This window comes from Dendrobates tinctorius, unplaced genomic scaffold, assembly GCF_039654945.1.
Source record: "Dendrobates tinctorius isolate UK_male_01 unplaced genomic scaffold, ASM3965494v1 ptg000111l, whole genome shotgun sequence".
NCBI lineage: Eukaryota > Metazoa > Chordata > Amphibia > Anura > Dendrobatidae > Dendrobates > Dendrobates tinctorius.
In genome coordinates, this window is record NW_027361779.1 from 34,731,020 (window position 1) to 34,875,198 (window position 144,179).

The 144,179-nt window shown below is 43.9% G+C and overlaps 1 protein-coding gene across 1 annotated transcript; it reads right to left on the reverse strand.

Moving 5' to 3' along the window:
• Positions 1–478: 478 nt before the first annotated feature.
• MRAP2 (melanocortin 2 receptor accessory protein 2) lies at positions 479–116,368 on the reverse strand. Its single transcript, XM_073589649.1, has 3 exons — positions 116,242–116,368; positions 71,150–71,249; positions 479–1,048 (listed from the first exon to the last, which is right to left on the reverse strand). Exons 1-3 carry the CDS (start codon positions 116,366–116,368, stop codon positions 664–666), a joined length of 612 nt encoding a protein of 203 aa, XP_073445750.1. The 3' UTR covers positions 479–663.
• Between the last annotated feature and the right edge of the window lie 27,811 nt (positions 116,369–144,179).

Sequence of the window (144,179 nt, forward strand, 5' to 3'; positions counted from 1 at the left end):
GAACTGTTCCAAAGTCAAAGTCTCATCAAAACCTTCAGGCATCTATTAAAAAGCTGAAGATTTATTTATTTTTACTCATTTATATAGTGCCATTAATTCCACAGTGCTTTACATACATTATCGATAAGTAAGAATTTTACCTTTCAGCACAACAGCACTAAGCATATCTCCAAATCAAGAAAAGAATGGCTTTGCCAGAAGACTAAAGTTTTAGAATGACCCATCTTTAGGTTTACCTAAAGAGGGCGCTGTGCACAGGAAATGCCCTTGCAGTCTGACAGGTTTGGAGTGCTACTGCAAGAAAGAGTGGACAAAGATAACCAATTCTAGATATGTCTTTCTGATATACCGTAGACTTCTATCCAAAAAGACTGAATGCTGTCATAAATTCAAAGGGTATTTCAACAAGGTACTAGTATAAGGGTGTGCATATGTGGCAACCACATTATTTTAGTTCTATGAAATAGTTTTGGGCAGCAAAATAAAAAGTTTATTTTTCTATTGAATTGTACAGATTGGGTGAAATTAAAAGGTGGAAAAAGTTTTGAAATGATTCTTGATAAGATTTTTTTACATGACAAAAACCTGGCATTTTAAGACGGGTGTTTGGATTTTTTTTTTTATAACCACTGTGCTTTAAGTTTGATATTGGAGTAAATCTTGTCATTTCATAAGGTTATGTTGGATTGAACAAGCTGGTTTATTTTCTAAAATAATTGGTGGTTCATAAGTGAGGAGATCCTCATCAGCTGAAGATGAGTTTTGGTCTGTGTTCACAAAGTTTGGAATGTTGAATTTCGATAGAGCATTGGGATCCTCTTCAACTACACAGTTTCTGACAGTCTGGTGAATAATAATTCCATTGTCTGTTGATCGGTCAGTTGACTTTGCTCTGTCTGACTGATCAACCTCATTAATGAAGCAATGAAAGAGTGACCTAGAGTCTTCTGCTCCTTGCTGGGGGAAGATTCTATTGCCTTTTAACCTTCTACCAAAGTCCGCTTCAAAAGTGTTCATTTGGAATCTCTTTTCAATTGGATCCATATTTCTAATATTTAACAGGGGACAAAAGTTAAGACAATCAGTTTTGTACATTTGCAAACAATAATATATTTCAAATTTACAGTACAATATTCAATTATTTCTAATCACATATATAAACATCTATATTTAAGATTTTTACAGAGACACTAATGCATTGAATGCTGTACATTGATGAGCAAAAGGGTAACAATATTTTGAACTTATTACTTTCAGGCTCCATATCTCACCATCCACTACAGCTTTGAACGTGCGACTACCATCATTTTATAGACAATCGTCTTGAGTATCTCATACTAGAAATTTGACTTGAAACTATTTAGCATATGACTAGTTATGCAGATTATTGTCATGTCATTGCATGTCACTTACTGTTTTGCTCCTAAAAATTAAAATAACATTTATTATTATTTTGGTAGTATTTTGTTAATCCACCTTTGGCTTTCAAGACTGCCTGAGTCCTTCTGGACATGCTCTCAATCAGATTCAAGCATCTCAAGTGAAATCTGACCCCAGGTCTCTTTTAGGCCGGTTTCACATTTGCGTATAGAGGAGATGCGGAGGACTGCGGACTTCCTCCATTAAGCTCCACCCACGTCCGCACCTCCTCCGGTCACCTCCGCCTCCGTCGGCATGCGTTCCCTATCTTTAGCATTAGGTACGCAGGCCGTGCTGATGTATACGGATGCCTCTGCATGTGTCGTTTTGATGGTTCAGCGACCGCACCAAAATGCAACACGTTGCGTTTGGTGCAGGTCACCACACCGTCAAACGACGCATGCGGAGGCATCCGCATACATCGGCACGGCCTGCGTACCTAATGGTAACGATAGGGTACGCCGGCCGCATGCCAACAGAGGCTGAGCTGAATGGAGGAGGTGCGGCCATGGGCAGAGCTTCATGGAGGAAGTCCGCAGCTCCTCCATACGCAAATATGAAACCGGCCTTACACGTTCCCAAAGTTGGTGCATACTGGTCGACTCGCTTATGTATACAGTTTTTTCTTCAACTCTACCCAAAAGTGTTCAATTGAGTTGAGGTCTGGGGACTGTGGGAAATAATCAAGCACCTCCATTTCATTATCCTTGAACCATTTCCTCGCCAATCTCAACACATGGGGTTGTTTTCCTGCTGGGACACTGTCGTCCTTTTCATAGTACTTGAGTGTACGAAGTTAACTTGTCTTGTAGGATACTCACATATAGTTCAGCATTGACATCACTATCAATCTTGTTCAAATACCAATGCCTTTGGCTGTGAAATAATCCCATATCATCAGGCTTCCTCCACCAAACTTACCAATTCCTTTAATTTCGATCCGTTAGCCTCTTTTCCCTTTGTTTCTTCCAAACCGATTTGAACCCCTCAGGGCCTAGTCTATTGACTTTCATCTCATTGCTCCAAGTCACCAGTTTCCAATCTTCTACTGTCCACTTTTCGTACTTCTTTGCAAACAGGAGCTGATGCTTCTTATGACGATATTTAAGTCAAGGCTTCTTCACCTTTTTTTTTGAGCCACCATTCCAGACTAGTGTACTGTGCGCCGCACTGTGCTTGCATGGACATCTGTAATCTCAATATTACGATGCATACGAGCCACCTCTACTCCCTTGTTTGTTACGCTACAACTGATAGATCTTGTGATGAGCTGACTTGTTGACGCCGATATTTTGCTTTTACGTCCACCTCTTGGCTTTTAAATTGATGGGCAGACTTTATTTCGCATTCTTCCAATTGTCGTGGCACTCACATGATGCAGTTTGGCAATTTGTTGAGCGAGAAACTGCTATCAATGAGCTGGTTGATGCTGTTTCTTTTTTCTTAGGAAATCTTCATGGCTGCTCCTCAATTTGAACCAGTGACCTTTCCCTGAGGGAATCAGCCTAATAACACACTGAGCTATTAGGGATGTGAGAACAGGTTGTATTTTGTAGTATTTAGGAAGAAAGATTTTTCCAGTACCAGTAGCAAAACAGTGACAATGCAGTGAAATGACATTAATCTGCATAACTAATCATATGTTAAATAGTTGCAAGTCAAATTTATGTATGAGATAGCCAAGATGATAGTCTATAAAATGATAGTAGTCTCAGCAGTAGTGGATGGTGAGATATGGCACCTGAAAGTCAAAAGTTCATGTTACCCTTTTGCTCATCAGTGTATATTTACTTTTTTTTGCTACACTGATATACATGTAGTGAGACAGATTCTTCAAAAGGCAGTAATGTCAAATGTTTCACCGCACCAGTCAGGTCCAATTTGCTGTACATACACTTAATGTCCAGCAAACTTGTCTTCATGGACTTTAAACGACTTTTGAAAGAATCCTGTGGTATGTCTGGCACTAAGACATTACCTGCAGATTCTCTTATTTCTGTAAATTGCAAAGTGTGACTTCCATGGATTAGTATCAATTTGTCTAGCATAACTCACAATTGCTTGATCAGCTTTAGATCTGGGTAACTTGTTGGTTAAGTCAACATTTTAAACATTTAGGCTAAGGCCTTTTTCACACTTCAGTTATTTGCATCAGTTACAATCCGCCAGAAAGGCAGAGAAGCGGATCCGTTGTCAACTGATGTGAACGGATGGCACAGGATCCGTTTTCAGACGGATCCTGAAAATGAGGAAATTTAAAGGAACCGCCAGCCGAGAGAGAGAGAGAATTTTTTTTTTCCGGCACCCAGACAGATTTTGGGGTTAATTCAGTGTCTGGACGATCCGCCGGCAAAAAAAACATTGCAAGCTCTGTTTACAAATCTTTGAGGATGTTGACGGACACTAACATTGTGGCAGATCCTGAAAAAAATGGATGCAATGGACGGCAATCAGTCAGGATCCGCCAATAATGAAAGTCAATGGGGAAAAAAACGGATCCGCAAAGAAAAATGGCGGATCCGTTTTTTTTCAAAATTGGCGGATCTTGACTGATTGTCAAAAACGGAAGTGTGAAAGAGGCCTAAGTGCACATGTTGCAGAAAATTTCTGCTCAAAAACCTGAATCCCTTCGCAGAAACCGCACCTATTTTTCCGTGGCGGTTCTTGCGCATTTTTGATGCGTTTTTTTCCGCAGCGATTTCAAACTATCATAGGAGAATACTGCAAGCAATGATGGGCTTTACTTGGTCTGCAACAATGTTTAGGTAAGGCTAGCTTCTTGGGGAGTACTGTATTTTGAACCTAGACTAAGTGAAATGTCTACATTAAGATTTCCTAGCAGAACACTGCAGAGCATCACACTGCTTGCCTCCTTCCCATAATGCAGCTTGGAGCCATCTCTCCCCCATGTACATGGTGCACACTTAGCTAGTTATCTACTTAATGTGAAATAAAATATTAATCATCAGAAAAAACGACATGCCATTTCTCAATATTTTCTGATGCTCAAACACCCAAGGTACATACCACTCTTTGGCTATGAACTCCTATATACAGCAAACTATGATTAATTTTTTTTTAAACAGTTTTCTATCATCCTACCAGCATTAACTTTTTGGACGCCCATGACCCTTTCACTGGTTTGCCGGGCATCCATCTTTGGATTTCTTTCAATAGACACTAACCACATTGTACTGGGAAAACCTCAGAATTTCTGATTTTTTGAAGATGCAACGACTAGTCCACTAACCTTAATTTGGTCCCTGTCAAATTCAGTCAGATCCAGACACATTAATTTCAAGAACTGACTTTTCACCTGCTGCCTAATCTAACAATTGACAGATGCAATAGTAATGAGATAATCTGTGAACCCTTGAGAATTTTCTTGTTTTCCCATCATCCGCACAGCACCATACTAAGGAATAGCATCTGCCCCCCAGTAACAGGAAATTTGCAGAGATAAAAAGGCAGTACCTCTGCGTAGGCCTCAGTGTGACCTACTATTCCTGGTAGAGATTTTCTAGACGGGTAAGTGAGTTGCAGGCTATTTCAATTAACCCATTTTTCACATTCATCCTAGAAGATAGATGGTAAGACCTGACTCAAATAGATTCAGATACCAGTGTTTAGGGATCCAAAAAGATGGCGCTGCATGGGGACATTTCCTGCTGCATTACATCACTTTCGGTGGGGCAGTCACATGATCTGCTACAACCGGAACTTGATACACCAGGAAGTGATACACATGGCAGCCGCTGATGCGCTCTGCCTTTCCTATAATAACTGCACATGGCCTTTGTTTGTTAGCACTTGTCTCCTATGCACCATGATGCCATTCTCCTGTGTTGTTTCTACATCCATTTGGCCTGTATGATCTTATGCTGGTAAGTTTCACTACATAGATCCCACTCTAGGTGAATGAATGAATGCTGTTTTCATCTTACTATACCTTTTAGCTCTCACAATTGATTAAATTGCATACCATTTTTTATTTCGCATTGTGACTCCAGTCATTCACACTCCTTGCCACTCTCTGGTAACTATTGAATGGAACTATATTCATGTGTCTCTCTGACTATATCCTCTACAGTCCTTTTTCTATAATCTATCATACAGCTAATTTCTACACTATTATTCTATAATATTAGGCTCATGATGACATGATAAAGATTTTTCCCTTAATTTTCTGGGTTTGTGTTTTTTGTTTTCTGTTTTTTTGTGGCTATGAGAGACTGCTATTTGTGAAATTTATACAGATCAGTATGCTTTTATGTATACTTATTGTGATATATTCTTTTGTAGTTCTCAAGGTCGTTTGTGACCCAAACGTGAAGTTGAGTTGTTAATACATTAAATAAATTTTTGCATCATGATCTGGACTGCCTAATTTCTTATATTATATAGAATTGTGATGTCAAAACCTTTACAGCCTGATGAGAATAAATATCTCTTCTTTTGAGGTACTCAGAAATTTTCTTTGTTTGTGCCACGATAAAATAACACATACACTACCGTTCAAAAGTTTGGGGGTCACCCAGTCAATTTTGTGTTTTCCATGAAAACTCATACTTTTATTAATGAAATGAGTTGCCAAATGAATTTAAAATCTTGTCCAGACATTGACAAGGTTCGAAAAAAAGATTTTAAATTTTCTCCAAACTTTGCTTTCGTCAAATGCTTCCTTTGCAGCAATTACAGCATTGCAGACCTTTGGCATTCTAGCGGTTGATTTGCTGTGGTAATCTGGAGGAATTTCACAACATGCTTCCAGAAGCCCCTCCCACAAGTTGGTTTAGCTTGAATGGGCACTTTCTGCATACCATATGGTCAAGATTCTCCCACAACAGCTCAATGGGGTTGAGATCTGGTGACTGCGCTGGCCACTCCATTACAGATAGAATACCAGCTGCCCGCTTCTTCCCTAAATAGTTCTTGCATAATTTGGAGGTGTGCTTTGGGTCATTGTCCTGTTGTAGGATGAAATTGGCTCCAATTAAGCGCTGTCCACAGGGTATGGCATGGCGTTGCAAAATGAAGTGATAGCCTTTCTTATTCAAAATCCTTTTTACCATGTACAAATCTCCCACTTTACCAGCACCAAAGCAACCCCAGACCATCATATTACCTCCACCATGCTTGACAGATGGCGTCAGGCACTCTTCCAGCATCTTTTCAGTTCTGCGTCTCACAAATGTTCTTCTGTGTGATCCAAACACCTCAAACTTGGATTTGTCTGTCCATGACACTTTTTTCCAATCTTCCTCTGTCCAATATCTGTGTTCTTTTGCCCATATTAATCTTTTCATTTTGTTAGCCAGTCTCAGATATGGCTTTTTCTTTGCCACTCTGCCCTGAAGGCCAGCATCCCGGAGTTGCCTCTTCACTGTAGACGTTGACACTGGTGTTTTGCATGTACTATTTATTGAAGCTGCCAGTTGAGGACCTGTGAGGGATGTCATATATGTACCAACCTACAAAACTTTGAGGACTCCACTAAGATGGTGAGCGGCGATGACGCCATAATTAGCGTCACCATTTCGCTTTTCTGCATTCTGAAATGCTCTCTGCTCGCAATCAAAGAGGATGCATTGCAGGTGGAGCACGATGAGATGGAGCAAGGAACCATACATGGTAATTAAAGACAATCCAGCCTCCTGTAATTCCAAAGTGGATTGGGTGACAATGAGGAGGAGGAGGAACAGGAGCTAGTTTAATGCGCTACAGATGGTACTACCTGCACAACTGTCGTACCATCTGTTCAGCTTGGATAGCCGGAGGACAGGGAGGAAGAGGAGAGCATGGTCAGTCTTCCTCTTGGTGAGGACACAAAAATCTTGCCTGTTAGCAGTCTGACACACATGGCTTAATTTGTTATGCTGCCTTTCCCGTGACCCTCAAAATTTTGGGTGACAGTCATTACTGGTTTGTGACAATTCTAGACCCATACTACAAGGATAACTTTTTATCTCTTATTCCCGAGGCAGACAGGTCTACTAAAATGGGGCAGTACCAGAAGGCCCTTGTTGCAGAATTATTAAAAAAATTCCCATCTGAAAATGCTGGCAGCAGAGGTCACAAGTTCGTTGGACAACCAAGTTGAGAGACACAACTCCAATCCAGCAGAGGCAGTAGAACACTGTCAAAGTTCTGGGAGAGTTTTCTCAGACCCTCCCATCGCACAGGGGTACTGAGGCACGGGGTAAAGGAGTGCAGTTGCTCACAAGATGCTGACAGAGTACCTTGCTGACTGTGTCAATGTCCTCTGTGCCTTATAATTATTGGGTATCCAAGCTTGACATGTGGCATGAACTGGCTCTCTATATCTTGTTTGTCCTGGCCTGCCCTGCCGCTAGCATTTTGTCAGAGCGGGTTTTTAGTGCCGCTGGTGAAATTATAACTGATAAGCGCATCCACCTGTCAACTGAAAATGCTGACAGGCTGACTCTTATAAAAATGAACAAGGGCTGGATTGGACCAGACTTCTCAACCCCACCGACTGATAGCAGCGTGACAAACTCAAATCCAGTGTATTTTTTGGGGAGGTGTATTTCCATGCACCTCTTCACACCCACACATGGGTATACGCTTCCTGATTTTGGCTATTTGATTTTGTCCTCATCCTCCACCAACATAACATCAGGGTGACTGTGGTCCATGATGCAACACCCACATAGTTTTTTAAAAGGGTCTTTATGATGCCCGTAAAAAAAAAATTGTTATACTATATGTTCATGTATACCCCACAGGGGTAAATGTTCGTCAGCCCATACATTTGGTGCATGGACATTACAAGTATAGGAGACTCGCTCCTTTCTAATGGGAACATTTTTTATGAGGCCCTCCTCCACATCTCTTCCAAGGGGAATTGGAGTGCCTACAAATTTTTGGCAGCCCTTGCATTCACGACATAGGCAAACAGTATGGGAGACCGACTTCCTAATAATGCTTGCACTGCCTAATTATGTTGCATTTATGTCATTTGCTCTATTATGCCGGCCTCGCCGTAACCCAGCTCCACGGCTGCTTCAGTCAATATTCACTGGATCTAACTCCAATATCCTATGGGCTAACTCATTGATTTGTACAATTTTGTTCTACAATGATTTTGCACACAACGATCCTGTACATGATGGTTTTGACCTCAACGCACTATTCCCCTGTGCTTCAATAAAAAAATGTTTGCATTGAAAATTAAAATTTCTCAGAGTGCAGCTGTTTTCTCTTCACTGGATGACCATCTGGACTAAGTTCCAGGTTCAGCTTGCACCTACCTCATCCACAGAGTGCACGCCTTGTCTGTATCACTACTCCTTCTTGTTGGCGTATTTGCACCTGTGCCTTAGATGTCTTCCGAAACATTCGCTTTTGATGAAGGAGCAGCCTCGAGAATTCTCTCGAAAGTGACTAAACCAGGAGACTTCCTCAAGACTCCAGCTCATGAACTCCGCACAAAGGATTACGAGCGGGAACGGAGGAGGCTGACATCATTTGATCTACACTCAGTTACACTAGCTGAGTATCACAGGCTAAGCAGGATTCTACGTGGCCTGAGGTGCCACTTGAGACCCACGCTTTTTTCCAAGAAACCTGAATACTGCGAAAAGTTCCAAAAAATCTTAAATAAATGTTCCTTGGACATTATTTTGCTCACCATTGAATTCCTTCAAACAGCAAGGTGTCTGAGCAGAAGCTGACCACTTTTGAGGAACCATTGTCCACATCTCTTTCCGCAGCAGATTGGAGTGCCCTGAAGGCCAAAACCGACAAGGCAATAGAAGAGCATCGTAAATACCTACAAGACAGGAAACGTTCAAAGTTTCATAGAGACTTCGAGGATTACTCTCTAGGTCGGGTATATCGATGGAATGACTCTGCTACCTCCAGCAACAGACGAACAAATCCTGGATATTGTCGCCAGGGATCACTCAGCATCGACAGCGACAGTTCCACCAACAGCTACTCACAAAATCGTTTTTTAGCCAAGCGCCAAATACCCGAACCAATACCCGACCCGGAGGAGACCGATTCGGAGGGCTGCCAGGAAACAACGCAGACCGTATAACTACAAGGTCCCAGGTAAGGCCCCCTACTCGGTGGTGAACATTTCTCCCTACATGATCGACCCCGCTGAATTGGCTGTCCTCCAGCGGGGCTTGTCCTTCTGTCCAACACCCCCATGGGACAAATTTAGGTTGTCCCAAGACCTACAATTCTTTTACCACAACCTGCGGCTCAAGGCCCACTTTGGATCTCCTCAGGACTCAACCAGGAATAGGGTTCCTGCACCAGTGGAGAACCCCATTCCTGAATTAAGTATCATTAACTTTGGTCTATGGAACAAGAGTAACTTCAACCCCCCTCAAAACTACCATGCCACTGAGGCCTATGTTTATCTTGTTCATAAGGAGATCAACATGCTCCTCAACCAACATCATTCTGGGCATTTGCCGACCTATAGAAATTTCTCCCCCTTTGAGAAGCAGGCCCTTCAGTCCCTTAAAAATAACAAGAAAATCGTTATAAAACCAGCGGACAAGGGTGGGGCTATTGTTATACAGAACACCACAGATTATACCACTGAAATTCTCAGGCAACTATCCGATACATCCACCTACAAGAAAATTCCCTCTGACCCTACCATAGGTATTAGGAATAAAATTGACACACTCTTGAGGAAACATTTATCACTTAACACCATTGTCTCTAAGACAGACACATTTTTATCAAATCAGCATCCGGTGACCTCTGTAATCTATACTCTTCCCAAAATACACAAATCCCTCACCAATCCCCCTGGCAGACAAAATGTCGCTTCCACCGATTCCCTCCTGGCCCCCATCTCTATTTTTCTTGCAAAAGTACTTATGCCACTCACTAAAACCATGAGGTCATTCGTTCTCGACACGGGTCACTTTCTTCAAACTCTCAAACAGCTACCTCCTATCCCATCTGAGTGTCTCCTCGTCACCTTTGACGTTAAAAGCCTCTATACCTCTATCCAGCATGATTTAGGTATAAAAGCAGTCGGTGACCTCCTCGAGCAGTCTGACCTCACTAGAAATTCTCAACAAATGTGTCTTGATTTTCTATCTCTGATTTTACACAAGAATGTTTTCCTTTTCGGTGACCAATTCTTCTTACAGATTCAAGGCACCGCAATGGGCGCAAATGTAGTCCTGGCGTACGCTAACATATATATGGACGCCTTCGAATGTGCTTTCATCTACGAAGACGCCCTATTTAGACAACATAACATCTGTTGGCTTCGCTTCATAGACGATATTTTTTGTCTATGGACAGGTCCTCATGACACCCTGGTCGCCTTCACTGAATACCTTAACTTGATTCGCCCTGAACTCCAGTTCTCATTGAACTGTAGCTCATCACAAATTTCATTTCTTGACACCTTTGTCACCAGAGAAGCCAGTGGTTACCTCTCCACTGACATCTTTTCAAAGCCCAGTGACTCCAACAGTTTACTCCACTATGACAATTGCCATCCTACTTCCATCAAACATAGCTTGCACCGCTCACAGTTTAAACGTGTGACACGCATTGTATCAAACCCACAGCTTCTGCAGGAACGTCTCGATGAAATGTCAACAAAAATTTCGGCTCGCCATTACTCTCTAAATCTCCTCAATAAAGAAAAAACTTTGGCTCTCAACCCGGTCCCTCAACAATCTGTTCAATCCAAACCTGAACGTATTACCTTCATCCACACCCACCACCCCATCATGCCTAAAGTCTATAACATCATCCGAAAACACTGGCCGATGCTCGTACGGTCATATCCGCAGGTCGAGGCATTTAAGACTCCACCATTAATGTGCAAAAGAAGACCTCACAATATTCGAGACAGGGTCGTTAAAGCCGACTTGGGCAGCTTTACCAAGGTCCCCAGACAAACTTTCCTCAACACCGAGAGGAATGGCACATTTCCCTGTTTGGGATGTGCATGCTGCTCGAATGTTATTAAATCTAGCACTATCACCCACCCACATTCTGGGTTTCTTCAGCTGTGAGTCCAATAACGTTGTATACATGGTAAAATGCCCATGTGGTTTACTTTATGTAGGTGAAACGACACAACACATCCTTCACCGTATAGTGAGCCACAAATCGACCATTAGATGCAAAAAGACATGGCTTCCTCTTCCCCATCACTTCATAGCCACTAACCACTCGGTTTCTCAATTATGCTTCCAAATATTGGAACAGGTCGAAAAATGACGGGGTGGTGACCACATTAAACCCTTACGAGAAAGGGAATCCTTTTGGATTTACACCTTACAGACCTTATCTCCCAAGGGCCTTAACAGGGAACTAGATATGGTTTTCAGATAAGTAATAGCACTGGTTTCTTGCTTGCCTGCTTGTTATCCGATTCTGTTGCATATGTAAAATGTGAACTTTATATTTGCAGGTATGTGTATAGCATGCTGACTTTTATTTCTTCTGTATACTAACTCTTCCTAATTTTTCAGGCGCCTTGACCCTTACATTTTACACCCATAAGGGTAAGTACTGGTATTTTTCTATTCCTATTTTTTATTTTTAACTTTTTTCCTTTTTCATTTTTTTTCCATTTTTCCCATTTACTTTGATATATTTGTTTCCATTTATTTCATCTTCATCATTTCATTTTTTCATTATTATTTTATTTCAATTTTTATTATTTTTATTTTGTCATGTTTTTAATTTGTATTATTATCAAGATTTGTACTTCATTTCTTTCATTTTTTCACTCCTTTTTTTTCCATTTGTCCTTTTTTCCATTTGTGTTATTAGTATTACCATTTCATTTTTCATTTTTTTATTTATTTTTTATATTTATTTATTTATTTGATATTTTTCTATATTTTTCTATTTTTTTTCTTTTTCTTTTCATTTGTTTCATTTCATTCTTTCATTTTCTTCAGCACTTTTTCATTTTTATTTCCCGTTTTTCATTTATCATTTTTACTCCAGATTTATTTCATTCTATTTTATTTCCTTGTCCTTTTCAATCCCTTTGAACCATTTCATTCATTTCTCTCATTATACTCATTTTTTCACCTCATGCATTAATTCCTTCTTTTTATGTTCTCCTCCCAATCCTCTATTGCTTCTGTTCTATCTCCCTACCTCTTCTCCCTACTTGTGTTGTGCCCTCCCTCTCTCCTCTCTCCTCATCTATCTTGCTCCACGGCTCAGCCTGACACTCTCTCCTCTTTCTCTCCGCCTCCATTCCCCCAGTGCTACTACATTTATGTCTTGTCTTTTCCTTGTAGTTTCTGTCTCCAGCACACTACGCAGGTGCCCCCACCAACAGCGCTACAAGCCTCGGCTTCAGTACACACCACTTATGTTTTCCACACAGTAGCACACCTCAGACACTCCCACTGACTTCCGATCTTCAGGGTACTTTAACCCACTGACCACCAATGCCTGCACACTACACCACAGACGGCGCTTGCTGCACCATGCTTCCAGGTATGTCCTGCAGCACTGCTGCACCCTTGGCTACTTTATATTGCTTTCATGCTGTTAACTCTCACATTACCTGTCCCCTCATCTCAGGACCTCTGCCTGGTCCCTGCCAGACCGGACTTCTACATATGGCACTTCAGGTATGCCTCTCCTCTGTCCCTCCTTTCTTTTCCTTACTGCAGTTTCCTATACTGGTCCAAACCTCTTTTTTTCATCCTTTTTCAGCCCCTCCTGCACATTCATACTGCCGTGATTGCTTCTTTTTCTCTTGTGCTTTAAGTCTCCATGCTTGCACTGCCTAATTATGTTGCATTTATGTCATTTGCTCTATTATGCCGGCCTCGCCGTAACCCAGCTCCATGGCTGCTTCAGACAATATTTACTGGATCTAACTCCAATATCCTATGGGCTAACTCATTGGTTTGTACAATTTTGTTCTACAATGATTTTGCACTCAGCGATCCTGTACATGATGGTTTTGACCTAGACGCACTATTCCCCTGTGGTGTCTTCAATAAAAAATTTTTTGCATTGAAAATCAAAATTTCCCAGAGTGCAGCTGTTTTCACTGCACTTCCTAATAATGGGAACATTTTTTCATGAGGCCCTCCTCTACATCTCTTCAAAGGGGTATTGGGCTGTGTCCAAATTTTGGACAGCCCTGCCACTTACTGCATACGCAATAACAGTATAGGAGACCCTATATAGCTGGCTGTTGGCTCTCTAAGAATAATGAGGGACGACTGCTAGCCCTTTAAGAATAGTAAAGGCCGCCTGATGGCCCTGTAAAATTAGCTTTGTAACTTTCAGAGTCCCTTCTTCATAAGTGAAACAGGATGTGTCTGATGATGTGTCACACACCACATGGCCAGCTAAGGTTGTAAAATTTTAAAATGACATTTCCCAGTGAATAGCATTGCCTGCAACCAAGACAAATGCAAAGTTCAAAAACGCATCAAAATGCTACGTGTGAACCTAGCCTAAGGTGTGGAGAAGCATTTTTGCTTGTGGTTATTTATTTTGCCTTATATACAAGTCATTACCCTGGATACGATGTTCCTTAACATATTTTCCAGAAAAATGCATTTTGGTTTCTTTTTGTATGTTTTATTGTGAGTCTGTAAAAGTGGCGTAAGACTCTGACAACATTGTTCACAGCAGTGACCTGAGAGTCAGAATTGCTTTCAGGGGTCTTCCCTATGCTGTTCCCATGTCACTTGCGCACTGTTCCATCAATTTCCGCAATTTATAGTCCATCTGCAGACCGCCGGAAAAATGCTTGAGTTTCCCATCAACTTACATTGGGCTCGTTGCTCAGGTCGAGCACCTGAGCATACCAATTCACTCGACCCGAGCAACGAGCACCCGAACATTTTAATGCTCGTCCATCACCAATTATAAAGCTTCAGAAAATAGTAGGATGTATAATAAAGATGCCATTGACCTTAGCTTCATGACTGTAATAATGAAAAAAATTGTTGGCATGGAGACCTATCGGCATAAAATACGCGCTCTAAATATAACAATAACGTTGGGCAGCTTTGGCCATGATGCAGTTTACACGGTCAAGGATCACTTTGTGCATCTGCTACATGATGGAGTGATGCCCTTAAATTGGGTTGTATTTTGACTTTTAGAATATCGCACGAACCAGTCTCCACAGTCATAACTAGATGGATGTTTGCAACTTATATCACATGCACGGTGTGTGAAGACTAAGTGCAACATGATTGGAAAGGAAGCCCAAACACTAAAAGGGAAAAGGGGAGTAGAGACCCCTAGGCAGACCTAATAGCACCATGCCTCCTCTAACATCCCTATACTGGTTCCACACCAATCGCTGAGCAGGAACCTAAGCCCTGTATATCCCTAGATCTAGACCCTGAAAGGGAAAGGGGGATGAGCACTGGTCAGTCTCCAATGTACACTAAGGACAAGAAATGAGACAAACAATTGGGAAGCAACTTATCTTGAGCAGACTCAGAGAGGTAACACCAAACGTCCTTCAACAGCACCAGAGAGGAAGTAAGCCAATTGCTATAGTTCCAAGCCTTTACAAGGGAAAATGTGAATATCACCGGTAGCTCCCTGAAGTAGACTGAAAGTCTATAAACACTCATGTCCAGGTGTGTCAATTAGAGCCTGAGGGAGATTGCCACTGGGTCCAAAAGTCAGAAGGATTAAGAGGGCATCTGCAATGCCAAACAGAGACCTGAAGCCAAATGCAGAGTGACTGTGTGTAGTATCTGACAACACCCGTGACATTATAGCAGCAGTATATCGCAATCTTTGGCCGCCCTCCTTCTGTTGTGGCCAAAGTCACCTTCCAACCCCAAGCCAAAATGTCTGTACACAGAGCAATGTTGCATCTAGGACTAGGCAATTTGCCTAATACTACAGTATAATTTGTATGATACTGTTACTTTATCTGGGACCTTTTATCTTTTCCTGACATGATGTATGCTTAGGTCATTTTGGGAAGGACTCTACACCGATCGACCTACATGTACGTCATGGTTTGAGTGAGAAGAGGAGCCATGCTTTCTTGATGACAGTGGGAATCTGGCTGGAACTGTCAGCTGAAGACAGAAATTAGTCCAATGCTGCCAGCTTTACTACTTCAACGATGCAGACAATAATATGTTCAAACATATTGAAGAAATGCTTTTTGCACTGTACAAAAATCCTTTAGTATGTCAAAAAATAAACATAAAACATGGACATATATGCTAACTGGTATTGCCGTGTACATAATGACCTAAACAATGAAATTGTTATTTAATCTATACAATTAAGGCTACTTTCAGACTTGCGTTAGGAGACGCAGCGCAGGGCCGCCACTAAGCTCCGCCCCCAGCCACGCCTCCTCCGGTCAGCTCCTCCTATGGGCGCATGATGCTGCATGCGACCGGCGTACCCTATATTTAGTGTTGGGTGCGCTGGTATGTTTTTTGCCGGCGCATGCGCCCTTTTTGCGCTGCGCCGACGTGCGCTAAATGCACCGTGTTGCATTTTTGTGCGCTCGGCGCAGGGCAAAAAGGGCGCATGCACCGTGAAAAACATACCAGCTCACGGCCAGCGCACCCAACGCTAAATATAGGGTACACACCCGAAAAAAAACAAAACGGCCTAAAACAGGCACTTCCCATATATAAATAACTCTTACCAAATAAAGGAAGTATACGCCAAGTTCAAATACATCTCAATCCATCTTTATTCAAAGCACAAATAATAAGATAAAATAATGAAGATACAGATGCAAATTAAGGACTACAAACCACAGGTAGCTTATTTACACATCATTAAAGTCATAAAAACTTGTATACTCTATTATTAGGCATCCTCTGATAGAGACAATATATATATATGTATGTATGACCAATCAATGGTCTGAAAAACCTAAAATAGTTTCCACAAGTATAAAATTACATAGGTGTTACAAAAGATATATTCACAAAATACATATATCACAGCAGAGCTACCACTAATAGTAGTACCCTAATTCACTTGATAAAGTGCACTAGTGCAAAACTAAGGTAACTTAGTGTAAATGCCAAAAAATATATATAGCACCGCTTATAAAGGGCCTGTCACACTAAGCGATATCTCTAGCAATATCGCTATAACTTGTGACGTTATAGCGATATTGCTAGCGATATCGCTGTGTCTGATACTTACCTACGACCCGCTCCCCCGCTGCTTATCGCTGATCGCGCGAGAACATCCTGGACTGTTTCTCGTCATCAGCTTCCTGCGGCGCTTCCTGTGGAGAGACGAGCGACGAGTGTGGACGCGGGCGGGAGGACGCAGGATCGCCTAGTGTGACAGGTAAGTAGCGACCCCCGTCCCCAGCGATGTCGCTGGTGAGATCTGCCTGTGTGGCAGCTCACTAGCGACCACTTAGCGATGCACCAGCAATCCTGACAGCGTCATATCGCTGGTCGGGATCGCTGGTGCATCGCTAAGTGTGACAGTACCTTAAGGTATATTAGGGTAGTACAAAAATAGACTTTCAATAGATTACAATAACAGTTAATCCGCAAAATGCAGATAGTACAAAATACCAGTGGTAATGCCAGCAGTCTTGGTAAATATATATAAATTTATCAGCAGTGCTACCACTAATAATAGTACCCTAATTCCCTTAATAAAGTGCACTAGTGCAGAACTAGGCTATTAAATATACACTTAATGTAAATGCCAAAAGTATAGCACTGCTAATAAAGTATACAGGGATGGACTTTCAATAGATCACAATAACAGTTAATCCACAAAGTGCAGATAGTGCAAAATGCAAATAGTGCATGGCAATCTTGGTAGATATATGAAGATTCAGCCCATTAAACGTGTAAAATTAAGAAAGTAACACCTGGTAAATAATACCTGACCTGGGAGTAGTCCTTGTGCCCCAAATTAATTTTACACGTTTAATGGGCTGAATCTTCATATATCTACCAAGATTGCCATGCACTATTTGCATTTTGCACCATCTGCACTTTGTGGATTAACTGTTATTGTGATCTATTGAAAGTCCATCCCTGTATACTTTATTAGCAGTGCTATACTTTTGACATTTACATTAAGTGTATATTCAATAGCCTAGTTCTGCACTAGTGCACTTTATTAAGGGAATTAGGGTACTATTATTAGTGGTAGCAATGCTGATATATTTATATATTTACCAAGACTGCTGGCATTACCACTGGTATTTTGTACTATCTGCATTGTGCGGATTAACTGTTATTGTGATCTATTGAAAGTCTATTTTTGTACTACCCTAATATACCTTATAAGCGGTGCTATATATATTTTTTGGCATTTACTAAGTATACATACCTTAGTTTTGCACTAGTGCACTTTATCAAGTGAATTAGGGTACTACTATTAGTGGTAGCTCTGCTGAGATATATGTATTTTTTGAATATATCTTTTGTAACACCTATGTAATTTTATACTTGTGGAAACTATTTTAGGTTTTTCAGACCATTGATTGGTCATACATACATATATATATATTGTCTCTATCAGAGGATGCCTAATAATAGAGTATACAAGTTTTTATGACTTTAATGATGTGTAAATAAGCTACGTGTGGTTTGTAGTCCTTAATTTGCATCTGTATCTTCATTATTTTATCTTATTATTGGTGTTTTGAATAAAGATGGATTGAGATTTATTTGAAATTGGGGTATACTTCCTTTGTTTGGTAAGAGTTATAAATATAGGGTACGCTGGTCGCATTTAGTGTCATGCTCCCATAGGAGGAGCTGACCGGAGGAGGCGCGGCCGGGGGTGGAGCTTATGGCGGCTCTGCGCTGCGCCTCCTAATGCAAGTCTGAAAGTAGCTTAGGGGTATATAAATTCTATAGCGGAAATACTGTTTCTTCTGTACTCCCCTCTTCATGCAAAATGTCCTCACACAGCTCTGAGAAAATAAAACAAAAAAATTACCCTCAGAATATGGTTGCATAAAAGGAATTCTTTGTATTTTTATAATGTAAAAAGAAGTGAAACATAAAACAATGGTGAAATTGCACCTTGAAGTTAAAACATTATTTCTCTTGAAATGCATGCAAACTGATGACCTAAAGCATGTAAAAGTTTGGGCACCCCTGGTCAAAATTACTGTTATTGTGAACAGTTAAGCGAGTTGAAGATGCAATGATTTCTGAAAGATGACACATTTCCTTAGTATCTTAGGCAAAATAAAATTTATATATATATATATATATATACACACATATATATATACACACACACACACCGTATATAGTCTAGCATAAGCCGAGGCACCTAATTTTACCACGGAAAACTGGGTAAGCTTATTGACTCGAGTATAATCCGGGTATGCATTGTTCCCTCATCCCTGTCCTGGTATGCATGGCTCTCCCATCCTGTCCTGCTCTGTGTGGCTTCCCTTGTATGCATTGCTCCTCCCCGTCCCCTCGTTTTATGCATGGCTCCCCCCGTCCCATCTTGTATGCATGGCTCATCTCCCCCTCCCATCATCGTTTGCATGGGTGGGCCCACCGTCCTATCCTTGTATGCATGGCTCGACTCTGCTCCCCCGTCTTCACTGTCATACTCACTCTCCTCGCACCATCGCTGCACGTCCCTGCATCTCAGTTGTCCCAGTGTGCCAGCTCTTCCTGTGCTGAGCGGTCACGTGGTACAGCTCATTAAGGTAATGAATATGCGCTCCATGCCTATGGGAGTGGAAACGCGTGCATATTCATTACCTTGATGAACAGTACTACGTGACACCTCAGCACAGGGGGAAGAGCTGCTGGGGAAACGGAGATGCAGGGACGTTCAGCGACGGCACGAGGAGGGCTAGTATGATGTCACAGCCACCGGCTCCCGCCGCTGTTACTCCACTCCCCTCCCCCACTAGCTTTCTGTGCAATCACTCATGTATAAGCCGAGGGGCGCGTTTTCAGCACAAAAAAATGCAGAAATTCTATACACACACACATATATATATATATATATATATATATATATATATATCATTTTTACATTTTAAAAATTACAAAAAGGACAATGGACCGTTACAAACATTTTTGCACCCTTGGAGATTTGTGTGCGCCGATACTTTAATTAAGCTCTGAATCGTTGGTCAGACTGTTAAGGGTATGGCTGGTGTACTATTATTGTTAGGAAAGGGCAGGTGATGCATATTTCCCAACTTTATAAACCTTGTGCAAAAAACAGCTGCCATGGGTTCTTCTAAGCAGCAGCCTAGCACTGTGAAAATAGTGCAGGACTACAAAGTATGAAGGCTATAAGAAGATAGTAAAGAGTTTTCAAGTTGCCTTTTCCTCAATTCGAAATATAATTAAGAAAAGGAAGTTAACAGGAACAGTGAAGGCCAAGCAAAATTTCAGTGAGAGCTGCTTTTAGGTTTGCTGAAGAGGCAACTCAGAACCCCAGCTTGACTGCAACAGACCTTCAGAAAGATTTAGCAGACTTCAGTTGTAGTACACTGTTCAGAGACACATGCAGAAATATGGCCTTCATGGAAGAGTCATCAGAAGAAAACCTCTCCTGCATCCTCACCATAAAATTCATGGTCAGAAGTATGCAAAAGAACATCTAAACAAGCCTGATGCATTTTGGAAACAAGTCCTGTGGACTGATGAGGTTAAAATACAACAAAGCTGTGTGGAGAAAAAAGGGCACAGAATTTCAGGAAAAGAACATGTCGCCAACCCTTGAGCATAGGGGTTGATCAATCATGCCTTGGGGTTAGGTTGCAGTCAATGGCACAGAGAACATTTCACAGGTAGAGGGAGGAATGAATTCAATGAAATTTCAACAAATTCTTTATGCAAACATAACACCATCTGTAAAAAAAGCTGCAATTGACAAGAAGATGGCATCTACAAATGGATAATGATTCTAAACACATGTCAAGATCTACAACAGACTACCTCAAAAGGTGCAAGCTGAAGGTTTAACAATGGCCCTCACAGTCCCTTGATTTGAACATCATTGAAATTTGTCACTATACCTCAAAATAGCAGTGCATGCAAGATGACACAGAAATCTCACAGAACTGAAAGCATTTTCCAAGGAAGAATGGATGAAATTACATCAAATAAGAATTTAAAGACTCTTAGCTGGCTACTAAAAGTGTTTTCAAAAGTGGGTGTTACTAGTTACTAACCATGCAGGGTACCCAAACATTTGCATCAGCCAATTTTCCACACACACATACCGTATATACTCGCGTATAAGCCGAGATTTTCAGCCCTTTTTGGGCTGAAAGTCCCCCCCACCCCCCTTCTCGTCTTATAAGCGAGTCATATATGCCAGGGGGTCGAGGGGGAGCGGGGGTGTCAGATCATACCCCCTTGGCACGTCTCTGCAGCCCCCCCACTTCTCTCATGGTCTCAGGCTCCTTCCTTCAGCGGTCACATGGTACCGCTCATTAAAGTCATGAATATGCGCCTATTCATGACTTTAATGAGTGGTACCTCGTGACCGCTGGAGGAAGGAATAGCTGCCAGAGACCGAGGGAGAAGTGGGGCTGCAGAGACCGCACAAGGGGGGTAAGTATATGCGATATTCACCTGTCCCCACTCCATCGCTGCGCGCCGCTCTTTTCTTCACGTCTTCTGGCTGTGATGAACGTCACTGACATAGGACCCAGAAGACAGAACGGGGACAGGTGAATATCTGAGTTGCCGGGGTCCTGAGCCAGCGGTGACACCAGTACCTGGCCCCCATATCGCACCGGTTTCCCCGCCTGCTCAGGACACTGGCACTTGGCCCCTGATGACAAGAGGTGAGTATGTTATCTTTTTTTTATTTGCAGAAGCATATGGGGCCAAAACTTTTATGGAGCATCTTATGGGGGCATTGTCTATGAAGCATTTTATGGGGCATAATCTATGAAGCATCTTATGGGGCCATAACCTTTATGGAGCATCATATGGGGCCATCATGAGCTGTATGAAGCATTATATGTGGCTCCTGATTCAATATGGATATTCAAAAACATTCAACCTACTGATGTCTCAATTAATTTTACTTTTATTGGTATCTATTTTTATTTTTGAAATTTACCAGTAGCTGCTGCATTTTCCACCCTAGGCTTATATGGGAGTCAATAAGTTTTCCCAGTTTTTTGTGGCAAAATTAGGGGGGTCAGCTTATACACGAGTATATACAGTATATACACACACACACACAGCTCTGTAAAAAATTAAGAGACCACCACATCAAAGCCCTGTCATGGGCAGCCCATTCTCCAGACCTGAACCCCATTGAAAACCTCTGGAATATAATCAAGAGGATGATGGATAGTCACAAGTCATCAAACAAAGAAGAACTGCTTAATTTTTTGAGCCAGAGGCAGTGTGAAAGACTGGTGGCAAGCATGCCAAGACGCATGAAAGCTGTTTTTAAAAATCATGCTTATTCCACTCATCAGACGCTCCACAATCATGAAGAGGTGTGCACTTCATAATTCAGAAGACTGATTCTGACTCCAGCACTTTAACTTACATATGAAAATGATGACCATTATCACCCATTTGGTGACTTTTTGCAAGTGTACCTATAAGAATGAATGTTTTGGTTTTTTTTAAAGCAAAGGGTGTTCACTTCACATATTGCTTTGATTTAGATTTCTCTTTTATTTATTCACATTGCATTTTTTTGAATTAATTATAACTATAAAACATATGTTTGAAAGCATTCCTCGTTTGCAGCATTTTTTCACACCTGCCTAAACTTTTGCACAGTACTGTAAATCACATGACCACTGAGATCAGTGATTAGCTGCAGTGGTCACATAAATGATAGACATAATGTAATGAGTGCACACCTGTCAGAGGCAAGCAGAGAAATGCAGAAGCGTATGTAAGTAATTAATGGTATTTTAGTCTGTTAATACATTTCAGCTCTTTACTTTTTGAGCTAAAGAGCTTGTCAGGGATTTTTTAAAAAACTGATTAACACCATCAATACTATATTATCAATTATAGCCTTAGACAATAATAACCATAGCTGTAGAAAATAATTTTGACAGCATTACATGACAACGCTATAGTTTTAATTATTAACTTCATGCCCTTTTAATAATAATGTGCAAGAAAAAAAAATTGTACTCGACTAACCCTCGCTCTACACAACAACCAATTCCTTTCTGTGCTGTAAGGCTGTGTTCACACGTAGCGTTTTTTTTGCATTTTCGCGGCGTTTTTAAACAAGCGATTTTGCAGCGAAAACCCAAAAAAAAAGCATCCTATGGGATTCCGCAATGCTGTGCTAATGCTGCGGATTTTTTTGAGGTGGAATCGCATCGCGGAAAAATACGCAGCATGCACATTAATTTTGCAGAATCGCGGTGATTCCGCCCACATAGGAATGCATTGTGATGCTTACTTTCCGCATGTGGCTATGCCCACCATGCGAAAAGTAAGCAGAACATTTGCGGATGGTACCCAGGGGGTGGAGGAGAGGAGATTCTCCCCCAGGCTGTGTGTACCATATCCCTGTAAAAAAAAGAATAAAAAATAAAAAATCGGGTTATATTCACCTTCCGGCGTGCCACGCAGCCTTACCGATGCTCCCGTCAACTCCCGTTCCCAGTAATGCCTTGCGGCAAGGACCTGTGATGACATAGCGGTCTCGCGAGACCGCTACGTCATCAAAGGTCTTGCAAGGCATTGCTGGGAATGGGAGCATCGCGATGATCGGGAACGCTGCGCGGGACGCCGGAAGGTAAGAAAAACACGATTTTTTTATTATTTTTAACATTAGATCTTTTTACTATTGATGCTGCATAGGCAGTCTCAATAATAAAAAGTTGGTCACACTAGTCAAACACTATGTTTGATGAGTGTGACCAACCTGTCATTCAGTTTGCCAAGCGATGCTACAGATCACTTGGAAAACGCTAGCATTCTGCAAGCTAATTACGCTTGCAAATCGCTACTTTTTCCGCGGGAAATAGGCGGAAATTAAAATGCGATTTGCTTGCATATTTCTGCAACGTGTGCACATAGCCTCAGTGTCTAATCACTTATGGATCATTATACTGCCTGCAATAGGGTAATGGCAAATGAAGAGTGCCCCCCCCCCCCCAAAATAATCTCTAGCCTACAAACAGAGTTCTGGGACTAGAAACACATTGCTACTCACTCTCCATTGGTTTCCATCGAATTGTATTGGTTACTGTATTACATTTGTGGCCAAAAGTATTGACACCCCTGCAATTTTGTCAGATAATACTCAGTTTCTTCCTGAAAATAACTGCAATCACAAATTCTTTGGTATTATCTTCATTTAATTGTCTTAAATGAAAAAACACAAAAGAGAATGAAGCAAAAAGCAAAACACTGATCATTTCACACAAAACTCCAAAAATGGGCCAGACAAAAATATTGGCACCCTCAGCCTAATGCTTGGTTGCACAACCTTTAGCCAAAATAACTGCGACCAACCACTTCCGGTAACCATCAATGAGTTTCTTACAATGCTCTGCTGGAATTTTAGACCATTCTTTGGCAAACTGCTCCAGGTCCCTGATATTAGAAGGGTGCCTTCTCCAAACTGCCATTTTTAGATCTCTCCACAGGTGTTCTATGGGATTCAGGTCTGGACTCATTGCTGGCCACCGTAGAAGTCTCCAGTGCTTTCTCTCAAACCATTTTCTAGTGCTTTTTGAAGTGTGTTTTTGGTCATTGTCCTGCTGGAAGACCCATGACCTCTGAGGGAGACCCAGCTTTCTCACACTGGGCCCTACATTATGCTGCAAAATTTGTTGGTAGTCTTCAGACTTCATAATGTCATGCACATGGTCAAGCAGTCCAGTGCCAGAGGCAGCAAAGCAACCCCAAAACATCAGGGAACCTCCGCCATGTTTGACTGTAGGGACCGTGTTCTTTTCTTTGAATGAATCTTTTTTTCTCCTGTAAACTCTATGTTGATGCCTTTGCCCAAAAAGCTCTACTTTTGTCTCATCTGACCAGAGAACATTCTTCCAAAACGTTTTAGGCATTTTCAGGTAAGTTTTGGCAAACTCCAGCCTGGCTTTTTTATGTCTCGGGGTAAGAAGTGGGGTCTTCCTGGGTCTCCTACCATACAGTCCCTTTTCATTCAGATGCCAACGGATAGTACGGGTTGACACTGTTGTACCCTCGGACTGCAGGGCAGCTTGAACTTGTTTGGATGTTAGCCGAGGTTCTTTATCCAACATCCGCACAATCTTGCGTTGAAATCTCTTGTCAATTTTTCTTTTCCGTCCACATCTAGGGAGGTTAGCCACAGTGCCATGGGCTTTAAACTTCTTGATGACACTGTGCACGGTAGACACAGGAACATTCAGGTCTTTGGAGATGGACTTGTAGCCTTGAGATTGCTCATGCTTCCTCACAATTTGGTTTCTCAAGTCCTCAGACAGTTCTTTGGTCTTCTTTCTTTTCTCCATGCTCAATGTGGTACACACAAGGACACAGGACAGAGGTTGAGTCAACTTTAATCCATGTCAACTGGCTGCAAGTGTGATTTAGTTATTGCCAACACCTGTTAGGTGCCACAGGTAAGTTACAGGTGCTGTTAATTACACAAATTAGAGAAGCATCACATGATTTTTCGAACAGTGCCAATACTTATGTCCACCCTCTTTTTTATATTTGGTGTGGAATTATATCCAATTTGGCTTTAGGACAATTCTTTTTGTGTTTTTTCATTTAAAACAAATTAAATGAAGATAATAATAACAAAGAATTTGTGTTTGCAATAATTTTCAGGAAGAAACTGAGTATTATCTGACAAATTGCAGGGGTATCAATACTTTTGGCCACAACTGTATATTGTATACTTCTGAAAGTGGGGCTACCACTGTTCATATTTAAGATATCACTTTGTAGTTGGAGGATTTGTTTCCTACATCGGTTCACTTTGAATTTTATTCAGCAATAAATTAAAAAAAACATGATGAAAAGGAGATGACAACACATACTTGAAAGAAAACAAAAAAGCCACTGTGCAGGAGTTAGGCTGTGTGCACACGCTGCGGATTAGGTGCGGATTCATCCGCGCGGATTTTATAAAATCCGCAGGTGAAACCGCAGGTCAAAAGACCTGCGGTTTTACCTGCGGATTGCTCTGCGGTTTTGCCCTGCGGTTTTTCATCTCCTCAATGGAGGAGATGGCAAACCGCAGCGGAATCCGCAGAAAGAATTGACATGTCAATTCTTTCTGCGGATTGAAAACCGCAGATAATCCGCGCGGAAAATTCCGCACCATCTGCATTGCGGTTTTTGATTCCCATAGGGAATCATTGTACTGTACACCGCAGCAGAAACTGCTGCGGGTCCGCAGTGGCCAAAACCGCTGCGGAACCGCAGCAAAATCCGCAGCGTGTGCACACAGCCTTAGAATAGAGATCACTTCAATTCTGAGAGATTATATATGCAGAGCCTGTATCCTGGTAAACACCTTAACGTTAATTGAAGTAATCGCTGGAATCTTATTTACACTAGCAACATAACACACATCATAATGAACATTTCAAAAGTATAAAATTAGTATGCAAAATAAAGATATGTGAATAACAGTGCTGAGTGCTTGATATATAAATGCAATGCTAGGAGATGATGGAGCCTGTCCCAAATGTGTGGTGCCGAGCAAAGGGTTTGGATATCAGAGATAAGGCTATAATAGCATAATGCCAAACCCTCTGCCAGCAGACAGACCAGGGACAGTAAAAAGAGTGCACTTAATATAGTTAGTATTTAGGCAAAACTTAATATAAGGTTACAGATAGGCATAGCTACCCAAGCTCCAGACTGCAGCAGTGGACCCCCTTTAAGTACGTTTTGGCTACTCTTCCTCTGTTGGAGTGCATAAGGAGCAGAACTAGATGACCTATTTACGGGGAATACTAGATGGCGTTCTCACCCGGGATTGGGTGTGTTACGCCCACTACAGGACATATAAGTCCATGTAGTGCACGGGTGCTGGCTTCTGTATCACAGCATGCACATGACCGGAAGGTATTACACAGAAGTTGTCCCAGGGTGCCATGGTTACAGTCATGTGACTGGTCTTGCCACAAGCAGTGCTGCTGGGATACGCCCACATGCTGATGTCATGCGGGTCTGCCCTTTCACTGCATATTCCCCCAGGATATGGCCTGAGGTAGTGTCAGTGACGAAATCCTGCCCTTCCAGGCCATGTGATAATGGGAGATGTGTGTGGTTTTAGGGAGTGTGTGTACTTCGCATAATAATAGCCCACTTGAATATTGAGATGCCAGAGCGAGTGTTAAGACCCCGTTACACACAACGATATTGTGAACGATAACGTTGCAACATCACCAGTTTGGTGACATTGCAGCCATGTTGAAACGACATTGTTGCGTGTGACATGTAGCAACGATCAGTTGGTTGATCGTTAATCGTTGCCTAATGGTCTGGGCCATAATTCTTTCATTGGTCTCCCGCTGAGCAGCACACATCACTGTGTGTGACAGCGAGAGACCAACGATCAGAGATGCTGGGAGCTGGTATCCAGGGTAAACACCGGGTAACTAAGAGCCACGTGGCTCTTAGATACCCGCTGTTTACCTTGGATACCAGCATGCTCAATGGTCCTGATCGCTGGTGAGTCTATGTGACAGCTCACCACCGATGATCCTATCCACGTCGGAATATTGGTGGGATCGCTGGGACATTGAAGAGTTTCGATAGCCTTAATGAGAGAGGGAGAACAACCAGATACATGCAGCCTCCTGAGAGGCAGGGCCGGCTTTAGACAAATTGGGGCCCTGTGCAAATTCAAAGTGGGGCCCCCAATTCTGAAATATTCCACCAACAACACTGTTAGGCCCCTTTCACAAGTCCATATAAAATACATACATGTTGCACCGATATCGGTGTCACCAGTGTTTTCAATCAGTGTGCCATCCATGTGCCATCCGTGTTTTTCTGATATGGATACTGGAAATGAAATTACAAAGCTTCTCACATATTTTTCCGTGTTAACACATGGACAGCATGTTTACACGGACCCATAGACTTGTATTGGCCCTTGTCATCTGTGCTGTCGGGAAAATATGGACACGAGTACAGCACCATATTTTAAATAGGGTACACGTGGCATCCGTGAAAACATGATACCCGATTGTGTGAAGAGAGCCATTCAGTCACATATAATAATAATAATAAATTTTATTTTTATAGCGCCGACATATTCCGCAGCACTTTACATTTCAGAGGGGATTTGTACAGACAATAGACATTACAGCATAACAATAATCACATACAGTAGATTATAACAAATACCAAGAGGAAAGAGGGCCCTGCTCGCAAGCTTACAGTCTATGAGGAAAGAGGTAGACACGAAAGGTGGGTGGTAACAGTTGCCCTGATTGTATGGACCAGTCACATAATAGAAAACATTAGCAGAATTGCCATCTTTTTCTACATTTTACCTCACAAATGGCAGAATAAAAAGCGATAAAAAAATAATGTCCTACATGTCCTCAAACCTACTCTGCTAAATCCTTCTGGCTTTGTGGCTGATTGTTCGGGGTCCGTGATGGTTATTATTCACTTTGCACCTATAATATAAGGTGCAGCCAAAAGACCCTGCAGCCCAGTGCTAAGACTCAGAAATGCTGAAAGAAAACGTGCAACAGATTAATAAAAAAGAAAAAGTGTCTTCTGGCCGGTGTCCATGTCTGGCTGCTGTACTGGGGACAGCACAGAATAGTAGAGTAGACTGCACTATTTCACACAATAGTATATTAAGCCCTGTTCACACAGCGCTTCTGCAGTGCGTCTGTATGCTCTGCCTGATTCCCCCTAAAATAGGATTCACATAAATCCCCGACGGGGCCACAGACAACACTGACACAAGCCGAGTTCAAATGAATTTGTTTTTTTTTTCTGAAATTGGCTGATTTATTTTCTTAGGGTATGTGCAGACGATCAGGAATTGGCAGCGCTTTGGACGCAGTGAATTTCTGCTGTCGGTTATTCAACGCAGGTGACTCCTCTGCGATCACCGAACCGCGCAGAATCACCGCGTCCAATACATTATATGGGTGAGATTTAGCTTGCGGAGGCTCGCGTCGCCACAAGATAAATAGGCATTCTTTGTTCTGGAAAGGGCCGCCACATGTTCGTCTCTGCGGGTGAGCCGCGAGCGTCTGTGCACGCATAGTGAGCATGGGATTTCTTGAAATCCTATCCACTATGCTGTAGCATCTGGACCCTGCGGGTAGGACGCTGCTGAAGTACAGAATGTCCAACCCTGCAGCGTTTACTCATAGTCTGCACCTACGCTCAGAGTTTGTTTTTTTGTCTAAACGTGTCCACTTTTCTGTGGCTATTGGAACAGACGGACACGTTCAGAAAAAAAAAAAATCATATGTGGAATTCATTTGAACTCCATTCCTGTCATTGCAATGTATGGTGCCATACAGGATTCAGACAGAACCCACCGTGCGCAGTAAAGACAGTGTGAACAGGCTCTAATGTAAAACACAGGCATTAGACAAACTGCTGATCCCTATTATGGCGACACTACAATTACAGAACTATATATGCAGCACATATACACAGAAACACACTATACATGTACACACATCATATACAGTGGGTATGTTAAGTATTCAGACCCCTTTCAATTTTTAACTCTTTTTTTCATGGCAGCCATTTGGTAAATTCAAAAAAGTTCATTTTTTTCCTCATTAATGTACACTTTGCATCCCATCTTGACTGAAAAAACCCCCCAGAAATGTAGACATTTTTGCAAATTTATTAAAAAAGAAAAAACGAAAATCACATGGTCATAAGTAGAGTTGAGCGAAACGGGTTGAAAAAATTCAAAAGTCGCCGACTTTTAGCAAAGTCGGGTTTCATGAAACGAAACCCGACCCTAGGATGAGGTCGGCCACGAGGTCGGCGACTTACGCACCAAAGTCGCGTTTCAAAAGTTTGTTTTGCGCTCTTTTTCAGCCAATCAGGATCCACGGACACTGTGGGCAACGTGATGACATAGGCACGGGTCACCACCATCTTTCAGAAGGGCATGCAAGTGATTGGCTTGCTTTGGTGGGTGTCACAGGGGGTATAAAAGGGCGTGCACGCCGACCGCCATCTTACTTCTGCCGATCTTAGCATAGGGAGAGGTTGCTGCTGATTCTGTAGGGAGAGCGTTAGGCAGGGAAGAAGACAAAAAAACTGCTTCTGCTGCTAGCGATTTGGCCTGCACAACACACCAATCACTGTGTGTGCAGTGCAAGGGGAGGCTATATAGTGGTGTATCAGTGGTGTTGGTTGTTGGGCTGCCTTCTAAGGCTTCCTGACAGGCTGGCATTGCTGTTTACCCACTGCTCCGCAAACTGCTTTTTTAAAAGCAATCCAATCTCCCTTATCCTCTAGTCACTTTGGTCACAGCTGCGCCATCGAGCCTGTCACATAGCGCTCAGATATTCATTGGGCCTCAAACTGCTTTTTTAAAAGCAATCCCAATTTTTTTTTTTTTGTCCTGCTGAGAAGAAAAAAAAACTGCTTCTGCTGCTGATAGCAATTTGGCCTGCACAACACACCAGTCACTGTGTGTGCAGTGCAAGGGGAGGCTATATTGTGGTGTATCAGTGGTGTTGGTTGTTGGGCTGCCTTTTAAGGCTTCCTGACAGGCTGGCATTGCTGTTTACCCACTGCTCCGCAAACTGCTTTTTTAAAAGCAATCCAATCTCCCTTATCCTCTAGTCACTTTGGTCACAGCTGTGCCATCGAGCCTGTCACATAGCGCTCAGATATCAGTGGGCCTCACACAATCCAAAAGTGTCCAGTGTCCAAAAGTGTGTGCAGAGATTCAAAATCTCACTTATCCTCTAGTCACTTAGGTCACAGCTGTGCCATCGAGCCTGTCACATAGCGCTCAGATATTCATTGGGCCTCACACAATCCAAAAGTGTCCAGTGTCCAAAAGTGTGTGCAGAGATTCAAAATCTCACTTATCCTCTAGTCACTTGGGTCACAGCTGTGCCATCGAGCCTGTCACATAGCGCTCAGATATTCATTGGGCCTCACACAATCCAAAAGTGTCCAGTGTCCAAAAGTGTGTGCAGAGATTCAAAATCTCACTTATCCTCTAGTCACTTAGGTCACAGCTGTGCCATCGAGCCTGTCACATAGCGCTCAGATATTCATTGGGCCTCACACAATCCAAAAGTGTCCAGTGTCCAAAAGTGTGTGCAGAGATTCAAAATCTCACTTATCCTCTAGTCACTTAGGTCACAGCTGTGCCATCGAGCCTGTCACATAGCGCTCAGATATTCATTGGGCCTCACACAATCGAAAAGTGTCCAGTGTCCAAAAGTGTGTGCAGAGATTCAAAATCTCACTTATCCTCTAGTCACTTAGGTCACAGCTGTGCCATCGAGCCTGTCACATAGCGCTCAGATATTCATTGGGCCTCACACAATCCAAAAGTGTCCAGTGTCCAAAAGTGTGCAGAAATTCAAAATCTCCCCTGTCCTATAGACACCTTGTACCTTGTTTTACATACTATATAGTTTGTTGAATTTTGTCTACATTTCTACCAAAAATGAGGAAGGCTGGTGGAAAAGGCCGTGGAATTGGGCGGGGGTTGGTAGCTGGTAATGATGGTGTTGGTGGTGGATCTGATAGTAGTGGCAAGAGCAAAATAGGACCGAATGCAGGAGGTGTTGAGCCTGCGTCATCGTCTGGCTGCATAAGGCCTCGAACGCTTAGTTTTCTAGGAGTTGGCAAACCGCTTTTAAAGCCAGAGTATCAGGAAAAAGTTTTGTCTTACATTGCTGACTCAGCCTCCAGCTCTATCGCCTCCTCTTCTTCAGTTGTAAAAAGTAAAAGCACTGAGTCGTCATTGGAGGCTCATGTTCATGAACCACACCTTTCCTTGTGTCCTTCACCCCAACCAAGATTGAAGGATGACGCAGGCCATACTACTGATTACTCCATGGAGCTGTTTTCACATACCATGCCTGGATTATCAAGTCAAATGGTGAATTACCCAGGCCAAGATGAATCTGACATGGAGTGCACTGATGCACAGCCGCTGATGGATGATTCTGCTGGTACATTCACTCAGAGCACTACATTGTCCTCGCAGTGTACAGAGCCAGATTCTGACCCTGATGAGACTCAGGTGCCCCTTCCCGCACACTATACCACCATACACGGTGACACAGAGGAAGGTGCACATGACATAGAAGAGGAGGTGATGGATGACCCAGTTGTTGACCCAGATTGGCATCCATTGGGGGAAGAGGGTGCTGCTTCCAATAGCTCAGATGAGGAGCATCCACAGCAGACATCGACATCGCAACAGCTGTTATCTGGCAGGCCCGGAGCACTCCAAAGACAGGTTCCAAACATCAAAAGAGTTGCTGGACAGCTTGTCCAGAGGGTCAAAAGATCACAGCGTGCTAGGCCGCAAAATGTCTGCCAAAGTAGGAAGAGTGCAGTGTGGCACTTTTTTGAACAAAATCCTCATGATCAGGCCAAGGTTATCTGTAAGAAGTGCGCAAAGACCTTTAGCCGAGGGAAAAATCTGAAAAATTTGAATACCAGTTGCATGCTTAGACATTTAACCAGCATGCACTTGCAAGCGTGGACACAACACCAAACCTCAAGTGCCACATGTGCAACTGATCACAACGAAGGTAGTCATCAACGCTACATTGTTTCCCCCACTGTAAGCCCACCGGTTAGCACAGCAGCAAATGTTGAGGTGTCGTTGCAAGGCCACAGCAGTCAGGGAATCCCACTGTTATATCAATGAAAGACTGATTCTAGGCCATCAGAAAGAACACCAACTCCATCACCATCATCAACCCTCTCTCAGTCCGCCCTGTCCACCGCTACTTCCACCATATGCAGCTCTCAAGTCCAGCTCACCCTCCCAGACACTATGAGTAGGTCAAGAAAGTACTCAGTCTCTCATCCGCGTACACTGGGTTTGAACGCCCACATTGCCAAACTAATCTCGTTTGAGATGATGCCCTTTCGGTTGGTGGAAAGCACAGCTTTCCGCGAACTCATGGTCTATGCAGTACCACGCTATGACCTACCCAGTCGCCACTTCTTCTCTCGCAAAGCCATCCCAGCCCTCCACCATCATGTGAAAGACCGCATTGTCCATGCACTCCAGCAGTCAGTGAGCGGAAAGGTGCACCTCACAACTGATGCATGGTCCAGTCGGCATGGCCAGGGCCGTTACGTGTCCATCACTGCGCACTGGGTTAATGTGGTGGATGCAGGGTCCACAGGGGACAGCGGTGGTGGGACAGTGCTGCCTAGCCCACGGTATAGGAAACAGTTGGCTGTAGGCGTTCCACCCTCCTCCTCCTCCTCCAGAAGCGAAAGCTCGTCCACAGAGCGCAGTCGTACGAGCACTCCATCTGCAGCTGCCACTGTTGCACACGATGTGTCCCCCTATCGAGCAGCTAGTGGAAAGCGTCAGCAGGCTGTGTTGCAGATGATGTGTTTGGGCGACTGACATACCGCCGAGGTGCTGGCCGAGTACTTGAAGCGACAAACTGAGTCATGGCTGGGCAGTGTACATCTTGAGGCAGGCAAGGTAGTTAGTGATAACGGCCGTAATTTTGTGGCAGCCATAGCCCTTTCAAAACTCAGCCACATACCTTGCTTGGCTCACACCTTGAACCTGGTGGTGCAGTGCTTCCTCAAAAATTATCCGGAGTTAACAGCCCTGCTCCAGAAGGTGCGAAGACTGTGCGCGCACATCCGCCGGTCGCCTGTACACTCCGTTCGTATGCAGAAGCTGCAGCGATTGCTCCACCTTCCCAACCACCGCCTCATTATCGACATTGCAACAAGGTGGAACTCCACCCTGCACATGGTGGAGCGGCTGTGCGAGCAGAGGCAGGCCATAATGCATTTGTGGGAGGATACACGGCCAGGCACTTTGAGAGCAGACATGGAGTTGACAGGTGTGCAGTGGTCGAAGCTGAAAGACCTCTGTAAAGTCCTTCAGTGTTTTGAGGAATGCACACGGCTGGTAAGCGCAGACGACGCCATCCTAAGCATGAGCATCCCACTTATGCGTCTGCTCATGCAAACTTTGACGCACCTTAAGGAGCAGGCGTCTGCAGCCAATGTTGATGAGGAGGAAGAGGAGGAGGGAATCCTTGATGACATTCAGCCATTGTCTGCTCAGGGACCTCTCCTGGACGAGGAGGAGGAGGATGATGATGGGGATGATTACTTAGGGGAGGAGGATGCATCTCGTGGGGCAAGTGAAAATGTTGGCGTGGCAAGGTCTGGTACAGGGTTTGTGCGTGACTGGAGGGATGTGGATTTGCCAGAAAGTGCTCCTCCAACCAGCACTCGCAGTGCATCATTGACACCGGGAACATTGGCCCACATGTCAGATTATGCCTTGCGGATCCTAAAAAGGGACCCCCGCATTGCCAAAATGATGAACGATGACGACTACTGGTTGGCCAGCATCCTGGATCCACGCTATAAAGGCAAATTACAAAACATCATGCCACAGGAGAACCTTGACCTAATATTGGCTAATAAACAAGCAACTCTGGTAAATCGGTTGCTTGAGGCATTCCCAGCACACAGCAGCGGTGATGGTTCTCACACGAGCCGTACGGGCCGGGGGCAGCTTGGCAGAGGTGTTCGTGGTGCACACAGCAGAAGTGGCGTTGGAGACAGGGGTTTCATGACAATGTTGTGGACTGATTTTTCAAATACCGCTCACACAACTGGTAATACTGCATCGATGGAAAGTGACAGGAGACAGCAGTTGTCAACTATGGTTACAAACTACTTTTCCTCCCATATCGATGTTCTCCCACACAGGTCATTCCCCTTTGACTATTGGGCCGCTAAACTGGACACCTGGCCTGAATTGGCCCAATATGCCTTACAGGAGCTCGCTTGCCCAGCTGCAAGTGTGCTATCGGAAAGAGTCTTCAGTGCAGCTGGATCAATCCTGACAGAAAAAAGGACCCGTCTGTCAACCCAAAATGTGGATGATCTAACCTTCATTAAAATGAACCATGCATGGGTTTCCAAGGATTTTGTCCCACCTTCCCCTGATGACACATAGGGTGACAGAAAAATGGCTTGCTTTGGTCCACCTCTTCCTGGGACTTGACCTATTTCGCCTTTTGCATCAGCTGAATGTCCAACATCAACATATGCCACTTTCTAAAACTCCCTAACTGTGCTGCCTCCCCCCCCATGGCCGGGGTCACCACCTAGCGCACGACACCGTGCGAGTGCCGTTGCCCTGGACAGGTGGGTAGGCCGACTCTTGGGCGCGGGCACTGGCACAGGGTCCCTCATAGTGCAATCAAGTGTCTCTGACGGTGGTGGTGCACACCCGCCGTCAGACACACCGCTGTACTATGAGGGGCCCAGTGCCAGTACCGACTCCCACAAGTGGGCCCCCCTTACTTGGGCAGGGCCCCAGCATTTGCAATCTTTACCTCTCCCTGCTCCTCCGCTGTGTAATCTGGGCCGTCAAATCCATACTGTGCCTGACACCGTCTGAGCCTGCCTCCTGAGACATATATTTTGAATGTGTACGCTATCCATACATGTTATCCGGGGATACGGTACCCTTTCTAACCTTTGTGCAATCACGTGCAATCCATACTGGGCCTAACACCGTCTGAGCCTGCCTCCTGAGACACATATTTTGAATGTGTACGCTATCTATACATGTTATCCGGGGATACGGTACCCTTTCTAACCTTTGTGCAATCACGTGCAATCCATACTGGGCCTAACACCGTCTGAGCCTGCCTCCTGAGACACATATTTTGAATGTGTACGCTATCCATACATGTTATCCGGGGATACGGTACCCTTTCTAACCTTTGTGCAATCACGTGCAATCCATACTGGGCCTAACACCGTCTGAGCCTGCCTCCTGAGACATATATTTTGAATGTGTACGCTATCCATACATGTTATCCGGGGATACGGTACCCTTTCTAACCTTTGTGCAATCACGTGCAATCCATACTGGGCCTAACACCGTCTGAGCCTGCCTCCTGAGACATATATTTTGAATGTGTACGCTATCCATACATGTTATCCGGGGATACGGTACCCTTTCTAACCTTTGTGCAATCACGTGCAATCCATACTGGGCCTAACACCGTCTGAGCCTGCCTCCTGAGACATATATTTTGAATGTGTACGCTATCCATACATGTTATCCGGGGATACGGTACCCTTTCTAACCTTTGTGCAATCCATACTGGGCCTAACACCGTCTGAGCCTGCCTCCTGAGACATATATTTTGAATGTGTACGCTATCCATACATGTTATCCGGGGATACGGTACCCTTTCTAACCTTTGTGCAATCACGTGCAATCCATACTGGGCCTAACACCGTCTGAGCCTGCCTCCTGAGACATATATTTTGAATGTGTACGCTATCCATACATGTTATCCGGGGATACGGTACCCTTTCTAACCTTTGTGCAATCCATACTGGGCCTAACACCGTCTGAGCCTGCCTCCTGAGACATATATTTTGAATGTGTACGCTATCCATACATGTTATCCGGGGATACGGTACCCTTTCTAACCTTTGTGCAATCACGTGCAATCCATACTGGGCCTAACACCGTCTGAGCCTGCCTCCTGAGACATATATTTTGAATGTGTACGCTATCCATACATGTTATCCGGGGATACGGTACCCTTTCTAACCTTTGTGCAATCACGTGCAATCCATACTGGGCCTAACACCGTCTGAGCCTGCCTCCTGAGACACATATTTTGAATGTGTACGCTATCTATACATGTTATCCGGGGATACGGTACCCTTTCTAACCTTTGTGCAATCACGTGCAATCCATACTGGGCCTAACACCGTCTGAGCCTGCCTCCTGAGACACATATTTTGAATGTGTACGCTATCCATACATGTTATCCGGGGATACGGTACCCTTTCTAACCTTTGTGCAATCACGTGCAATCCATACTGGGCCTAACACCGTCTGAGCCTGCCTCCTGAGACATATATTTTGAATGTGTACGCTATCCATACATGTTATCCGGGGATACGGTACCCTTTCTAACCTTTGTGCAATCACGTGCAATCCATACTGGGCCTAACACCGTCTGAGCCTGCCTCCTGAGACATATATTTTGAATGTGTACGCTATCCATACATGTTATCCGGGGATACGGTACCCTTTCTAACCTTTGTGCAATCACGTGCAATCCATACTGGGCCTAACACCGTCTGAGCCTGCCTCCTGAGACATATATTTTGAATGTGTACGCTATCCATACATGTTATCCGGGGATACGGTACCCTTTCTAACCTTTGTGCAATCCATACTGGGCCTAACACCGTCTGAGCCTGCCTCCTGAGACATATATTTTGAATGTGTACGCTATCCATACATGTTATCCGGGGATACGGTACCCTTTCTAACCTTTGTGCAATCACGTGCAATCCATACTGGGCCTAACACCGTCTGAGCCTGCCTCCTGAGACATATATTTTGAATGTGTACGCTATCCATACATGTTATCCGGGGATACGGTACCCTTTCTAACCTTTGTGCAATCCATACTGGGCCTAACACCGTCTGAGCCTGCCTCCTGAGACATATATTTTGAATGTGTACGCTATCCATACATGTTATCCGGGGATACGGTACCCTTTCTAACCTTTGTGCAATCACGTGCAATCCATACTGGGCCTAACACCGTCTGAGCCTGCCTCCTGAGACATATATTTTGAATGTGTACGCTATCCATACATGTTATCCGGGGATACGGTACCCTTTCTAACCTTTGTGCAATCACGTGCAATCCATACTGGGCCTAACACCGTCTGAGCCTGCCTCCTGAGACATATATTTTGAATGTGTACGCTATCCATACATGTTATCCGGGGATACGGTACCCTTTCTAACCTTTGTGCAATCACGTGCAATCCATACTGGGCCTAACACCGTCTGAGCCTGCCTCCTGAGACATATATTTTGAATGTGTACGCTATCCATACATGTTATCCGGGGATACGGTACCCTTTCTAACCTTTGTGCAATCACGTGCAATCCATACTGGGCCTAACACCGTCTGAGCCTGCCTCCTGAGACATATATTTTGAATGTGTACGCTATCCATACATGTTATCCGGGGATACGGTACCCTTTCTAACCTTTGTGCAATCACGTGCAATCCATACTGGGCCTAACACCGTCTGAGCCTGCCTCCTTAGACATATATTTTGAATGTGTACGCTATCCATACATGTTATCTGGGGATACGGTACCCTTTCTAACCTTTGTGCAATCACGTGTAATCCATACTGGGCGTGAGAACGGCTGGCGAGCTGTTAAGCAAGCTACAGCACCTGTGGTTTGCACACGTAAGTTTTTCATTTTTTCAGGAATGACGGTTAGGCCTAATTCCGGAACTGCAGTTGACCTGCACTTACTGGGAAATCATTGTTCGCGGGTAATAATTGTAATCAGTGATCCCCATCACTAACGTTGTTCAGCGGGTTATCTGCACCTGTAAGCGACAAACGCTGGCCTTTTCAGTGTAGCGCACATGCAGCCACGGACATGTAAGGGCATGACACACCAGTTATTGGCCAATCTCATGTTCCAGAGCCTCACGTGTCCCTCTAGTAAGCCGGACTCGGACCGCGGGGCATGACGGAGTCTCGTTCGTTAACGGAATTAAGCTTGCAATGTGTGCATCTGTTCTGTAGCTGGCATGGTTGAGGTTTCCCAGGTGGAGTCGAATTTAACCGTAGGCTCCACTCCTGGTGGTGCCCTTCTGGACATTCCTTTAAGGTTCAGCTTTGCAACCATACTGCCCACGTAAAACAAACACTTTGCCTTCATGAACGCTGTTTGGAGGGTCATGACTCGTGGGAATAACGCCGCCCAATCAGTTAACCTGCTAGAGAGATCCTTCGTTGCTCCCAAGCATGACATCACACTCCCTAGGAGGAAGGTAATGCCACTGTGGCGACCGTACTCCTGGGGGCGACACAAGTGCACTGATGCCCAGCCACTGCTCGATGAATCTGCTGGTACATTGACCCAGACCACTACATTCCCCTCGCACGCTACACGGCCTGAATCTGACCCTGATGAAACTCAGGTTACCCTTCCCATATACAGTTCCATCTTACACGGTGACAAAGAGGAAGCTGCAGATGAAAGTGCAGGTTCGGCCCACCCGCCATCAGACACACCACCGTACTATCAGGGGCCCTGTGCCAGTGCCGTCGCCAACGAGTGGGCCCCCCCTGCTTGCTCAGGATCACAGCACTTGCAAGGTTGAAATACTGTGCAGTGAGATGGAAGATGGGGACGACGAGGAGTCCAGACAAGTACAGGGATTCCCTAGCGAGGAGACTTATTTGATTGTTTTCAATGTTGGGACAGCAATTTTTGGGGAGCACTATACTCTGGAGAATGATAGATGGGGCCCACCATACACTGGAACATTCCAAAGGTGGACATCAGACACTGGAGCAGCATTTACAGGGCCCATTATACACTAGAGCATTAGAAATGGGGCCCATTATGTTTGGAGCATTATTTGGGCCCATAAGACAGTGGAGCTTCATCCATGGGGACCAACATATACTGTAGCATTATGTGGAGCTCATCATATACGGTTTCAAACATTATATGGGACCAATGATTCTGTATGGAGAAATAGATGGGTCTCGTCATGAGATGTAAAAAGTGAAGTATTTTTCATTGTACTATACCGCTATTTCTCTGCCGTATCGGAGCATGATCATTGATGAGTTGTGGTATGTGTTAAAGGGACGCTCTTTCGCCCAGGGCACATGAAAACCTGCAGCCAGCCCTCCCCCCCCACAACTTTAGCCAAATAACCCCCATTTTTCAGTGCGTAACTTGTATTATGAAGTTAATTAAGGTTGACAAGCTTAAGTAAGAAGAATTGATGCTTTTGGCATTCAAATGGGCACTGTAGGTGTGTTTCCTGTCCTCCTCTCACTGCCGACTTTTATTCCCCATTGACTTACATTGGGTTTCGTGTTTCGGGACGACCCCGACTTTTCCCTATAATCGGACGATCTTGCTCGACCCGACTTTTGGAAAAGTCGGGTTTCACAAAACGAAACGCGACCCTAAAAAAACAAAAGTCGCTCAACTCTAGTCATAAGTATTCAGACCCTTTGCTCAGACACTCATATTTAAGTCACATCCTTGTGATCCTCCTTGAGCTGGTTCTACTCCTTCATTGGAGTCCAGCTGTTTAATTAAACCGATAGGACTCGATTTGTAAAGGCACACACCTGTCTATATAAGACCTCACAGCTCACAGTGCATGTCAGACCAAATGAGAATCATGAGGTCAAAAGGAACTGGCCAAGGAGCTCAGAGACAGAATTGTGGCAAGGCACACATCTGGCCAAGGTTGCAAAGGAATTTCTGCAGTACTCAAGGTTCCTAAGGGCACAGTGGCCTCTATAATCCTTAAATGTTAGAAGTTTGGGACCACCAGAAGTCTTCCTAGACCTTGCCGCCCAGCCAAACTAAGCAATCGTGGGTGAAGAGCCTTGGTGAGAGTGGTAAAGAAGATCCCCATGATCACTGTGGCTGAGATCCACAGAAGCAGTAGGGAGTTGAAAGAAAGTTCCACAAAGTCAATTATCACTGCAGCCCTCCACGAGTTGGGCCTTTATGGCAGAGTGGCCAAACAGAAGCCTCTCCTCAGTGTCAGACATATGAAAGCCCACATAGAGTTTGCAAAAAACACATGAAGGACTCGCAGACTATGAGAAATAAGGTTCTCTGGTCTGATGAGACAAAGATAAAACTTTCCAGGATGTCCCTCCTGACAACACCATCAGGAGGCTGTCCTCCTTATCCTTGATAGGGACTGAAACACACAAGAGGCTATAAGGACCCCTCTCTCCACCACCCCTCAGTGTTTTTCCGGTCCCTATCAGTGACGGACGTAGAAGAGGTTACCTGCAATACCGCTGGAGCTGATACCGCACGCAGGAGGATTGGGCGGAGATCTTCATCATCTTCCCCCCTTTCTCCTGCTGAAGGTCCAGAGGCCAACACCCCACCGATCAAGGGGTCCCTCAGCCTGATCCCCCGCATGCAGGGGATCGTGGAAAGCCGCTTCCCCTCCTGGAGCAGCTTTCTGCTCGCGCGATGCTTCCGTATGTGTATATTATGGCACACTGAAGACCTTCCAGTTTCGGGATGACTCGTGGACCACTAGGGCCGTCATGCATTTCACAGTGGAGAGCACTTCCAGTTTATTTGAAAAAAAGCACCAAAACCTAATTTAAAGGGGAACCACCTTTTGAACATTCAGATGGAAGACAGGTGAGGCAATTCTATTTAAACTGTAATCAGGTGGTAACTGATGTTCCAGTCCATCAGGTCAGCCAGCTATGGAATGTCAATCCACTAACCGGTCTGATGCCCCTACTGAAACCTCAGTACAAGTGAGTTCTTTCTGGGAGTTTGAGCCTCACACTGTCACATTATCTGGATTAGGGGTGTATTTTATAGTATCTTCCTTTGTTCCTTTTTAGGACAAGGAAGCCCCTAAAAAGATCACACCTTCCGTAACTAAAAAGAAAGAGAAGAAGTGTGCAATGTGTAATACTGGACTGCCAGACACGTATGGGAAACAGTTGTGCTCTGACTGTATAGCCAAAGTGGTTAAAGAGGAAAACTCCTCATTCATGACGGACATAAGATCCATAATAAGGGAGGAAGTCCAGAGCTCCATGTCAGAACTAGCCACCCCACATTCCTCCCAGATGGCTCCCAGACAAAAGAGACCCCGGTGGGAGATGGAATGCAGTTCTGAGAATTTATCTCATGACTCTGACCAGGAACAGGAGAAAAGCGAGGGGTTGATGACAGCTCTCCCTTTGGAAGAGAAAAAGTACCTTTTCACTTGGGATGATACAGACACTCTGCGAACAGGGGTAGGGGATACCCACCAGCTTCCTTCCTCAATATAAGACAAAATGTTTGGTTGGTTAAGGAGGCGTATGAATAAGGTATTCCCCATCAATAACCACATTAGAGCCATGATTCTAGAGGAGTGGGAAGATGTGGAAAAAAGGCTAGCCATTCCAAGAAGTTTTAGGACACGTCTACCTTTTGAGGCTGAGGATATTAAGTTATGGGAGGAAATCCCCAAGGTAGATGTCCCTATAGCAAGGGTAGAAAAGAAGACGGCTATTCCTTTTGAGGACTCTTCTTGCAACAGCAACAAGTGGATACAAGGACCACAAATCTCACAAATAGAAAATCAGCAATTGAGATAAACATAAAACATAACTTTTAATATAATAGATAAAAGCTACCACAAGATGTAGTGAAGATAAAATACAACTCACTAGATCAAATTGTCACAGACTATAGCTAAAAGTGTCTGCATAAATCTCAAAACAGACTACAAAACGTAAATATATGTGACTATTCCAAGTCCCAGAATTTGAAAAGACTGGACAAAATCTCATTGGTCCAAGTCAATAGAACTCATGACCAAAATCTATAGATGAACAGTTTCCTTGTTAAAGGTTATTAATTTGAACAATTTTCAATACAGAAAAAATAATAACCTCTGCCCTGTATGGGTTATCAAGGAAATTAACCACTCATACATTTGGTAGAAACGTCATAAAAAAAAAATCATTACCACAATTGATATAAATGGAATGATCTCACCACATGTGTGTAGAAGACGTCCACTGTCAGATGTCCCATCTAGGTCATGTATGGTCAGGAACAAGGGAAGAACATTCACCCTATTTTGCCCTATAAGATCTGCCATATCCTGACCCCCATGACTCCCGCCCTGACAAGGGCAGTCCACATATGACCCTCAAAATAGAAGCCCTGTTATGTCCCTGTGCATCCCGACGCATTTCGTCAGTAAGTGACTGTTCAGGGGACCTGTTAGCACTTGATGGGCATACTAATAAAGTAGTAACTGCACGGGCTGCTTCCTCTGATGGCAATGGAGTGAGGCAACCTGATAGAAGGGCTCTTAAATAAACTGCCAATCACAATACCATCACCCACCTGTGACTAGTTGGAACGCACGCTGCACACACATGGCTGCCGTGGAACGCATCACATGACCCTTAGTGTGTCAATACCGGAAGAGAACAATCCACGTGCCTCCTCCCCCCGCAACCAAACAGGAGTGGATGCGGCCAACACGCGAGATCCAGCAGAAGCCACAATACTTCCGGTCTCAGTGGAACACGAAACCAATATGGCTGCTGAATTTACGGTTATGCGCACTATAGTAAAGAGTGCGCCGCAATTAATATCCGACTTCAGGACAGTGCAGCACAAATACACGTCCCTACACAACGCCAATACAGGTAAATGGTTCCGGGTAACAAAACTCATTAAGAGTACACTGCACTTAACCCCTTCACCCCCAAGGGTCGTTTGCACGTTCATGACCGGGCCAATTTTTACAATTCTGACCACTGTCCATTTATGAGGCAATAACTCCGAAACGCTTCCATGGATTCCAGTGATTCTGATACTGTTTTCTCGTGATATATTGTACTTCATGTGAGTCATAAAATTTCATTCAAATAACTTGCGTTTATTTGTGAATAAAACAGAAATTTGGCGACAATTTTGAAAATTTCACAATTTTCCAACTTTGAATTTTTATGCCCTTAAATCACAAAGATATGGCACACAAAAAACTTGATACGTAACATTTCCCACATGTTTACTTTACAACAGCACAATTTTGGAACCAAATTTTTTTTTTGTTAGGAAGTTATAAGGGTTAAAATTTGACCCGTGATTTCTCATTTTTGCAACACCATTTTATTTTTACGGACCACATCACATTTGAAGCCACTTTGAAGGGTCTATATGATACCCAAAAGTGACACCATTCTAAAAACTGCACCCCTTAAGGTGCTCAAAACCACATTCAAGAAGCTTATTAACCCTTCAGGTGCGTCACAGGAATTTTTTGAATATTTTAAAAAAAATGAACATTTAACTTTTTTTCACAAAAAAATACTTCAGGTTCAATTTGTTTTATTTTACCAAGGGTTACAGGAAAAATTGGACTGCAAAAGTTATTGTGCAATTTGTCCTGAGTATGCTGATACCTGACATGTGGGGGGAACCACTGTTTCGGCGCATGGCAGACCTCAGAAGGGAAGGAGCGCCGTTTGACTCTTTCAATGCAAAATTGGCTGGAATTCAGATCGGACGCCATGTCACGTTTGGAGAGCCCCTGATGTACCGAAACAGTGGAATCCCCCCACAAGTGACCCCATTTTGGAAACTAGACCCCCCAAGGAACTTATCTAGATATGTGGTGAGAACTTTGAACCCACAAGGGCTTCACAGAAGTTTATAACGTACAGCGGTACAATTAAAAAATCATATTTTTTCCACAAAAATGAACTTTTCACCCTCAATTCTTATTTTTCCAAGGGTAACAGGACCCTAAAAGTTATTGTGCAATTTGTCCTGAGTATGCTGATACCCCACATATGGGGGTAAACCACTATTTGGGCGCATGGCAGAGCTCAGAAGGGAAGCAGCGCCATTTGAAGATTTTGACTGGAATTGAGATCTGACACCATGTCGCGTTTGGAAAGCCCCTGATGTACCAAAACAGTGGAAACCCCACACAAATGACCCCATTTTGGAAACTAGACCCCCTAAGGAACTTATCTAGATGTGTGGTTAGCACTTTGAACCCCCTAGGGCTTCACAGAAGTTTATAATCCCCTCGCATGAAAATATAAAAATCGTATTTTTTCCACAAACATGATCAATTAGTCCCCAATTTTTTTATTTTCCCAAGGGTAACAGGAGAAATTGAACCCCAAAAGTTGCTGTCCAATTTTTCCTGAGTACGCTGACACCCCATCTGTGGGAGAAAACTACTGTATGGGCACACGTCGGGGCTCGGAAGGGAAGTAGTGACGTTTTGGAATGCAGACTTTGATGGAATGGTCTGCGGGTGTCATGTGCGTTTGGAGAGCCCCTGATGTACCTAAACTATTGAAACTCCCCACAAGTGACCCCATTTTGGACACTAGACCCCCCCACAGAACTTATCTAGATGTGTGATGAGCATTTTGAACCTTCAAGTGCTTCACAGACGTTTATAACGCCCGGGCGTAAAAATAAAAAAAATCATTTTTTTCCACAAAAATGATATTTTTGCCCCCAATTTTCATTTTCCTAAGGGTAACAGGAGAAATTGGACCCCAAAAGTTGTTTTGCAATTCATCCTGAGTAGGCTGACATGTGGGGGTAAAACACTGTTTGGGCGCATGGCAGAGCTTGGAAGGGAAGGAGCACCATTTGACTTTTTCAACTCAGAATTGGCTGGATTTGAGATCAGACGCCATGTTGCATTTGGAGAGCACCTGATGTGCCCAAACAGTGGAAACCCCCAATTCTAACTCCAACCCCAACACACCCCTAACCCTAATCTCAGCCCTAACCCTAGCCCTAACCCTAATGGGAAAATGGAAATAAATACATTTTCTTTTAATTTTATTATTTTTCCCTTACTAAGGGGGTGGATAACGGGGGGTTTATTTACTATTTAGCATTCATCCTTGTTCTAAGCTTTTGCTTTGGGGGAGACAGGGCAAAAGCTTAGGACAAGGATGAATGCTCATCATCACACAATAAGAGAAAAAAGAATGGTTCTACCTGTGGCAAAACATTTCTGTATCCCTGATCACAGCAACGTGGATATGAAATTACTGGCATTGAAAGGTAACTTCAATTCTTGGAGAGAGAGACTAGTTTGGGAGTACAAATTTATGACGAACTTTGACACTCTCAGTGCTGGAATGAATGTGTCGCATGGATTTATGTCTTTTTACATCAATTAAGGAATTTCCTTTTAAAACCTTGTGGGGGCATCACAACACAGAACTAGACCCCAATCAGAGGACCATAAAACATCTGGACTCCTTATCTATGAACTGGTCCAATGTTTATATTTATGTTTCTCCCTCTCCCATATTGATAGTTCTGCTTCACGTCACTTGTCTTATCTATTGCATTTTTGCTAGGCTGTATTGTGCATAAATATGTGATTTCAGATTTTGTATTAGTCTAGCCTGATGAAGAGACCTGAGTAGTCTCGAAAGCTTGCAATGTGGTACCATCTTTTCAGTTAGCCATTAAAAGGTATCAACTACTGAGGACTCTCAATCCTGAATAGTGTTATTGAGAAGCGTAACTTCAATGGGGTCCCAATTTAAGGGGGCAGTCGTTATTTCCGAACCGGATGTTGGCGTTTTCTCAAGGGGTAACTTTGATCTAAAAAATGGGCCCCTGCAATATTGTCAACTCTACCAAGGGGGCCACAATTGCTCCGGCCTCTACCCCTACCTCTACCTCTCCCCCTAGTACCTCTAACTCTACCCTCAGTGTCTGAAAAGTCTGTATCAGTGGATGATAAATCAGTTTCCAGATCTATGTTATTAACTCGAGTACCAATAACCATATATGCCTTATTGTCCTTAAAATCTTGTGTATCCCTCAAGTTTTGGCGATGTTTACGCTCCTTGAGGTGGTATTGGAACCGTTCAAGATTTGTTTGTAATTTAGTCTCTTTCAAGGCAAAATCGGTCTCTGTCGTAAAATTTTTTGTTACATCAATTTGATCTTTCAGACTATCATTTAAAGTATTGAGGGTTTTCTTTTCTTCCTCTAAAAGGAGTTGCATGAGGCGAAGAGAACTACAGTTGTGGCCAAAAGTATTGACACCCCAGCAATTCTGTCAGATAATACTCTGTTTCTTCCTGAAAATGATTGCAAACACAAATTCTTTGGTATTATTATCTTCATTTAATTTGTCTTAAATGAAAAAACACAAAAAGAATTGTCCTAAAGCCACATTGGATATAATTCCACACCAAACATAAAAAAGAGGGTGGACAAAAGTATTGGCACTGTTCGAAAAATCATGTGATGCTGCTCTAATTTGTGTAATTACCGGGACCTATAATTTACCTGTGGCACCTAACAGGTGTTGGCAATAACTAAATCACACTTGCAGCCAGTTGACATGGATTAAAGTTGACTCAACCTCTGTCCTGTGTCCTTGTGTGTACCACATTGAGCATGGAGAAATGAAAGAAGACCAAAGAACTGTCTGAGGACTTGAGAAACCAAATTGTGAGGAAGCATGAGCAATCTCAAGGCTACAAGTCCATCTCCAAAGACCTGAATGTTCCTGTGTCTACCGTGCGCAGTGTCATCAAGAAGTTTAAAGCCCATGGCACTGTGGCTAACCTCCCTAGATGTGGACGGAAAAGAAAAATTGACAAGAGATTTCAACGCAAGATTGTGCGGATGTTGGATAAAGAACCTCGACTAACATCCAAACAAGTTCAAGCTGCCCTGCAGTCCGAAGGTACAACAGTGTCAACCCGTAAAAAGCCAGGCTGGAGTTTGCCAAAACTTACCTGAAAAAGCCTAAAACGTTTTGGAAGAATGTTCTCTGGTCAGATGAGACAAAAGTAGAGCTTTTTGGGCAAAGGCATCAACATAGAGTTTACAGGAGAGAAAAAGAGGCATTCAAAGAAAAGAACGCATTCCCTACAGTCAAACATGGCGGAGGTTCCCTGATGTTTTGGGGTTGCTTTGCTGCCTCTGGCACTGGACTGCTTGACCGTGTGCATTGCATTATGAAGTCTGAAGACTACCAACAAATTTTGCAGCATAATGTAGGGCCCAGTGTGAGAAAGCTGGGTCTCCCTCAGAGGTCATGGGTCTTCCAGCAGGACAATGACCCAAAACACACTTCAAAAAGCACTAGAAAATGGTTTGAGAGAAAGCACTGGAGACTTCTAAGGTGGCCAGCAATGAGTCCAGACCTGAATCCCATAGAACACCTGTGGAGAGATCTAAAAATGGCAGTTTGGAGAAGGCACCCTTCAAATATCAGGGACCTGGAGCAGTTTGCAAAAGAAGAATGGTCTAAAATTCCAGCAGAGCATTGTAAGAAACTCATTGATGGTTACCGGAAGCGGTTGGTCGCAGTTATTTTGGCTAAAGGTTGTGCAACCAAGCATTAGGCTGAGGGTGCCAATATTTTTGTCTGGCCCATTTTTGGAGTTTTGTGTGATCAGTGTTTTGCTTATTGCTTCATTCTCTTTTGTGTTTTTTCATTTAAGACAAATTAAATGAAGATAATAATACCAAAGAATTTGTGTTTGCAATCATTTTCAGGAAGAAACTGAGTATTATCTAACAGAATTGCAGGGGTGTCAATACTTTTGGCCACAACTGTACTTGTGGCCTCTTTCCCACTTAGCAATAAAACTAGGGTTTTTATGTCTTGCTCCTGCAGAAATGTTAATCCTCAATCCCCGTGGGACGATGCCAGATTTCAAATAATTTTCCAAGCTCTGCACCTCCAACCAGGATGTGATCTGATCCCGATAGATCTTAGTTAGTTCCCTAAAGGCTACACTATATGTAGGGAGATACTTTTTTTGTGTGAACGCTTGCTCAGAAAATACTTCCTTGGCCTCAGCTAGCCATTGGTTCGTGTTTAGACCTGTTGACAGAAAACCTGCCATACCCAAATAATATCAAAGAAACAGCAACAAGTGGATACAAAGACCACAAATCTCACAAATAATAGAAAATCAGCAATTGAGATAAACATAAAACATAACTTTTAATATAATAGATAAAAGCTACCACAAGATGTAGTGAAGATAAAATACAACTCACAAGATCAAATTGTCACAGACTATAGCAAAAAGTGTCTGCATAAATCTCAAAACAGACTACAAAACGTATATACAGTACTTGTGACTATTCCAAGTCCCAGAATTTGAAAAGACTGGACAAAATCTCATTGGTCCAAGTCAATAGAACTCATGACCAAAATCTATAGATGAACAGTTTCCTTGTTAAAGGTTATGAATTTGAACAATTTTCAATACAGAAAAAATAATAACCTCTGCCCTGTATGGGTTATCAAGGAAATTAACCACTCATACATTTGGTGGAAACGTCATAAAAAAAATCATTACCACAATTGATATAAATGGAATGATCTCACCACATGTGTGTAGAAGACGTCCACTGTTAGATGTCCCATCTAGGTCATGTATGGTCAAGAACAAGGGAAGAACATTCACCCTATTTTGCCCTATAAGAGCTGCCATATCCTGACCCACATGACTCCCGCCCTGACAAGGGCAGTCCACATCTGACCCTCAAAATAGAAGCCCTATTATGTTCCTGTGCATCCCGACTCGTTTCGTCAGTAAGTGACTCTTCAGCGGACCTGTTAGCACTTGATGGGCATACTAGTAAAGTAGTAACTGCACGGGCTGCCTCCTCTGATGGCAATGGAGTGAGGCAACCTGATAGAAGGGCTCTTAAATAAACTACCAATCACAATACCATCATTCACTTGTGACTAATTGGTGCGCACGCCGCGCACCCATGGCTGCCGTGGAACGCTTCACATGACCCTTAAGGCGTCAATACCAGAAGAGAACAATCCACGTGCCTCCTCCCCCCGCATCCAAACAGGAGTCTATGCGGCCGACACTAGATCTGTCATCACATGACCCTTAGGACGTCAATACCGGAAGAGAACAATCAAAGTACCTCCTCCCGCTGCATCCAAACAGGAGTGTATGCGGCCGACACGCGAGATTCGGCAGAAGCAGCGATATTTCTGGTCTCAGTGGAACGTGAAACCAATATGGCCCCTGAACTTACAGTTATGTGCACTATAGTAAAGAGTGCGCCGCAATTAATATCCAACTTCAGGACAGTGCAGCACAAATACACGTCCCTACACAATGCTGATACAGGCAAATAGTTCTGGGTAGCAAAACGCATATTAAGAGTACACCGTACTTAAAATTCAACTGCAGGACAGTGCGGTGCCAATATGCATCCCTCCACAACGCTGATACAACAAATAGTTCAGGGGATAGTAACTCTAAAAACAAATTGTGCTCTATTCCTTTCTTGGGCCTTCTGGTATTTGGCCCAGTACTGGATGACATGTTGGAGAATGCGTCAGATGACAAAAAAGGATTCCCCGAGGAAAAACCCCAAAAAGATGTCCTTTCGGAAGCCATATTCTCAGCAAAAAACGGAGAACAAAGGAAAAGGGACGTCCGGTAGATGGAGTTATTCAAAGGGCGGTAAGGGAAAAAGTACCTTTTCCAGATCGACAAGCAGCTCTAGATGACCATGACGCCAGGGAAGTATGAGGCAGACTCAAATATTTTCTTCCAGCATGGGCAGAGGTATCCAAAAATCAGTGGATACTGCAGACGATTGCAGAGGGCTTCAAGATTCAGTTCTTACAATTGCCCCAGGGAAGATTCCACCTGACACCTGTAGAGTCCCCCCAGATCACAAAGACTACTGACAGACGTAGGGAAACTAGTGCGTTCAGGAGCAGTGATCCCGGTACCAGAGGCACAGAAGGGTCTCGGCAACTATTCAAGCCTATTCTCGATCAAGAAGCCAGGGGGAGACTATCGCACTATATTAAATCTGAGATCATTGAACAAATGGGTGTCATACAAAAAATTCAAGATGGAGTCCATAAGATCCACGACTCCACTGATCAGGAAAGACTTAGTGATGTGCACCTTGGATTTAAAAGAAGCATATTCATTCCCTCAGCCAGCGATATCTGAGGTTTGCGGTGACGGAGGGAAGGGAAGTTTATCATTACCAATTCAGATGCCTCCCATTTGGTCTTTCCTTGGCTCCCCGCATATTTTCCAAACTAATGGCCTATCTCAGACAGCAGGGAATATTGATTGTCCAATATTTAGATGATATTCTGTTGATAGCAGAGTCCCCCTAGCAACTAAGTGCCAATTTAGCATCAGCCGTCCTACTCCTACAAAACTTAGGATAGATTATAAATTGGAAATAGTCAGATCTAGTTCCAGGAAGACATAAAGTCTTCCTAGGGATTCTCTTGGATTTCCGAACAGCAAACGTCCTTCCTGCCAGAAGAAAAGCAGAAAACACTCAGGGAAAAAATCTTAGTCTTCAGAAGGAAAGCTCAGGTATCCATCAGGGAGGCCATGAGAATCCTGGGTCTGATGACCGCTTCCATTCCAGGGGTACGATGGTGCCAGTTCCACTCAAGGCAGTTGCAACATCAGGTCTTGTCTGCTTGGAACAGGAGGGCCGACGGCCTAGACAGAAAACTAAGACTTTCGTCAGTAGGAAAGAGGTCCATAGTCTGGTGGACGCCCAGGAACAACCTAAGAAAAGGGGTCATGTGGAAACAGTCCCATTTCATATTGATCACCACGGACGCAAGTGGCAGAGGCTGGGGTGCACAAATTCAGGATCAGTATATACAGGGTACCTGGCTGATTTCGGACCCTCCCAGATCATCCAACCTTCGAGATCTTCAGGCAGTATGGGAAACATTAAAATGAACCGGTTCAAGTCTAGAAAACAAACACATCCGGATACTATTGGACAATATCACGAGGGTGGCCATCCTCAAATATCAAGGGAGTCCAAAGCACCACCTTTTACAATCAGTAGCACAAAAAAATCTTTCTTTGGGCAGAACAAAACAGAGCTTTCAGTGACCGCAGTACATCTGAAGGGATCTGACAATGTGGTAGCAGATTTCCTAAGTCGAGAGACAATTCAGCAGTCAGAATGGAAACTAAACTGGGAAGTATACGATCAGATAATACACTAGTGGGGCACTAGTCAGGTAGTATTATTTGCTACCAGAAAGAATTCAAAAGTAAAGAGATTCTTTTCCCTCAGTCAGGAAGACAGACCAATGGGAGTGGACGCCCTATCCCAGAAGTGGGACATGGGTTTGGCATATGCGTTTCCCCCTCTTCCTCTAATCCCAGCAGTTCTGAGAAAGATACGGGAAGATCAAGTCACAGTGATTGTAATATTACCATTGTTTCCCCTACTCTGGAGGATGGCTATAGGGAATCCCATCATCCTTTCAGAGGGACACGATCTTCTGTTCCAGGGGCCACTACACCATCCCAGGGTGAAGCTCCTACAGTTGTCTGCCTGGATCCTGAGCGGCAGATCTTTAGGTCAAGAGGTCTCTCAGACGCAGTCATAACAACTATGCAGAGTAGTAGGAAACCAGTAACCTCTGCAATATATACAAAAATATGGAAAAAGTTCTGTTCACAATATCCCGAGACAAGCAGGATTTGAAAAAGGCTTGAGACCCAGTACTCTCAAAGTACAGATCTCGGCTCTGAGTGTTTTTATGGACTATTTTCTGGCATCTCATCCTCGGATTGGGCGGTTCATAAAGGCCACGGGTAGATTAAGACCCACAGTTAGACCCTGCGTTCCACCATGGGACCTGAACACGGTATTAAATGGACTATGCAAACAACCTTATGAACCACTGGAGGCCTCGGATATTAAATCTCTCTCTTAAGGCGGCATTCTTGGAGGCCATAACGGTCAGACGAATGGGGGAAATACAGGCATTCTCTATAAAGAACCCATACATTTGGATCCTAGATGACTGCATTATACTTAGGTTAGACACCGCATTTTTGCCAAAGGTAGTGACCCCTTTCCACATGAATCAGGAAATAATCTTGCCTTCCTTCTGTCAGAACCATAAAAATAGTCTGGAGCAGTATTTTCATTCCCTAGACGTTAGGAGAACGGTGCTCCAATACTTAGACGCTACAAAAGACTGGCTAATAGATCCCAATCTGTTCATTCAATTTTGGGGGAAAAATAAAGGGAAAAGGGCGTCAAAAGCGAGTTTGGCTCTATGGGTCAGATCAGTAATCGGCGTGATCTATGCATCAGAGGGAAAATCTCCTCCGATTAAAGTTAGAGCCCATTCCACGAGAGCAATGGCCACATCCTGGGCAGGTAAAGCGGGTGTTTCGGTAGACCAGATCTGGAGGGCTGTGACATGGACAAGTCTTAGTACCTTCTACAGGCATTATAAACTGGAAGTTTTAGCAGGCCAAAAGATGGCTTTCGGGAGGAAGATCCTCCAGGCAGTGGTCGCTCCCTTGAATGTATCCTCTGGTATTCTCTTGATGGTGCTGTCAGGAGGGACGTCATGGAAAGTAGGCATTAGACCTACCGGTAATAGGTTTTCCAGGAGTTCATCATGACAGCACCATTTACATTCCCTCCCTTAAGAATTCCTATCTGATATGTGACAATAACGTATGTGATGGAATATAGAAAATAGAGTTGCATCCATCCTGGTGTGGTACTTGGAAAAAATCACTGAGGGGTGGTGGAGGGAGGGGTCCTTTTAACCTCTTGTGTGTTCCGGTCCCTATCAAGGATAAGAAGGACAACCTCCTGATGGTGCGGTCATGAATGATGAACTCCTGGAAAACCTATTACTGGTAGGTCTAATGCCTACTTTTTGATGATAATTCTAAGCGGTATGTGTGGAAAAAACCAGGCACTGCTCATCACCTGCCCAATACAATCCCAACAGTGAAACATGGTGGTGGCAGCGTCATGCTATGGGGGTGTTTTTCAGCTGCAGGGTCAGGACGTCTGGTTGTAATTGAAAGAAACATGAATGTGGCCAAGTACAGAGATATCCTGGATGAAAACCTCTTCCAAATAGCTCTGGACCTCAGACTTGGCCGAAGGTTCACCTTCAACAAGACAATGATCCTAAGCACACAGCTAAAATAACAAAGGAGTGGCTTTAGAACAATCTGTGACCATTTTTGACCTGAAAATGGCTGTCCACCAATGTTCACCATCCAACCTGATGGAACTGGAGAGGATCTGCAAGGAAGAATGGCAGAAGATCCCCAAATCCAGGTGTGAAAAACTTTTTGCATCATTCCCAAGAACTAAGAAAACGCATGGCTGTACTAGCTAAAAAGGTGCTTCTACTCAATACTGAGCAAAGGGTCTGAATACTTATGACCATGTGATATTTCAGTTTTTCTTTAACCCCTTCATCACCCAGCCTATTTTGACCTTAATGACCTGGCCATTTTTTGCAATTCTGACCAGTGTCCCTTTATGAGGTAATAAATCAGTAATGTTTCAATGCATCCTAGCGATTCCGAGAATGTTTTTTCGTGACATATTGAGCTTCATGTTAGTGGTAAATTTAGGTCGATAATTTTTGCGTTTATTTGTGAAAAAAAAGGAAATTTGGAGAAAATTATAAAAATGTTGCAATTTTCAAATTTTGAATTTTTATTCTGTTAAATCAGAGAGTTATGTGACACATATTAGTTAATAAATAACATTTCCCACATGTCTACTTTACATCAGCACAATTTTGGAACCAACATTTTTTTGTTAGGAAGTTATAAGGGTTAAAAGTTGACCAGCGATGTCTCAACAAAATTTACAAAACCATTTTTTTAGGGACCACCTCACATTTGAAGTCACTTTGAGGGGTCTATATGGCAGCAAATACCCAAAAGTGACACCATTCTGAAAACTGCACCCCTCAAGCTACTCAAAACTACATTCAAGAAGATTATTAACCCTTCAGGTGCTTCACAGGAACTAAAGCAACATGGAAGGAAAAAATGGACATTTTAATTTTTCCAACAAAAATTTTCTTTTAGCATCAGTTTTTTCATTTTCACATGGGTAACAGGATAAAATGGATCATAAAATGTGTTGGGCAATTTCTCCTGAGTACATCGATACCTCATATGTGGTCATAAACTACTGTTTGGGCACACGGCAGGGCTCAGAAGGGAAGGAGCGCCATTTGACATTTTGAATGGAAAATATGCTTGAATATTTAGGGGTTCCCATGTCGCGTTTGGAGAGCCGTTGTGCGCCTAAACATTGGAGATCCCCCACAATTGACCCCATTTTGGAAACTAGACCCTCCAAGGAACTTATCTAGATGCATAGTGAGCACTTTGAACCCCTAGGTGCTTCACAAATTGATCCGTAAAAAAAAAAAAAGTACTTTTTTTCACAAAAATTTTATTTAGCCTCAGTTTTTTCATTTTCACATGGGCAACAGGATAAAATGGATCCTAAAATTTGTTGGGAAATTTCTCCTGAGTACATTTATACCTCATATGTGGTCATAAACCACTGTTTGGGCGCACGGCAGGGCCCAGAAGGGAAGAAGCGCTATTTGACTTTTTGATTGGAAAATTAGCTCCAATCGTTAGCGGACACCATGTCGCGTTTGGAGAGCCCCTGTGTGCCTAAACATTGGCGCTCCCCCACAAGTGACCCCATTATGGAAATTAGACCCCCGAAGGAACTTATCTAGCTGTGTGGTGAGCACTTTGAACCCCCAAGTGCTTCACAGAAGTTTATAACGCAGAGCAGTGAAAATAAAAAATTTTTTTTTTGCTCAAAAATGATTTTTTAGCCCGCTGTTTTTTATTTTCACAAGGCTAACAGGAGAAATTGAACCACAAAAGTTGTTGTCCAATTTGTCCTGAGTACACCGATACCCCATATGTGGGCGGAACCACTGTTTGGGAGCATGGGAGAGCTCAGAAGGGAGGGAGCACCATTTTGGAATGCAGACTTTGATGGAATGTTCTGCGGGCGTCATATTGCGTTTGCAGAGCCCCTGATGTGCCTAAACAGGAGAAACCCCCACAAGTGACCCCATTTTGGAAACTAGACCCCCTAAGGAACTTATCTAGATGCATAGTGAGCACTTTGAACCCCCAGGTGCTTCACAGAAGTTTATAACGCAGAGCCATGAAAATAAAAATATTCTTTTTCCCTTATAAAAAGATTTTTTAGCCTGCTATTTTTTATTTTCACAATGGTAACAGGATAAATTGGACCCCAAAAGTTGTTGTCCAGTTTGTCCTGAGTACGTTGGTACCCCATACGTGGGGGGGACCACTGTTTGGGCACACGTTGGGGCTCGGAAGGGAAGTAGTGACGTTTTGAAATGCCGACTTGATGGAATGGTCTGTGGGCGTCATGTTACGTTTACAGAGCCCCTGATGTACCTAAACAGTGGAAACCCCCCACAAGTGACCCCATTTTGGAAACTAGACCACCCAAGGAAATAATCTAGATGTGATGTGAGCACTTTGAACCCCCAAGTGCTTCACAGAAGTTTATAACGCAGAGCAGTGAAAATAAAAAATATTTTTTTTCCTTCAAAAAATGATTTTTAGTCCACTATTTTTTATTTTCACAAGGGTAACAGGATAAATTGGACCCCAAAAGTTGTTGTCCAGTTTGTCCTGAGTACGCTGGTACCCCTTACGTGGGGGGGACCACTGTTCGGGCACACGTTGGGGCTCGGAAGGGAATTAGTGACGTTTTGAAATGCCGACTTGATGAAATGGTCTGCGGGCGTCATGTTACGTTTGCAGAGTCCCTGATGTACCTAAACAGTGGAAACCCCCCACAAGTAACCCCATTTTGGAAACTAGACCACCCAAGGAACTAATCTAGATGTGAGGTGAGCACTTTGAACCCCCAAGTGCTTCACAGAAGTTTATAACGCAGAGCAGTGAAAATAAAAAATATTTTTTTTCCTCAAAAAATGATTTTTAGTCCATTATTTTTTATTTTCACAAGGGTAACAGGATAAATTGGACCCCAAAAGTTGTTGTCCAGTGTGTCCTGAGTACGCTGGTACCCCATATGTGGGGGGGGGGACCACTGTTCGGGCACACGTTGGGGCTCGGAAGGGAAGTAGTGATGTTTTGAAATGCCAACTTGACGCTGGCGTCATGTTACGTTTGCAGAGCCCCTGATGTACCTAAACAGTGGAAACCCCCCACAAGTGACCCCATTTTGGAAACTAGACCACCCAAGGAGCCGTGAAAATAAAAAATATTTTTTTTTCCACAAAAATAATTATTTAAGCCCCCAGTTTTTTATTTTCCCAAGGGTAACAGGAGAAATTAGACCCACAAAGTTGTTGTGCAATTTTTCCTGAGTACGCTGATACCCCATATGTGGGGGGTAAACCACTGTTTGGGCACACGTCGGGGCTCGAAATGGAGGGAGCACTGTTTGACTTTGTGAATGCAAAATTGGCTGGAATAAATGGTGGCGCCATGTTGCGTTTGGATACCCCGTGATGTGCCTAAACAGTGGAAAGCCCTCAATTCTATCTCCAACCCTAACCCCAACACACCCCTAACCCTAATCCCAACCCTAATCATAACCCTTACCACAACCCTAACCCCAACACACCCCTAGCCCTAATCCCAACTCTAACCCTAACCACAAGCCTAACCCTAATCCCAACCTCAACCCACCACTAACCCTAATCCCAATCCTAATTCCAACCCTAACCCTAATTCTAACCCTAACCCTATTTCTAACCCTAATTCCAACCCTAGCCCTAACCCTAATGGAAAAATAAAAAATATATATTTTCTTTATTTTATTATTTGTCCCTACCTATGGGGGTGATAAGGGGGCGGAGATTTACTTTTTTTTATTTTGATCACTGTGAAAGTTTATCATAGTGATCAAAATAAATGAATGAATCTGCAGCATTGCAGATTCGATTCGGTGCACTGTGCATGCGCCCGCCATTTTCCAAGATGGCGGCGCCCATGATCCTGGACGGCAGGACACTGGGACGGCCAGAGGGAGTTCGGAGGCACCGTGGAGGGTGAGGGGGTGATCGGAGGGCGGGGAGGAGCGGAGGGAAGGTGGGGGGAGCAGATTATGATGGTGGCTGCCGATCGGTGCCGTCAGACGGTGGCGGCAGCCGATCGGTGCCGTTAGTCGGTGTGGGGGGGGTCGAGTCTTGGTCTCCAGCCATGTCCGATGCTATTTCAGCATCGGCCATGGCTGGATTGTAATATTTCACCAAATTTCATTGGTGAAATATTAAAATCGCTCTGATTGGCAGTTTCACTTTTAACAGCCAATCAGAGCGATCGTAGGCACGTGGAGGCTAAGCCACGCCCCCTGGGGTTAACTATGGAGGGTCCTCTGTGTCCGGGTGGGGTGACCTTTCAGTGATCCCGGTCACCCGACCCGCAGAGGGGCAATCAATTGATGACACCACATAGGTGTCATGGGTCGTATTGGCACGACTTTTCATGACGCCTATGTGGCGTCAAAGGTGGGTTAGGGGTTAATAAATTTGCAAAAATTTCTACACTTCTGGGGGTTTTTCAGTCAAGATGGGGTGCAGAGTGTACATTAATGAGAAAAAATGAACTTTTTTGAATTTACCAAATGGCTGCAATGAAACAAAGAGTGGAAAATTTAAAGGGGTCTGAATATTTTCCATACCCACTGTATATCTATACCAGGGGTGGGGAAGCTCAGGCCCCAGGGCCATTTACGGCCCTCGATGACCTTTACTCCGGCCCCCGAGCCGATTCTCAGGGACCACAGTACTTTGGCAGGGAGTTATATTTTGATTGCCACCAGATCATTAATTTCTTCTTGCTCTGTGAGCACACACATGCATTGTTCACTACTGAACACTGAAGGTCATGCAATGAAAGATTACGTCCTGACACCAGTGCCAGAGTCAGGATGCACTTTGTGGGCGGAGTTTGTATGGCCCCTAAGGATGTTATAAATATCCAAATGGCCCTTGGCAGAAAAAAGATTCCCCACCCCTGATCTATACTATCACTAGCACACTCAGCTACAGTCATAGAGTTCTGTTAGATCTACATACTCACTGCGAAGCTGTATTACCACTTGCATTAAAAGCTACAGCCATACATTATAGTATTTTATTTTTTTTGTTCACTTTACTCACTTATATAGCACTATTAATTCCAAAGCACTTTACAGACATTATAAACATTATACCTTATAGTATACAATTTATAATTCAGATTTTATCTTTGTATTTCATAACTGTTTATATCACATTCTAGCATTGTTCTTCCTCTCATTTTATTCCTGATACGTCATTTTTTTATTTACTTATTTTATTGTTTTGACCATCTCTTTATTTGTATGTCCCCCATTTTTTATTTCTTGATCAATAAAAAATAGTTTTGGGCAACATTTGTCTTACAGACTGTATAAAGTTCATTTTTTGGTGATCATTTGCATTTGTTTTTCTAATTTGTCTTTTGGGCAAAGTCTATTTGTTATATGTACATAACTTTATTGTTCCTTATATACAGTTATTTGTACATGTGCAAGGTCATATTTATGTGCATATATTTTGTCAACTCATTGAACATCTTTCTTTTCTATTAGCATCAGTGGAAAAATAAAAAAGTTATAGCTCTCAGAATAAAGCGATGCAAAAACAATTATTTTTTTCTATAAAATAATTTATAATGTGTAAAAGTTTCAAAGCATAAAAAAATGATATAAATGTGGTATTGTTGTAATCGTACTGATCAGAAGAATAAAGCTGCCTTACCAATTTTACAATCGAGGAACGGAATTAAAAAAAATGTTGAATTGCTGGTTCTTGTTTAATCCCTCTGTGACATCAGATATACTATTCTGTCCATGTGCCCTGGGCCTGTCTGACCATGGACGGATTAGTACGTCATGGCGATCAGCCGCACTCATGGGGGGAGCGCAGCCGATTGCGGCCGGGTGTTAGCTGATTCTCAAAGCTGACACCCGGGCACTAAGTGCCAGAAGTGGTCACAGACCACTCCCAGCACTATAACCTCCGGAACACTGCGATCAAACAAAATCACAACATTTCGGAGTCGGCACAGGGACTGACAGCCCCTCTGCTGTTGGATCAGAGACCCCGCGGCGTGACGTGGGGTCCCGATCACTGCCATGGTAATCCGATGTTGTCACGACGACATCCGGGTTATCAGAGCTGAGAAACTTCCTGTCATGTCAGGAAGTCTCTCAGGTCAGTGTGCACGGATTGCAGCGCTGACAACTTCTGTAGCATGCAGATACTGCTTCATCTGCATGCTATAGAAGCGATCAGCCTGCACAAAATGATTGTTCCATAGTGGGACAAAGTGTAAAACATAGAATAAAGTAAAGAAAAACAATTTTAAATAATTGTAAAAATATATAAATAATACAAAAATAATAAAAAAAACAATATTTATTCTCTCAGTAAATAAATATTTAAATGAAAAAAAAAACAACTAAACAATAAAAGTACACATATTTGGTATCCCTGCGTCCGTAATGACCCGACCTAGAAAACTGTCCCACTAGTTAACCCCTTTAGTGAACACCATAAAAAAAACCCAAAGGCAAAAAAGCAATGCTTTATCATCATAACTCCAAACAAAAAGTAGAATAACACACGATCAAAAAGATGGATATAAATAAACATGGTGTAGCACGAAACGGCCGTTGAGAGCTTCTTGTCCACTCCCTTTCTCACTCCCCCGGCCGACATGGAGCGCATGTGTCAATAATGCAGCAACTTTTCTTCAATAGCTCGGTGAATGCAGTCATTCTTTCCCTTTTTGGATAAATAAACATGGTACCGCTGAAAACGTCATCTTGTCGCGCAAAAAACAAGCCCCCATACAGCGTCATCACAGGAAAAATAAGAAAATTATAGCTCTGAGAATAAAGCGAAGCAAAAATAATTATTTTTTATAAAAAATAGTTTTTATTGTATAAAAGTGCCAAACCATAAAAATAGACATAAATGAGGTATCACTGTCATCGTACTGACCCGAAGCATAAAACTGCTTTATCAATTTTACCACACGCGGGACGGTATAAACGTCCCCCCCAAAAGAAATTAATGAACTGCTGGTTTTTGTTCATTCTGCCTCTTAAAAATCAGAATAAAAAGTGATCAAAAATTGTTATGTGCCCAAAAATGGTACCAATAAAAATGGCAACTCGTCCCGCGAAAAAACAAGACCTCACATGACTCTGTGGGCCAAAATATGGAAAAATTATAGCTCTCAAAATATGGTGATGCAAAAACTATTTTTTGCAATAAAAAGTGTCTGCCATGTGTGTTATGATAAGTCACCGAAGGAGAAAAAAAACAAAATACTAGCTAAGTCCAGAAAAACAAGAGAGGTTGGCAGCTATCAGATTGCAGACCCCTGAACCTATCCACAACAAGTAGCAGTAGCCGTGGGGGGTTCCTACGGTGCCCTAGACCCCTCGATCACAGCCGGAGAACTACATAGCCTAAAGACAGAAAGGGGAAAAACTAAACACTAACACAGATAGAAAGATAGGTTGAGCAAATGATGGGGCCCAAGCTAACTAAATAGGACAGGATAGGAAAGCTGCTGTCTGCCATCCGCAAAAACCCTATCCAAAATGAGCTAACCGACTGATAGGAAAAACAGGCCCTGAAGTCGCTAGGCTTCAAAAGACTATATCAGCACTCAGGTATATTCTGAAGACAGAGCAAAAGATCAACAGATCAGAGACAAAAATGGAATTCAGCTCACCCCCGGCCGGGGATGGCAGAACTCCCAAAAAACAAGGCAAAACAAAAACAAAACTGAAGAGTACAAAGCAGAGCAGAAAAACTTAGCTTTGAGACGCAGGAATCAGACTGGTCTCCAAGAATCCAGCAGGATCACCAGCAAGGCAGAAGGGCATTGGCTGCCTTATATCCAGTCCTCAATTCCAGCCACCCAGTCATCATCTAGCTGCCCAGGTGTTTGGTAATCAGCCTCACTACCTTCCTTCACCAGAGGAGGGAGTTCATCAGACCTCAATGGTGAAGGGAAAAATGAACTCACAACAGTACCTCCCCCTTGAGGAGGGGTTACCGAACCCTCATCCATGCCACCAGGGCGATCCGGGTGAGCCCGATGAAAGGCACGAACCAATCTTTTGGCATGAATATCAGAGGCAGAGACCCAGGAATTATCCTCCTGACCATAACCCTTCCATTTAACCAAATACTGGAGTCTCCGTCTAGCCAGACGGGAATCCAGTATCTTCTCTACCTCATACTCCATGTTACCTTCAACCAATATAGGGTCAGGAGGTGCCACCACAGGAACTACTGGTTCAACAAACCTCTTCAACAAGGACTTATGAAACACATTATGAATTTTAAATGTGACAGGAAGAGCCAACCGAAAAGAGACCGGATTAATAATCTCCAAAATCTTGTAAGGTCCAATAAATCTAGGCTTAAACTTAGGAGAAGCCACCTTCATAGCGATATTTTTTTATGACAACCAAACCATATCACCCACCTTAAACTGGGGACCAACGGTCCTACGCCGGTTGGAAAACCGCTGGGCCTTTTCCTGGGAGAGAGACAACTTATCCACTACTTGGTCCCAGATCTGGTGCATTCTCTCCACCACAGTGTCAACACCTGGGCAGGCAGAAGGCTCCACCTGCCCTGAAGAAAATCGAGGGTGAAACCCAAAGTTACAAAAAAAAGGTGACATCAAAGTCTAGAACTAGCTCTATTATTTAAAGCAAATTCGGCCAAGGGCAAAAATGAAACCCAATCATCCTGATCGGCAGAAATAAAACATCTCAAATATGACTCCAAAGTCTGGTTTGTTCTCTCCGTCTGCCCATTGGTCTGAGGGTGAAACGCAGAGGAGAAGGACAACTGAATTCCCAGCTTGGAACAGAAAGTCCTCCAAAATCTAGACACAAACTGAACTCCTCTGTCAGATACAATGTTCTCAGGAATCCCGTGCAAGCGAACCACCTGTTGCAAAAACAAGGGCACCAACTCAGAGGAAGATGGCAACTTAGGGAGTGGTACAAGATGGACCATCTTAGAGAATCTATCACAAATCACCCAAATAACAGTCATTCTCTGAGAGACAGGCATATCAGAGATAAAATCCATTGAAATATGGGTCCATGGCCTCCTGGGCACCGGCAAAGGCATCAACAAGCCACTAGAGAGAGAACAAGGTTTAGACCGGGAGCAAGTCCCACAGGACTGCACAAAATTCCTGACATCATGAGACAAGGCGGGCCACCAAAAAGACCGACTCACCAGATCTCTAGTACCAAAAATACCTGGATGACAAGCCAATGCAGAGCAATGAACTTCAGACATCACTCTCTTCCTCCACTGGTCAGGAACATACAACTTTCCACTGGGACAACGCTCAGGTTTGTCCTCCTGAAACTCTTCCAGAGCACGCCTCAAATCGGGCGAGATGGCAGAAAGAACTACCCTCTCGCCTAAGATGGTAGCAGGCTTAGTCACAACAGGAGAATCAGCAAGGAAACTCCTAGAGAGGGTGTCTGCCTTGACATTCTTAGTGCCCAGAAGAAAAGAGACCACAAAATCAAAACGTGTGGAAAACAAGGCCCACCTAGCCTGTCTAGGATTCAAGCGCTTGGCCGACTTCAGGTAAATCAAATTCTTGTGGTCAGTAAGGACCACTACTTGGTGTTTGGCTCCCTCCAACCAATGTCTCCACTCCTCAAATGCCCATTTCATGGCCAACAGTTCCCGATTCCCAACATCATAGTTACGTTCGGATGGGGAGAACTTTCGGGAAAAGAAAGCACAAGGATTCATTTTAGATGTCACAGGATCTTTTTGGGACAACACCGCTCCTGCACCAATCTCAGAAGCGTCCACCTCCACCTGAAACGGGAGTGAGACATCAGGTTGCCGCAAAACCGGAGCTGAAGCGAATCTTCGCTTCAGCTCCTGAAAGGAAGAAACAGCCTCCGGAGACCAATTCAGCACATCAGCACCCTTCCTAGTCAAATCCGTCAATGGCTTGGCAATACCAGAAAAATTAGCTATAAATTTCCGATAAAAATTAGCAAAACCCAAAAACTTCTGGAGGGCCTTAAAAGAAGTGGGGTGAACCCAATCATAAATGGCCTGTACCTTGGCCGGGTCCATTTCAATAGTTGACGGAGACAAAATAAATCCCAAAAATGAAATCCTCTGTACCCCAAAAAGGCATTTCGATCCCTTGACATACAGGGAATTCTCCCTCAAAATCCGGAACACAGTCCGAACATGTTCCACATGAGAGTCCCAATTCTTGGAGAAGATCAATATATCATCCAGATAGATGATCAAAAATTTATCCACAAAGTCTCGGAATATATCGTTCATGAAGCACTGGAAGACAGAAGGGGCATTAGTGAGCCCAAAAGGCATCACCAGGTACTCAAAATGTCCCTCCGGAGTATTAAACGCCGTCTTCCATTCATCCCCATGCTTAATGCGAATAAGATTATACGCCCCCCCGAGGTCAAGCTTGGTAAACCAGCAAGCACCTTTAACTCTGGAGAATAGATCAGAAATCAGGGGTAACGGATACTGATATTTAACAGTAATTTTGTTGAGGGCACGATAGTCAATACAAGGCCTTAATGAACCATCCTTTTTAGCCACGAAAAAAACCCAGCACCTAAGGGTGAAGAGGATGGTCTAATATGACCCTTCTCCAATGACTCCTTAATATAGGATCGCATAGCCTCGTGCTCAGGTACAGATAAATTCCCCAAGGGTCGGCTTTTCAATTTACACCCCAGGTTCAGCTCAATTGCACAGTCATAACTCCTATGAGGAGGCAAAGACGCAGACTAATTCTCACTAAATACATCATAAAAGTCAGCCAAATAGTCAGGAACATCATGCGACTGGGGAGAGGTGGAGAAAACAGGAGCATCACTAAGGGCACACCGACAACCCCAACTCACCATAGACAAAGATTTCCAATCCAGAACTGGATTATGGATTTGCAACCAGGGAAACCCCAGAACAATGGTATCATGCAAATTATACAACACCAAAAATCTGTAATTTTCTTGATGGTCTGGGGCGACCCGCATTACCACCTGGGTCCAAAACTGAGGTTTATTCTTTGCCAAAGAAGTAGCATCAATACCCCTCAAAGGGATAGGCGTCCGCAGAGGTGTCATAGGAAATCCACAACGTTTAGCAAAATCCAAGTCCGTCAGGTTCAGAGCTGCTCCCGAATCCACAAAAGCCTTGGCGGAAAATGTGGACAGGGAGCAGATCAGAGTAATTGCCAGAAGAAACTTAGGTTGAACATCACCCACAGAAAACATGTGTGCACAACGTTTCTCTCGTTTAGGACAGACAGAAATAATATGCGAGGCATCTCCACAAAAAAAACACAGCTTATTACGCCTTCTGACTCCTGACGTTGCGCCCTAGACCAGTGGTCCCCAACCTTTTTTGCACCAGGGACCGGTTTCAAGCAAGACCATTCTTCCATGGCCCGGCAGGGCGGGGATGGAGGTGTGGCAGGGGCGGGGCTTTGGTCATCAGGGGGCGGGGCTATGGACGCAGTTGTAGTGTAGCAGTGCATACTTATAATTAAATAACATTTATAATGTGACTCAACTCACCATAGGTTTTGAATGAGTGCTCCATCACCCCATCCTTGCCTGCTCCATCACCCCATCATTGCTTTCACCCCATCACTCCCTTCTCCCCATCATTGCCTTCACCCCATCACTCCCTTCTCCCCATCATTGCCTTCACCCCATCACTGCCGTCTCTCCATCACTCCCTTCTCCCCATCATTGCCTTCACCCCATCACTCCCTTCTCCCCATCACTGCCATCTCTCCATCATTGCCTCACCCCATCACTGCCATCTCTCCATCATTGCCTTCACCCCATCACTGCCATCTCTCCATCATTGCCTTCACCCCATCACTCCCTTCTCCCCATCATTGCCTTCACACCATCACTGACGTCTCTCCATTACCCCCCTCATGGCCTTCTCCCATCACCCCAGGCATCAAGGCCTTCTCTCCCCATCACAGTCTTCTCCTCATGTCCCCATCTCCTCCAGGGCCAGGCTCCACCTACACAAACACAGACAAACACACACACACACACAGACACACACACAGACACACACATACACACACCACCTCTCTCCTCTCACCTGTCCGCAGCATCGCCCGCGCTTCCTCGCTCTGACACAGCAGCAGCGCGCTCCTCTCTGTGTCAGTCAGAGACAGGAAGCGCGGGCGGCGGACAGGAAGCTGGACGCAGTGGACGGGTCCTTGCAGCTCTGCTCCTGCTATTCCCTCTTGCAGGCAGCGGAGCTGCTTGGATCGCTCCCTGGCCGCCGCTACATGAGGGTAGTGAATTGCTGAGCGCCGCCCCAACCCCCGCTACGCCACTGACCGCCCCTGGCTCCCCTTGTGTCCACGGACCGGCAAGGGCACTGCAGCGGCCCGGTGCTGGGCCGCGGACCGGCGGTTGGGGACCCCTGCCCTAGACAAAACTCTATCACATTGCATAGGTTCAGACATTTGTTCAACAGGTGGCAACATCTCTCGTGTAGTTTTGCGTTCACGTAAACGCCGATCCACCTGAATGGCTAATGACATAGAATCGTCAAGACCAGAGGGACCAGGAACTTCCACCATAGTATCTTTTACAGTTTCTGACAAACCCTTCCAAAAGAGGGCTGCCAAGGCACCATCATTCCAGGTAGTAAGGTCCGCCCACTTTCAGAATTTTTGACAGTACAACTCTGCCGAATCCCGACCCTGGCTTAATGCCAACAGGGTCTTTTCAGCCTGATCAGTAGCATTAGGTTCATCATACAACAACCTCAAGGCTTGAAAAAATGCATTCACATTATTCAGAATAGGATCATCAGGTTTCAAAGAAAACGCCCAATCCTGGGGATCGCCGCGCAGCAAAGAGATGACAATCTTAACTTGCTGCGCGGAGTTCCCCGACGAGTTAGGCTTCAAGGCAAAAAATAATTTACAATTATTCTTGAAATTCAAGAATTTAGACCGATCCCCAAAAAACACATCAGGAGAAGGAATCTTTGGTTCAGCAGCATGTGAATGAGCAATATAGGCGGAAATTCCCCGCACTTCAGCAGCGAGCTGCTCCACACGATCAGACAATTGCTTCATCTCCATTGAGAGAAAAATTCCCCCTACGGTCTCAGAGATATAGAGGAAAAAATATGCACAAAAAAAAAAAATTCTGACACCCTTTTTTTTTTTTTTTCTCTTTTCTTTTTTTTTTTTTTTTTTTTTTACAATTCTCTCCTGCTATTGAGTACCCTAGGATCTGCGGTATGGCTGGTGATTCTGTTATGATGAGTAACCGAAGGAGAAAAAAACAAAATACTAGCTAAGTCCAGAAAAACTAGAGAGGTTGGCAGCTATCGGATTGCAGACCCCTGAACCTATCCACAACAACTAGCAGTAGCCGTGGGAAGTTCCTACGGTGCCCTAGACCCCTCGATCACAGCCGGAGAACTATATAGCCTAAAGACAGAAAGGGGAAAAACTAAACTGCCCCAGAGCAGACCCCAAAGCAATAGGCAGCCCCCAACATATAATGACGGTGAAGCAAGATGAAAACACTAACACAGATAGAAAGATAGGTTGAGCAAATGATGGGGCCCAAGCTAACTAAATAGGACAGGATAGGAAAGCTGCTGTCTGCCATCCGCAAAAACCCTATCCAAAATGAGCTAACCGACTGATAGGAAAAACAGGCCCTGAAGTCGCTAGGCTTCAAAAGACTATATCAGCACTCAGGTATATTCTGAAGACAGAGCAAAAGATCAACAGATCAGAGACAAAAATGGAATTCAGCTCACCCCCGGCCGGGGATGGCAGAACTCCCAAAAAACAAGGCAAAACAAAAACAAAACTGAAGAGTACAAAGCAGAGCAGAAAAACTTAGCTTTGAGACGCAGGAATCAGACTGGTCTCCAAGAATCCAGCAGGATCACCAGCAAGGCAGAAGGGCATTGGCTGCCTTATATCCAGTCCTCAATTCCAGCCACCCAGTCATCATCTAGCTGCCCAGGTGTTTGGTAATCAGCCTCACTACCTTCCTTCACCAGAGGAGGGAGTTCATCAGACCTCAATGGTGAAGGGAAAAATGAACTCACAACACATGTGCCCAAACAGTGGTTTACCCCCACATATGGGGTATCAGCATACTCAGGACAAATTGCACAACTTTTGGTGTCCAATTTCTCCTGTTAACCTTGGGAAAATAAAAAATTGGGGTGAAAAGATCATTTTTGTGGAAAAATATGATTTTTTATTTTTACAGCTCTACGTTATAAACTTCTGTGAAGCACTTGGGGGTTCAAAGTGCTCACCACACATCTAGATAAGTTCCTTTGGGCGTCTACTTTCCAAAATGGTGTCACTTTTGGGGAGTTTCCATTGTTTAGGCACATCAGGGGCTCTCCAAACGTGACATGGCGTCCAATTTCAGCCAATTTTGCATTGAAAAGTCAAACGGCGCTTCTTCTCTTCCGAGCTCTGCCGTGCACTCAAACAGTGGTTTACCTGCATATATGGGGCATCAACATACTCAGGAGAAATTGCACAACAACTTTTGGGGTCCCATTTCTCCTGTTATCTTTGGTAAAATAAAAAAAATTGGATCTGAAGTAAATTTTTTGTGCAAAAAAGTTAAATGTTCATTTTTTTTAAACATTCCAAAAATTCCTGTGAAGCACCTGAAAGGTTAATAAACTTCTTGAATGTGGTTGTGAGCACCTTCAGGGGTGCAGTTTTTAGAATGGTGCCACTTTTGGGTATTTTCTATAATATAGACCCCTCAAAGTGACTTCAAATGTGATGTGGTCCTTAAAAAAAATGGTGTTGTAAAAATGAGAAACCGCTGTTTAAGTTTTAACCCTTATAACTTCCTAACAAAAAAAAAATTGGGTTCCAAAATTGTGCTGATGTAAAGTAAACATGTGGGAAATGTTACTTATTAAGTATTTTGTGTGATTTAAGGGTATAAAAATTCAAAGTTTGAAAATTGCTAAATTTTCTAAATTTTCGCCATATTTCTGTTTTTTTCATAAATAAATGCAAGTCATATCGAAGAAATGTTACCACTAACATGAAGTACACTATGTCACAAGAAAACAACGTCAGAATCACCGGGATCCGTTGAAGCGTTCCACAGTTATTACCTCATAAAAGGACAGTGGTCAGAATTGCAAAAATTGGCCTGGTCATTAACAGGCAAACCACCCTTGGGGCAAAGGGGTTAAGTTGCCTCCCAAAAATCAGAATAGAAAGCGATCAAAAGATGCTATGTGACCGAAGACAATACCAATAAAAATGTCAACTCATCCCCCCCAAAAAACAAGCCCTCACATTACTCTGTCAGCATAAATATGAAAAAAATTATAGCTCCCAAAATATGGAGATGCAAAAACTTGTTTTTGCAAAAAAACGTTTTTTAGTGTGTGACAGCAGCCAAACATAAAAACACAATATAAATCTGGTATTGCTGTAATCACACCGACCTAAAGAATAAAGACTTCTAATCGCTTATACTGCAAAATTTAAAAAAAAAACAATTCTTCACCTACTATGAATTTGTCAATTTTGCCTCATAAAGATCGCAGTAAGCAGGGCCAGCTCCAGGTTTTTGTGGGCCCCGGGCAAAAGTGTCTCAGTGGGCCCCTTTAACACATACCACAATTCATGATGCACAGATACGGCAAAGACATATAGGTATAGTACAATGCCAAAGATATCATTTCTTACATTACATGAGTGATCTGTATTGTAAATTCTACAATAGCTTAGAAACCAGCAAATCCTCGCATAGCACATTGCGTGCCCTAGTGGGGATTCAAAAGTTTTCATTTAAGACCGGACAGGATAGAACTCCATACAGTATTCTGGGCATCACATAGTCTTCTATACAGTTTATTGGGCCCCATATATTGCTTCATACAGAATAATGAGCCTCATATAATGCTCCATACAATATAATGAGCCCCATATATTGCTTCATACAGTATAATGAGCCCCATATATTGCTTCATTCAGAATAATGGGCCCCATATATTGCTTCATACAGAAAAAGGGTCCTCATATAATGCTCCTTACATGATAATGTGCATCATATAATGCTCTATACAGAATAATGGGCCCCATACAATACTCCATACAGAACACCATACAGAAAATGGGCCTCATATAATGCACCATATAGAATAATGGAAACCATATAATGCTCCATACAGAATAATGGGCCCAATGTATGCTCCATACAGAATAACGGGCCCAATATAATGATCCATAAAGAATAACAGGCCCAATATAATGATCCATACATTATAATGGGCCCAATATATTGATCCATGCAGAATAGCGGGCCCAATATAATGATCCATACAGAATAATGAGCCCCATATAATGATCCATACAGAATAATGGGCCCCGTATAATGCTCCATACAGAATAATGGGCCCCATATAATGCTCCATACAGAATAATGGACAACATATAATACTTCAAACAGAATGGGCCCCATATAATGCTCCATACAGAATAGGCCCCATACATTGCTCCATACAGAACTGGCCCCATATAATACTCCATACAGAATAGTGGACATCATATAATGCATCATACAGAATAACGGGCCCCATATAATGCTCCATACAGAATAATGGACACCATGTAATGCTCCAAACAGGATAATGGGCCCCATATAATTCTCCATACTGGATAATGGGCCCCATATAATGCTCCATACTGGATAATGGGCCCCATATAATGCTCCATACTGGATAATGGGCCCCATATAATGCTCCAAACAGGATAATGGGCCCCATATAATGCTCCATACATATAGAATGGGCCCCATATAATGCCCCATAGAGAATATTGGGCTCATCTCCCCTGCTGGGCTCATTCTCATCTCCGCTGTGCTCATTTCACCCCCCCGCTCACTCTCATCTCCCCCCGCTGGGCTCATCCCCCCCGGCTCACTCTCATCTGCCCCGGGGGCTGAGCTCATTCTCCCCCATTCTCCCCCTGGCTCCGCACCGGCTTATTCTCAACACCGCTCACCTGAGTCCAGGCGCCAGTAACTTTTTCCTGTGAGAGCGCGCGGTCATGTGGCACCACTCATTATGGTCATGAATATGGGCGCCACGCCTATGGGAGTGGAGTGGCGTCCATATTTATGACCTTAATGAGTGAACATGTGGACCGCGTGCTCTCACAGGAAAAAAGATAGTGGATAGTGGTGAGTATGAGGTTTTGCAGAGGACAGAGGGCGGGGGACCGACCCCGGATTTATAGATAATAAAAAAAAAAACTTGTTCAGGTGCCAAGTGGGCCGCCCCGTCTTGCCAGTAAGGCTTGGCACACATTTATCCTGCGCTCTACACTCAGCGATTACACCAAGGTTTCCATGTAAATCTCTGAAATATGTGATTTAGACAGAACTCCAGACAAAAGATTCCCTACAATGAGGCACTGTGGAGCCATCTGACCTGTGATCCGGCAGTGTACATCTTTTTATACGTGCATAAAAGTGCGGTCTGACACAGTTTTCTGCACCTCTGAAAACAAAGGACAACGCTGAACAGAGGCCAGATGGAGTCGAGAGTAACTTTGCTGTCTCATTATTATAGTGACTGGATTTCTCAGAGGTTTCATTTGAATCACGTCATTCGGAAATTACAGTTTTGCCTGGCTGGTTATGAAAAATACAGGGGAACCCACGTCAATTTTTAAAAAAAATTATTTATAGCGCAATTGATGGGTCAATTGATGCCACTTTTCCTTATATCTGCCCCCAATTTTACCTGTTTTAACAGCTTTTTGGCCTCACTGAAGGTTGTTTGGTTTTGCCGCCTATTGAAGTGGGGTTTGGGTATGTCCATTGAACATGTTCAGCAAACATTGGGATGTTCGCAGATCCGAACCGAACTTTTAAAGTTTTGCTCATCTCTAGTTATAACCACATAAAATAATATTGATCAGAATTGTAAAACGTGGCCTGGTCATGAAGGGGAAAACATGCTTGAGAGGTGAAGGGTTTAAAAGAGAAAATATAATGCTAAATAATAAAATGACATACTTTCTGTAATATATTGAAAAGTACTTACTCTTGTTGGGGAGCTCCTGTCTTAGCCAACAAGGTCAAAACAAAAAACATAAAAATAACAAAAACAGCTACACCGACCCAGAATCCAATCACAATAGAATCTGTAAAGAGAAATAAACTAAAGTTAATGTAAGGTTAAAAACAATTGATTTCATATTTTAATGTACAGCTGTGCTCAAAAGTTTACATTCACTAGTAGAATTTTTGCTTTTTGCCCTTTTTCCAGAGAATATGAATGATAACACCAAAGCTTTTTGTCCACTCATGGTTAGTGGTTGGGTGAAGCCATTTGTTGTCAAACTACTCTGTTTTCTCTTTTTAAATTATAACGACAACCCAAAGCATCCAAGTGACTCTGATCAAAAGTTCACATACTCTGGTGAATTTGGCCTGATAACATGCATAGAAGTTGACACAAATGGGTTTGAATGGCTACTAAAGGTAACACCCTCATCTGTGACCTGTTTGCTTGTAATCAGTGTGTGCATAAAAGCTGAGTGAGTTTCTGGGATCGAGACAGACTCTTGCATCTTTCATCCAGCCACTGACATTTCTTGATTGTGAGTCATGGGGAAAGCAAAAGAATTATCAACAGATCTACGGAAAAAGGTAGTTGAGCTGTATAAAACAGAAAAACGATACAAAAAGATATCCAAGGAATTGATAATGCCAGTCAGCAGCATTCAAACTGTAATAGCAAATGGAAAATCGCACTGTGAAAAAAAAAAAACACCGTCAGGCAGACCAACAAAATATTCATCCACAACTGCCAGGAAAATTGTTCGGGATGCAAAGAAAATCCCACAAATAACATCAGCTGAAATACTGGACTCTTTGAAAACTAGTGGGATGGCTGTTTCAAGATCCACAATAAGGTGGCACTTGAAGAAAAATGGGCTGCATGGTCGAGTTACCAGAAAAAAGCCATTACTGCACAAATCCCACAAAGCATCTTGCCTACAGTATGCAAAACAGCACAGAGACAAGCCTCAAAACTTCTGGAACAAGGTAATTTTGAGTGATGAGACCAAAATTGAAATTTTGGCCAAAACCATAAACGTAACATTTGGAGAGAGGTCAACACGGCCCTATTATGAAAGGAACACCATTCCTAATGTAAAGCGCAGAGGTGGATCGCTGATGTTTTGGGGATGTGTGAGCTACAAAGGCACAGGAAACGGCCAAAGTTGAAGGAAAGATGAATGCAGCATGTTATCAGCAAATACTAGAGGCAAATTTGCAATCATCAGCCCGGAGGCTGCACATGGGATATACTTGTACATTCCAACATGACAATGATCCAAAACACAAGGCCAAGTCGACTTGTCATTGGCTACAGAACAAAGGGAAGGTTCTGGAGTGGCTATCTCAGTCTCCTGACCTCAATATCATTGAGCCACTCTGGGTAGATCTCAAGCGCGCAGTTCATGCTAGACAGCCCAGGAATTTACAGAAACTGGAAGCTTTTTGCCAAAAAGGGTGGGCAGCTTTACCATCTGAAAAAATAAAGAAGCTCATCCACAACTACCACAAAAGACTTTAAGCTGTCATTGATGTTGGAGGGGACAATGCACAGTATTAAGAAATGGGGCATGTGAACTTTTGATCAGGGTCATTTGGATGTTTTGGGCTGTCAGTATGATTTAAAAGGAGAAAGCACAGTAGTTTGACAGTAAGTAGCTTCATCCAAAGCTCATCATGGCACCATAGCCTTAACCCCTGAATGACCTATAAGCCTTTTAATGGCGGCAGTTAAGGGTACTTATTCCTCAGTGCCGCTTTTTAACGGCGCTGAGAGATAAGGTTATAGTGCCCCCCAGCATCAGAAAATCTCCGGGGTCTCGGCAACCGGGAGTAGATGAGACCCTGGAGAACATGATTCGGGTCAGTTTTTACCATCCCGAGTGTTGCGATCAACGTTTTTTACGGAATAATGGCAACCGCAAAAAAAGTCTGATCTTCCATTTATTTATTTCTCCTTTGATATGATCTAACACATCAGAGGAAAGAGAAATGGGGTCCCCCGAGCCCCCCAGAACCTCTGGCACCTCCTGCATTCTCCAGTCCTGTCCCCCAGCCCTCGACATCTTCTGGGAAGAAAATGGCGGGCACATGCGCAGTGAGCCCGCCGAGATCTGCCGGCTGGCACCTGGCAACAATAGGAGATTTTTCCTATTGGTCCATTTTTATCACTGTTATAGACCCTATCACAGTGACAAAAATAAAAAAAATAGCAAATCAAACCTCCCTTTATCATCCCCTTAGTTAGTATAATAAAATTTAAAAAATGTATTTTTTTTTCCATTTCTCCATCAGAGGTAGGGTCGGGGCTAGAACTAGGGCTAGGGTTGAGGTTAGGGTTATGGTTAGAGTTGGGATTAGTGTTAGAGGTGTGTTGGGGTTAGGGCTGTGTTAGGGTTGGAGTTAAAATTCGAGGGGGGGTTCCACTATTTATGTACATCATGGGGTCTCCAAACACAACATGGCACCTGCCATTGATTCCAGACAATTTTGCGTTCAAAAAGTCAAACGGTGCTCCCTCCCTTCTGGGCTCTGCCATTCGCCTAAACAGTGGCTTTCCCCCACATGAGGGGTATTGGCGTACACAGGAAAAATTGCATAAACAAATGTTGTGGTCCATTTTCTCCTGATACCCTTGTGAAAATAAAAAAGTTTGGTTCCAAAGTAAATTTTTTGTGAAAAAAGTAAAATGTTCATTTTTTACTTCCATGTTGCTTTAGTTCTTGTGAAGCACCTAAAGGGTGAATAAACTTCTTGAATGTGGTTTTGCACACCTTGAGGGGTGTCGTTTTTAGGTTGGTGTCACTTTTGGGTATTTTCTGTTATATTGACCCCCAAACTCATTTCAAATGTGAGGTGGTCCCTAAAAAAAAAGTTTTGTAAATTTTGTTGAAAAAATGAGAAATCACTGGTCAACTTTTTAACCCTTATAACGTCCTAACAAAAAAATTATGTTTCCAAAATTGTGCTGATGTAAAGTAGACATGTGGGAAATGTTATTTATTAGGTATTTTGTGTGACATGACTCTCTAATTTAAGGGCACAAAAATCAAAAGTTTTAGAATTGCAAAATTTTCTAAATTTTTGCCAAATTTTCATTTTTTCATAAATAAACACAAGTCATATCAAAGAAATTTTACCACTAACATGAAGTACAATATATCACGAAAAAACAGTCTCTGAATCAGAGGGATTCGTTGAAGAGTTCCCGAGCTATAACTTCATAAAATGACAGTGGTCAGAATTGTAAAAATTGGCTTGGTCATTAAGCACATAATTGTCTCTGTCAATAAGGAGTTAAGAAGCAGATGTACTACACAATAAGCACACCTGAATTCAGCTCACTAAATTCAACAGACCTGAGTCCTAACAAAATTCATACACCTAGTTCAGGGAGCCGTGTCCCACTGAGGATGTATTGGGAGAAATCATGACTCTCTGCAGTAATAGTAGTAATCTATTAAAGCTCATTCAGACGTCAGTTTTTCTCATTCAAGTGCTATTCGTGTTTTTCTTGAACAGCACTCGTACCTACAATAAGGTATGGGGCTCTTCACATGTCTGATTTTGACTCGGATCAAGTGGTCAGCGGAAAATATCAATGACATGTCCTATTTTGATCCAAGCATCTTATCCAAATCAGCAATGCAAATCTATGGACTCATGAAAAAAATCAGATGCCATCCGTGTGCAGTACGATTTTCATGGACTGTCAGAACATTCTCACCACATACAAGAAAAAATTATGACACTCAGCCCAAACACTGACAAACTCAGAATAATCAGTTAATTTTCTTGTGTGTGGAAAAATACTAACGTCTGAATGAGGCCTTACGCCATAGTGAAACAGCATAATCCGTGATGGAAGTTGAGGAGGCTACACAGCAATGAAGAAGAACTTACCATGGTGATGAAGAAAAGCTTAACCCCTTTTCAACCTTGGACGTATAGGAACATCCAAGGTCGCCTCTCTCCATTTGATACAGGTTCTGGCAATGAACCAACAACTTTTCCAGCACATGTCAGCTGATTTAATCAGCTGATATGCTAACAGCCGTGGGTGGATTCACAATATATATGCGGCTGTTAACATGTTAAATGACGCTGTCAAGTTCAGACAGTGGCATTTAACATGCTGGCGCCGGAAGCGCGTCATAAACCCCACCCATCGGTGCCTGTGTTACGTGACCACGGGTCGCCAATGGGTTGGCATGACAATCCGGGGTCTGCAGGAGACCCCTGTGGTTGTCATCGCTGAACTGCTATGAGTGCCGCATATGAGCATTTTTGCTACACACAGCCGGACTAAAGCCCTCCTGTGTGTAGCATAAGCGGTCATATGTTTGCAAATTCTAGTCTCCCACGGAGACTATTGAAGCAGTGAAAAGTAGAAAAAGTTTTTAAAAATATTTAAAAAGATATAAAATTTGAACTCCTTCACCCCGAAGCCTGTTTTCAACTTCCTGCCCAGGCGATTTTTTTTCAATTCTGACCACTGTCACTTTTTGAGCCCATAACTCTGGAAAGCTTCAACGGATCCCACTGATTCCGAGAATGTTAGTGGTAAAATTTATTCAATATGACTTGCGTTTATTTGTGAAAAAAATGGAAATTTGGCAAAAATTTTGAAAATTTGACAATTTTTGAACTTTGAATATTTATGCCTTTAAATCAGAGAGATGTCACACAAAATAGTTAATAAATAAAATTTTCCACATGTCTACTTTACATCAGCACAATTTTGCAACCAACATTTTTTTTTTTAGGATGTTATAAGGGTTAAAAATTGACCAGTGATTTTTCATTTTACTCAACAAAATTTACAAAACCATTTTTTTAGGGACCACCTCACATTTCAAGTCACTTTGAGGGGTCTATATGACAGAAAATACCCAAAAGTGACAACATTCTAAAAACTGCACACCTCAAGGTACTCAAAACTACATTCAAAAAGTTTATTAACCCTTCAGGTGCTTCACAGGAGCTGAAGCAACGTAGAAGGAAAAAATGAACATTTAACTTTTTAGTCACAAAAATGATCTTTCAGTAGCGATTTTTTTATTTTCACAAGGGTAAAAGGAGAAAATGGACAACAAAAGACGTTGCACAATTTCTCCTGAGTACGCTGATACCCCAATATGGGGGGATAACTACCGTTTGTGTGCACGGCAGAGCTTGGAAAAGAAGGCGTGTAAGGGTATGACAAAAATGTTGTTATGGTACCGCGGTCTAAGGGGTAAGGTTTCTCCTTGTGGAGAGTGACAAGCCAGCTCTGGCTTGTCAAGGCTAATAGGACAAAACACCGTGTCTGCAAATTGAGATTCTGATTTGGCTTTTATCCTTAGTCATATTACAAGACTCGTTAAAGGGTTGATTGTGACTTATAGGATCACTACTACCAACAGGTGGCGCTATAGAGTTCAAGTCCTCTTTTTCTCTGACGAGGCAATTTGCAAGTTATGGTACTGCTATACTTATAGTGCATTACCACTCATATTAAGGGTATTGCTACACCTACTGGTGTATTACCTTAGAAGTTAAATCTATAATGTGTCTTATATCTTTTTGCTGCCATGTACATAGGTTGTGCACTGTGGTTTATAGGGAGCGTAGTACCTTCATTTGGCCACAAGATGGGGGCATTTCAATACACACAGTTCTTAGATTAACCCCTTCCCGACCTTTGACGCCACGTAGGCGTCATGAAAGTCGGCGCCAATCCGACCCATGACGCTTATGTGGCGTCATGAATTGACAGCCCCCCTGCGGGTGGGGTGACCGGGGTCACTGAAAGGTCACCCGACCCGCAGACACAGGACCCTTTTTGCTTCACCCCAGGGGGGGAGGGTTCACCCCCCCATGGCTATGATCGCTCTGATTGGCTGTTGAAAGTGAAACAGGCAATCAGAGCGATAGTAATATTTCATCAATGTAATTTGCTGAAATATTACAATTCAACCATGCCCGACGCTGAAATAGCATCGGGCATGGCTGGAGACACCGATCCAACCCTCCCACCGACTGATGGGGGTGATCGGCCCCCGCCACCGAGTGACAGCAGCGATCTGCCGCCGCCATCATCATCTGCTCCCCCTCCCCTTCCCTCCGCTCCCCCGCCTTCCGATCACCCCCCCTTAGCCCCGGTACCCTCCGAGTCCTGCTGTGGCTCCTGGTGTCCCGCCATCCCGGATCATGGTCGCTGCCATCTTCCGAAATGGCTGGCGCAAGCGCAGTGCGCCCGTCGGATCTGCCAAGCGGCAGATTCCATTCATTCATTTTGATCACTATGATAGATCCTATCATAGCGATAAAAATAAAAAAATAATAAATCACCCCCCTTATCACCCCCATAGGTAGAGACAAATAATAAAATAAATACAATATTTTTATTTTTCTATTAGGGTTAGGGTTAGAATTAGGGTTAGGGTGGTTGGAATTAGGGTAAAGAATAGGGTTAGGGGTGTGTTGGGGTTAGGGTTGGGATTAGGGTTAGGCTTGTGGTTAGGGTTATGGGTTGGGATTAGGGTTAGGGGTGTGTTGGGGTTAGGGTTATGGTTAGGGTTGGGATTAGGGTTAGGGATGTGTTGGGGTTAGGGTTGTGGTTAGGGTTGTGTTGGGGTTAGGGTTGGAGTTAGAATTGAAAAGTTTCCACTGTTTAGGCACATCAGGGGGTCTCCACACGCAACATGGCGCATTCCAGCCAATTTTGCATTCAAAAAGTCAAACTGTGCTCACTCCCATCCAAGCCCCGATGTGTGCCCAAACAGTGGTTTACCCCAACATATGGGGTATCAGCGTACTCAGGAAAAATTGCACAACAACTTTGGGGGTCTAACTTCTCCTGTTACCCTTGGGAAAATAAAAAATTGGGGGCTAAAAAATTATTTTTGTGGAAAAAAAATGTTTTTTTATTTTCACAGCTCTGCGTTATAAACTTCTATGAAGCACTTGGGGGTTCAATGTGCTCACCAGTCATCTAGATAAGTTCCTTGAGAGGTCTAGTTTCCAAAATAGGGTCGCTTGTGGGGGGTTTCTACTGTTTCGGCACATCAGGGGCTCTACAAACATAATGATGCCCGCAGACCATTCCATCAAAGTCGGCATTTCAAAACGTCACTACTTCCATTCCGAGCCCCGACGTGTGCCAACAATGGTTCCCCCTCACATATGAGGTACCAGCGTACTCAGGACAAACTGGACAACAATTTTTGGGGTCCAATTTCTCCTGTTACCCTTGTGAAAATAAAAAATTGAGGGATAAAAAAAATTTTTGTGGAAAAAAAAATGATTTTTTATTTTCAGGGCTCTGCGTTATAAACTTCTGTGAAGCACTTGGGGGTTCAATGTGCTCACAATACATCTAGATAAGTTCCTTGGGAGGTCTAGTTTCTAAAATAGGGTCACTTGTGGGGGTTTCCATAGTTCAGGCACATCAGGGGCTCTGCAAACGTAACATGATGCCCGCAGACCATGCTATCAAAGTCAGCATTTCAAAACATCACTACGTCCCTTTCGAGCCCCGACGTGTGCCCGAACAGTGGTTCCCCCCACATATGGGGTACCAGTGTACTCAGGACAAACTGGACAACTTTTGGGGTCCAATTTCTCCTGTTACCCTTGTGAAAATAAAAAATTCCTGTTACCCTTGTGAAAATAAAAAATTGCGGGCTAAAAAATCATTTTTTGAGGGAAAAAATGATTTTTTACTTTTCAAGGCTCTGCGTTATAAACTTCTGTGTAGAACCTGAGGGTTCAAAGTGCTCACTATGCATCTATATAAGGTCCTTAGGGGGTCTAGTTTCCAAAATGGGATCATTTGTGGGGGAGCTCCAAAGTTTAGGCACACATGACATGGTATCTGCTAATGATTGGAGCTAAATTTCTATTTAAAAAGTCAAATGGCACTCCTTCCTGTTATGAATGAGTCACCGGAGGAGGAAAAAACAAAAAGGCAAGCTAAGTCCAGAAAACCGGAGAGGTTGGTAACTAGCGGATTGCAGACCCCTGATTCTAATCACAAAAACTAACAGTAGCCGTGGAGCGTTCCTACGATGATCCAAGACACCTCGTTACAGCCGGAGAGCTAAATAAGCCTAAAGAAAGAAAGGGGAAATCTAAACTGCCCCAGAGCAGACCCCAAAGCAATAGACAGCCCCCAACATGTATTGTCGGTGAAAAAAGATGAAAACACAAACACAGACAGAAAGACAGGCAGAGTAAATGATGGGGCCCAACTAACTAGATAGGATAGGACAGAAAAGATGCTGGCTGCAATCCGCAAAAACTCTACCAAAAATGTCCCAACACGTCTGATAGTAAAAACGGCCCTGAAGTCAATTGACTTCAAAATCCTTATATCAGCACTCCGATATATTCTGAGGACAGAGCAAAAGAGATTAAACCGATCAGGGACAAAAATGGAAATTCAGCACAGGCCCAGCCGGGGCTGGCTGAACACAAAACTAAGTAAATCAGACAAAATCTCATGGAACAATAGCAGAGCAAAACTTAGCTTTAGAAGACAGAAACTGAACTGGAGGCCAGACCTCAGAGCAGGAGAAAATCACCAGCAACCCTACAGGGCATCGGCTGCCTTATATCCACTCAGAGATTCCTGATGTCCAATCGCAATCCACCTGTTCAGGTGGCAGGTCTCTCCCATCCAAATCAGCTTCACCACCTCCTTTCACCAGCAGAGGAAGTTCATCGGACACCAAAGGTGAACCAGAAAATGAGCTCACAACACCTTCCCTTCTGAGCCCTGCCGTGCGCCCAAACGGTGGTCCCCCCCACATATGGGGTACCAGCGTACTCAGGACAAATTGGACAACAACTTTTGGAAAATGAAAAATAGCGAGCTAAAAAAATCATTTTTATTTATTTTTATTTTCATGGCTCTGCATTTGTAAACTTCTGTAAAGCACTTGGTGGTTCAAAGTGCTCACTACACATCTAGATAAGGTCCTTGGGGGGGTCTAGTTTCCAAAATGGGGTCACTTTTGGGGGTTTCTCCTGTTTAGGCACATCAGGGGCTCTGCAAACGCAACATGACGCCCACAGAACATTCCAATCAAAGTCTGCATTCCAAAATGGCGCTCCTTCTCTTCCGAGCTCTCCCATGCGCCCAAACAGTGGTTCCCCCCAACATATGGGGTATCGGTGTACTCAGGACAAATTGCACAAGAACTTTTGTGGTCCAATTTCTCCTATTAGCCTTGTGAAAATAAAAAAATAGCGGGCTGCAAAAATCATTTTTGAGGAAAAAAAATTATTTTTTATTTTCACTGCTTTACATTATAAACTTCTGTGCAGCACTTGTAGGTTCAAACTGCTCACCACACATCTAGATAAGTTCCTTAAGGTACACAGAGGGGCTAGAGAACCACTCTGCATGCCAAATCTGAGGTAAAGATGGCGTGCCGGGCGGTGATCGCTATTTTAGATTAACCCCTTTGGCGCTGATTGGCCATAAACTATTGTTCAGCCAATCGGCGCCAAAGGGGTTAATCAGGTGAGGTGACGTCGCTATCACCCCACCCACTGTGACGGCTGTGATTGGTGCTGCGTCATACAGCACATATCACGTTAAATGTTTTTTTTGTTTTTTTTTTACTAACTTCATTGTCACATTGCTGTGATTGGCTGTTCAGAATTGACCAACCAATCACAACGCTTGCCGATGTGGGGGGGAGGGCGGTGCAGTCTCTTGGGGCAACGTGCAGGGATGGTCTGCTGCCAGGGACAGCAGCCAACGGACCCCGATCACCGCCCGATGCCGCACGGTGACCAGAAATGGCGCCGCTGTACATGTACTGCTCTTTGCGGGAATGCAGCTCCCGCATATCAATATATGTACGGCGCATGTCGGGAAGGGGTTAAATCACCCCCCTTTTGCCCCATTCAAAATAAAACAAAGAAATACACATATTTGATATCGCCGCTTTCAGATTCTCTCAATCAATGTGTAAGGAAATTGAATCCGATCGGTAAAAGGCATAACAAAAAACATCAGAATTACGGTTTTTTTGTTGCTGCAGCATTGCATTAAAATACAATAATGGGCGATCAAAAGATTGTATCTACATCAAAATGGTATAAATAAAAACATCATCTCGGCACGCAAAAAATAAGCCCTCACCCAGCCCCAGATCACAAAAAATGGAAACGCTACGGGTCTTGGAAAATATTGAATATTTTTACAAAATTTTAAATTTTTTTCACTACTTAAATAGAAAAGCACCTACACATGTTTGGTATCTACGAACTCCTTATGACCTGAAGAATCATAATCGCGGTTTAAGCACTTAGTGAACAAGGTAAAAAAAAAAAAATTGTGGAACTGCTCTTTATTTGCAATTTCACCGCACTTTGATTTTTTTTTTCCTGTGTTCCATTACACTATATGATAAAACCAATGGTGTCGTTTAAAAGTACGAGTACAAATCATCTCCCAAAAAAACAAACCCTCACATGGCCTTATTGACGTAAAAATAAGAAAAGTTATGGCTCTAGGAAGAAGGGGAGAAAAAAAACAAACCGCAAAAATGGAAAAACCCAAGGGGGACAAGGGGTTAACAGTGATTTAGGGTGAACGTACATAGTGACGTGTTGGGCAGCAGCAATTCTCAGACAAGTTGCCCTGTAGTGTTGGTGGGGGGAACTTTAGTTGTCTGTCCTTGTGGGGGGTACTTAGTGCTGTAATTATTTTGTCTGATCTAGTGGTATAAGTGTGGCCAATAGGATATAAGCTGGCATGGGAAACTACATGTATCTGTATGACTGGCACATTATACAATCATTACCAATATGCATTTCTAATGCTAAGCAGCCATCCCCCTTGAATGATTTGTGTTTGATGAGTTATTCTTCACCATTTTGTAACTGTGATGCCTGCATCTTGCAGTGCATTTGTGTTGTCACTAGGTTTTGGTGTGTGCGGCTGCTTTTTTCTGGGTGTTTTTGGTTTGGTATACTTGTAAAATATATACTCCAGTGGGACTACAGAACTTCATACTAGCAAAAAAAGCATTGTTTAAAAAAAACTGTGCTGCTGTAAAGGGGTTAAGTTAATAATGTTCATTGTTGTATTTATGCTTTATTCTGCTTACTGGTTTTGCTATATGTTACATGTACTACCTCATGTATGATATGGTACTGCTACCCCTTCTGAGTATTACCATTGCTTCGTCTTCATGTTCTTCATTGCAAATAGTGTGATAATGTTCACTGTTTCGTGTACAGTATAGGGAAAGCTTAGTGCTCTTAGTTGGACACTAGAGGGAGGCACTCTAGTATACAGAACAGTTAGTAGATAGTATAGGGTTAAGTGTAGGAGGGGCTGCCGAGAGTTAAGGTTAGAGCAGAAGAGAAGTTAGTCAGATGAGGCCAGGGTGCCCGAAGTGTCCCCATGGGCTATAGACCCAGGACAGCTTGACAGCCAAGCAACGTTAAGCAGCGGCAGCCCACGTTATCCACGGCCACTGGGCATCATTGCAGTGGGCCAGTCCGGCAGGATGATGTGGCGACTCATAGCCTGGGTGGACACCTTTTAGGGTGGGAGTCTGTTGGAGTGAGGAACAGAAAGAAGCTTTTCCAGAAGCAACTAAACCGGGTGGCAGATGATTTCAAGTCTGGGGCGAAACAGGCAGAAGGAATTGTCATCACGGCGAGGTTAGGCCAGGAAGAAGCTGGGAAGCAGTCGAAGACGGTCTGGTCCGGACGTGTGCTGCACAGAAGCATCAGCAACGTAGGGAAAGATGAGGAAGCAAGTAAAGTTGAATGTGAATTCCATGATGTGCCAACTGTGTATATAATGTGTAAATTTCTAAGTAAAAAAAGGTTCAAGTTATTCTGGACTGTGTCTCCATTACTGGGGGTCGCCTCGAAGAAGGGGCGTCGCTGCCTAGGAAGTGCCCAGGGGGACCTGAACCTGAAGATGCAGATACGCTGAGCAGTGGATTACAGTTTTCTGTGAGGGAGGGTCAAGACACATACTTCAGTGTCTCTGGCCATGACTACAGTCCCTTACATTTGGCGTAGTCGGCAGGATGTGACTACCTCGCAGTGCGGAGAGCCCGCAGAAAGAGTTGATGATGTGTGTGTGACTGCTGTGAGCCTGGAAGATGACCGGGAAAAAGAGCAAGTGTTTGCTGTATCTGGAGAAGATTTTGTGGATGAAACACTGGATTTGCCTACTACAGGTTTTGTGGCAACACCGGACTTGACTACTGAGTTGGACTTGGCTTATTTAAAGAGAAAGTCTAACACCACTACTGTGACCAAGATGGCGGCTATGGAATAGGCAGGAGATCGTGGAGAAGGAGTAAACAACTGGCCTGTCAGTATGCCCTGGTCTGCCCCTGGTGGGTGCGGATGAAGAAGAAAAAACTTTGCCCCCTTCCACTGACTAACAACCAAGTGGTGGAGTTGTCAGTCGGACCCCCTGGGAATAGGTGGGACTCAGAAGAAAATCATGGAAGATGTGCGGCGCTATTTTGTGAACTTGAACCGGCCACGATGCAGCACTCTTGCACCCATAGCTGCCAGGGCATGGGCCGCATTGAATGGAGGAGGAGACTGCAGGAAAGAGAGGAAGCCCAGCCTAGTAAGACCAGTGAGGAATCTGCGGAGGTCCACATCTGTCCGCCTGCGGAGTTGCCTCGGCCGTGGAGTTGTCAGCTGACGTAGATACCACCCTTTCAGGAGCTGGACTCTGTGTTTGGAACCAGCGATGCAGCGTCGGACCTGAGGATCGGGTGATCCGGAGCCCTTGCTGTTCATTCAGCAGAAACCGGAACTGACGGTTGCCCAGGAGGAACCGCGGCCAGAAGTCAAGATCGAGCCGGCATTCTTTTAGTCCGCCAAGCACGGGGGTGTCCCCGCGGAGGGAGCCAGCGTTCTGGGGAATGCCATGACCACCTCGTCCCCATCAGAGTGGGTGAGTGTGCCCTCGTCCCTGATCCCTGAGGGAAGGCCCTCCCCGCAAAGTCCTGTCCTGGAGGCCATCGTCCATCCCTGCATCCCGATGGAGGAGCCAGCCTCCTCGTTCCAGCCGTCGGAGGTTCGGCCTACTTCCCACTCCGCTACAGCCTTGGGAGCCACACACTCACACCTGGCAATTGAGGGTCCCTTTCCCACTCCCAGACAGGCTGCCTGGGTAGAAGGAGTAATACAAGATAACAAGCAGTGGGAGAGGGAGGTCTGGATGGAGCTGCGGCGGCCTGGTGGGGGCGCTCTGGCGGGGGCGGCGTACCTGTGGATGGTTGGTGTACACCGACACAGAGCGAGGCTACGGTTTTATCAGGGAAGAAGGGACTGACGGCAAAGTTTATGTCAATGTGGCGTCCGTCAAATTTGGGCGGTTGTTGAAGAAGTGAGATCGGGTCTCCTTCTTCATGGAGCTCTGTGCTCGTGGATACTACGCATTGGCTGTCACTCACTATGAGGAAGACGACATGGGGTTCTTCCCAGAAGCGGTGCAGGCCCAAACATCAGCCGGCACCCAGGAGCCTGCCGGCGCTACTGCTTACACTGCAGTCTGCATCCTCTGCGGCCGCAGAGATGACAGAAAAGAAAGGAGTGACGTGATACATGTCGTTGAACTTTTGTTAATGTAAAAATAAGGTAATAAGAAGAAAAAGGTTGTGCACATTGCACTATGTTCTTGATTCGGGACTGTTACGCATCCCCATAGGGCAGGCAGTCGTGTCATGCTCTGTGGATTAAAGATCCACACGGCCGTTGCGGCCTTTAACATTGCTGAAGATGAAGTGTTTGTTTCTTTTTTGTTTCTAGTTATTTATCTTGGCCTGGAGCACTGCGAGCTAGGCATTATATCTGGAGCCTATGGACTCATTGTTTGTTTTTGTTGCGCTCGTTGAGCCTATTCTGCTGGAAAAGGAGACAGTCTTCTTAGCTGGAGACCACCGAAAAGAAAGACTTTACTTCCCTCAAAGGAAGGAGGGAGCTTATTCTCAGGACTTCTGTCCCATGCATAGGACACTAACTTCAGTGCGTAACAAATGTGGCTACCTCATATACTCTCCCTACGTGGAGTATACACTGTAGATCTTAAAGTTTTATACGTGTTTGGTCAGGGACGACTACATTTAAAGAAAGGAGGAGTTTAAAGGGGTTAAGTTAATTATGTTCATTATTGCAGTGCTAACAACTGGGCAACTGTGCTGCCCTGTCTCTTACACCTATACCTCAACTTGGACCTGTTCCTCCTGGTTAACCCCTTACTGATATCGGGCATAATAGTACACCGATGTCGGTATCCCTCCCTTTGATGTGGGCTCCGGTGGTGAGCCTACATCTTTCCCAGGACATGTCAGCTGTTTGAACAGCTGACATGTGCTCCTCCCTTTGATGTGGGCTCCGGACAGCTGTTTTGAACAGCTGACATGTGCCCACCATAGCCACGGGTGGAATCGCGATCCACCCGTAGCTATTACAAGCTAAATGCTGCTGTCAAAAGCTGATAGCGGCATTTAAATGGTGTTTCTGGTCATCGGGCCGGAAATGCGCACACTGGTGACCCGCGTCACATGATCGCGGGTCAAGGGTGTGTCGGCATGAGAACCGGAGGTCTCCTGGAGACCGCTATGGTTGTCAGTGCCGCATTCTTGTGAGCGTCGACCAGTGGTCGGCGCTCATAGCAAGTCAGTAATTCAGCTACATAGAGGTGATCTGATCTTCGCCTCTATGTAGCTGAGACAATCGAGTTGTGGCAGTTTCTAGCCTCCCATGGAGGATATTGAAGCATGCCAAAAGTAAAAAAAAAAATGTTTTTAAAAATATGAAAAGAATAAAAAAAATTAGTTCAGATCACCCCCCCCTTTCGCCTCATTCAAAATAAAACAATAATAAAATCAAACATACACATATTTGGAATCGCTGCGTTCAGAATTGCCCGATCGATCAATAAAGATTAACCTGATCGCTAAACGGCGTAGCAAGAAAAAAAAATCAAAACTCCAGAATTACGTCTTTTTGGTCACTGCAACATCGCAGTGAAATGAAATAACGAGAAATCAAAAGATCGTATCTTCACCAAAAAGGTATTATTAAAAATGTCAGCTTGGCACGCAAAAAATAAGCCCTCACCCAACCCAAGATAATGAAAAATCAAGATGCTATGGGTCTCGGAAAATGGGGCAATTTTTTTTTTTTTTAACAAAGTTTGCAATTTTTTTTCACTACTTAGATAAAAATAACCTAGACATGTTTGGTGTCTATGAACTCGTAATGACCTGGAGAATCATAATGGTAAGTCAGTTTTAGCATTTAGTGAATCTAGCAAAAAAGCCAAACAAAAAATAAGTGAGAGAGTGCACTTTTTTTTGCAATTTCACCACATTTGAAATTTTTTTCCAGTTTTCTAGTACACGACATGGTAAAACCAATGGTGTCATTCAAAATCACAACTCCTCCCACAAAAAAACAAGCCCTCACATGGCTATATTGGCGGAAAAATAAAAAAGATATGACTCTAGGAAGAAGGGGAGCGAAAAGCAAAAAAAAGCAAAATCGAAAAAAGCTCTGGTCATTAAGGGGTTAAAGATTCTTATTTTTCAATTCTGCTCTGCTTAGCGTTGGGACAGGATGCAGCTGTAGTAAGGGACAGTATTAAGTTTTGTGTGTGCACAGTTTTCCAAAATCACTCTCTTTGTGTACTCTACACTTGTGTCTGTGATCGTACTGTGCTTATCCAAAAGTTTTTATAATCTTGAACTGTGTTGTTGGGAGTGATGTGGGACTAAACAGATTTTTCTACTCCTGCACCACAATGTCTGTGATAATACTGTGCCAAAGCAGCGATGTGTATTTTTTAACCCATATCTGTGTGATAACTGTGCCAAAAGTCACTGTGGGTATTCTTTAACACATTTGTTGAAGTACTGTGCCTTTAATCCTCTGTATGTACTTTGCAACTATGTCTGTGGGGGCACTATGCCCCAATGTCTGGGTGTGAAATAGTTAATCAGCTTCTCTGAGGAAAATGTGGAAATATGCTCTGTGGGTGAAATTTTTTATTAGCTTCTGTGGGGGTACTGTGCCCAAAAACATGTGTGTTATCTGAAGCCTTGTCTGTACAAGTAGTGTGCCTGAAAAATAATTTTACTGTATCTTTTATGGCCGTGTCTAATTCTCATTAAAGGATTTAACTACTCATTCCAATTACAGAGCCTCTAAATTGTCATAGATGGCTATTCTTTCTCCCGTTTTGATACAGGAAAGATATATATCTTCGTACCGTGTTAGCCAGTAGATAGAAAAATATTTAGAATTGAGAGTTCTCAGTGGTTGATACCTTTTAATGGCTAACTGAAAAGATGGTAACAAATTGCAAGCTTTCGAGACTACTCAGGTCTCTTCATCAGGCTAGACTAAGGCTAGTCAACCACTGAAGACTCTCAATTCTAAATATTTTTCTATTCTTTCTCCCTACATCAACTGCTGACTCAGTTGAGAAGTGGTTAATGTGCTTCACTGTTGCCCTCCTTGGATGTGGTACACGTTTATCAGGCTGCCTCGCCAGAATAGAACCCTAATTCTCAGTTACCTGTGTGTACTCTGCAACCCCGCCTGTGGGAGTCCTGTGGCAAAAGCAGCTGTGTATACTCTGCAACCCCGCCTGTGGCAAAAGCAGCTGTGTGTACTCTTCAACCCCACCTGTGGGAGTCCTGTGGAAAAAGCAGCTGTGTGTACTCTGCAGCCCCGCCTGTGGGAGTCCTGTGGAAAAAGCAGCTGTGTGTACTCTTCAACCCCACCTGTGGGAGTCCTGTGGAAAAAGCAGCTGTGTGTACTCTGCAGCCCCGCCTGTGGGAGTCCTGTGGAAAAAGCAGCTGTGTGTACTCTGCAACCCCGCCTGTGGGAGTCTTGTGGCAAAAGCTGCTGTGTGTACTCTGCAACCCTGCCTTTGGGGGTTCCTATGCCCCATTGTCTGGGTGTGAAATTTTTAATCAGCTTCTCTGGGCAAAATGTGAAAACATGCTCAATGGGTAAGATTTGTTATCAGTTTTCGTGATGGAAATGTGGAAACATGCTCTGTGGGTGAAATTTTTAATTGGACTGCTGGTAGCAAGCTTCACGACGGACGGGCAGCTCAATCAAAGATTATACTACCATCTTTTAATCGGTGGCATTTGTAATGTACGCTACTGGAGCTGACATTTTGGAGCTGTGGGGGTAATGTGCCGCATGTTCTGTGGGTGAAATTTTTAACTTGACTGGTGGCCACAAGCCTCATTCTCTGTGTGTACTCACTTTTGTTGCCAGTGGTCTAGACATTAATGGATGTGTGTTGAGTAATTTTGAGGGCAAACCAAATTTACATTGTTTTACAAGCTGTACACTGACTACTTTACATTGTATCAAAATGTCATATCTTCAGTGTTGTCCCATGGAAAGATAAAATAAAATATTTACAAAAATGTGAGGGGTGCACTTACTTTTGTGATATACTGTATATACTTATGATAGCACATACCACTGTCACACCTATCTCCATGTATAGACAGAAAAAAGAAATACGATCGATCACTTTGTTTAGAGAAGTAAAATCTTCCAGTCACTATTATGAACATCTTACATTTTAGAAGATTGATACAGACAGACATGGATGTTACTGCTGATGCTTTTCAAACAGATGAACGTGTTCTTAATTCTAGCTACCGCAAAGCAACATTTGAAAGTCATATACCTTTACCCTCAACAAAATAAAAACAATTGTTAAGATCCCACATAAGCGAATAAGTAAAATCTATTACTATGAACGTTTAGTTTCTTTATTTCTTAACCAGAGGACAAAAGCACCACATACTGTATATTTTTAATTAATTATGCAGAAAACAAGTTTTTAACATATAATGATTTTAATTTAGCAGATAAAAAAGTCAGTTAATAATGTATTGTAACATGACATCATTGTTTTTCATTCAGTCCACTGCCACTGAGGATACTAGTTCCTAACTAGAAATACTAGTAGACTTACCTACTAAATAACATACAGTGGGTACAGAAAGTATTCAGAACCAGTGTTGAGCGATACCTTCCGATATCGTGAAATATCGGATCGAATTGGATCGGACCGACACCCAAAAAGTATCGGGTATCGCCGATTCCGATCCCTGAAGCCCCATTCAAGTCAATGGGACAGAAATATCGGAATTAAAAAAAACACCCTTTCTTTCCTTGTAGGTTAATTCTACATGAAGAAAAACAACTAAGAATAATGTAGAATGTATTGGGGGATGTGGAGGAGACATTAAAGGCATAGAGGTTTAGCCCAATCAAATGGAATAGCAGGAATTAATCTTTTTTTTAAAGACGTTCGGAGTTACAAAGATATTGACTATGTTAACCTTTTTTATATTTTGTCAGATATGTATGTTTCACTACTTCCATGCTCTTCACCTTCTTTTTTTACTTCTCCCACACTTTCTCCTTCGTGATCCTCAGCAGCAGCATCTTTTTCATCAACTTCTTCACCTTATTCATCTTCTTCCTATTATTCTTTTTTTGTACATTATTCATATTCTTCTTATTCAACGATTCTTCTTCTACATATTCTACTTCTTCACCTTCTTCTAATTCTTTTTCTTCATCATATTCTTATTTGTGACAGGCATTCCTGTAGTTGTTATCTATAAAAGTTTGAAGATTACACCTTCCGTTCTGCCTGTCACAAAAGATTTACAACAGGATTTGTCCGCGTTCAGTTTGGCCTGCAGCAGCAGGCATTTTCCAGGGGCACCACAAGGAAGAACGGACTCACCCCCATACACTGCTTAGTCTTCTTCTGCTTATAATTTAGATAATATCTTTTGCTCTGATTTTTAGTCTTATGCTTAATGTTCTTCTGCTTTTGGTTCTTCTGCTTCTTGGTCTTCTGTCTCTTGTTGTTCTGCATCTTGGTGGTTGTCTTCATGTTCTTTGTCCTCTTGGTCATCTTCTTCAGGGTCATCTTTTTGGTCTTCTTCGGTGTGGTCTTCAGGGTCGTCGTCTTCAGGGTCGTCAGGGAGATCCAGAGTGAGAACCAAAAACCATTTCCACAAGCTTGAAATTGGAAAAGTAGCAGAAGGTACAAGAAGGCTGAGGAACTGCCGAGAACCAGCTGATGGTACTGGAACCCGGATGGGTAGCAGAAGGAACAAGAGCAAATGGAACTAGCAAGGACCAGCTGATGGTGCTGGAACTCAGAGGGGCAGCAGAAGGAACAAGAGCCAATGGCACAACCGTGGACCAGCTGACGGTGCTGGAACATGGTTACTAAGCAGGAGGTACTTGTGCTAGAAAGCACTACCAAGGTCCAGCAGACGTTGCTGGAACTCGGATACCGAGAAGGAGGAACCTAGGCAAAAGGCACTGCCGAAAACCAGCTGACAGTGCTGGAACCCGGATGGGTAGCAGAAGCTGCAAGAGTGAATGGAACTAGCGAGGACCGGCTGACAGTGCTGGAACCCGGAGGGGCATCAGAAGGAACAAGAGCCAATGGCTCAACTGTGGACCAGCTGACGGTGCTGGAACACGGTTACTAAGCAGGAGGTACCTGTGCTACAAGGCACTACTAAGGACCAGCAGACGTTGCTGGAACTCGGATACTGAGAAGGAGGCACCTAGGCCAAAGGCACTGCCGAGAACCAGCTGACGGTGCTGGAACCCGGATGGGTAGCAGAAGCTGCAATAGCAAATGGAACTAGCGAGGACCAGCTGACGGTGCTGGAACCCGGAGGGGCAGCAGAAGGAACAAGAGCCAATGGCAAAACCGTGGACCAGCTGGCGGTGCTGGAACCCGGTTACTAAGCAGGAGGTACCTGTGCTAGAAAGCACTACCAAGGACCAGCAGACGTTGCTGGAACTCGGATACCGAGAAGGAGGCACTTAGGCCAAAGGAACTGCCGAGAACCAGCTGACGGTGCTGGAACCCGGATGGGTAGCAGAAGCTGCAAGAGTGAATGGAACTAGCGAGGACCGGCTGACAGTGCTGGAACCCGGAGGGGCAGCAGAAGGAACAAGAGCCAATGGCTCAACCGTGGACCAGCTGACGGTGCTGGAACATGGTTACTAAGCAGGAGGTACCTGTGCTACAAGGCACTACTAAGGACCAGCAGACGTTGCTGGAACTCGGATACTGAGAAGGAGGCACCTAGGCCAAAGGCACTGCCGAGAACCAGCTGACGGTGCTGGAACCCGGATGGGTAGCAGAAGCTGCAATAGCAAATCGAACTAGCGAGGACCAGCTGACGGTGCTGGAACCCGGAGGGGCAGCAGAAGGAACAAGAGCCAATGGCAAAACCGTGGACCAGCTGACGGTGCTGGAACACGGTTACTAAGCAGGAGGTACCTGTGCTACAAGGCACTACTAAGGACCAGCAGACGTTGCTGGAACTCGGATACTGAGAAGGAGGCACCTAGGCCAAAGGCACTGCCGAGAACCAGCTGACGGTGCTGGAACCCGGATGGGTAGCAGAAGCTGCAATAGCAAATGGAACTAGCGAGGACCAGCTGACGGTGCTGGAACCCGGAGGGGCAGCAGAAGGAACAAGAGCCAATGGCAAAACCGTGGACCAGCTGGCGGTGCTGGAACCCGGTTACTAAGCAGGAGGTACCTGTGCTAGAAAGCACTACCAAGGACCAGCAGACGTTGCTGGAACTCGGATACCGAGAAGGAGGCACTTAGGCCAAAGGAACTGCCGAGAACCAGCTGACGGTGCTGGAACCCGGATGGGTAGCAGAAGCTGCAAGAGTGAATGGAACTAGCGAGGACCGGCTGACAGTGCTGGAACCCGGAGGGGCAGCAGAAGGAACAAGAGCCAATGGCTCAACCGTGGACCAGCTGACGGTGCTGGAACATGGTTACTAAGCAGGAGGTACCTGTGCTACAAGGCACTACTAAGGACCAGCAGACGTTGCTGGAACTCGGATACTGAGAAGGAGGCACCTAGGCCAAAGGCACTGCCGAGAACCAGCTGACGGTGCTGGAACCCGGATGGGTAGCAGAAGCTGCAATAGCAAATCGAACTAGCGAGGACCAGCTGACGGTGCTGGAACCCGGAGGGGCAGCAGAAGGAACAAGAGCCAATGGCAAAACCGTGGACCAGCTGACGGTGCTGGAACACGGTTACTAAGCAGGAGGTACCTGTGCTACAAGGCACTACTAAGGACCAGCAGACGTTGCTGGAACTCGGATACTGAGAAGGAGGCACCTAGGCCAAAGGCACTGCCGAGAACCAGCTGACGGTGCTGGAACCCGGATGGGTAGCAGAAGCTGCAATAGCAAATGGAACTAGCGAGGACCAGCTGACGGTGCTGGAACCCGGAGGGGCAGCAGAAGGAACAAGAGCCAATGGCAAAACCGTGGACCAGCTGGCGGTGCTGGAACCCGGTTACTAAGCAGGAGGTACCTGTGCTAGAAAGCACTACCAAGGACCAGCAGACGTTGCTGGAACTCGGATACCGAGAAGGAGGCACTTAGGCCAAAGGCACTGCCGAGAACCAGCTGACGGTGCTGGAACCCGGATGGGTAGCAGAAGCTGCAAGAGCAAATGGAACTAGCGAGGACCAGCTGACGGTGCTGGAACCCGGAGGGGCAGCAGAAGGAACAAGAGCCAATGGCACAACCGTGGACCAGATGACGGTGCAGGAACACGGTTACTAAGCAGGAGGTACCTGTGCAAGAAAGCACTACCAAGGTCCAGCAGACGTTGCTGGAACTCGGATACCGAGAAGGAGGCACCTCAGCCAAAGGCACTGCCGAGAACCAGCTGATGGTACTGGAACCCGGATGGGTAGCAGAAGGTACCCATGAAAAACAAAGTTGCAAGGCCACGAGCCAGCCGCAGTTACCAAAACCCACAGTCCTACAGTGGGTGCTTGTCCTATTGGCACTACGGAACCAGCCTTTATTACCAGAACCTGCAGCCCACATAGGAAGCACCGAAACTGCAGGCACCATAGACTCGGCTAACCCGACCGCAACACGACAGGACAACGTTTTGGTGGCAAAGTGACGTTGACATTACCCGGAAACAGCAGGCGTGCTGGAACCAGGCTGGGCAGGAGGGAGTACCCATGCCAAAGACACTTCTGAGCAGCAACTGGCGATGTTGGAGACCAGGGTCAATCAGGGTGTAGGCTGAGGCCTAATTTCATCAAGTTTAATATCTGTTGTAGACTACTACTGATTTTAAACGTGCTCCAACTAGGCCTCTGGCTCCATTCTGTCTCTAGTATTTACCCTGGCCTCCAACACTGCAAGTTGCTGCTCAGAAGCGGCGTCTGCACAATCCACACTTGTTCCTGTGTTACTAGGGCAGGTGACATTGCCGGACACACATCAGGGGTTCAGCTGACGTTACTGAATCCCAGTAACACAGGAACAAGTGTTGATTGTGCAGACGCCACTTCTGAGCAGCAACTTGCGGTGTTGGAGGCCAGGGTAAATACTAGAGACAGAGTGGAGCCAGAGGCCTAATTGGAGCAAGTTTGAAATCAGTAGTAGTGTGAATGTGGATGCAGCAGTAGACATTGCCGTCCACACAGCAGGGGAGCAGTTGGCATTACTGAACCCCAATAACACAGGAGCTAGTGTTTTTTTCTGTGCAGACGGCACTTCTGAGCAACAACTGGCTGTGTTGAAGCCCAGGATCAATAATGGTGTAGGCTGAGGCCTACTTGGAGCAAGTGTAAAATCTGAGGTAGTTTGAATGTAGAGGCAGCAGGAGACTTTGCCGTCCACACAGCAGGGGAGCAGCTGGCGCTACTGCACCCCACTAACACTGGAGCATGTGTTTTTCTCTGTGCAGACGGCACTTCCGAGCAACAACTGGCTGTGTTGAAGCCCAGGATCAATCATGGAGCAGGCTGAGGCCTAATTGAAGTAAGTTTTATATGTGATCTAGTTTAAATGTGGAGGCAGCAGGAAATATTGCCGTCCACACAGCAGGGGAGCAGCAGGCATTACTGAACCCCACTAACACTGGAGCATGTGTTTTTCTCTGTGCAGATGGCACTTCCGAGCAACAACTGGCTGTGTTGAAGCCCAGGATTAATCATGGAGCAGGCTGAGTCCTAAATGAAGCAAGTTTTATATAGGTTGTAGACTACTACTGTTGTAACCGTGCTCCACTTAGGCCTCTGGCTCCACTGTCTCTAGTATTTCCCCTGGCCTCCAACACCACCAGTTGCTGCTCAGAAGTGGTGTCTGCACAATCCACACTTGTTCCTGTGTTACTGGGGCTCAGTCACGTCAGTTGATCCCCTGATGTGTGTCCGGCAATGTCTCCTGCTCTGTCCACATTCCCACTACTAGTAATGGGAATGTGGACAGAGCAGGAGACATTGCCAGACACACATCAGGGGATCAACTGACGTGACTGAGCTCCAGTAACACAGGAACAAGTGTGGATTGTGCAGACGCCACTTCTGAGCAGAAACTAGCAGTGTTGGAGGCCAGGGGAAATACTAGAGACAGCGGAGCCAGAGGCCTAAGTGGAGCACGGTTAAAATCAGTAGTAGTGTGAATGTGGAGGCAGCAGGAGATATTGCCGTCCACACAGCAGGGGAGCAGCTGACGTTACTGAACCCCACTGACACAGGAGCTATTGTTTTTCTCTGTGTGGACAGCACTTCCGAGCGACAACTGGCTGTGTTGAAGCCCAGGATCAATCATGCAGTAGGCTGAGGCCTACTTGGAGCAAGTTGAAAATATGATCTAGTTTGACTGTGGAGGCAGCAGGAGATATTGCCGTCCACACAGCAGGGGAGCAGCTGGCGTTACTGAACCCCACTGACACAGGAGCTAGTGTTTTTCTCTGTGTGGACAGCACTTCCGAGCGACAACTGGCTGTGTTGAAGCCCAGGGTCAATCATGGAGCAGGCTGAGGCCTACTTGGAGCAAGTTGAAAATATGATCTAGTTTGACTGTGGAGGCAGCAGGAGATATTGCCGTCCACACAGCAGGGAAGCAGCTGGCGTTACTGAACACAGGAGCTAGTGTTTCTGTGCGGACGGCACTTCCGAGCAACAACTGGCGATGTTGGAGCCCAGGGTGAATCAGTGTGTAGGCTGAGGCCTAATTTCATCAAGTTTAATATCTGTTGTAGACTACTACTGATTTTAAACGTGCTCCAACTAGGCCTCTGGCTCCACTCTGTTTCTAGTATTTCCCCTGGCCTCCAACCCTGCCAGTTGCTGCTCAGATGTGGCGTCTGCACAATCCACACTTGTTCCTGTGTTACTGGGGTTCAGTAGCGTCAGCTGATCCCCTGATGTGTGTCCGGCAATGTCTCCTGCTTCAATTTGTTCCTCCCGCAGCAGTGGGGTACGGCGAGGTCCTACAAAGCTGCGCATAAAGGACTGTTGCCTCGTAAAACTGGGGGATGCTGACTCACTGGTGCCTGCAGCAGGCACAGAATCCCCACATCCTCTCTCTGCAGAATCCCCACATCCTCTCCCTGCTGAAACTCCACGCCCACGTGCCTTACTCCCTGCCTTCTTCATCTTGGTAGACTGATAAAGATAGGCAGAAAAGTCCAAAGGGGGGGTGTAGTGTCCTTATTCCTGAACAGCTGCTAACAGGTATAAGAAACACTAATTTTATAAAGTGTGTGGACTACACTTTAATATGAGCTAATGTGGCCTACACAACTGTCAAATGGAGTGTTTGGTGAACTTTATTTTGTTTTTTTTTTCAAAAAGGATGTGACCAAAGATTTGAAAGCGATAGTATCACAAACTTTTAGGAGCTATTACAATGCAGGAAGGTAACCTACAATGCAATAGATGAGGCTCCAAAAAATAGGGTAATACTAATCTGGCTGCGGCTGAAGGGCACAAGCCAGAAAAAAGGCTCCTCTATCTACTCCTATATAGTGTTTGCAACTAACCAATGCAGATGGATACGGATGGATGCACACTAATAGGAGAATGAAAAATGAGCTGCAATAAAAGAAAAATATGTATGAGGCAGTGACGCACGCTGAGCAGCCTTCAATCAGACGTGGCTGCAGGACACACTACAGCGTGAGCTGCACTCACACAGAGACCTCTCAGACAGCCATGAACAGTGCAGATAACTGGGCACTAGCACTGAAAGGCTGCAGAAAGGCTCCGCTCTCTACTCCTATAGTGTTTGCAACCAACGTATATGGATACAGATGGATGCACACTAATAGGAGAATGAAAAATTTGCACCAATAAAAGAAAAATATGTATGAGGCAGTGACACACGCTGAGCGGCCTACAAGCAGACGTGGCTGCAGGACACACTACAGCGTGAGCTGCACGCACACAGACCTTGCAGACAGCTGTGAACATTGCTGCAAGGCAAAAGAAAGCTACACTTATTGAGAATGTAGCCTGGGTAAAGCACAATATGATTTTGAAAATCGCTATCTCTAACTGTCCCTCAGAGTCTTGAACAACAGCCTGTCCCTAACTGAATTCACAGCAGAGTAAACCAGAAATGGCGGCTGCGGCGGCTTTTATAGTGCATCATGACATCATTTCAGCAGCCAATCACAGCCATGCCATTAGTTAACATGCCTACATGCCTAAAATGATGTGTCCACACTTCTGAGGATTGTCATTTGCTGAATCAAATCAAACTGGCTCATAGCATTATGGGAACTTCCGATTTCGGTATTAGATATGCTAAAAGTATCGGAACTCAGTGTCGGAATTCTGATACCGCGAATATCGGCCGATACCCGATATTTGCGGTATTGGAATGCTCAACACTATTCAGAACCCTTTAAAATTTTCACTCTTTGTTTCATTGCAGCTATTTGGTAAATTCAAAAAAGTTCATTTTTTCTCATTAATGTACACTCTGCACCCCATCTTAACTTAAAAAAACAGAAATTTAGAAATGTTTGCAAATTTATTAAAAAAAATACCGAAGTATCACATGGTCATAAGTATTCAGACCCTTTGCTCAGACACTCATATTTAAGTCACATGTTGTCCATTTCCTTGTGATCCTCCTTGAGATGGTTCTACTCCTTCACTGGAGTCCAGCTGTGCTTAATTAAACCAATAGGACTTGATTTGTAAAGGCACACACCTGTCTATATAAGACCTCACAGCTCACAGTGCATGTCAGACCAAATGAGAATCATGAGGTCAAAGGAACTGGCCAAGGAGCTCAGAGACATAATTCTGGCAAGGCACAGATCTGGCCAAGGTTACAAAAGAATTTCTACAGTACTCAAGGTTTCTAAGAGAAAAGTGGCCTCCATAATCCTTAAATGGAAGAAGTTTGAGACCACCAGAAGTCTTCCTAGACCCGGCCGTCCAGCCAAACTGAGCAAAAGTGGGAGAAGAGCCTTGGTGAGAGACTTAAAGAAGAACCCCAAGATCACTATGGCTGAGCTCCACAGGTGCAGGAGGGAGATGAGAGAAAGTTACATAAAGTCAACTATCACTGCAACCCTCCACCAGTCGGGCCTTTATGGCAGAGTAGTCCAACGGAAGCCTCTCCTCAGTGCAAGACATACGAAAGCCCGCATAGAGTTTGCTAAAAACACATGAATGATTCCCATATTGTGAGAACTAAGATTCTCTGGTCTGATGAGACGAAGATAGACCTTTTTGGTGATAATGCTAAGTGGTATGTGTGAAGAAAACCAGGCACTGCTTATCACCTGCCCAATGCAATCTCAACAGTGAAACATGGTGGTGGCAACATCATGCTATTGAGTGTTTTTCAGCTGCAGTGACAGGACGACTGGTTGCCATTGAAGGAAACATGAATGTGGCCAAGTACAGAGATATCCTGGATGAAAACCTCCTCCAGAGTGCTCTGGACCTCTGACTTGTCCAAAGGTTCACCTTCCAACAAGACAATAACCCTAAGAACACAGCTAAAATAAGGAAGGAGTGGCTTCAGAACAACTCTGTGACCATTCTTGAGTGGCTCAGCCAGAGCCCTGACCTAAACCCAATTGAGTATCTCTGGAGAGAATCTGCAAGGAAGAGTGGCAGAGTATCCCCAGATCCAGGTGTGAAAAACTTGTTGTATCATTCCCAATAATACTCATGGCTGTACTAGCTCAAAAGGGTGTTTCTACTCAATACTGAGCAAAGGGTCTGAATACTTATGACCATGTGATATTTCAGCTTTCCTTTTTTAACAAATTTGGAAAAATTTCTAAATTTCTGGGGTTTTTTTTCAGTCAAGATGGGGTGCAGAGTGTACATTAACCCCTTAATGACCAGAGCTTTTTTCGGAATTACGTTTTAGTTTTTTGCTCCCCTTCTTCCCAGAGCCATAACTTTTTTATTTTTCCATCAATATGGCCATGTGGGGGTTTATTTTTTGGAGGAGGAGTTGTACTTTTGAAAGACATCATTGGTTTTAGCATGTTGTATACTCGAAAACGGGAAAAAAATTCCAAGTGCGGTGAAATTGCAAAAAAAAGTGCAATCTAACACATGTTTTTTGTTTGGCTTTTTTGCTAGGCTCACTAAATGCTAAAACTGACCTGCCATTATGATTCTCCAGGTCATTACGAGTTCATAGACACCAAACAGGTCTTGGTTCTTTTTTATCTAAGTGGTGAAAAAAAATTCCAAAATTTGCTAAAAAAAAAAATTTGCACTACTTTCCAATACTCATAGCATCTCCATTTTTGCATTATCTGGGGTTGGGTGAGAGCTTATTTTTTGCGTCCCGAGCTGACATTTTTAAGGGTACTATTTATGTGCAGATACGATCTTTTGCATTTTAATGCACTGTCACGGCGACCAAAAATGTAATTCTGGCGTTTTGATTTTTTTCACGCTATGCCGTTTAGAGATCGGGTTAATCCTTTTTTTGTTATTGATAGATTGGGCAATTCTGAACGCAGCGATACCAAATGTATGTATGTTTGATTTTTTTTTTATTGTTTCATTTTGAATGGGGTGAAAGGGGGATGATTTTAACTTTTATATATTTTTTTTTCATATTTTTTAAAACTTTTTTTTTTAATTTTGGCATGCTTCAATAGCCTCCATGGGAGGCTAGAAACTGCCACAACTTGATCGGCCCTGCTACATACAGGCAATGAGCAGATCGCCTATATGTAGCAGAATTGCAGCATTGCTATGAGCGCCGTCCACCGGGTGACACTCATAGCAGTCTGGCATCAACAACCATAAAGGTCGCTATGAGACCTCTGGTTGTTATGCCAACGCATCGCTGACCCCCAATCACGTGACGGGGTCGGCGATGCACGTATTTCTGGCCTGGCGGTCAGAAGCGCTGGTTAAATGCTGCTGTCAGCGTTTGACAGAGGCATTTAACTAGTTAATAGGCACGGGTGGATCGCGATTCCACCTGCGCCTATTGCGGGCACATGTTAGCTGTTCAAAACAACTGACATGTCCCATCTTTGATGCGGGCTCACTGCCGGAGCCCTCATCAAAGTGGGGAATCTGACCTTGGGTTAATGAGAAAAAAATGAACTTTTTTGAATTTACCAAAAGTCTGCAATTAAACAAAGAGTTAAAAATTTAAAGGGGTCTGAATACTTTCCGTACCCACTGTACATTGGTGGTCTCCACTTCTCAAAGGATGACTCAACCTTTCAACCCCAACCATGAAAAAACCTGGTTTTCCCTTTATGAACCTCTGTAAAATAGTGTGATACTGCAGAGACATTGCAACTTCTGCTACCAATGTCAGAACGATGTCTCCTATGCCTAATTTTTAGCGGGCCAGTTGTACAATGCACATATTAATAATAATTTTTATTTCTATAGCGCCAACATATTCCACAGCATTTTTGCAGCACTTTTTTAGATTTTAAAAGGCACTTCTACAGACAATAAGGACTTTACAGAATAACACAACTCAGATCCCAAAAGGAGTGAGGTAGGGCCCTACTCAATAGCTCCAATCCATAAGGAAATAAGGGAAACACGAAAGGTAAATGGTAAAAAGTGCTTGTGTTTATACGGTCCTGCCATAATATACTAAATAGGGTAGTCACATAACGCTGCATGAACCAGTCAACAGCCAGTGTATGTACAGTGAAGGAAATAATTACTTGATTCCTTGCTGATTTTGTTAGTTTGCCAACTGACAAAGACATGAACGTCTATAATTTTAAGGGTAGGTTAATTTTAACATTGAGAGATAGAATATCAAAAATAAAATCCAGAAAATCACATTGTATAAATTATATAAATTTATTCGCATTTTGCAGTGAAAAATAAGTATTTGATCCCCCACCAACCATTAAGAGTTCTGGCCCTACAGACCAGTTAGACGCTCCTAATCAACTCCTTATCTGCATTAAAGACAGCTGTCTTACATGTTAGGCTATGGGTTGAACTAAATGGACTTAAAAGTCTTCCTTTAACCTTAAAAACTATAACTATAGTCACCTTCATAAAATACTCCTGTCCACAGACTCAATTAATCAGTCAGACTCAAACCTCTACAACATGGACAAGACCAAAGAGCTTTATAAGGATGTCAGGGACAAGATCATAGACCTGCACAAAGCTGGAATGGGCTACAAAACCATAAGTAAGACACTGGCAGAGAAGGAGACAACTGTTGATGCAATAGTAAAAAAATGGAAGAAATACAAAATGACTGTCAATTGACATCGACCATGCAAAATCTCACCTCGTGGGGTATCCTTGATCATGAGGAAGTTGAGAGATCAGCCTAAAACTACACAGGGGAAATTTGTTAATGATCTAAAGTCAGCTGGGACCACAGTCACCAAGAAAACCATTGGTAACACATTATGCCGTAAAGGTTTAAACTCCTGCAGTGCCCGCAAGGTCCCACTGCTCAAGAAGGCACATGTACAGGCCCGTGTGATGTTTGCCAATGAACACCTGGATGATTCTGTGAGTGATTGGGAGAAGGTTTAAAATCCTGCAGAGCCCGCAAGGTCCCACTGCTCAAGAAGGCACATGTACAGGCCCATGTGAAGTTTGTCATTGAACACATGGTTGATTCTGAGAGTGATTGGGAGAAGGTGCAGTGGTTAGATGAGACAAAAATTGAGCTCTTTGGCAATAACTCAACTCACTGTGTTTGGAGGAAGAGAAATGATGCCTATGACTCAAAGAACACTGTCCGCACTGTCAAGCATGGAGGTGGAAATGTTACGTTTTCGGGGTGTTTCTCTGCTAAGGGCACAGGACTTCTTCACTGCATCAATGGGAGAATGGATGGAGCCATATACTGTAAGATCCTGAGTGACAACCTCCTTCCCTCCGCCAGTACATTAAAAATGGGTTGTGGCTGGGTCTTCTAGCAAAACTATGACCCAAAACATAGGGGGGCGTGGCTATGTAGCAGAGCAAGAGGACGCATCTTTGCAGACCTCCTGGAATCCTGAGGAAATCCTGCTGTCAGGATCCGTTTTGGCGCTGCACACTCAGTGGCGCTGGGACTGCATGTGTGGCGCCCCTGAGGCTCAGTCGCCACAAAGGTACTGCACCTTCTCCTAAGGTGTGGTGCCCCACCATCCAGGTAAGTTGGGGGCTCCTGACCACGCTCCAACACTCGCACCCCACACAATAGAGTAGTTCAGCAAAACCACATTGCGGCTCCTTGCTTAGAGAGAAGCAGAGCACCTTTGGTGGTTCCCTGCTTGGAACACTAAATGTGCTGGGAGGTTGGTGGAGTTGAGAATACATAAGAGAGCGGGAAGGTTTAGGATGACTGGTCAGTCTGACGAGAGGTCAGTGAGTAAGGAAGCCACTCAGAGAGGAGTGGGGATCCCTGGAAAAGGGATGGAGGAAGGAGTGCTGCAGCCGCCTCAGTGATCTGGGCAGGCTGGCACGGGAAAGGAAAGAAGGAGAAAGACATTGAACTGAAACCTGAACTTCAATCAAAAAGAGAGATTAGTACGGAACGAAGGAGTAAAAGGGAACAGAGAGGACGTGGGTTAGGAGAGAACCCTGCCTAGAAGTTCTAAGCGCAAGGCCGGGGCCCGGTCCCCGAGGTTGTATGGACACTAGTGTTGAGCATTTTGATACTGCAAATATCGGGTATCGGCCGATATTCGCTGTATCGGAATTCCGATACAGAGTACCGATATTTTTTCAATATCGGATACTGGAATCGGAAGTCCACATAATGCAATGAGCCACTGTTGTGGCTGCTGAAATGATGTCATCATGATGCGCGGTCTGTGCGCATCATGATGCGCGGTTTGTGCCGACTGCGGGGGGTCTGTGCCGACTGTCGGGGGTCTGTGCCGTCTGCCAGTGGTCTGTACGGGCCTCTCGGGGGTCTGTACAGGCCTGTCGGGGGCCTGTGCCGGCTGCCGGTGGTCTGTACGGGCCTCGGTGGTCTGTACGGGCCTCTCGGGGGCCTGTGCCAGCTGCTGGTGGTCTGTACGGGCCTCTCGGGGGTCTGTACAGGCCCGTCGAGGGCCTGTGCCGGCTGCCAGTGGTCTGTACGGGCCTCTCGGGGGTCTGTACAGGCCCGTCAGGGGCCTGTGCCGGCTGCCAGTGGTCTGTACGGGCCTCTCGGGGGTCTGTACAGGCCTGTCGGGGGCCTGTGCCGGCTGCCGGTGGTCTGTACGGGCCTCGGTGGTCTGTACGGGCCTCTCGGGGGCCTGTGCCAGCTGCTGGTGGTCTGTACGGGCCTCTCGGGGGTCTGTACAGGCCTGTCAGGGGCCTGTGCCGGCTGCCGGTGGTCTGTACGGGCCTCTGGGGGGCCTGTGCCGGCTGTCGGTGGTCTGTGCCGGCTGTCGGTGGTCTGTACGGGCCTCTCGGGGGCCTGTGCCGGCTGCCGGTGGTCTGTGCGGGCCTGCCGGGGGTCTTGTGTGTGTGCAGCCATCATCCGATGGGACTACAAGTTCCATCGGGCGATGCCTGCTACAATGGCAGTGATTGACACATTAGCCAATGATGGGACAGTAGTAGTCCCATCAACCGGCTAATGTATTGAATGTAAAAAAAAAAAAAAAAAAAACATACTACATACATACTACATATATACTACATTCATACAACATACATATATACTACATTCATGCTACATATATACTACATTCATACAACATACATACATACATACTACATACATGCTACATATATACTACATTCATACAACATACATATATACTACATACATGCTACATACAGTGGGGCAAAAAAGTATTTAGTCAGTCAGCAACAGTGCAAGTTCCACCACTTAAAAAGATGAGAGGCGTCTGTAATTTACATCATAGGTAGACCTCAACTATGGGAGACAAACTGAGAAAAAAAAATCCAGAAAATCACATTGTCTGTTTTTTTTTTCATTTTATTTGCATATTATGGTGGAAAATAAGTATTTGGTCAGAAACAAGCAATCAAGATTTCTGGCTCTCACAGACCTGTAACTTCTTCTTTAAGAGTCTCCTCTTTCCTCCACTCATTACCTGTAGTAATGGCACCTGTTTAAACTTGTTATCAGTATAAAAAGACACCTGTGCACACCCTCAAACAGTCTGACTCCAAACTCCACAATGGTGAAGACCAAAGAGCTGTCAAAGGACACCAGAAACAAAATTGTAGCCCTGCACCAGGCTGGGAAGACTGAATCTGCAATAGCCAACCAGCTTGGAGTGAAGAAATCAACTGTGGGAGCAATAATTAGAAAATGGAAGACATACAAGACCACTGATAATCTCCCTCGATCTGGTGCTCCACGCAAAATCCCACCCCGTGGGGTCAGAATGATCACAAGAACGGTGAGCAAAAATCCCAGAACCACGCGGGGGGACCTAGTGAATGAACTGCAGAGAGCTGGGACCAATGTAACAAGGCCTACCATAAGTAACACACTACGCCACCATGGACTCAGAGCCTGCAGTGCCAGACGTGTCCCACTGCTTAAGCCTGTACATGTCCAGGCCCGTCTGAAGTTTGCTAGAGAGCATTTGGATGATCCAGAGGAGTTTTGGGAGAATGTCCTATGGTCTGATGAAACCAAACTGGAACTGTTTGGTAGAAACACAACTTGTCGTGTTTGGAGGAAAAAGAATACTGAGTTGCATCCATCAAACACCATACCTACTGTAAAGCATGGTGGTGGAAACATCATGCTTTGGGGCTGTTTCTCTGCAAAGGGGCCAGGATGACTGATCCGGGTACATGAAAGAATGAATGGGGCCATGTATCGTGAGATTTTGAGTGCAAACCTCCTTCCATCAGCAAGGGCATTGAATATGAAACGTGGCTGGGTCTTTCAACATGACAATGATCCAAAGCACACCGCCAGGGCAACGAAGGAGTGGCTTCGTAAGAAGCATTTCAAGGTCCTGGAGTGGCCTAGCCAGTCGCCAGATCTCAACCCTATAGAAAACCTTTGGAGGGAGTTGAAAGTCCGTGTTGCCAAGCGAAAAGCCAAAAACATCACTGCTCTAGAGGAGATCTGCATGGAGGAATGGGCCAACATACCAACAACAGTGTGTGGCAACCTTGTGAAGACTTACAGAAAACGTTTGACCTCTGTCATTGCCAACAAAGGATATATCACAAAGTATTGAGATGAAATTTTGTTTCTGACCAAGTACTTATTTTCCACCATAATATGCAAATAAAATAAAAAAAAAACAGACAATGTGATTTTCTGGATTTTTTTTTCTCAGTTTGTCTCCCATAGTTGAGGTCTACCTATGATGTAAATTACAGACGCCTCTCATCTTTTTAAGTGGTGGAACTTGCACTATTGCTGACTGACTAAATACTTTTTTGCCCCACTGTATATACTACATTCATACAACATACATATATACTACATACATGCTACATATATACTACATTCATACAACATACATATATACTACATACATGCTACATATATACTACATTCATACAACATACATACATACTACATGCTACATATATACTACATTCATACAACACACATACTACATACATGCTACATATATACTACATTCAAACATACATACTACATACATGCTACATATATGCTACATTCATACAACATACATACTACATACATGCTACATATATACTACATTCAAACAACATACATACTACATACATGCTACATATATGCTACATTCATACAACATACATACTACATACATGATTCATATATACTATTCATACAACATACATACATAGTACATACATACTACATACATACATACATACAACATGCTACAGAGATACAACATACATACTACATACATACTACATACATACAAGATGCTACAGACATACAACATACATACATACTACATACTGCATACATACTACATACATATTGCATACAATACATTCATACAATACATACATATAGACATACAGTACATATAACATAGAGTACATACTCACCATCACTTGTCACTTTGATCCCCGAAGCCAGTGTCATCTGTGGAAAAATATGAAAATAACAAACAAACAATATACTCCCTGATCCGCAGAAATCCACGTGTGTCCCACGCCGATCTCATCAGCATGAGCTGATGCTGCTGTTCTCCATGGGAGATCGGCGTAGGACCCTCGTGGATTTCTGCGGATCAGGGAGTATATGGCTTGTTTGTTATTTTCATATTTTTTCATAGATGACACTGGCTTCGGGGATCAAAGTGACAAGTGATGGTGAGTATGTTCTCTATGTTATATGTACAGTATGCCTATGTATGTATTGTATGAATGTATTGTATGTAGTATGTATGCAGTATGCATGTATGTTGTATGTCTGTAGCATGTTGTATATATGTAGTATGCATGTAGTATGTACTATGTATGTTGTATGAATGTAGTATATATGAAGCATGTATGTTGTATGTAGTATGTATGTATGTTGTATGAATGTAATGTATATGTAGCATGTATGTAGTATGTATGTATGTTGTATGAATGTAGTATACATGTAGTATACATGTAGTATGTATGTAGTAGGTATGTTGCATGAGTGTAGTATACATGTAGTATGTAGTATGTATGTATGAATGTAGTATATATGTAGCATGTATGTAGTATGTATGTTGTGTGAATGTAGCATATATGTAGTATGTATGTAGTATGTAGTATGTATGTTGTATGAATGTAGTATATATGTAGCATGTATGTAGTATGTATGTATGTTGTATGAATGTAGTATATATGTAGTATGTAGTATGTATGTTGTATGAATGTAGTATATATGTAGTATATATGTATGTTGTATGAATGTAGCATATATGTAGTATGTATGTAGTATGTATGTATGTATGTATGTATGTATGTGTTGAGCCCCGAGAGGCCCGTACAGACCACCGGCAGCCGGCACAGGCCCCCGGCAGCCGGCACAGACCACCGACAGCCGGCACAGGCCCCCGAGAGGCCTGTACAGACCCCCGAGAGGCCCGTACAGACCACCGTCAGCCGGCACAGGCACCGGACAGTCGGCACAGACCCCCGAGAGGCCTGTACAGACCACCGGCAGCCGGCACAGGCCCCCCGACAGTCGGCACAGACCCCCGAGAGGCCCGTACAGACCACCGGCAGCCGGCACAGGCCCCCCCGACAGTCGGCACTGACCCCGCACACACAGACACGCACAGTGTCCGCCCACGCACCGCCCACACTCTTCCCCCCTCCCGAGCAGGATGTACAAGGCAAGAAAGGGGTTTTTTTAATTCCGATATTTCTGTCCCATTGACTTGAATGGGACTTCCGGTATCGGAATCGGAGAAACCCGATACTTTTTGTGTATCAGGCCGATCCAATCCGATCCTATATTTCTGAATATCGGATGGTATCGCTCAACACTAATGGACACTAATGGTCCTGCAGCAGACACCGGTGGATTAGTGGGCTGTAAATGCACTACTCCCATCTAAGACTTGGGGGCACAACAGCAACACGGATAGAGAGTCGGGACTCAGTAGTAGAGAGTCCCCGAAGCAGGCTACAGCTGTCTGCCATACAAGTAGAGTTCTTGGGAACATCTGTCAGGAGGAACTCCAGTGTAACTCAGTACTAGGAGATCTTCACACTTAAAGGCGCTATAGAGGAGACGTTCAGAAAAGGCACATAAGTTGGCGGAGTGTTGGAAGGGAGCATTCCATCTTGCCTGGAGGTTGACTGAGTCCCTGACCCAGAGGACACGGAAGCGGGCACTACAGGCTGTGAGTAAAGCTTTGGAACTACATGCCCTGGTGTCCTCCATTCCTTCCTGCGTCCGCCAGCCTGGCACTGCTACATCCCCTGCGCCAGACACTACACCATCTAAGTGGCACTTCACCTATTCTGCCCTGGGGCTACAGCTTCACCTGTGGGGAGCTTCACCATCTTGGCTGCAACACACCACCAGCCCCAGAGGATCTGCATGCAGCGTTGGCCTAACATCTCATTTGCCGAACACCACAGGTGGCGTCACGAACTATTCCATTAACTACATTTCACCAGTCACATTCCCCGCCATTACTTGGGCGCCCGGGCCACCGCTGCTGTGACCGAGTACCCCACAGCGCTGGGAGGGCGACCCACATGGGCTTCGGGAAGCTTCTGACCCCCCACGGGAGAGCGGTGCGGGGTTCCGGGGTGCCGGGCGTTAAAGAGATCTGGGCGGATGGCGGGGCCTGTGAAAGGCGGCGGCCATTTTCTGTGGCGCGCTCCAGCAGCAGAGGAGGCGACGCCAGGTCACATCCTTAAAGGGCTGACTAGGCGTAGAGAATTCATTCTGGGGATACCTCGGGGGGACATGCGGTGTGTGCCCTGAGAGATGTGCCCCACACCCCCTCATTAATAGCATGCCAGACCCGTCGGTGCCACCATATTAAGGGTCCCTGGACCTGCTGCTGCCACTGCAGGTGCTGCAAGTTCTTTTAGCTGTGCAGAATCCCGGTGACAGCCTGAAGCATATTATAACAAAAAGCCCTATAAAATTCATTTGACCAGAGCTGTTTCAAGACACATATTTTGTAAAATAGCCCTGCTGTGTTCGTGACGGGGAGCGAGAGACCCCCATAAATATAAGTTCAACCACCCTGTCCTGGGTCAGGAATAGCCAACAAATTAAAGGAGTTTGCCAGAACTGATCCTTCTGATAATGCACGGTCCCTCAGACACAATTACTCACAAACTAAGACTGCAGATCAGCGCAAAAAACGTCCCTCTGGCGGTGAGGAGGGGAGTGAACAGGAGGAAATGACTCTCAGACAGGTGTCAGAACATTTAATGCAGGTCACATTCTTAACCAGATCATCCCTGACTGAGAAAATAGAGGATGTGTATACTGAGGTGGGGCGTCTCCGCCAGGATATGCAGGCCATGAGGGGGCGCATTACAGAAGTGGAAACACGAGTGTCCCATATAGAAGACAATATTGCACCCATGGAGGCTAAGTTGACATAAGTGGCTGGATCTATGAATGCCTGAAAATAAAAAGCACACTATCTAGAGAATAGACTATGTCGGAACAATATCTGAATCATTGGTCTGCCGGAACATTCAGAAGGTCAGCTACCAGAGCAATTCTTAGAGGACTGGCTTAAAGCTCCCCTGGGGGATGAATTCCCCCCTATGTTTTCTGTGGAAAGGGCTCATAGGGTCCCTACCAAACCTCTTCACTCGGGCACTCCACCTAGACCCTTCCTGGCACGCCTCCTCAATTGCAAAGACAGGGATACCATTCTACGTCTGGCACGGCAAAAAAGCCCCATTAAATTTAATAGTGCTACGATTTCCATTTTTACGGATTTCTCTATGGAACTCCAGAAACAGCGGGCACAGTTCATTGAAGTTGAAAAGCAACTTAGAGAGAAGAATGTTATATACTCAATGATTTATCCAGCTCGACTCCGAATTGTCCACAAAGGTTCCTCAATATTCTTTACGGACCCAGCAGAGGCAGCTGGGTGGTTGTGGTCCCATGAGGGGTCTTGTGGGAAGAAATCCTAAAATGCTTGCTGTCAAGCAGAACTCTTCCTACAATGATATGATTGGAGCTCTCTCCTCAGGCGTCCAGTTTACCAACAATACCGGACACTGCACTCAGTGAGGGTATCCCCTTGTCCAATTTATAATGGGAGCGTAGGACTTTGCTCATATACTGTTTGTTTTTTGTTTTGTTCTCTCTTTTACATTGGTTTTATTTGTTACTGTTTATATAGAAGCCGCCGCCAGCTTTGTTCTCTATGTGATGGTTCTAAATTTTGCTTGAGTGAGAGTATGCCATATACAGATGAGAAGGTATGGGGTCTGAAATAATATGTATGACCTGGAATGTGAGGGGTCTCAAATCTCCCAGGAAAAAGATTAAGGTGTTTTCGCAGATCAGGCACTATCATCCACACATTGTGGCTCTGGTGGAGATGCAGCCCGGTGCGTACAGAAACCATGGGTGCAGTGGTTCATACACGCGTTTCACACTAGTTACTCGAGGGGGGTTTCACTATTGATACATAGAGACAACAGGTGGGAGGTCAGGGAGGCTCGTAGAGATCCAGAGGGTCGCTTTGTTTTTGTATATGCTTTGATAAACACAAGAAAATACATTATATTATGCACTTATAACTCCCTCCCCTCCTGGCTACTACGTCAATCCTTCAGATAGAGATGAGTTTCATCTTAAATTATCCAGACACAAGCGTAATTTACATGGGGGACTTCAATTTAGTCATGGATAATTGTCTTGATAGATTAAGATTGGGTGATGGGATGTCTGGGGGGACCCCCTCTTCAGTTCAATCCCAGGTGGCACTATTCATGGGGCGCAGTGGATGGTTGGATCTGTGGCAGGTGCGTCACCCACAGGTGAAGGAATACACCTGTCATTCATCTACAAGGCACTCTCTGTAACGTATAGATTACATATTTGGATCCAGTGATCTAGCGATGTGGGTGGACACTATAGAACATGGTAGTAGGGGGATCTCGGATCATAGCCCGATTGTACTTAAACTTAAATATGGGCAACTGAATAATAGCATAGTATGGAAAATGAAACCTTTTTGGTTGAAATTAATAGGACCTAATGATAGAACGATTGATGAGATAAACTGCTTCATCTCGTCCCACCCAGAACCTCGGAATGTCAATTTATTTTGGGATGCCCTTAAGGCATATTTAAGAGGATGTTTATCTTCTACAATTTCTTATATTAAAACGGTGACTTCGAGGGAGGATGATGAGCTGGAGCAACGACTGAAAGATTCGGAAGCAGCATACATATCCAATCAGACCAACGGAAATTGGAGTTTAGTGGTTAGCCTCTCAAAGGTTATATACCCAATACACAGACAATAAGTCTAAACATAAATTATTCTTTACCAGTCTTATTAGATATAACATTTCGTACATTGAGTCCTGCTCAGCAAGCCTTTATGGACGCCGAGTTTACTATAGAAGAGATAGGGGATGAAATGGCGAACATGGCTTCCGGGAAGGCCCCTGGACCGGACGGGTTCCCCATTTAACTATACAGGAAATATCGGGACATATTGGCACCACTCCTTTTAAGGGTATTTCAGGAGTTTTGGGGGGGAGGATCTTTGTCCGAATCCTTCTACGAGGCAAATATTATTGCGCTTAGGAAAGATGGGAAAGATCCTCTGGAGTGTGGATCTTACCGCCCCATATCGCTGGTAAACGTAGATTATAAAATCTTTACTAAGGTCCTAGCCACCAGATTGAACTTGATCATACTAGACCTCATACATCCGGACCAGACCGGCTTTATGCCTGGTAAGGGTACCTCTGTTAACATTAGGCGAGTTCAGTCAGTGGTCCAATATAGCTCTTTGATACCTGACAATTGGGCATTGGCGCTGCTGAATGCAGCCAAGGCCTTTGACTCTCTTGAGTGGCCTCTTCTGTCTGCATGTTTGCAGAGATATGGTTTTGGTGAAAGATTTTTGAAGTGGATTGGCGTACTTTATATGAAACCCAAAGCTTGCATAATTGTAAATAATTCTATATCTGAATCTTTTTCATTATCCAGGGGAACACGTCAGGGGTGCCTCCTTTCCCCGGCCCTCTTTGCTCTTGCGATCGAGGCACTGGCAATACGTATAAGATCCTCTCCTGATATCAAAGGTATAGGTATAGCAGATCATGTGGACACCATTGGATTATATGCCGATGACATGGTGATATTTATGGATAGGGCAGAGGAGACACTGACACAAGTAATTCCTACTATAGACAAATTTAGTAAATGCTCAGGCCTGTATATAAACTGGGAAAAATCAGCTTTGCTACCTCTCTCCCACAGCCCGATGTCCCATCTTATAACCCTTTCCTCGCTGCCTATTGTATCCAATTTCAGATATCTAGGAATTAATATAATCAGATGCAGTGAACTTGACCTACAAATCAATATTTACCCATTGATGGAGCTAACCAAGTCTAAATTTGCAGCTTGGAGTAAACTCCTGTTGTCTGTAGCTGGTCGCATAAATCTGATCAAGATGATTTTGATTCCTAAACTCAACTATACCCTTCAGCACAGTGCCGTGCTGGTACCTAAATCCTTTGCAGATTTAAATTCTTAACTCACATCTTTTATATGGGGGAAATCTAGGCCCAAACTCAAGTTATCCACCCTGCAGAGACCTAAACAGGGGGGTGGGGCGGCATTACAGGATTTTTGTCTACATTATCTAGCTGGGCAGGTTAAATCACAGAGTAAATGGATGCCTGACAACTACCTACCTAATTCTGAAAGACATTTGATTCATGCTGCACAGACTGACTGCCCTCTGGATTTCCTGGAATCAGATAAAATTAGTGTCCCTCATTTATTGCCCCTGCTTCGATTGGCACGATCAGTTTGGAGACAAATTAAAAAAGTTATTAGACTCAACGGCATCATAACTGAAATGCCCCTATGGAACAACAATTATTTTCTGGTGCTGCTAAACCACCCATCTACTGACTTCTGCATTTCATGTAATGGCTCCTTCGTGGGCGATTTATATGACCAAGGTACCCTGATGTCCTTTGAGCAAATTCAGGCTAAATATAGTATCCTGAGATCCCAATTTTTTGTTAACTCTAGCTGAGATCAGCCTTCCAGTCACATATACATGGTGTGGGTGTGGGCCGGGCTATCTCGTCTCTACCCTTGATAGGAATCCTTAATTCACAGGGTCCCCAGGGCCTTGTCTCCTCCTTATACATATATGCTATCAGTGGGAGCTGATTCTCTTATGAGAACAATTAAGGGGAAATGGGAGGGACTCATCCCTGACGTGCAAGAAGAGGAATGGGAAGAGATTCTAGAATCTCCAGTCAGGGTGTCCCCATCTATTAATAATAGAATGAACTAGTTATATATTATATATCAATCATATTTAACTCCAACATGACTCTTTAAGATGGGTCGATTACAGACATCGGAATGTCTGCGATGCCATTTATCAGATGCAGATTTTATACATATGATATGGAGATGCCCTGTTATCCTTCTCTATTGGAAAGAAGTGACATCATTGTTGACATCCCTAGTACAAACTCTGGTTCCTCTTGACCCGCTGGTCTGTTTATTTGGGGTGTTGGATGAGGAAATCTGGGGACATTATGTTGGGATTTTCCTATGGGAGACGCTGTTCATGGCTAGGAAGATATTGGCAATACAGTGGATGGGAAGCTCACACCCCTCTCTCAGAGTCTGGATTGAATTAGTGAAGTCGATTATTCCGTATGAGCGTACACTATATCAAAATAGAGGGTGCCCGGGAAAATTTGATAAAATTTGGGATAGGTGGAACTCTTCTCATCTTACTCTATTAATGCGTAGTGACTCAACACCAAGGTAAAATTTTAAGTTTTACATTTTGGGGCATCGCATGGGGAATGATGCAGTGCAAAGTGTTAGGTGGCGGGATAGTAGTAGTTGTTGTAGTTGTAGTGTAGGGAACTCTTATGAGCTATATTCTGTTAAGCATGTAAAAGCATGAATGATAATCAATGTTCCTTGTTTAATTGTTTATTGGTTTATTGCTTATATAATAACGTAAAACTTGTATAATCTTAGTTTATTGTGCAACATTTATTGTCTTTTTGCAAATGCTCTGTAAAATATACAATGTGTACATTTTGTATTATGTCTAATAATATATACAAGTGAGTACATTTTATTATGTTTAGTACGCCGGTTTCCAAGGTAAACAGCAGGTATCCAGGAGCAGCGGCTCCTGGATACCCGATGTTTACATTAGAAACCAGCGTCGCTGGTCCTGATCGCTGGAGGGGCTGTCTTGTGACAGCTCACCAGCGATCAACCTAACGATGTCCCAGCGATCCCATCATGTCGGATCGTTAGTGGGATCGCTGGGACATCGTTATGTGTAACGGGGCCTTAAGTATTCCACAGGAGGATCCAGAGATTACATCACAAAACAATACGTAATGTCAGACAGAAGATTTAAAATATATCAGAAAGACATCACAGGTGCTTCTCACAAAATTAGAATACCATCAAAAAGTTTATATTTATATTCTATTCAATAGAAAAAGTCATACTCATATTATTTAGAGTGCATTTACTGAACATACATTTCAGTAGACCAACATTTTGGATTTTAAAATCATTTTTCAAGCTGGTGTTATAAAGTATTCTAATGTACTGAAATAATGACTTTTTGGTTTTCACTGGCTGTAAGCCATAATCATCAACATTAATAGAAATAAACACTTGAAATAGATAACTCTGTTTGTAATGACTCTATATAATGTATGAGTTTTACTTTCTGTATTGAAGAACTGATATAAATTAACTTTTTGATGATATTCGACCTCTACAGCAAGAGAATGCCAAGAGTGTGCAAAGCAGTCATCAAAGCAAAAGGTGGCTACTTTGAAGAACCTAGAATATAAGACATATTTTCAGTTGCTTCACACTTTTTTGTTAATTATATAATTCCACATATGTTAATTCATAGTTTTGATGCCTTCAGAGTGAATCTACAATTTTCATAGTCATGAAAATAAAGAAAACTCTTTGAATGAGAAGGTGTGTCCAAACTTTTGGTCTTTACTGTACTTACTAGCTGAAGAGCCCGGCGCTACCCAGGCATAGTAACTAACTACATATAGTTATAAAAAAATTATAATGATTATATCTATATATATATAAAGCTGAGTGTAGAGCCCCACCCATTCCGCATAGCCACATTCACTATAATATCCCACATCATCCCGTCAGCCAGAGCTACCGGACTACTACCCATAATATCCCGCATCATCCCGTCAGCCAGAGCCACTGGACTACTACCCCTAATATCCCACATCATCCCATCAGCCAGAGCCACTGGACTACTACCACTAATATCCCACTTCATCCCATCAGCCAGAGCCACTGGACTACTACTCCTAATATCCCACATCATCCCATCAGCCAGAGCCACCGGACAACTACAACTAATATCCCACATCATCCTGTCAGCCTGGAGTCAGAACCAGAGTGCTGATTGGAACGGTCCTAACTTCCATACTGGGAATCCCTTTAAGAGAGGCCTGGCATCATAACCAGAGCGCTGAGTGGATTTCTCTGACTTCCATACCAATGATCCCTTTAATAGAAGCCTGGGGTGAGAATCAGAACGCTGAGGGGTTTACCCTAACTTCCATACCGGAGATCCCTTTAAGAGAGGCCTGGGGTCAGTACCAAAACGCAGTGTGGATTTTCCCTCACTTCCGTACCTAGGATCCCTTTAAGAGGGGACTCGGGTCAGAACCAGAGCGCTGAGTGGATTTGCCCTAACTTCCATACCGGGGATCCCTTTAAGAGAGCCTGGGATCAGAACCAGAGCGCTGAGTGGATTTGCCCTGACTTGCATACCAATGATCCCTTTAATAGAACCCTGGGGTCAGAATCAGAGCGCCGAGGGATTTGCCCTAACTTCCATACAGGAGCTCCCTTTAAGAGAGCTTGGGATCAGTACAAGAGCATTTGAAGGCAATTTCCCTGACTTCCATACCAGGGATCCCTTTAAGAGAGGCCTGGGGTCAGAATTAAGGCGCTGGATGGATTTGCCCTGACTTCCATATCGGAGATGCTTTTGAGAGACCCTGGGGTCAGAACCACAGAGCTGAGTGGAACGGTCTTAACTTCCATACCGGGGATCCCTTTAAGAGAGGCCTGGGGTCAAAACCAAAGCGCTGGATGGATTTGCTATGACTTCCATACCAATGATCCCTTTAAGAGGGAAGATGTGCATATATGATGGAGGATGTGTTATGGGTAGATGTGCACGGGAGGGGGGATTCATTTCTGTCATGTGCTCTCTGCTCCTTTCAGGGGGGCAGACAATGGCTGGGAGCTTATGTTCCCAGGGATGCTATATTTCTCCCACCATGTCAGTGTCTGCTGAGGTGTTGTCAAGTGGGAAAACTGTTGGTCATAGCAACCAATCACAGCTCAGCTTCTTTTAACCAGCTCTGGTGAAATGAGAGATGCTTAGTGATTGTTTGCAAGGAAAACTGTTGCTCATAGCAACCAATCACAGCTCACCTTCTTTTGAACAGCTCTGGTGAAATGAAATATGCTTCGAGATTGGTTGGTGATACACATTCATTTTTATATAGAGAGATTTTTGGTTACTTATGTCTTGCTGTCTGGAGGACTTTTTTTCATTATAGGTTTTTTCTGCAATCACGAACCTTCATGTTATTTTGTAGGGCATCTTTAGGTTCTTTAGTCTACAGCGCAGCTTGGTCCTCGGCGGCTTTTAAAGTATATTTTTCTCTGAAATTCTGAAACATTTCAGAGTCAATCATTCCTGATTGTCATGCTGCAGCCAGTTCCTCACACAAACTTCTGGTGGATAGGGCAGCGTGTTTCAACCATCAGGTTCACTTTACAATCCTTCCGATCTTGAGACCAGAGAAGAGTTTCAATAACAGCAAATTGCAAAGCTACTTCTTTTTACAAGATCTCTGAACTTTCCACATTAAAGAAAAAGTGAATAACTCATTACTTGTGCTCTCAGATTCACTTTAGACTGACCAAAGACTTAAAACAGGTGTCCTCTTCAGATCTCCATAAACATGCTTGTTTAGATGAGGACAACCTCTTGTTGCAATGTAGAAATGGAAATTTGCTTAGTTACTTTTGTATAATGTAAAAATTCTAAAAAGGTAAAAATTAATACTTACACTTGTGTGCTTTTAGTCCTTCAAATGAAACTGGTGCATAATCATAATATTCATATTCCCACCTGTAGTCAGGGTTAGATAATTCTTTATGAGATGTTCTGCTAGTATTTACACTTTGTCCAGACATATCTTATCTGTGAAGACAAGAAAAATCAAATATTCATTCTTGATTACTTGAATTTGAAGAATTATTAGAGAAATCAGCCATATTCAGGTTCCACCATCCATAGGTTCTACCATCTTCTAAGGTTGTCTAATAATTATCTTGCTGATGGATCACCATAAGCCACATTTAGAACAATTAGTCAAAATATTTTGACAGTACTGGATCTGATGTTTATTACATTAGATTGAGGCAAAACAGTGTCAGGACTCGAATCTGGTAACTCCTGTGCAGCAGCTCTTTATTCAGCTCCCTGAACAGCTTGTTGCTAAATCAGCACTTGTCGTTTTGTTCCGCTCCATCCTGTGTTTTCCTGATTGGCTCATTTTGTGATTCCTGTTTGGTTACATTATTTAAACCTGGCCTGGTACTTCCTGCATTGTGAGATTATTGAGCTGGCAGCCTTTAGTCAAACACTCTCACCTGCTGCGGCTCCATACCTTACTGCTGTTTCCCGTGTACCAACCTCTGGCTATCCACTGTTACCCGCTGCTGTTTCATACCATACTGCTGTTTCTTGTGTAACAACCTTTGGCTTCCCTACTGACTATGTGACCTGCCAATCCTCCGATACCATACTGCTGTTTCCCGTGTACTGACTTGCTTCCTTTGATTATGCCTCCTGCCTCTGCTCCCCCTAGTGGTTGCAATAGTAAAAACTCCAATCCACTGTAGCCTCACTATTATACATAGTGCTTAAACATAACTTATCAGCATGATTTTGTAAGGTAAAGTAAAGACATAGCTTTAATGGAAGTGCAATACTAATTAAATTGACATTTTAGGTGAGTTCTTTAATCACCATTTGAATTTTTTTGCTAATTAGATTTCAGTACACAGGAGCTGGACTGTACAATGGTTCTTTTCCTCTGTCTGTGATTCCATGAAATTTAGCCTTCCTCCAGTCTGTGAATGACCTGCCTCCTCTGTTTGAGATCTCAGCAGTGACTTGTCATTCAAAGACCGGAGGCAGACAGAAGGGCAGGGAATCACAGACAGTGAGGAAAAGACCCCGTGTATAGTTAAGCCCCTGCGCACCAAAATCTGATTAGCAAAAAACGTCAAATGTTGTTTAATCCCTTCATGATCTTTGACATTTCTATACTTCATGGTCAGAAACTGGTCCCCGACAACTGATGTACAGTTACATCATGGCGATTATGCAGGCACCGTGTCTTTGGTGATCAAATGAAGGTGCCTGCTGTATATGATGCTGTACCCCCCATAGACGGAGTAGAAATAATGAAGTTTTTGGGCTTGTGCTGCATATGGGAATAGTGAAGAAGCCTGAAGTGGGGCAATATTGGAGTGTTGATGTTTTAAATAACACCCCAGTTTTCTCAATGGCTATGGCATGGAAACGAATTGAGGTCATTCACACATTTTTGCATTTCCACGATAATGCAGTGTCCCTCCTGAGATGACCCATCTTTGACCGACTTTTCAAAATTCAGCCCAGTCAATCACTTCAGCAACAAATTTGCTAAGGTGTACATTCCCCAAAGGGATATCTTCGTAGACGAGTGCCCTGCGCTTCTGATGAATATATTCAGATAATCGATATTTTCAAAAGCTTTATTGGACAGTTTTAAGGTCAAAGTGTTCCGAAGTCATACACAGGACATCTTCATGAGGACAAAACCTATGGCAAATGTCAGGTTTGATCTACTTATATGTGGTCTTTTTTTCCCCTCTCCCTTCCTTCTTTGGGGAAAAAAAGACAAACAGGGAACATGATTGTATCAACGTTCATCACACAAATGAAACAACAAAAATAAAGGTTAAAAACCAGGGTTCTTTGCAACCAAAGAGAGCTAGACTTGCCTAAACCCTTGAAACCTGAAGAATAGCATTAAAATTATTATTATTAAAAATGATCTTAAAATGTAATAAAATATAAAAACAAGGCATATTGATTATACATCTAAAACATATTTAGAATATATAGGATACGATCCTGCGATGATTTGATCCCTAGGTATACCCAAATTGGACATAAATGGTCACACACCAAAAGGATGTTATTCAGATCTGCTGGCCGTATAAAGAGTCAAAAAAGAATAATCGACGAGGATCAATTGTAGCAAATAAGATTCGATCCTGTGAAGACTTGCATTCATGGGAAACAAACCAAAAAACAACAGTGAACAGTGGCCATGAGCCACTGGGAAAAATATTTAAGTTCCATTGATCCTGTTGGAAGATACCAAAGACGTTTTAGAAGAAGAAGGAGATATATATATATATATATATATATATATATAAACACTGTTTCATGACAACAGGAATTATATCAGAAAAAGGGAAAAAAGGAACAACGTAACCAATTATCATTTTTATTATGAGTGCTCCTTAATGTCATAATTAGGAGCATGGGTCTCTGAAACCAATCTTTGTGTCAAGCCTTCAATTAGAACGTCTGCGCGTGTATTAACGGGCGGATTCAATCGCTACAAACTTCCTAGCATGTGCACCGGACTACATGTATCCCAATCGGAGGGATAAAAGGACTGTAATGAATTGAATGCCTTGCGTGTGCAGACAGTTGGAAAGCAGGCAGATAAAGGAAACGGGAGTCCATGCTGAGAGTCAGAAAAATATTCAGAAGCGAGATGGCAAACAGAATGGCAAGTGATATGAAGGATCTATGTGGTGAAGATATACCTAAATCATTCTCTTGAAATCCCTCGCGCAAAATAGAAACTGAAGACTTTAAACAGGGCATGACCAGTCCTTATCTTATGCGTTATATTATTATTGAAAACCAATTAATGGAACAGCAATGATGTGAGAATTGTTTATGAAAAAGTATCCGTAATTTCATTGAGACCATTGGGGGTAAGGGTGTTTAATTTGTATATACAATATATTTCCTTTCTATTTAATTGTTCAATTCGGTTGTGGGACTGCGGTGGGATTTCTTCCATTGGGAAAATTGTTAACTGTTTGTATTCTTTATTGTGAACGATTGCACAGTGACAAGAAAGGCCATGGTTTAAAAAACCTTTTTGGATAATGGACCGATGTGAGTTAAGGCGTTTATGAAGAGCTTGAGTAGTCCTGCTCACAAAGTTTCTGGCAGGAATATATAATGACATATACAGCAAAAATTATAGTGCAGGATATGGGGCTTTTTATAGGAAAGGATTCACGGGTCTATGCTGAAGTAAAAGTAGAGAGACCATCCCAAATAGCATGGCAGCAAAGACAATTCCTACGATGACACTTGGTGATTTTATTTTCTCGTTGAGACCTCGTTATTTAGGGGTTATCCAATTCTCTAACTCTACTTGGAGCCAGGACATTTTTGAGAGTTGGGACCCTCATGAAAGTTAAAACCAGGTTTTTAGGTAATATATTTGCCAAAACCGGATCATTTCCGATATTCCTATGTTGATAATTGAAGGTAGTTATAAAATTGAATTAAAATGTATTGTCATTCTTTTTGACTGTTTTCCTTAAAAGAGACTCATGGTCTTTGTCTTTAGAAGAGAGACCGCATATAAGTAGATCAAAACTGATAGTTGCCATAGGTTTTGTCCAGATGAAGAGGTCCTGTGTATGACTTTGAAACGTGTTGACCTGAAACCTGTCCAATAAAGTTTTTGAAAATATCATCGATTATCTGAATATATTCATCAACAGCACATCCACTGACACTTCACCCGGATCCTGTGCCACTTTTTCCCTGGAGGAAAGAAGGTTTAAGCATACTCACAGACGCGGATTCTTTACTGTAAGAGCAGTGAGACTATGGAACTCTCTGCCATATGATGTTGTAATGAGTGATTCCCTACTAAAATTTAAGAAGGGACTGGATGCCTTTCTTGAAAAGTATAATATTACAGGGTATATACACTAGTTTCCTTAACATTGCGTTGATCCAGGGAGCTAGTCTGATTGCCGTATGTGGAGTCGGGAAGGAATTTTTTTCCCCAATGTGAAGCTTACTGTTTGCCACATGGGGTTTTTTTTGCCTTCCTCTGGATCAACATGTTAGGGTAAGTTAGGATAGGATATGGGTTGAACTAGATGGACTTAAAGTCTCCCTTCAACCTTAATAACTATGTTACTATGTTATGGACCTGTGTCTTGCAGCAGCTGATATGTGCTAAAAATGTTGCTTAGGTGCAACTTCATCAGGTGAGCAGATTGTTTTTTTCTCTGCACCTTATTGTGTTATCAGTTAAGACCCTATTGTGCTCTGTTTTTCCTAGTTTCCCATATTTACTTAATGCACGTCAATGTGAGGCTTAAATTTCATCAATACTGGTAAGGTACAGAATAAAATTGTACAAGAGGACTGAAGGGTACACCGACAAATTTAGGGTTTATAAAGGGAGGGACACCTGGATTCAACCACCTGAATGCACCCTTGTCCTAGAAGTGAGTCGGAAAATTGTTTGGGAATTGGTGAAAGTGCAGTGCTTGCAGACCTCAAATAATGCTAAGAAAACAAGTTCATAATGATTTAGAAACAACAATACTTATGCTTTAACTCAGGAAGAGTTCAGAAATCAATATTTTGTGGAATTACCATGATTTGTAATCACAGCTTTCATGCGTCTTGGCATGCTTTCCACCAGTCTTTCACACTGCTTTTGGGTGACCTTATGCCACTCCTGGTACAAAAATGTATGCAGTTCTTCTTTGTTTGATGGCTTGTGACTATCTATCTTCCTCTTGATTACATTCCAGAGGTTTTCAATGGGGTTCAGGTCTGGAAATTGGGCTGGCCATGACAGGGATTTGATGTGGTGGTCCCTCATCCACACATTGATTGACCTAGCTGTGTGGCATGGCGCATTGGCCTGCTGGAAAAAAACAGTCCTCAGAGTTGGGGAACATTGCCTGAGCAGAAGGAACCAACTGTTTTTCCAGGATAACCTTGTATGCGGCTTAATTCATACGTCCTTCGAAAAGTTTAACCTGCCAAATTCCAGCCTTGTTGAAGCATCCCCAGATCATCACCGATCCTCCACCAAATTTCACAATGGGTGCAAGACACTGTGGCTTGTATGCCTCTCCAGGTCTCCGTCTAACCATTAGACGACCAGGTGTTGGGCAAAGCTGAAAATTAGACTCATCAGAGAAGATTACCATTACTCCAGTCCTCTATGGTCCAATCCTTATGGTCTTTGGCAAACTTCAGCCTGCCTCTCCTTTGCTTCTCATTGATGAAAGGCTTTTTTCTAGCTTTACATGATTGAGCCCTGCCTCTAGGAGCCTGTTACAAACTGTTATTGCCGTGGGGCAGCACTGGGCACCTCAGTGGATATGTCTGGGGAACCGCAGTGTGTCTGTATGAGTTTTGAGGAATGTGGGACATTCTTTCCGGATAATGGCGGGCCCCAGGTGTGTACCGTGATGCTACACCGGGAAGGGCCGCTGGACGCAAAGAGTCAGGTGACTCTGATGGGAACTCCTCTCATTTTCTGTCTGACCGAGAAAATGGTTCAGGTTCACTGTAAACATGGGGTCAAGGTGAACTATGCGGTAGACAGGGTAATGTTTGAAGGGTCCAAAAGTGGTGAATGCCAATGTGGAGGGATACCACTTCACTTAGTCTATGCCTTTGAGAGGGGCAGGGACTTTGTGTTGTTTGATGATGTATGGTCGAAGGATAGAGATGTTCCTACTGTTGGGTTAGCAGACAGGGTGATGGTGACGCCTGCTAAGCTGGACAGGTCAGTGGTAGAAGTGACCGGAAGAAGGGGTACATCTGCCCAACTTACGGACCTAATGTCTCATGATATAACGGATGGTGGTATGGGAGAAGAGACGATTGGAGTAGACACACGGTCAAAGGGTAATTGGAGTGTTTTCTTGGATGATCGGCGTGACTCAGACTCTAGGGGTGACTGTGGCTCTGAGAGAGAGAGGGGGCACAGACTAGATGAGCTAGAGAAAGAAGTCTTCAAGCTCAAAGGTCACCTGGCATTATGGCAAAGTCTGAATAAGTCCCTCGGAGAAGAGGTAGGAGTACTAACAGAAACTGTAAGAGGTCTCCTGCGGGAGAAGAAGTGGGACAAAGACTTACAGTGGCCAGGCCTGAGTGAGGAACAGTGTGAAGACAAAAAGAAACTGAAAAGTATGGAAGCAGAGGTGATTAGTTTGCAGACGGAGCTTGCTGCTGCAGAGTGTGCTAAAAGACAAGCACAGCAGGAAAGAGATGAACTGGCTGATGTAGTTGCTAATAACAGTGGTAAAGATGCTCTGGCTTTGGAAGAAAAGAGGCGGTTAGAGTCTCGCATTGTTTAGCTGGAAGAAGAATTGGAGGAAGAACACGGCAACGTTGAATTAGCCAATGACAGGCTGAGAAAGGCCACACTTCAGGTTGACCAGATGAATGCTGATCTGAAGACAGAACGTAGTAATGCTCAGAAAAATGAGAGTGCCCGTCAGCAATTAGTTCGCCAGAATAAGGAGTTAGAAGCAAAGGTTGCACTACTGGAGGAACAGCTTGATGCGGAAATTAAAGTGCGACAATCTGCAAGCAAACAAGTACGTCGTACGGAGAAAAAACTGAAGGTTGTACTATGGCAAATGGATGATGAAAGGCGTAGTTCTGAGCAGTACAAAGAATTGGCGGAGGGAAATGATGTGCAATGTGTGAAACAGCTGAAACGCCAGGTGGAAGAAGCAGAGAAAGAGGCTCAACGTGCCAATACGTTGCACCGTAGATTATAGTGTGAACTGGAGGATGTTACAGAGACAGCAGGTGCAATGAACCGTGAGGTTAATGCACTGAAAAGCAAACTTAGACGTGGTGGGGTACCATTTGTTACAAGACGCTTAGATAGAGAAAGGATGGTGACTAAACAGTGTCTGACGACGCAGACAGACCATGACTGGAGGGTCAAAGACAACGACCGATATTCTGACCGCTGGGGGCGGGGGAGACCTAACATAGGGATGAGGCCGTGTGACAGATGGAGATGGTTCTCTCGACCTGTGGGGCAAGGTGTAATGAGTGCCTGGTGTAAGGTTGTGTGTTCAACCCCACAAGTTTGAACAAAGGGGGAGGTGTGTGGTGTAGTGACCACTGTGTCCGCTAGGGGGTGCTGTGTGGGTGTCCCAGGATGAATGGATAGCCTTGTCCAGAGTGGTAACAGGAGCAGGGTGCTAAAGAATCATTATGTATCTCAAGGTGGGTGGCCTTGGGATGGAGGCTTGCTTATGTGCTGATCAGCAGAGCTGATCTTTTGTGCCAATGTGTTAGGGAGAAGCCTTCAGGTAGCTGGAGAGATGGGCAGGACTAGCTACCTACAAATCCACCCAGGGGTGTGTCTGAAAAGGCCTGTAGTAAAAGATAATGCGAGTGTGTGAAGGACCTATGATGAGGTCATAGCCATGTAACCCAGTGGGCATGGCTACGGACCATATAAGGTGGTCAGGGTAGGTCACATGAGTAAATGCTGGGACCCGGTTGGTCCATTGTGGAAGGTCCCGCTGGGAGATGGGACTCCTTTCCTGACAGCACGTGAATGCTGTGTTTAATGGCTGCAAGTGCCTGATAGTTCCCTGGAGGGAATGAACATCTGCAGTGAGCTGTAGCAGCCATGAGGGAACCCTGATGGGTGAGCTAACTGTGAGGCTGAAGAGCCTGTGTATGGAACACTGCATAACCTGTGTGAACACAGGCTTAACAGAGGAAAGCTCTGTCATGGACGCTATGCTGTTTTCTATTGCTTTGTGGTTTATGATGCCTGAATAAACCGCATGGACTGTTTTGGTTTTATGGAAAACCTGTGCCGGATGTGATTTATTGGCTGCCAAGCGAGTATCCCCTACCCAAGTGACAGCGCTACCTTACAACACAATTACATCAGTTATCATGTGCCAGTAAATATGTGTAGCGAAGATCCTGCTCCCGTTCCCATAGACGCACCTTGTTTCTGCAAAAAGAAGTGGCCATTAAATGAAAAATAATTATGTGTTAGTAAGAATTCAAATTCCATATAAATTAAATCTTCTATTTGGTAGGAATAAGAGCAGTAATGATGTACATGGTAGGAAAGTTCCCATAGTGTTAAATTATGATAGATGAAGGAATAAAAAGCAACCACTTTGCAACTTAACCAAATGCATGATTCAGATCAACCAATTGAATCTAAAGAGGAAATAGCGTGTTTCATATCACTGATATGGCCAGGAAGATTGGTAACTAAAGGTTGAAGATACAGATCCAACTAGGAATTGAGCTTTTCTCTAAAACTGCCAATTCCAGCCACAGTTGGTCTGAGAGAAGTGGGAAAAATGTTTTTGTGGATTTTAGGAAGTGAATAAAAGCGATAACATAAGTAATGTGACCGCTCACCACATCCGCCGAAACACACTCAAAGGAGTGTGTGAATCCAGCTGCTGTGACGTATGGTGATGTCAGTAATGTTATCGCAGTTCACAGCCGATGAACTGTGGTAACCTTAGTGACGTCACCACTCTCAGAGTAAGAATCGGCAGTAAGTTCACACCCTGCGAGCAGTGATGTCAGTAAGGTTACCGCAGTTCATCACCAGTGAACTGCCATACTCTGTGTTCCAATGGCCATTGTGAGCATTCACGTTACTGATGTCACCACTCATCACAGCCTCCGGGTGTAGCAGAGTTGGAAATTGGCGTGGGACCTCCTTATTATAGATTTACTGCAGACCCCTTTGTATTATTTTATTTTTTTAAGGTAATAATGGGTAAAAGAGGGTAATTGTTGGGGAGTGCTTTTTACAAATAAAGGACTTTTCTGTGTGTGTTTCTTTTGATTGCGGAGTAAGTAATGAGGGTTTGTGATAGACAACTCTTCCTTGAATGCACCATTTCTGGGGTGACTGAGGGCTGGAGTTATTAGTCTGGTAAGCGGCCAATATCCATTGTCACACTCCCAGCCTATTATTATATCAGCTATCTGCTTAGTTTTTGATAGTTGTGAAAAATAGAGGGGGGGCTCTCATCATTTTTTTTGGGTCCCCTTTTAAATAACCAGTAAAAGCTACGCAGGTAACTGTGAGTTGATATTAATAGGCTGGGAAGATCCAACAACAGCTCACAGCTGTCTGCTTTCCCTCAGCTGGTCATTTAAAATAAGGAGGAACCAATGCCATTTTTTTGCATTTATTTTCATATTTGTTAGATACATTTACAGTAAACTACACACACACTGCACTAATTATATCACTTACATATATCTATCCTATTTATTCTATTCTATGGAATAAATTCTTGGACTTTATGTGCGCTGCCAGACAAATTCCATAACCACAACAGGTTAAAAAGTTAACCCTTTAATCCCTACGCGTTTCGAAGCATAACACTTCTTCTTCAGGGGTTGACACATGAATACAGAGAGCTGTCACAGCATTTATACATACAGGATTCAAATTTGGCGCCATGAAAGACATGAGGTGCGCCGCAAAGATCAAATGTCAAAGAAGTTCAAGCGTCATGAAGAGTTCATAGGAATTAATCGTTCCAAAAATCAATTCTATCTTTATTATATTTTGCAGATAAAAAGAAGTGAGAAAAAGAAAAAAGGAAGAAAAAAAAAATGGAAAAAAAATATATATATGTGAAAAAGGGGAACAAGGAAAAAGAACCCACAACGTAAGGAAAAAAGAAGGATCAAAGTCCAACAGCCACACCACCACACCAAGGAGAGTGCTTGGATTTGGACAAGGGAGATTGCAATCCAGACAATCAAGGGGGAATGAATATGTATAAAAACCAAATACAATACATATATGTGTATGTTAAAAAATACGTGAAAAAAGGACTTTGTACAAATATGATAATGAACAAATGAATGACCAAAATAAAAGTGATAAAAATGTCCCCATTATTTCATTTTAAAAACCACGAGAAAACAGTGGTGCAGCTCAATGGGCGGAGATGCACCCGCAGAAAAAAACAGCAAGGAAACACCAGATCGCTCACCGCCGAGGGCAGAGAAGAACACAGCAAAACGCCAACTCGACACTAGTGTTTCCCGAAAAGGATCGATGTTAATAATTATATATATTTATTAAAAAGGCATTAAAAAATGATAAAAAGAGAAGGAGACTTGTACCAGAGGAACAAGTTAACCATGGAATATAGTCAATGGGGAAAAGGGTGTAAATAAAATTAACCCATTGTGTTTGTGTAAAAATGAACCATGAAAGGGGAAAAGGCTATATGTGATGAAAAAACGCTGAAAGGGAATATGGTTAATTTTATTTACACTTTTTTCGGCATCATAAACAAAAAAATCTTTTTGTTTTCATTAATTTATTCTTGTGAGTCGGGTCTATGCTTCTTAAATTCCGGATCTGCATGGCATCCTGTGATTAAATCAACTAATGCGCTCTTTCTTCTATATTTATTAATATATTTTTCAATTTTCACAATGTTGTATGCACACTGACATATATATATTTTTTCTTCAGTGCCTTTTCTTTTATACAAAACGCAATGTGTCATTTTTTATGGAACGTAATGGGTTAATTTTATATATAATTTTCTTTTTTGGTACTATAATTTTTCGTTTCCAATAATTTTTTCTGTTAGTCCGGTTTTATGCTTTTAAAATTTCAGAACCCCAATTGACTTTTGGAATGAAATAACCAATGCGTTTTTCTGTTTTTTAATCAGTGGATGCACATAGGTTTATTGCTCCTCAGCTTCCCTTTTCCCCATTGACTATATTCCATGGTTAACTTGTTCCTCTGGTACAAGTCTCCTTCTCTTTTTATCATTTTTTATCAATTTTTAATGCCTTTTTAATAAATATATATAATTATTAACATCGATCCTTTTCGGGAAACACTAGTGTCGAGTTGGCGTTTTGCTGTGTTCTTCTCTGCCCTCGGCGGTGAGCGATCTGGTGTTTCCTTGCTGGTTTTTTCTGCGGGTGCATCTCCGCCCATTGAGCTGCACCACTGTTTTCTCGTGGTTTTTAAAATGAAATAATGGGGACATTTTTATCACTTTTATTTTGGTCATTCATTTGTTCATTATCATATTTGTACAAAGTCCTTTTTTCACGTATTTTTTAACATACACATATATGTATTGTATTTGGTTTTTATACATATTCATTCCCCCTTGATTGTCTGGATTGCAATCTCCCTTGTCCAAATCCAAGCACTCTCCTTGGTGTGGTGGTGTGGCTGTTGGACTTTGATCCTTCTTTTTTCCTTGTTCCCCTTTTTCACATATATATATTTTTTTTCCATTTTTTTTTCTTCCTTTTTTCTTTTTCTCACTTCTTTTTATCTGCAAAATATAATAAAGATAGAATTGATTTTTGGAACGATTAATTCCTATGAACTCTTCATGACGCTTGAACTTCTTTGACATTTGATCTTTGCGGCGCACCTCATGTCTTTCATGGCGCCAAATTTGAATCCTGTATGTATAAATGCTGTGACAGCTCTCTGTATTCACGTGTCAACCCCTGAAGAAGAAGTGTTATGCTTCGAAACGCGTAGGCATTAAAGGGTTAACTTTTTAACCTGTTGTGGTTATGGAATTTGTCTGGCAGCGCACATAAAGTCCAAGAATTTATTCCTTAGTTACTCTGTTGCGGTTCCGCTGCGGACCGTTGGACGTGCAGCAGGCTGACATACTATACAGGCTTTACTTTCTCTTGGAGAAGGTGAGTATAAATACCGTTACTATTTATATATTTTACCCGGATAAAACCCTATTGCGCTCTTGTCTCAACCTTTTAGTGCATACTATTACATTTATTCTATTCTGACGCTTCGTGCTGTGAATTCACTGTACTTGGCTGATAAAATGTCAGGTTTCCTCTGTAATGGATGCATAAAAATCGAATGGCATACACATGGTCCATTTGCTATGTGATTTTTTTTCTCACACCCATCCGATTTTCGCAGACAATCACAGCATGCTGTAATTTTTTTCTCTCAGTCTGATCTGAGCTGAGAAATAACTTGCATATAAGAACTGACTCATTTACTAACACTGGTCAGAGTGCAATGCAATATTTTCTTGCATTGCACTCGTTCAATTTATATGCTCATGTAAGTGAGCCCTAATAGTGATAAAAGTTCCTTCTGGAAAACGCAGTGGGCCTCAAATTCGACTCCTGGTAAACCTCTGGGTCCTGTAACATGGAAAAAAAAGCTTCCAAATGAACAAACGAGCCCCCTATGAGGATCTGGTCAGGGACTAAAGATTATTGGACCCATGGACATAGAGCAGAGTCTACGGCTCTAAGAAATGCAAACGCATGCCAAAACACATGCAAACGCTGCGTTTTTTATCCACATCAGCTTACGCATGATGCCAAAAAAGCGACGTTTGCATGCGTTTTTGCATGTATTTGCGTTGTTTATGCACATGCGTTCGATAGGACAATGCTTTTCCAGGAGAATTTCCTTGACACAAGCCACGTCCAATGGGTGTGTCTCATGGAAATTCTGTATATAAACCCTTGTACAGATGAAATCCTCAACTTTTGCTGTTTTATCCAGCTGCAAGATGAATCTTGGCATGAAGAGCTTCTATCGTAATCTGAATTTGGACTTGCTGTTGCCTTTGCTGTGGCTTGTGAAGAAGAAAGAACAAGAGAAACATCGTTGTCATTACTGGCAACACTTCACTGTTGAAGTCCGAGAGAGCCATGGAGCCTACCACTCGTTGTACACCGAGCTGCATGTAAACCTTCAGAAGTATTTCGTCTACACGAGGTTGTCGGAACAGAGCTTCGACAACTTGCTGCTACGTGTCCGAGGATCCATCACCAGGCAGGACACACAACTACATCGAGCAATTCCTGCTGAGGAACGTCTGTTGGTGAACCTCAGGTACGTAATTTTGAAAAAAAAAACTGTCATAATATTATTGTTATAAAAGCTATGTACTGATTTTTTTTCCCATTTTCTGTTCCGCAGATTCCTGGCTACCAGAGAGACCTTATCATCTCTACATTTCCAATTCCGGATTGGAGTGTCCACGCTTTCTGGGATTGTTGGAGACACCTGCAGGGCTTTATGTGATGTTCTGCGTGAGGAATTCCTCCCCCAACCCACAACTGAACTCTGGCTGGAAAATGCTGCAAAATTCCAGGACATTTGTAATTTTTCTAACTATTTGGGGTCTGTGGACGGCAAACAAATTCGGATTAGGAAACCTGCTGGAAGTGGATCTGAGTATTTTAATCACAAAAAATATTTTTCTTTTGTTTTCATGGTGATTGCAGATGCTCAGTGTCGATTTGTCACCGTGGACGTTAGCTCATTTGGACGAGGAAATGACTCACAGACTTTCAAAAACTCTGACATGGGCCAACGTTTGTATGGGACTAATTTTAATTTTCCACAGCCATGACCTCTTCTGAACACTGAAGGACCGCTAGTGCCGTTTGTTGTGGTTGGGGATGAGGCGTTTCAAATGTGTGCCAACCTCATAAAACCATCCTCAAGTCGAGACTTGAATCACATCAAACGGATTTACAACTACCGACTGACAAGGGCATGAAGAACTGTGGAGTGTGCCTTTGGTTTGCTGGCATCTAAATGGCGCATTTTGGGAACACCCATCAATCTAAAAATTGAGACAATTGATGAGGTTGTGAAAGCGTGTGTTGTTCTGCACAATTACATCCTGGCAAAAGAGTGACCCAACTTAGAACTTGATGAACCTGTTGCTACCATATTGCAAGATTACCAAGATCACCCTCTGAGGACTACAGTGGTAGTTGCCCAAATGAGGGATACAATTGCTGCCTACTTTGTTTTGGATATTGGACATGTGGCATGGCAAGACGAAATGGTTTATGCCGCTAAAATGTACCTGTAATGTTATGTACCTGTAATGTTTGTGGACTTTTAATAAAACACCTCTAGTGAAACACCCGTTACACGTTACCTCAACAATACAATACACACGTGTGTTTTTGCGGTGCATAAAGAGACAAAGAAAACACAGTGATTGTGCAAACAAAAGCAAATTTTTATTGAACAATAAAAACTTTTAATTAGCTTTGTGGTATGTCAGAGGGTGAGATATTGTGGACGTGGGGGGTGTGGAGCTGGGATGACTGGCTACCATGAGTGGATAACGAAGGGGTTCCAGGGGAAGGGCCTATAAAATGCATGGAGTCTGGGAGGTCATGGATGGAAGTAGGCATATCGTGGAATTGTGGGATGGAGAGATACAGTGGAAGGGAGAGACACATTGGAAAGGAGAGACAAATTAGAAAATAGAGACACATTGGTAGATGAGGGTAGAGTTGATTGGACAGTTTTGGGGTGACGTTTGGTGCTTCTAGTCTTCCTCTTCTGGAGGTGCTGAGCAGAGCTGGTACTGCATGTTTCCTGCTTTTTTCCTTGGGTGTGTGGGAGTGGTGGCTTCAGGCTGGCGTACTGCAGGACTCAGTATGGTGGTGGCTTCAGGCTGGCGTGCTGCAGGACTCGGCATGGTGGTGGCTTGAGGCTGGCGTGCTGCAGGACTCGGCATGGTGGTGGCTTGAGGCTGGCGTGCTGCAGGACTCGGCATGGTGGTGGCTTAAGACTGGCGTGCTGCTGGACTTGGCATCGTGCTGGCTTAAGACTGGCATGCTGCTAGACTTGGCATCGTGCTGGCTTAAGACTGGCGTGCTGCTGGACTTGGCATCGTGCTGTATCTGGGTAGTGGTGGAATATCCCTGGTGTCCAGCTGTGGTGGTGGAGTATAGGTCGCCGTCTTCTGCCACTGCCCTTCTTGCCATGTTGAAAATGCCATGTGTGGCTGCTGGTAGTACCGGGACTGCTGCATTGCTTGGCAGTTAGTAGCCTGGCATCACATTCAGCTGGAGTTCAGGCGTAAGGTTTTCCGACATGCCCCGCTCTACAGCAGACAAAAAAATGTTGTGCCCGTCTCTGAAGGTCGGCTTCCAGGCAGTCAATGCGTCGGTTGACTTCCTGGAAAAGTCTGTTCACATGGGTGAACCCCCTTTCCAGTCTCTCTCCAATCACCTTCTGCCCATTCTGGAAGACTGAGCCTGATTGAAGAAACTCGGGTATGACTGGCCTGTCCCAGGCACTCTGCAGCTGGCGAGAAGACCCTAAAAAAACTGTGGCAGAGGACTGGGAGAGGGGAAAACCTGTTGGACCGGCTGCCTGTTTCCCAGCCTATAAAGCATGCCCACTTGCTGCATCGCTGGTGGATGACTGGGACTGTTCGGTGGCTGGTCGATTAGGGGACGCTCCAACAGAGGACGATCCAGGTTCGGTGGTGCTGCTCCAGCTTCTGTGTGGAAAAGAAATGAAAAACATTAGTATAAAAAAATAAAAAATTTAAAAGCGGCAACATATCCTGTGGAATAGAAAAATTCAGATGTTATACCATGGAACACAACACAAAAATACTTACGATCGATGAGCAACCGTATGCCTCAGGAAGGAGAGGTTACGATGGTACTTGTATTTGGAAATCTTTGGAGCAGCACCACTTCAAACTAGGTTCTCCTCTCTCATGTCCTTATTGAAGCGATCCTTCATTGAACGCCAATGAACTTTTACTCTCTTCACTGTGAAGGGGGGAAAAATAAGAAATTGTAAAACAATGCACCTTTTACAGGTTCACGGCCGCGTCAGACCACATTGCAATACTTACGAAAATCCTTTTTGACTTGTGGAGTGGCTTTGTCCCAATAATCCAACAGTGATCTGGCCACTTCTTCACAGAGTTGTCGAATCACCACGGTGTCCGAGTGCTGCTGATAACGGGTGTCCCACAACGCTACTCGCTCTTGCACCAGCGTAATGAAGAGGTCATTATCAATGGTGGCTTCCTCACATTGTGGAACCTAGAAATTAAAGAAACACATTAGTCATATACTTGTAAAGATAAAACACTTAAACCAAAAACATTCAAGAATACTTACATGCCGTCTTTCCACCTGAGGAACTTGGGCCCGAGTCAACTGCTCCTGCTCTTCCGCACTGGAACTGTTCTGTAAAAAAAATACATGATTTTACCACATGTGTCATATTGACAGTCAATACATACCTATCAGTATAGCAAATGTCCTCGCTTCATCAGTCTACTGTCCACTCTGGGAAGAATTCTGGTCTTCACTTGAGGTCATCTTTGAAGAAAGCTGCAAGATAGATCGAAGTGAGGACTGACTGCAGTGAGAGAGACAGACATTTTCATAGCTTCTATACTCACATCCAGAGGTAAAACCAGAGTCTTCACAGCAGATCCACTGGCTTGTAATAGCATCCAGAGTCCAGAGAGTAATGGCCTTGCAATGTCCACACTTCCTTTTATACAACTGGCAATTAAAATCACTTCGTGGACCTGCTCATTCTGAAGTATGCATGCGTATCGAAAGCATGTGTACGCATGTCCTTGCGTACCAATGCATTCCCATAGACAGTAATGTGTTGTTTTGACACACTTCATCCGCACTCATCCGCATGCTTATGGCTGCACATATTTGACGCCTCAAAAAATGCAACATGTTGCGGTCGCCGCACACCCTGAAACGACGCATGCGTGGGGTCAGAACCAAAGCACTGGATGGATTTGCCCTGCCTTCCATACCGGAGATCCCTTTAAGAAAGGCCTGGGGTCAGTACCAAAACACTGAGTGGATTTGCCTTAACTTGCATACCATTGGTCCACGGGAGGGGGGATTCATTTCTGTCATGTGCTCTGTGCTCCTTTCTGGGGGGCAGACAATGGCTGGCAGCTTATGTTCCTGGGGAAGCTAGATTTCTCCCACTATGTCAGTGTCTGCTGAGGTGTTGTCAAGTGGGAAAACTGTTGGTCATAGCAACCAATCACAGCTCAGCTTCTTTTGAACAGCTCTGTTGAAATGAAAGATGCTTCATACTTGGTTGGTGACACACACATACATACATTCATTCATTTTTATATATAGAGATTTGCATGCACGTCAGTTTAATGTGTACAAATATCTCCTGGAAAGTTTTCAGCCTCAGGAATCAATGTTTCTGTTCAGTGACAGTATGCAGAGGAAGACATGCAGGCTGGACCTTATGTATACATAAGGCCAAACAAGAGATTGGTAAACGTAAAACAATCATTTCATTACTCTCATCAGTGTATCAGGGGACCTCAATTAAGTAATTGCTCTCCCAGTCACTAGTCCTATCATGTAGATGGGGGTAGTAGACCCAGTGGAGCCATCACCACATAGTGTCTTACATGCAGTCCCAGGTGATGGGCTCAGCCTCAGGAAAAGCTGTGCTCAATTCCAGGGGAGGTGCGGCTTGAAAATTGAATTGCATTACTGCACTAGAAATATGAAAAATTAAGAAGGCTTAGTGCATTTTCAGTTTTCATATATCATGTTTGCTTGCTATAGCGCTACAGAGTGCTGCTTTATTTGTTTGATTGTATTTGAGTTGGCTATTCTAGGTAAGCACCTGTTCAGACCTGATTTATGTTTGGATGTTCCTCCTGGCTGGCCAATAGTTTCTGGCAATGGCAGTCTATGTGAACCACTATGCAAATTTTTGGATTGGCATTTCAAACCCTTGGTGAAGACCTTGCCCTCCTTTTTGAAGGATTCAACGAATTGTATCCGTAGATTCGAGGGTATACATCTTGAATCAGACGTGGTTGGTATCTTTGGACATAGAAGCACTCTACACGTCCATAAGACACATAGATGGAATTAGGGCAGTCTCCTTTTTTCTCTCTACTACTGACATGGAGGTTCAACTTAAAGAATTTCTTATTGAAGCTTTACAGTTTAGCCTCAAACAATTTTTTGCTTTTTAAAGGCGTCCCCTACCAACAGCTCCAGGGAACGGCCATAGGAGCGGCGTTAGCGCCCTCCTATGCCAACCTCTTCCTGGGGCTGTGGGAACGGGAATGCTTTCTTACTAACCCTGTCAAACATTCGGAAAAAGTGTTAATGTGGACTAGGTTTATAGATGATGTCATTTTCCTTTGGCAAGGCTCTGAATGTCATTTAGAGGAATTCATCTTAGAACTTAATAATAATAACTATAACATCCATTTAACGAACCATCAGAGCCAGCAATCCATTGAATTTTTGGATATTTTGTTATATAAAGACCAGGAAGATTTTCTGCAAACAAGTATTCACAGGAAAAGTACTGCAGTTAACTCATGGTTGCATGTCTCATCCTCCCACCCGAGTCGTTTGATTGATAATATTACCACAGGACAATTTTTAAGATTAAAGCGCAACTGTTCTGATGCCAATTCCTTTTCTTTGCAGTCACGTGAGCTTTCCCGGAGGTTTTTTGAAAGGGGATACAGCAGAAGATCTGTCAGGAAGGGCCTGAGGAGAGCTCTAAGCACTGAAAGAAGTACTTTATTACAACCACTTAAGAAAAAAGTGGGGAAAGAACAGGTGAGATTTATATCTCAATACAATGAACACTGGTACGCTATGAAGAAGGCCTTGGGAAAATTCTGGCCACTTTTAACTACAGATTCAGTACTTCATGAATACATTTCTGATCGCCCTTCAACTACGTACAGAAGGGCAAAGAATTTAAAGGATCATCTTGTCAAGAGTAATTTCATTGGTGATACACCTCAAAACATTTTTGGTGCCAGTAACCCCAAAGAAGGTTTTTTTCCATGTCTTGCATGTCCAAATATGAGATGGGACACAGTCTTTTATTCAAGTGATGGGACTAAAGAATTTAAGATACAAAAACATAATCACGTGCAATACGGAGGGAGTTATTTACTACGCAACATGTCCATGCAATCTTATATATGTGGGCTTAACAGCTAGAAAATTACGTGTCAGAATCCATGAGCACGTTTTGGACATCATTAATGCTGATAAGATTGCAGACTGGAAATCATTAAAACCAATTCCATAACACTTCAAAATCGCCCATAAGTGCGATTCCAAACTTCTAAGAGTTATTGGCATCGACTGCGTGGTGATGGATTCTTGAGGGGAGATATGAAAAAGATACTCTCACAACTGGAATCAAGATGGATTTGGAGATTGCAGACGGTACGCCCCAAAGGTCTCAATGAAATCCTGAGCTACGCTCCCTTTTTGTGAATAAAAAGTTTTTATTTGTATGTTTTTATTTGTGTTTTTAATAATTGATTTTGTAATTTTTAGTGTTGATTGTTCTTCAATCACCTATACCTACTACCGGAGGAATATCTCTACATCATCCTCTTTCAGTGTTTTCCTGTGAAAATCTGGCCCCTTTCCATGCATATGTCGAATGGGAATCTATTTACAAATATATGTCAAGATGAAGACAGGAGGTTCCATTAAGAAAATTGAACAATGAGACCTAACATTTTTTTGATTTTTAGAATCTCCTTTTAAATTGTACTTTTTTTGTGATAGTTATGCTTTATATTGGATAATTTAATATTGTTTTTTTTTTTTCTCCATCTTGACTTTTTGATACCTTGATATGTGACTATTTGGCCTTGCTGGTGTGCACTCTCATAAATATATGTGTATTTGTATATTGTCTTCCCATTTTTCTTCCTTTCCCCCTTTTTTCCCTTTTTTTATCTTAAAGATCCTGATGGTATGAATATGGTGAGTATGGCCACACACTAGCAGCACTTTATTTTTGCACATCATCACTTCTATATGAAGCACATTATCACTTTGATAATTTTTTTTTATTGCACATTATTTTTGTGCACTTTATATCTATATGGTGATATCATATAGTTTCCTTTGTGTGCAATACAGCCATCTATATAGAGGTGGTGCTATTTTTTACAGATTTAATCGAATTGTTGGCATATTTTTATATAATGACTATTTTATCACTACACACAATGCTCTGATTGAGCATATTACATATCAATCGTAACTTTGGACTTTTCACTTTTTATTAAATTTATGCTGCTATAAATTTTATAATTGATTCACTTTTATGAGATGTTTTCTCTCACTATTTTCAATAAATGGCTCACTGTTTCATGTGGTGCTATTCTTTTTGTAAATATGCCTTATTTGATATGCTTCAATAAAATTTTTTTAAAAAGAGCCTAGGATGATGCATGTTGGCCCGCATGCATCACCCGTTTGGTTACAATATCCACTTACTATTTATATAATAAAAAATTATATCCTCTTTCAAAAGAAATTGAATATGTGATGTTTTGGTCTGTGTGTGCTGTATGGGGATGAATGTTTTTGAGATTAGCTTTGTTCTCCTTGTTCAGATTACACTGCAGTTTATGTATGTTTTATTTGTATAGTTTATGAGCTGTTCAGATTGCAATGCGGTTTGTATCCACCTTATTTTATACTCTTTCTTGCGGTGGGCTGGTTCCAGTGAATTGCATGAGGTAGGCCAGCTGCTCAGATTGTATTGTGGTTTGCATCCACTTTATTTTGCTCTCTTCCGTGTGGTGGGCGGGATACTGACGCGCTATGTGACGTTGCATCTCCTAGGCAACGTATTACAATTACGTCTTACTGAGGATCCAATATGGCGCCCGCACTTCCGGTTTTTATTGAAAGCATGGGGGAGTTGTTACCAAGACAACTGGCGACTGTGTGTAGTAGGGGCCCGGATTGGGGGGTGGTCCACTGCTTACCGCGACCAGACGACACAGACACCAGACAGAGGCAGATTTTGGTTGCAACAGGTCCGAGTTTATTGGCCGTCCTCCTGACAACCGTAGCCATACACTGCAGCTCCTTTACAGCTCTCCGTATTCAGGCCCGGGTACCTTCACATTCCTTCTGTCGTAGTGACGTTCCTCGTGGATCTTTTGCTGGGGCTGTCCTAGACCTATCTACCGCCAGCGCTTCACCTGTCCGAGGTCGTCATCCAATCGGTACCCCCGGGGCCTCATCTGTCCTGCATTTTTTTGTGTCAGGGCTACCCCCCTGTCTCTTCCTGTCAGTTCCCTGGTCGAGATCTCCACTGTTGTCAGTCCTTTGTACTGAGTCTTCTCCTCCTGGGCTCTTCCCGGGACTAGTCCTGCCTGGAACCCTGTCCTGTCCTATTTATCCCCTTCCTCAGGAATTTCCCTCCTGGGTTCCTATCTCCCCGCCCCCCATGAACTATGCGGTTTCTAAAGCCCTAAGCTGCTGTCAAGTCCTGAACTACGCTCCCCCCTGCCATCTTGTGGTCAAATCTAGGTACTGCATTCCTTTTCCATCTTCCCCAGCTGTTTCCCTTCTGTCATTGCCAATATCCGTCTATAGTGCACAAACCGTCCCTTCTTCCTTCAGTCAAGTCTGTCCGTCAAGTCACCTTCCCCACATGTGCACTTCCGGGAATCATGTTACTACGACAGCGCTGTCTAATCATTCAGAGCACAGAGTTTTTTTTGTGGGGGCACACTTCCGGGAGAAACGAACCCAGGATGAGACGGTCCAGCCGGCTGGAGCATGGCGTTTCACAGATGATTTGCATTATGAGCCTCACATTTAGGTATAAAAAGGTGGTTGTTAGAAACGGGAGGTTAAGCACCCCTTCTGAGGAAGACATTCATCGAAACACGTGTTAAGGGGGACCCTGGGTGACTTCAAACTTTTGATAAATATGCAACTGTTTTACAAGTAAGGCCATGAGGTGCACTTCCTATACCTGACCTTCTCTTTATACTTACATCATTTACCCTAATGAGGGACTTTTTCCTTCTGAGGAGATCAGATATGGGTAAACCAGCAATGTCTGTGTTCTACTAATCTTTTTTGCATGATTTTGCTACAAGCTTCATTAAACATATGATTATGCTTTGATATATAAGATTTTATAACAAATTATTTAAGTGTTATCATGTAACTTGTTTTTGGTTGTTGCACCAGCACTTTTTGTATTTTTTGGATGAATTATTTTTATATGCTCCCTCATGTGCTATATTTGATGTGACCTATATATTAGCGACCAATTTTTTTCATCCAGTGTCATGCTATTTTTCAGTTTCTGTATGGTTTTGTCATGTTAGTGTTGAGCATTCCGATACCGCAAATATCGGGTATCGGCTGATATTCGCGGTATCGGAATTCCGATACTGAGTTCCGATACTTTTTGCATATCGAATACCGGAATCGGAAGGCCCATAATGATAATGCTATGAGCCAGTTTGTTTTGATTCAGCCAATGAGGAATCCTCAGAAGTGTGGGCACATCCTGTTAGGCATGTAGGCATGTTAACTAATGGCATGGCTGTGATTGGCTGCTGAAATGATGTCATGATGCACTATAAAAGCCGCCACCGCCGCCATTTAGGGTTCACTCTGCTGTGAATTCAGTTAGGGACAGGCTGCTGTTCAAAACTCTGAGGGACAGTTAGAGATAGCGATTTGCTATATAATATTGTGCTTTACCCAGGCTACATTATCAATCACTGTAGCTTTCTTTTGCCTTGCAGCGCTGTTCACAGCTGTCTGCAAGGTCTGTGTGAGTGCAGCTCACGCTGTAGTGTGTCCTGCAGCCACCTCTGGTTGTAGGCCGCTCAGCGTGCGTCACTGCCTCATACATATTTATTTTTGTTTTATTGCTGCTCATTTTTCATTAATTCTCCTATTAGTGTGCATCCATCCGTATCCATCTACATTGGTTGCAAACACTATAGGAGTAGACAGCGGAGCCTTTCTGCAGCCTTTCAGTGCTAGTGCCCAGTTCTCTGCACTGTTCACGGCTGTCTGTGAGGTCTCTGTGTGTGAGTGCAGCTCACGTTGTAGTGTTCTGCAGCCACCTCTGGTTGTTGTCTGCTCAGCGTGCGTCACTGCCTCATACATAGTCCTTTTTTTGATTTATTGCAGCTCATTTTTCCTGATTTTTTTCTCCTATTAGTGTGCTTCCATCCGTATCCACCTACATTGGTCAGTTGCAAACACTATGTAGGAGTAGATAGAGGGGCCTTTTTTCTGGCTTGTGCCCTGCAGCCGCAGCCAGATTAGTATTAGCCTATTTTTTGGAGCCTCATCTATTGCATTGTAGGTTACCTTCCTGCATTGTAATAGCTCCAAAAAGTTTGTGATACTATCGCTTTCACATCTTTGGTCACATCCTTTTTGTTTTTTTGAAAAAAAAACACGTAAATAAAGTTCACCAAACACTCCACTTGACAGTTTTGTAGGCCACATTAGCTCATATTAAAGTGTAGTCCACACACTTTATAAAATTAGTGTTTCTTATACCTGTTAGCAGCTGTTCAGGAATAAGCACACTAAGCCTCCCCTTTGTACTTTTCTGCCTATATTTATCAGTCTACCAAGATGAAGAAGGCAGGGAGTAAGGCACGTGGTCGTGGGCGTAGAGTTTCAGCAGGGAGAGGACGTGGGGATTCTGTGCCTGCTGCGGGCACCAGTGACTCAGCATCCCCCAGTTTTACCAGGCAACAGTCCTTTATACGCAGCTTTGTAGGACCTCGCCGTACCCCACTGCTGCGGGATGAACAAATTGAAGCCGTTCTCGGATGGATGGCAGCTAATGCATCAACTTCAATTACTTCCACATCCTCTCTTCACCACCTGCCAAATTGCCCAGGCAGTCAGAGAGCCCTGGACAGGAGCCATCTCTACTTCTGTTCTCTAAATCTCTTGGCTTGGAAACAGGGGGCCAGCCAAGCAGCATTCTAGAATGTGAAGAAGAGGGAGTATGCAGTGATGCGCAACTGATTTGTCCCTCTAAATCTGAAGAGGCGGGTGGGCTAGTGCCTATGGTCAGCACACCTCAGTACGCATCAGATGATGAGACTCAGGTGCCACTTTCTGGTGCGTACTGTGTTGGCGAGACTACCCAGGAGAAGCAGGTGTTTGAAGAGGGGAGTGTAGATGATGAGGTCCTTGACCCATCATGGCGTGAGGAACAGGAAGGTAGTGGGAGCAGCTCTGAGGAAGAGATTCCCCGAACGGCCAAAACAGGAGAGAGAGGGAGGGGACAGACTTGGTTGCCTGTAGCCTCCACTTCGGCACCCGTTAGGAGCATTTCTCTTCCAAAACCCAAAACGGGCGCTCCCAGGACTTGCAGTGCGTGGTCCTTTTTTGACACAGTTGCAGATGACATTTGCTTTGTCAAATGCAAGCTGTGTAATCAGAAAGTCAAAAGAGGGAAAAGTGTCAGCAACCTCAATACCACAAATATGTGGAAACATGTGCGGACCAAGCACGTGGTGGAGTTACAAAGACACACTGAAGACGTAGGCCAACCTACAGCACCACCTACCACCTCTTCAGCTCGTGTTGTAGCCTATTCCTCCAGCTCACACACAGCTGGTTCGGCTCACAGGATCGCCATGGAAGAACCTCTGGCACTGTTGTCCAGAGACCCAGTGACATTCCACCCACAGCACCACGTTCCCTGTGATCCTCACACTTCCAGGCCACTCTACAGCCATCGGTAGCACAGGCATGGGAGAAAAGGGGGCCATACTCGGCAAACCATCCCCGAGCACAGGCTCTGAATGCTGGCACTGCAAAACTACTGGCCCTGGAAATGCTCTCATTCAGGCTGGTGGAGACTGACACCTTTTGTAACTTCATGGCATTGGCAGTCCCACAATACACCGTGCCCAGCCGCTTTTATTTCAGCAGGCAAGCCATCCCTGCCCTGCAAAAGCATGTGGAGGGAAAATTAAACATGCGCTACTAAACGCTGTCAGTAGCAAGGTCCACTTGACCACCAATGCGTGGACCAGTAACCATGGACAGGGACAATACCTTTCCCTCACTGCCCATTGGGTCAATGTTGTGGAGCCGGGTACAGATCTTGAGAGTGGCGCTGTATGTGTTCTGCCAACTCCAAGGATTGCAGGAATCCAGTCTGTACACATTGACTCCTCCTCATACGCCAGTTCCTCTGAATCAGCGCTGCAGAAGCCGTCACGGTCTACCTCCACATGGACCCGTGAACACTTACCCGATAAGAGCACAGCCGTGGCCAAACGTCAACAGGCCGTACTGACATTAATTTCTTTGGGGAATTGAAACCACACAGAGCAGGAGCTCTGGAATGCCATCAAGCAGGAGAGCGACGTGTGGTTTGTGCCAGCGAATCTCCAGCCAGGCTTGGTAGTGTGTGACAATGGCCGAAATCTGGTAGCAGCTCTAGGCCTAGGCAACCTCACTCACATCCCATGTCTGGCACATGTGCTCAACTTGGTTGTGCAGAGCTTTCTGAGGGACTATCCGGATCTTGATGCACTGCTGCACAAGGTCTGCATAGAGTGCGCTCACTTGTGGCATTCCAGCATGGCAAGGTCACGCATTGCAGCTCTGCAGCGCCGATTCCGCCTTCCGGAACATCGCATCATATGTGACCTACCCACCAGGTGGAATTCAACGTTACATATGTTGGAGCGGTTGTGTGAGCAGCAGGCAGCAGTAATGGAGTACCAGCTGCATCAGGCGCAAACAAGTCGCAATGTGCGCCGTTCACACTTCAGCACCACTGAGTGGGCCTCTATGAAGGACATCTGCCACGTTTTGCGTGCCTTCGGTGATTCCACGCGGATGGCGAGTGCAGATGATGCACTAGTCAGCATGACTGTCCCCCTTATCTGCCTGCTTCAAAAAACACTGCAAGCACTAAGGAAGGAGGTTTTGGAAGAGGTGGAGGATGAGGAGTCACAAATGCCATCTGCTTCTGGACAGTCTCCGCAACGTGGTTCCTCACAAAGGCCTAGGCAGGGGACACTTTGTGAGGAGGATGAGGAGGAGTCAATGGAGGAGGAAGACATCTCTCGAGAGGAGGGAGGTATACAATGCTCTAGTAGTCAGTATGTAGAGTGAGGGTGGGGTGATGCAGAGCAGGCAGAGATGACGCCTCAAGCAGGGGACAGCGTTTCTTGGGCAGTTGGGAGTCTGCATCACATGGTTGATTTCATGCTGCAGTGCCTGAGAAACGACCGTCGCATCACCCACATTCTCAACACGGCTGATTATTGGGTGTACACCCTCCTAGATCCTCGCTACTGGGACAACTTACAAAGCCTCATAACACCGATGAACCAGGAGCATAAAATGCGAGAGTACCAAGACACACTGGTGCATTCCATCATATTCTCCATTCGACCCGAGAGCAGTGCTGCTAGTGCTTTACAAAGCAGCTCTGTGCGTCGAGGTAGTGGAGGAAGCTCTGCACAAAGAGGGAGCAGAGGCAGCGCCTCAGCACAAGGCAAGACCAGTATGGACCAAATGGGGCAAAGTTTTGTGTGCCCACCACAAATGTCTACACCATCACAGACGGCTCCAGTCAGCAGGAGGCAACGTTTCCGTCAGATGGTGACAGACTACATGTCTTGCCCTCTCAGTGTACTCCAAGACGGCTCTTCCCCCTTCAAGTTTTGGGTCTCTAAGCTGGATACATGGCCAGAGCTTAGCCAGTATGCATTGGAGGTGCTGGCTTGCCCTGCTGCCAGTGTATTATCGGAACACGTCTTTAGTGCCGCAGGTGGTGTACTAACAGACCGTCGCACGCGACTATCCTCTGATAACGTCGACCGGCTTACTTTTCTGAAAATGAACAAGGCCTGGATCTTGCCGGAATTTGCCAGTCCTCTTCCAGAATAAATAATTGGTTGGCAACAGTATCCAGGTCTCCTGTTGTGTTCATGTTTCTACCACCTGAACTGTAATCCCTGGGCTCCAGCACCGCCAGTTGTTGCTCAGAAGTGCCGTCTGCACAGAGAAAAACACATGCTCCAGTGTTAGTGGGGTTCAGTAACGCCAGCTGCTCCCCTGCTGTGTGTCCGGCAATATCTCCTGCTCCCTCCACATTCATCCCAACATCAGATATTAAACTTGCTCCAATTCGGCCTTAGCCTACTCCATGAATGACCCTGGGCTCCAACACCACCAGTTGTTGCTCAGAAGTGCGGTCTGCACAGAGAAAAACACTAGCTCCTGTATTAGTGGGGTTCAGTAACGCCAGCTGCTCCGCTGCTGTGTGACCGGCAAAGTCTCCTGCTGCCTCCACATTCAAACTATATCAGATATAAAACTTGCTCCAATTAGGCCTCAGCCTAAACCCTGATTGAACCTGGGCTCCAATACCGCCAGTTTTTGTTCAGAAGTGCCGTCAGCACAGAGAAAAACACTAGCTCCTGTGTTAGTGGGGTTCAGTAACGCCAGCTGCTCCCCTGCTGTGTGTCCGGCAAAGTCTCCTGCTGCCTCCACATTCAAACTACATCAGATATAAAACTCACTCCAATTAGGCCTCAGCCTAAACCCTGATTGAACCTGGGCTCCAACACCACCAGTTGCTGATCAGACGTGCCGTCTGCACAGAGAAAAACACTAGCTCCTGTGTTAGTGGGGTTCAGTAACGCCAGCTGCTCCCCTGCTGTGTGTCCGGCAAAGTCTCCTGCTGCTTCCACATTCAAACTACATCAGTTATAAAACTTGCTCCAATTAGGCCTCAGCCTAAACCCTGATTGAACCTGGGCTCCAACACCGCCAGTCGTTGCTCAGAAGTGCCGTCTGCACAGAGAAAAACACATGCTCCAGTTTTAGTCGGGTTCAGTAACGCCAGCTGCTCCCCTGCTGTGTGTCCGGCAAAGTCTCCTGATGCCTCCACATTCAAACTACATCAGATATAAAACTCACTCCAATTAGGCCTCAGCCTAAACCCTGATTGAACCTGGGCTCCAACACTGCCAGTTGCTGCTCACACGTGCTGTCTGCACAGAGAAAAACACATGCTCCAGTGTTAGTGGGGTTCAGTAACGCCAGCTGCTCCCCTGCTGTGTGTCCGGCAAAGTCTCCTGCTGCCTCCACATTCAAACTATATCAGATATAAAACTTGCTCCAATTAGGCCTCAGCCTAAACCGATTGAACCTGGGCTCCAATACCGCCAGTTTTTGTTCAGAAGTGCCGTCAGC

What these genes read in the sequence shown, in the direction of transcription:
- MRAP2 (XM_073589649.1), bottom strand. Translation starts at nt 116,368, where the DNA reads ATGTCTGGACAAAGTGTAAATACTAGCAGAACATCTCATAAAGAATTA. An exon ending in AGGACTAAAAGCACACAAGT is followed by an intron (nt 71,250 to 116,241) that starts GTAAGTATTAAT and finishes TTCTCTTTACAG; the next exon opens with ATTCTATTGTGATTGGATTC. An exon ending in ACAGGAGCTCCCCAACAAGA is followed by an intron (nt 1,049 to 71,149) that starts GTAAGTACTTTT and finishes GTTAAATATTAG; the next exon opens with AAATATGGATCCAATTGAAA.